We start from the raw sequence: 113,047 nt of genomic DNA on the forward strand, positions 1-113,047 counted from the left end.
GTGGGTTATGTTTGCGTAGTAAATTTCGTCCAGGTCACAACAATTCCACCACCGACACGGAAACGTGTTGATAAACAACCTAGGGCAAGGATGTGTTGCTTCGCGTTGATATCGTCAAATTAAGCGTAGTTAATGCGAAAGCGGTAATCGGTACACCCTAGCTAAACAGACAAATTTGAAACCAGGAAGTAGTGGCTAATGTACTGCCATTTTTGTGTTTTTTGTTTTGATAACGTGTAACGTTGACCTGTGAGTTTATTAAACATAATTAGTTAAAGGTCGCAGCAGAAAGAAAGCTTACATTTTGCATTAGTATGTCAAGAAGGGGGTTCATTTAATCTTGCATTTTTTTTGTAATAAAAGAAACAGTTACAAAAACATATATTATACTTCATGTAAGTGACATTCTTCAATGTTATAAAAAATAAGTTATTAAATAAATTACAAAATTTATACAGTTTAATGTACAATATTTTTCTTTTCTTTATCAAGTTCAATATTCAACCTTTTATAACAAAATTAAACGGCCACTGATAAAAAAAAACTTTTTTGATATATTTATAGAATCATTAAATTATTTAGACTAATGGAAATATATTTAAAAATAAATAAATAAATAATCTATTTGCTAGGTAAATCGTGTAAAAAGAATATTTTTTATATATAACAATGGGAAATGTAAGGAAATATTAATTTTTCTGATGATTTCCAATTTTGTGTCTGCAATCACAAAGAGATTGTCCATCAAAAAGAGTCTGTTAAATGGAAAGTGAATAAAGGAGTTGGATAGTGAGCAACTAGTGAGGGAACTTGGGGTTTTGGGGGGCAAATAAATTGTTCTCATTTACCAACAGTAAATGGTATTATTAAATTTCCTCGTTGCTTTGATTAGTCCTCGAATGCTACAAGTTTTTTTTTCGTTCCATGTCTACAAGCCTTTATCCTTTCATGCAGTGCATCAGTTCAGTTAATTTAAACGTTTTATCACATTAAAGTACATTTCATCGATGTTATCCGATATGATTACGGTAGCGATAGGGCGATGCTATAAAAACATACCGTTCGATTAATCGGATTTTCACCCACAATCCTATGGCCTCATCTATTGCGTGTTTAATTTATTTTCCACAGCACAACACGTACAGCTTCAATAGGATTACTACGCAACCATCATTGTTTTGCGTAGCTTAAAGACAAGCACCGATACTTGCTGCAAAAACCCAGCTCGTGATGCGCTTTTGCAAATAATAATTCAGTTTAATGATAAGCCCCACAAATGGCGTACTTTCTCGTACCATTTTTTAATCGGAAAATCATCCCATCGGTTCATTGTAACTTCATTATCGTTATATAGAAATGATGATTCAAATAAAAGCCTCCCAACAACATGTAATTACTGATTTATGAAACTAAGTTATCAGCAACTGCTTTGCTATTCTTACTTTTGGTTTCCTCATAAAAAAATTAAAAATATTATCTTTATATTTTAAAAACAATCAAAAATATTGACCTATTGTGCTATATTCTTGTATTCGTAAACTTGTTTTGAAGCAGGATAAGATTTATATCAAAATTCTGTTACAAGATAACGGCAAACAATAAAATATTGCCCATTGTTATCATCAATTATCTACATAAATGTTTTGCTTTGCTAAACCTTACGACAAAAAAACATAACGCTACAATCGTTACGCCTCCGCGCTCTAGCGATGAGGATTATTTTCAGCTTCATTTTCAACGAAAAACCATCGTCAACAGCAATTATTGTGCCTTAACGTAGAAGGTGTACGTTGTTTTTCACCCGACGAAGAAAGAGAGAAGAAAAAAACTCGGCGATTTACCCCAAGTGAAAAAAAAATCTTCCTTAATCAGTTTTTCTTCGTACGCTTGTCGACAAACGTTACTGATCAGATGTTGGAGTAGAATGAAAAAACAAATACATACACAACAACTATTACAGGAATCGCAACCATTACAACTGATTACAACAACGGAAAGAATAGTGTATTTGTCTATTGAATTATTTTATATAAATCTAGCTTCAGTCTAGCCAAAACGTCTACATAACAGAGGGCATTAACTAACCTAAAAAAAATTGTAGGCAATTTTAAACACATAATCATGTAAGCTGTCAATTTAAAAGCTTCAATGTTGATATGATTCCGAAGCAGGAAAAAAAGCCGAGAACACAAATTCGATCGAAAGCAAATGCATCTAATAAGAAAAGTTTACGAGCGTAAATATATTCCACTAGACAGTTTCAGGAGCAGAATCTGTAACTGGCAGATTACATTAAGAACCACGTCACCTGGGGATATTACATTTCGGTTGTATTCAGCGACGTGTTGGCGCTTCATCTAGGAAAATTAACTTCGACCCCATTGGGAGAAACGACAACTGTCACGAAATCATGAACCGCATTAATGTTCTGTTCCTTTGGAGCGAAGGACGTGCCGTGGTGTGGTTTAAAGCAATCAGTAGAGTATCTTAACATTTTAATTGTTAAAATGGATTTTGAGATAGTCAGTGAATAACCTAATAAAAGACCATTATAAGCTGCTTACTGACCTGGTTTTCTAACAAACAAATAAACTAGTTCTTTCGGAACCGCATTCAGGGATAAAAAGAAACAATCGATCATTCTGCCTCTCTGTGCTACGTATTTCGGTAGTTTGTTTTTCCTGATCCAATCGTACCATGGTTGTGTTCCTTTCAGAGGATGCCAACAAACAAAAGCAAAATATCCATCACTTGTTGATGATGGACACAAATGAAATCAACCGTACTGACAAACGGTGGACAATCGGCTTTTCAAACTGTTGAATAGGAAAAACAAAATCACCCCTCGTTCGATTTTGTATTTATTTTCCGAAGGGGAAATATTTTCCCCTACATTAGGGGAAAACCCGTGACCAAATGCTTACAAATGAAGTCTCTACAAACGATTGGAGAAATGTTCATCTAGCGGTGAACAAACGCCTTCAGAATTCCCCTAATAAATGCTTTCTACTAAAGTTGTTTGAACATTTTCGAAAAACAGGTGAAATCTTTAGGGGAAGCCATCAGGGGTTGAATAATTTACCCCTAAATGAATGTTTATTTTGTTTCCCCTTATACTAAACATATTTATCCGTTCTTGAACATGTTTTCTCCGCTATGAAATGAACACGACCGTGCCTGGAGAAATCGTCCGACGGCACGAACGAAATCATAATCGTTGAAATAACGAAAAAACAATTCTTATCATTGTCATGTTAACAGACGTGCCGTATCGGCGAAGGAAGAACGTCCACATTACAAAAAGAAATATTACTAAATGTGAAATAAAATAAAATTATTTTTTTCTATAAAAATATAATTTTAGTATAAAATAATCTATATAATATTTTTGAATATCAATAACCGCCAGGCCGTTCTATACAAATTAAAATAAGATAAGATAAGATAATTTAAGATAGAATGCTGATATTTCGATTGTCATATTGACATTTACCATCATACAAGAGAAAATAATATTTTTGTTAAGTTTCCATTAAATTGTTAAACTTGTTAAAATAGCCTTAAAATGTTTTTCAAACCTACAAATGTGATATTTAATCCCAACACATAAAACTAAATCACTTCAGCAGATCTTGTGCTGTAGACAAATAATTAAAATAATAATTTTAATAGAAACTTCTGCAAACACATTTAGATTCACCGTTTATTTATCGGATCGTGGTGTAAAGTGTTACAATACAACAAAAGATTCTTCATACAGTTATTGCACGCCAGAGTGTGCTTCTTTTTTGTTTGTTGTGTGTTTTTTTTTGTGTGTCTCACTCTTTTGTTCATTTTTTTGTTGTTTTTTCATTTGTTTAATCATTCCTGTTATGCTACAATGATTTCATTGATTAGTAGTTTATTGTTTGTTTTGTTCCATTCGGAGCAGCGTCGGGCCGGCCATAGGGTGCCAATTGTCACAATTAATAAATAATACTAAAACACAGACAGCACAGACACGGAATCCGGCTTGTGATGGATGGATGCGAATGGGTAAATTATTAAAATGGAATTTGCTGATGCTCGAACCGGAGTTCGTGCGAAAATGGGCCATCAAAACGCATCACACCTTTAGACAATCTTCTGCTTTGTTCGTTTTAAGCTCGTGTTGCCGGTGTCGCCCTACCAGTGAAACCGGTATTCGGTGTGGAAAAATTTGACTTTCATTGCCCGGTTCCGGTTTGATCCTCACTTAAAATCACATTACACGGGCGACTGAATATTTTGGTGCGCGGGTCTCACAATTCTCGTTAAATTTTATCGCCAGCAAAGAGGCAAAAAACAACATCGCGCATAAGATGAAGCGAATAAATCAATTGATTTCTTTGCGCGTACCATAACTAAACTCCTTCAGCGTTTCCGTATGCCGTGACGAGATGGACGAGAAGAATGACAAGCGTCAGACACGTTGGAATTATGGCGGATAATCAAAGAATTCTCCGTTCTTGAAATGTGACGGCAAAATGGAATCAAATTTGCATGTAAAACCCGGTGCTTTTGTGGGTGCCCAAGTGAACAGCGTAATGTAATGCTGTTAGCTTATGATGTATATTATCCATCGGTTTGGCCCCGGTCAATCAGCTTACAGTGTCGTGATGATGTCAACTGTATCTTTGAATGGGTTAGTCGGGGCCAGTACAGGTGGTACAGCCCTTAGCAAGGGCTGATTGGTGGCTTGTGTAGCGTTGATTAACGAACCCGTCGCAGCGTTTCCCTGCCCTCCCGAATGACCATTCCCTTGGCCGGTACCGCTTCCACCGCCCGTACCGTGTACGGCCGGGATTGTTGTCATCGTTGTTACGGTTGAGGAGCTGGAACTTGTGTTGGCTTTCATGCTGATTTCCATGTTAGACAGGGCGGACGAAACGTGCAGCAAGTTTTCCATAAGAATCTGATAGATTTCACTCAGCTCAAACTCCGAACGGGACACAATGAACACATCTGTTGAAGGTGTGAAGTGAGAAGCGTTATGAATGTTCCGATTATTGCATTGCGTTATTCCACCATTTAACCTGCGTCATTTGTTAGGTAAATAATTCCCCCACAAGATTTCATAAACAAATCAAAACCAATAATTTACAGTTTATACGGTTAATGCACTCCTGTGCTATACGTTTAAACTCCAAAACGAAATCGCAAATGACCGGAGGAAAAATTAATATTGAATATTAATATAACATTAAAGTTCTGAAACTAATGAAGTGTAAATGTAGTAACTATAATTAAAATTGTAACGAAATCACATGAAGAGAACATGTTTACATCCAGTAAACAACACGTCGCTCGCGAACGTTGAACGACAAACACATATTAGACATCATTTTTTAAACACTCTACATTACACTAATAGTTCGGATTACACATGCAAATGCAACCAAACCGAATCCACACATATTAAGATCCAGGACAGAGCGATAGAGGAAGAAAACCAAAAACCAAACCACAGGTTGATTTAGAGGACGACTCACACGTGTCATTCTACAACCTTTCCCACTGTGCTACATAAATGAAGCAATAAATTACTGTCGTCAGCAGTCAGCAAAAGGTTTCTAAATGATATTTATGAAGTTACCTTAACCGGAAGACACTGTCAGCTACTACTACTACTACTGCTACATCTTGCTTGTTAAACGTTATTAGTTGTAATAGTACATCCGATCCTCGTTTTTAACACACATAATAAAACCCCAAAAAAGGTTCATATAAATCATTGCTGGAATAGGTGGAATATACCAATTTTTTACGTTCCTTCTCCTATTTCCCAACTGTGTTCATTTTTAATGAAAAAATTTAAAGCTTCGCCAAGCAATACAATGAACAGTTGTAAACGTTTTAACGAACACAAAGGAAAACTAAACCCTAGTGAAGGGTAGTGAACCTCATTCCACAAGAATGGTTTAGGAAGGTTTTTATGGATCGTTTTGTACACGGTCAGCAAATACAAGGGTACACATCCTTTAGCTTAAACGTTGCAAATAGCGTCCGGAGCGAAGCGGTGACCCAACTAGGAAACGTAAATCTATTACGTTACACTTTTATTCCCAGAGTTCGAACGGGTGCATTTTATTGGATTTCAACTTTGGAGTAAGACGTGAGATGAAGGAAAAAAAACACTTCCCTTAAAAGTGACGCTTGTCGAATGTAGTAATGGACAGCAAATTGAAGAGAATTCAGTAGTACCACATAAAGAAAACCAAACAGCTTCATATAAGCTTCAAGATTTTTTCTACAATCACCAAAACACACAATGCAGAAAATATCAGGCAGGAAGAATAATAACGCGAAACGAAAAATAACAGAGAAAATACTTGTGAGGAAAATATCCTACAGAAATGCAAGATTTTCGCTCTTAACCAAGATATGCTTCCCAATTCCCAATCAAAAATCCCTTTAAAGCTTACCGTTTCTATCCTTCGTCAGCCTATGGGCGTAAACATTTAATATGATCGATAAATCATCGACGGTTTTAAATTCCGTGCCAAGATTGCTGAACAGACCGTCACCTACACCGCACGCAGACACACCACCGGTGTTATTGCCCGAGGTATAAACGGTTCCACCACTAGCACCGCCAGTACCACCACCGCCGGGCAGATTGTAATTCGATGCCGAATGGTTCGACATTTGTTTGTGCTGTTTAACGTGATTTATCGCTGCCGACCACCTGTAAATATAGAGAGGATAAAAAAAAGGTTACGAAAAATGTCAGCTATAAATATAATAAACATTATTTTTATTTCCCACAGCCAATATTACTTTAGTGTGGAAAATTTAAACAAAAACATAAATGCTTACCGTTGGTTGTCGATCAGCTCTACTAGTATGTTCTCGAACTCGCTGTTATTCATCGGCAGTCCCGGTGAAGGTGTTGGTGTGTTTTCACCCTCGGTCGATGTGGATGTGTCGAGCGATTCCATCTCCGCATCATCGATGCAGCGTAACAACGCACCCCGGACGGACATGTACAGGTTGGAAAGATCTTGCATTTGCTCGTTCTGTCGCAAATTCTGCACTACACTGATGGCAATTTTATGATCCGATTCAATTAGCAGCAGCAACTGGAACATCAGCTTGTACAGTCCACGACCCAAATCTAGCAACAGTTCAGCCGTGGCCGGATCAGTTGAGGTGGAAAGAGACACGACCGTACTGGAACCTCCTGTACCTTCGTTTGCCGAATCAATGTCCGACGTAAAGAGAGCCAACTTGCAGGATGCTTTCACTTCGTCCAAACTGTCCAGTACGGTCTCTTTGCGGTCGAAAAACGTCTCCAGATGCTCCTGCACTTCCAACACACCGTACCGAAGGTTTTCGAATAGCCGTGGCGTTGTTGCAAGGCTTTGATGGTACCAGATTTTCGGTGGATCACCGCGCGTTGCCAGCAGATCAGACAGGACCGAAATACGATGTCCTAGCTGTACACCACAGCCAGTGAAATATCGCATACACTCCTTGGAAATCCCGATCGAGCGTACCGTCAGCTCCTTAATCAGTCGGAACATTTGGTTCAGTAAATCAGGCGCATGGGACGACGGTTGGTTTACGAGCAGTCCCACCAAATTCCGACGCCACACATCGACACTTTCGTCCCGTATCGCTCCGGTACGGAATGGATGCATCCCGGGCAGATGAGGTGATGCATTGCACGGTGTAATATCCCCGAGATCACCTGCACTCGATCCGCTCGTATCGCTGCGCGAAACCGAATCCCGCCGATGGCGCCGTTCACGCAAACTTAAGCTCGTCGGTGGTCCACTAAGGTACGCCGCCTTGGAAAAGATGGGACGCGGTTCTTCGTCGAGCGGTGATTCCGACTCAACTTCCTCGTCCGATGAATCATCCGCGTTCGGACGCTTGCGGCGATTAAAGACGGGTGTTTTCTCGCTCAAACTCTCGTCAATGTTTGGATGGGATGTTCGCATACCAGCAGTAAGACCACCACCACCGCTGGCGGACAGTGAGTGTGGTTCATTTTCACCCTCGGACAGTGGACGACGTCGTACGCCCCAGTTAAAGTTATCCGTCGATTCACCCTCGATGCTTTCGCTTTCGTACTCGAGAAAATCGAAGTCCTTAAACACACCGAAGTCTGGTGCACCGTCGTCGCGTTTCGAACCGCCGCTTAAATCTTGCTGTGCACCGGACGTCTCGTCCGTGCTGGATGCGGCAGACGATTGGCGCTCTAGCAGATCGGACGATTGGCTAAAGATGACCTGTGGAACAATATATCGTTTGGAATTAATAGTACTGTTCGGGGTTTTGTCTCTTCCTCCGCAGAAACAATGATGGGAGTTATACAATGAGCGACGGGTAATACATTGAGTGTGTCTAATACATTTTTTGTTTTTGCACCGTCGATATGTTTTTTTGTGTGTGTGTGTGCTGAGAGTGTGCAAGAAGACTACAACTATAGCTTTTTATGACAAAAGTGGACTCAATTTAAACACAAATGATCTGTTGCAAACTAACCATGTCTAGCATTTGGCTCAAGCGTCCCATAGTACCTAAGGCGACATTTGACAATTTTCATCCTAACTTTTTAATTAGAACTTTTCCATATTTTAACTCCACAAAAAAACCAAACAAAACTTCAGTTTATTATTAATGACGATGATATCATTTTGCACCTAATATTTTTGTGTCACTCCACAACATTTTTGAAAGTTCATGCTCTGGAAGTTCAGCCATCTGTGTGCCAGATCTTTAATGCATTCTTATCATACCGCTTTATAGAAACTTTTTGTTTTATTTCTCATAAAACCAGCAAACGCCCTTTGCTGCCCGCTGTTACCATTGTTGACAGACTCATAAATTTTGCAAATCTACCAAAGTTTTCGGATGCTGCAAATTTTTGGCCCATACCGTCACTGTCTCGCCCAGAAAGAAAAGAAAAATCAATGCAAAAAGGGGAAAGAACACAGGCAAGGCTTAGTCACAATCAAAGCTTCAAAGTGGCAATAAAAAAGTAAAGCTTAATCCACACGGTTTTCCCTTTTTTTCTTTTCTTCTTTTTTTGCACATTTCCACAACATTAGCGAAATTTGTGCAAGTTGTCACCTAAAACCTTCCATTCACTAACGGTGTTAAGACGAATGATGGTTTGTAGGAGATTGTGTGCAAACAAAAAAAACATCGAAAAAAAGACACAAACTTATCACAGTCACAAGCAAAAGCAGAACAAGAAGCAATCGTACCCCACTGGTTCAAGCTTTGAATTCGTTCCCATTCTACATTGTCCTGCCAAATGTACGGCACAGTGCAATGGTTCTTTTATGGGTAAAACGGTGTTCCTACATTTTCCACCCACTGAACCGTAACCGTGATCCATTCTTTACCATCGTCGCAACAATCGGAAACAGAAATAGTTGTGCAAAACCGAAAAGCTACCCAAACAATGAACGCAAAAAAACAGAATGTAAAAGAAGAATAATTGTCCATAGCTAGAACTAACAACCTAACTTACCACCAACTAATAGTGTCAAAAACTTACAAAAGAGCTTGTCTAGCGTTGCAAAAAGAAATTGGGCAAATTTCGAAAATTCCCTCCCGCCATGAATGCTATCAAGCAATGGTGAAGAAAAATTCAATTTACTCTTCCATTTAAAGTGGTTCACGGTTGGTATGGCGATTTCCAAAAAAAGAAAAAGAAAACTTTCAATTTTCAACCGGACATCGTCATCCGTGGATGAATCTTACACATCGGAATCGGAATGTGTCGGTTAGGTTCAATGATCATAAATCTTCCCATTGGTGTAGGCTATTCTCTCGGAGGACTTCACAAGCCCCATTGCATTGGCCACTGTGCAATCCAGTGGTAAATCAATCTTTTTCAATCATTGTAGGGATTTTTCTAAAACCCTATTAAATTTCTCCCTTACTTTCTTTCACTTTAATCTTGTGGGAAGGGGTTGGAGAATTTTAAGTCTACTCTGGAACGCTTTCCGCACCAACCATTTGATTCTGCTCGTTTCAGTCTTTCACCAAACAGTCGTTTGTCCGGGAAACGATTCGATACTGTACTCGAGCACTCAATTAATTGCAAGAGGAACGTATTGATGAATGATGCCACGTAAATGTTTCATTCGGTCAGTTTAGATAGGTTGGCAGATTATTGGTAGATTTCACTCGTTGGTGGTTTCTACTTTTGCCAAAAATTTGATCGCTTGAAAATCACACAATATTTCACAAACCGTTTTCGTTATTCGAGCGTAAAAAAAACCCCATGTACAGCTGCCTTTAAATCAGCTTATCGAGTTGTTATTGGCAAAAGAGATAAGCTACACACTCTTTAACAATATATTTATGTTACGGTTCAATGAACGTTCGAAAAAAGAAGAAATAATGATCACACTTTTAGCTGCAAATTGTGGTAAGGATTCATTCTATACGTAAATATATTAATAGCAATCTTTGGCAAACATGAAACATCACAGTGACATACGCCTAAACTCATTCTCCTTTTTGGGGGCGTTCATTGTTAACAATGTGACTGAAGCTAGGCGTGAGCTACGATTCTATTATGCGAACAACGACACCTTAAGCAATCAATAAACTCAGCCGAACAAAAGCAATGCTTTTGGAGGGTTTGTCGCTTTTTTGTCAAAAGTCACCCCATACAAAGGGCAGCTAAAAAAAAAATACATGTCAATAAGGTTAGGTTGCCGAAAGTGAAGTTGCGAAAAAGAGCAAAAACAAACCCGCTACTAATGACCGATACGAAACGTGACATATTTAATGACATCCAACATCCAACCCTGTATGCCGGACAAGCGTATGCCAACCGTTTGCACAAAAGAATAATAGACTTCCATAATTTTGTTTACTAAAGCGTGTAAAATTGAATTAATGAAACTTTAATTGTTTTTAATTTTTGTACTTATTTACTTTTTAAATACTTCAAGCTGTTTCATTGAGAAATGTGAACGCGACTCCTAGTATAAAAATAAACAACTTTCATCAAGTCTATTCCAGCAGCAAGTCGCATCCGCCCTAAAAGACTTTCGCCAATTGCACAAGCACAATTTTTGTACACTTTCCTTTACATTGCAAGTTCCACTTTTTTTATTAAAGCGACCACCCATCACTCATCTGTCTTCATGTGCCATCCGTCAGTGACGTATAAGCAAACCTTTTGCTATTGGTACCATATAGAAGCGCCCTTCTCTTTATTTCGTGAAACTGTTACTAGAGTTGGCCAATTTTTCCCCCAGGCTTAGACTAATATCGAGGAACATTTTTTCTTTGCTTTTCGCGGCATTCCATTAAAGTCCGTGGTTGGCGTGACGATACAACAAAACTGGGCACACTTCACCACTCTAAACCATGCGGGAAATATCGTCCCACACGCGTTACATATCAGTGTTGAATGTAAAGAAGCATTTGCACAATTCGCTCTTCCAACCATAGATTGAATAGGGACACGAGAATGCATATCGCTGGAAAATCCGATTGTGTCAAGCACCAGCGTTTCATCTCCAACACGCTGCTTTTCTGAAGAACCGTTTGCGAAGAATCAAACCAAAAAAAAAGAAGCGTACAAAGCACCACTTCCCCAAATGCAAAGTGTCTTTGTGAAGCTCAATTTTACAACAGCGACACGAATGAACACACATCGACAAATTACCAACGCGACCAATGTTTCTAAGCGTGCTTTTTTCGGTTGTTGTTAACTTTCCATTTTTAGGATACACTACTCGGAATTACGGACAATCGTTGGGGTGACATCGTCAGCAACGTTTGCAAGCATTGGCAAAGAAACATTTTACACGCCCAGCGACCACACTGTTTGGGGCCACAGCTTGATACGGCGCGGTTATTGAAGATATTTATCATTAGTGCTTTCTGATAAATGTATCGCTCTGCACAAGCTCATTACGTACGGTTCATTTGCCGTCAAATTTCGACGATGATTGTTGAAGCGAAAACGGAAATTATTTCACAGATGCTTCACATGAATTTGAGACAATTAACCATTACAGCACAGAACTTGCAGCTACAGATGATGAGCGTTTTTGGTGATGAATGTAGACCATAAGCACCAAAGTCTCTAGCACACAGACAAATGTGTCTTGCGTTGTCTTGCGTTAATGTGCTTCCTAAAACTAATTACTGTGATTATGTTTACATACGAAGGCAAAAGCTCATGTACCGTATTACGGAATATTAAAAACGAAACAACAGAACAAAATTATAGCTTAAGAACAATACCGACAAAACTTAAGTTACTAGATTCACATTACCAAGTTTCCCATTTCATGGTACACATGGGATAATTCTAAAACAAAACACAATGATAGAAACAAAACAGAACATAATAACACATGAGCTCTGAAGTAAAGGAAAACAATAGAAACAAAACGTTCAGCTGAAGCGAATTGCAGAAAATGCGTGAAGCACTTACGTCCAAAGAGAGAGAGAGAGAGACAGATAGTAGGAAGTAAATGTGTTTCATTACCTTGGAATACAATGAGCTTATGATATCATCCTTTACGATATCAAATATACAGGTTTAGACAATGTTATATGAATAAAAGAAGAAAATAATAACAATAAATTACACAACTAGAAACGCCATTTCGCGTGAGCAATTTCATGTTCGGGAAAGGAATTCATCCTTCGTTACTAGTTTTTTTTTCTTTTTCAATCTTTAGTTAGGTCATATATCAAACCTGCGCACAGCATTTCATTTAATTTCATTCAGTTCAATTTTTAGTTCATTAAAAAAAGTATAAATAATCCAAACAATTTGACTTACCGAAGGACTCTTGGGTAGACCGACACGTTGTCCGCAAGTTGTTAGAAGGTTTACCAAACACTCCCGGACGCGACCCTAGAAGAGAGATGATATAATTTTAGCAATACATTTAAGAGTTTGCATAAATAAAATAAAATTAAGTAACAAAGCATTACATACACCGTGATCAATAAGCTCGAATATACTTCTTTGTGTTCGTTTCGAAACGAAGCGGCTTTTTATTAAACATAACTTTAATTATAACACCATCAAAAACTTTTCCACTATCAGAAACTGTTTGTCCTGAAGCAGCCACTGAGTACGGCTTCACTGATGGTTTCAAGCGGCATTTGTAAGCGTCGCGATTTCCATCGATCAAAGAGGTAAGAATTAACGATGGATAGAAAAGAGGTAAGAATTAACGATGGATAGAAATAGAAATCTTGCAGAAAATTGTTGCACAAAGCTTGCAACAGCTCTATGGAAGTTATTATTATATATTCCAGCAAGACGACGCACTTGCACACATTGCGAACATTGTTCAGACGTGGTGCAAGGGAACTTAACAGATTTCCTAACGAAGCCAGGATGGGTTCCGAGCTCTACTAATTTCATGTTTTTTGATTTATTGTTTGGTATCCAATAATAATAAATAAAGGATAATCTAATAGCAAATCCGGCAGGACCGGGTATCAAATCCCACCTGGACCTGCTTCCCTTAGCAAGAACTGACTATCGGGCTACGTGGTAAAAATAAGTCTCGAAAGCCATATATGGCCGGCATGACCTTAAGGGTTGTTAAGCCAACAAGAGAGAAAGAGATTCAATATCATCCCACTAGAATCACTAAGGAATCCCATGCAATCAGTGCATCAGGCCTACAACACATTGAAAAACGTTCACGGTTGCTGGTGAAAGTAAACTGGGGGAGTCATGCAAAAGCATTTGCTATAAATAATCCACAGAAATAGTACTTTCAAAAATAACCCCAAGTTATACCCCAAGAAATTCATCATACGTTGTTTCCGTTACTATTTTAGTTCATGAAAATGTTCACGGTTAATATAAATCTTATTGATCACGGTGTATAGAAACCGTTACAACCGCTTACCTGTGACATCCATGGCCGTTTCCATCCGCTCAGTGGAGCAGTATCTGCCGGCGAAAGACTCGCACTTCTGCGTGGTGAGTTCGGTGTTCCGGCGTGTCCGTAATGGCCTCCACCTCCACCGGTAACATTGCTCGAACCATTGAAACCTTTAGCACCGATTTGGGCCCCAGAAGTTGTGTTAGTTTCGTTATCGGATTTTAGCAACAACTTGCGTCCTATTAGCGGAGTTTGCGAGACATCGAACGAAAACTCCATTGTTCGTCCGGCTAGTTCCTTCTTGCAGAATACCTCCGAATCGCTAAAACTTCCGTGCAGATTAGCAAACGATGAACTGGTAACTTCGGACGATTGCGGTACAACTTGCAGACTGGAACTTCGTGTCACCACGAACTTCAGTATCTTCAATGCTTCCTTCCAATTGGGACTCTGATGGAATATACATAGTAACACACATAAAATATCAAATCACTGGAATGTTATCAATGTGTTATCAATGTGAATGTTACACTTCCGTATAAGTACAGTACAACTTCTAGTAATAAAACAAAAGTACTCACATCCAGATACTTTGATATTATCCTCAGCATATCGCCAGCAATCGGTTGTATGGTGACGGCGGACAGATCCACATAGTGCAGCATGCAGTGTATCACACTCAACACCTGCAGCTGTACCTGTACCCATCCCTTCTCTAGTATCTCCGTCAGGAATGCGAGCATATGCAGACCCATATGGGCGTACGTGTCGTACAGATACTTTACCACACATTTGGTCCACTGGAATGACTCCTTGCTGAACGTCTTCCTACTATACAGCGTCATAACCGTGCCGAGATTCTCCAACTTTAGTCCCATTTCGGACGCAACTTGGGCAATGTTCTCAGCGCTCCGGATGCAAATCTCGTTAGCGTCCTCGTAATGTAGCAGCATGTACGGCAGGAGAGCGATCACGTTCATTGGAAAAGCACAGCTTTGCGTCGGATCACACACGGGCAGATTTAGTAGGGGCGTCAGCTGCGACAGAAGAGCGATCGATGCTTCGTACGTCCCGGAATGTGTGCATCCTTTCAGCAGTAATGCGTGCACTCCCGGGTAAGTGGACCACTTTAGCTGTTGCTGTAGCTTCTCAACCTTATCACGCGCATCCGGCCTATCCAGTGGCAGCCGGTGAAGTACGCGCGTCAGCAATCTTAGCGCCAGCAGAAACTCGTGCTCGTAGTCACTCTCCAGCAGGGACACGGCGAGCCAAAACAGTTGCGCCAGTATCGTCATCTTATCGTCCTGTGTTGCCGTATCGCCCAACAGCTTCAAGCTTTGGGCACTGCGCGACCGGGACAGTGACGTTTGACCAGCACCAAACTTAGCCGCATTGCGTTCAATCTCTAGCGCTGCATTCCGATTGCGCAGCTCAATCTGCTTGTCGATCGGTGAGTTGGCCGCCTTACGCGAACAGTACGAAATGGAGTAGCTGGTGCTGCGCGTATGTCCGCCACTGGTCGCATTGTGCAAACTTTGGCCAGGTGATCCACCACCAATGCCACCGTCACCTGCCCGCTTGCTTCCGCTGTACATACTCGATACCACACCTTCCTTGTTGTTTAAATTTGGCGTACTTTTGAAGATGTCCTTCATCACGTCCAGTGGGCGAAAGTCGGAATCGAGACTGTCGACGGCAGCTTCCAGTGTGAGCAGCAGCTCCGTTACGTAGCCCTGCATGTCTTCACCCTGCTCGGCTACGGTTTCGATTAGCCGCGACAGAATGTCAGACAGCATGCGCGAGTTGATTGGTACATTAAGCGAGCGGAACACTTGCAGACTGCGCCCAGCATAGTGGCGGGACGAGCAGCTAAGCCCAAGTTGCAACGCTGTCTGTGCCCAGCGCTCCGGGATCCGTGCGTGGGGATAGCTGTCCGTGAACGCCTTCACGATATGTCGCAGGAAGCACTGCAACTGATCCGCCGACTTTATGCTCCAAACTTTCGCCGTTATGTCCTCGTAGTTCCACAGCGGCTGCTGTTGACTGCTCTCGTTCGAAAGGAACTTGATCAGGCTCTTGATGACGTGTGCCGTCGGCATGGTGGGCCCCGGTTGCGGCGGTGCATTCTCCTCCGTTACGATCATCGGCACGGTAGGCGTTTCCTCGTTCGGTTGGTTCGAGGCGGGCGAAAGAATCGATTGCTGTGCCGTGCTGGTGTTTAACCCAAACAGGTAGCTATCAAACTCTTGGTCCGGTTCGGTAAAATTGTGATCAATCACGGGCAGGGACGGTACTACAATGCCCAACCGCAGCTTGGATGTATCACTGTTCAGCAGTATCTTCGCTACCGTCAAATGATCGTTATGTTCTGCCAGCACAATCTACGTACATATTGGATCACGTTAATATTACGATAAACAGGAAAGCAATAAGATAGTAAGAGGCGAATCATCCTAATAGCGGCACTAACAACTTATGATAGCAAACGACTGGGAGTTACAACCGTGAAAAAGCAATTTCTCACTTCCATTTAGTACCTAGAAATGGCTTTTAAAATCCCATACGCTATGGGATCGGGGCGGCCTGGTGGTGTATGTGATAAACGGCGTCGGTCCACACGGCAGAACCGGGGATCAAATCCCATTCGGACTGTCCATCCCGTAGCAAGGACTGACTATCCAGCTACGTGGTAAAACAAGTCTCGTAAGCCAGAAATGGTGTTGGAAGAGTATTTATAGGAATTTGGATCTTTCACTTACTCTTTTGAGATTCATAAAAAATATTGCACTACGCTAATCTTTAGTGTTTTAACTAACTCACTCTCTGTGCCGACTAGCGATACGCTCTTTTGCATTTACAGGAAAAATCTTCAAAACCACTTAACATTAAGTTGGTCTTTAGATAACTTAGATATTTAGTTTAGTTAATATAATTTACGACACGGAACTTCCGCGACAGCGAATGATTAGCCTCTGGCGTTTAACATTTACTCATAATACCTTTGGCTTCATAACAGTAACATAATTATTGATACTACTTACCAGCAAATTCAGCAACAGCTTCTTACAATGATCCCGCACAATTCTACGGGTGTGATCTAGACCGAGGAATAAAATGTGCAACATGAGCGGTACATGCAACGTCCAGTCCAGCCCGGGTATACCATCCACTACGATGTCCGTCAGCAGCATGACAGCCACATTGCACCGGTGAAACCCACTGATGGGAATGTTCGTATCCGGCAGAAACTCGGTAAGCGGCGCAAAGTATCCACCGTACTCGGGCATCGGCAGTGGATGGGGTGCGGTCGGTTGTTCCGTGCGTATTTGCACGAAATTATCCTCCTGGTTCATTTCCGGTTCGTTCATCATCATCATTACGTCCTCGTGGCGTGGCAATACACACGGTCCGGATGCAGTGCGTATCTTATCGCTGCCACGGGGCGGCCGATAGGCATTTGCAAACGTTCGAAGCGCACTGTCCGATTTGCACGTGCTACATTTTTGCGAGCGCATGACCATAGAGAAAGAAAAAAGAAGCGGTACGGTAATAAGTAAACAATACGTACAGTTAATTGAGATTCGTTTCCACCGCACTCGGTTTGGTTATCATGCTCGGCAGGTTGAACGTTCACGGTAAACGGTTCAAACTGAATGGGGTTTAATTAGCACCCATGTATCCGTACGCTCCCTTATGTGAGGATGTGTAGCATTAAACATTTCTTTACTAACTTTTATAAATACCATCATCAGGCCAAACCATTGTGATGATTGTTAAAAGGCTATACTTTGGAAAATTAATAAACGCAACAGTTCTGCTAGCAGCAGTGAGAAAATAAAGCTACGTTAAGAGTAATTATTGGTTATAACTATAATTGAATTACAGCGAAGTTACAGAAAAATCAATAGCAAATGTAAACATTTCTGTGAGTAACTAAGATTTTTTTCGATATTAATTTATCTACAAAAATATTACTAAAATTTCTTTTTTTATAATGAAGTAATTTGAATACAATTTTTTTTCTTAATCATGATTTTTCAATTTAAATATCTTTGTAAGGAAGTAAATTTTCTTACCCAGATTTTATAGGATCCTCTCCGCTGTGACGCTTCGTATGGATAGTTCCTTTCTCTACATCGACATCCTGCACTTTCGGATCATTGTTGCCGGAAGCCGGACCTACGGATAGCAGAGCGCGGAAAAGTTTGTTTTGTTTATTCTTTCTTTCGTTCCCCCTCTCTCTCTCTCTCTCCCTCTCTCATTCCCTCTCTTTCATTTCTTCATTACCACAGATTCAATTGAAAATTAATTTGCTGGAGGAAATCATCAACGGTCAATTTTCAATCTTTGCTCCGAAACGATGCCGCAAGGCAAACGTGGGATTGGGCCACCCCCAGCTGACCATCATTCTTCTTATCGACGGTTTAACGGCAAGTTCTACTAAGTTCCACTAATTAAATGCCATTCTAGACTTACCATCTGAGTGGCTGGAGGCTTTTCTCATGCTCGTTAGCCGGTAAAATGGAGGCGTTTCCGTGCGCTCAATTAAACAGTTCAAGGTTTCCACCGTTTGCAGTTCGCTCATCAGTTCGTCCAGCAGTCTGTTGGTGCATGAACGCGCCAAATATAATGCAACCCGTTTTGCCTGATAGAAGAAAAAAACACACACATTTAAAGGTTGGAAAAACGTGAGGCCAAGGAATTAATTGTGTGCTCTTCATCCTCATCTTCAGCAAACATTACTTCGTTAGCATTGTGAAGGACCAGGCGCCTCCATTACACGCGCACAAATTGTCAACTTTTTTGCCATCTTAGCATATTCTTTCAGTGGAGCGAATGGTACTTACATTAGCTAACAGCTCGTTCGGTGCCATGCCGGATATGATGAGCAAGTAGCGCAGTATGACTTTAAGATTGTTGGGCCAAAACTGGCATAGCGTGCCCCAAAGCTCTTCGATGTAGGGATGTGAATCGGCAAACTTAAAAAAAGGAAATTAAAAGTAAGTATGAAGTATAAGCACGTTTAAATAAGGACATTGTTATACTATTAAGAAAAAAAGAAGAAAAGATATCGTTCAAAAAACAAGCTTTATTACATTTTTTTCTCTACAAAGCCTACAAAAGTCATCACTGTTACCTTGGCTGTAATGTAGAACAGATTGTTCAGTATCATCTCTGTTGCCTCGGTCGAGCCAGAACCTTCGCGGCGTCCCCTTGTGCCCGCATCGGGATAATACTAATAAGTAAAAAGAACACAAAAACGTATCACAGCTTAGTGTATCCGGCGAACTTCTACATTACTTGTAATTAAATGTAAATAAAAACAGTGTTTATTTACAGCACAATATCGGTAGGATGTATAATTTTCAAGGTTGTTAGCAGAAGAAACAAACAAAAAATTACCATAATGTAAGACAGTGGAGTCGCTGGCGGAACGCTCGAAGCTACGAGCTCTACATTTTCCAACCATGGTAGCAAACACTGTAGCAATAGTGCCCGCGATTCGGCGCGTGCCGTTTGAAATCGATATGTTATCTCTGGAAGTATAAGAAAAGCGTCAATCAATCCAGCAGTTCACATCGATACTAATCTTGTGAAGAAATGTAAGTAAACAGTATTGTATTTTGGTTTTGTGTGTAGCAAAGGATAACTTACCAGAAAACATCGACATTGTTAGCTCCGGACGAAGGCGTGCTATCTGACGAGACAAATACATCTGAGATCGAGAGTATGCTCCACTCAGTACTGCATCTAATGTGCCTATTTTATCTGATTCTGCAAAGTGAAATACGAAATGGATTAAATGATTAAAAAATATCGAAAAATTTAAAAAGCAAATTATTTTACATGAAGTTTAATTTATTTTATATAATGATTTCAAATTAAAATCAAAACATAGTAAAATAGTTGAATCACTTTTTTAAGATTCTTTTACCATTATTTAAACCATTAATATGCAAAGAAATCTTTATCATCATGAAGCAACAGCACAAAATAAAGTTCATCGTTATCGTCATATAATCTATATATATAAAATTCTCGTGTCGCGGTGTTAGTGTGCAAACTCCTCTTAAACGGCTGAACCGATTTGTTTGAAATTTTCGCTAAACGTTTGTTAGGTATGAGAATAGGTTTACCGCTATTTTTCGTTTCGCTAGGTGTCCTCTGGCCAATATTATGAGTTCTTTTCTGTTTTTGCTACGGGAGCTATCAAGTAGGCATAGCCATTTTTCCAACACGAATAATGTTGAACACTTGGTACTGAAAAAAAAAGTTCTAACGAATATATCAATCAAAGTAGGTACATATGACGATTTATTTGTGCAATTGTATTCATTAAAGCGTAAAGTGAAAGATAAATAAGTAAAAAGCAAGTGTTGGAATAATTATAAAATGCAATTTAGTGATTTGCGGCTCAGTGTAACATGTGGAATCGGCGCCTTACACGGAAGGACATTGTATGCAATCTCAATCGTCAAAGAAAGCCTGAAATGCCTTCTGAAGTAGCATAAAAGAAGAAGAAAAGCCACAAAAAAAGAAGAAAATTTGCTTTGATTGGGAATGTGATTTGGATTACGAATGGTCATAATTTAAGAATTTTCAATTAATCATCGATATTCTCTAATCGCCACTCTAATAATACCACACGAATGAAGATGGAACACTCAAAATTTTTGCTTCAAATACAAAAGGCATGTTTAAGGGCAAAACTAGGTTTGCCGGGTAAGCTAGTACTCCATAAAGAAACACAGTGTACTACAGACATGACTTATGACAAGCTCATAATATGTCCGACACGTAAATTCTGAACGACCTGACATTGGCTGGTTTCCCAGGAAGAAAAGAAAATCAATCTCTGTATGACGCTCGGTGCAACATTATTTTGAAGATACTGCTGGATTAATATATGTTACCAGGTTTAAAGCCATTTTTTCTGCAAGTATTTTATTATGCACATCGTGCGCGTAATCCATCCACAACGGAGGTACACGACATACATTATTCAACAAACAAGTACGTCCGGATAGATGGGCAAACATAATCTAAAGCTAAAGCTAACTGAATACTGTGCACCCATCATTATTCGTGGAATGATAAAGGTATTGAATTTATAACATAATGTTCACTCTCTCCATATTGCGGAGAACGACAGATTTAGTCAGTTCGGTTTGGCTTTTATTAGCTTACTTATGGTGTGTGACACAGAGACCGATGTATCGATTCACTCGAAGTATAAATACAACCAACTATTCGTGGTTTATAAAAGGGAAGATACCGAATTGAATCAAACACTAAGGCTTAATTCAACCTTATGTGGTCTTTGTTACATACTACACACAACATTTGTTTACAAACAGATTATATTAATTACTCTGAATCTCTTTTCTAAAGATTCATTCAAACACCTCAAAGATTTATGAATACTCAAAGCTTTACAAATCCTTATAGATTTATGAATCGTAAAAGATTTATGAATACTCAGAGTCATGAATGCTTGCGGATTCGCGACAGGACGGTGTTGTGTGTGATATTAAATCCCATCCGGAAAGTAATCCCGTACGCAGGACTGGATACCTTCACTACAAGTAAATAAAGTCAAGGAAAGTCTGTATGGACACACAAAGAAAGAAGTTGTTGCAAGAATTCTTGCAGACCTTGGATAATGTTTTCTACTATGGTGCAACAACATGAGAACTTGGTTTGCAATCGTGTAAAGCCCGTCGCAGTTACCATCTTTACACCGGGTCACCCTCTTAGGTTATTTTATCTGCATAAAAATATCAATTTTTCTGAAGCTAAATACATAAAAAAGTGTAAAATCATAATCTCTTAAAGATTCATGAATTTTTGAGAGTTCGTAAAACTGTAAGGATTCATGAATCTATTCGGATTCATAAATCTTTTAAGAGGCAACTCATGATTTTGAATGACTCTTCGCCGAAGATTCGTATGAATGACTCTTTTCAAAAAATATATTGATCACAACAATAAGAACTAAAAATTGTTCAATAATCACAAAAAAAACATTTACAGCATGGTGTACTGTTCATATAATTCTTTTTTTACTTCGAAAAAAAAACTTCCTTTCGTTTACGAATTCGAATGTCTTCCAGAAATGCTTTAACACGTTGACTGCCACATCACCCATTTCGTGGATGATACAAACTCTTCCCAGGGGGCCACATCACCCAACTTCTGGGTGATGACAAATGCACTCAACGAACCCGCGTACGAATGATGCCGTGTTTGCAAAATATTCTGAGAAATACGGTAGGTAAAAATTAGTTGCACCCTGATAACCATTTTTAGTTTTGATTAGATCTTGTCGAAGTCGAAGACTTGTGAATAATGTAACATTATTCAACGTTTATAAGGCGTATTTGTTTGTTTCGGCTACCATTTCCTCGTAGATTAATAATCAAAACTATAAAGGGTTTCGGAGTCATATCTAAAGGCGGCTTAGCAAAGCAGATTTCTTCCACAAAAGCAAATGATTTTTGTTGACCGATAAATTCGCTTCATGCAGTTGATTGGATTATTGAGGTAAGCTTTCAGGTTTTCTCTCTTTGTCTAAGTCAAATTATCTAAAAATATCTGAAGAGCAAATTCATCACATACACTGTAATTCATCATTAACATTGTAATTATCAAACTCAGAATCAGAAGACAGAAGAAATTTCCAAGAAATTAGCAAAACAAACGACATCATAATACCGGTTCAAAGAGCGATTTGGTGGCATGACGGGCAATTCACTGAACATGTACCGTGGCAGTCAACGTGTTAATTTATTCATCTTCTCAAAGCAATTAAGGAATTTCACACAAATATTTAAATACAAAATTCAAGGGACAATCACCATATAGAATCCTGTGAAAAAAATATTCCATTTTCAATTTTCACTCTCCAACGAAACTACCCATCGACAAAAGGACAATAAGAAGCAAGAACTAAACAATAATATACCATACATATTTATGAACCGTACGCATACAACTACTTCTGCACAAATAACTTAACTACACATGGGGATTTAAGTCACTAGCGATGCGACACGATCAGGCAAAACCTTTTCACGACAAATCTCGCTATCCCTTCCATCGGTCACGCGTACCGGGCAATAACACGGTCGTAAAAAGCAACAGATAGATTTACGATTTTCAACCAGCTTTGCCTTAGAAGCTTGTCAACAACGATTTGCCAATGAAAATCCCTGTTTTCCTATGCATGGAAGACGAAGCGCAGCAAATGGCATAAAAACCCCATTTTTGCATGGCTGAGTCGCACGAATTGGAAATAAAACCAAACCGGACACAAATTCCCGATACAACATCGCAGTCCCCGGTGTACAAAGTGGGACGGGAAGAGTAACAGTTTTGAGTTTTGAAAAGTCAGTCAACTTTCAGTGGTGCTAGCTGGTGGCATGTGTTATATCTCCAGCGTATTGAAAAAGGGGTTTAAAATAGCACTTGTAGGAAAAAGTAACAAAAGTGCAAAAGTGAATCACTCTTCATCTTATCTGTTTCCGGTGTATGCACCGAAGATGTATCGGTTTGCTTTCGCTGTGGCTTTGTTTGGTTTCGTTTGCCATTTTGGTTTGACGAAAAACTATTCACCATATTACTACTGTGAAAAAAATTACTGTCCCGTGGGTAAACCCAATGTGGGTTGTGGATGTAAATTTAACGAATCGTATGGACCGGGCTGTAGCGGGAAAAGTGCCACGTTGCATAAGTTCAGTAGGAAGGATATACAGTTTGTACTGCATATACACAACCATCTTCGAAATTTGTTTGCTTGTGGGTTGATAAACCGCTTTTTCCCAGCAGTGCGAATGGTTCAACTGGTAAGATGAATGCGAGAATGTCAGGAAAATGTTATCTCCTTTCAGATGTTGCAAGGACTATTACAGAGAAATAAAAAAGAATTACTGTTGACGATTTAAATCCTTGTGAGTGAGTGACTTTCACATCATTCGTGATTTAAATCACGGAAAGTCTTTTAAATCGTGAATGAATTATATAAACTTGTCTTAAAGGTTAAAATTAACAAGCTAAAACAATCACAGTAAAATTAATAACTAAATAACATTAAATCTAATCCACCTTCGCAGCGTATAAACGAAGATTTACAATCGTTGGCTGAGTGCAACGTGAAAAACTGCACCTACGGGCATGACCAGTGCCGTAGCACGGAACATTATCACTATGCCGGTCAGAATATCGCCAAACGTACCGTGTGCGGACGAACGCTTACGGTTAGCGAGGTAGTTAACAGTTCGCTGTACGCCTGGTTCGACGAGTACTGGGACACCAAGAGTGAAATGTTGGCGAAATATCCGGACTATAGCCTCAAGTAGGTAAATGGCAAACTGCTTACCCATCAAGGATCGACCAGTTTATTATGTTTCTTCATGCGCAGGAAACCAATCGGCCATTTCACCCTGCTGGTTAACGATAACGTATACTTCATCGGCTGTGCGATGGTTTCGTACGCCGTGCGCATTAAGGATTATTTTGCCGAAACTGGCGAAGACTGTCGGGCGTACTACTTTGTCTGCAATTATTCTTTTATCAATCTGAAAAATCGTGCCACATATACGGCGGGCGTAAAGCCAGCCACCATGTGCCAATCGCACCACAGTAAACAGTACCCCTGTTTGTGCAGCGTTCAGGAGCCTTACTCAACGTCCATAGATTGGCAGGATCAGGTTCTTTGATTGGGTTGGGAACAATTTTTGTTTATAAATATGCTAATGTTTCCTGTACTCCTGTCTGTTCAAGATATGACGGCTGCACTGCATGCATATAAATAAATCGTTATACGAAATTGTTTTATCGTGTTGTGAAAAATTTTCACGTTTTAAACATTCAGATAATCCTTGAGATACACGGTACGCAGAAGTTAAAGCACAAAATCTAAGCAAATAAGCTTTAATTTAGTTAAAAATGTCTCCAAATTCAAATAAACATTTTTTTATATAAATTTATAAATTAAGTCTAACTCCGATGTAATAAATGATAACTTTATGAATAAATCATCAAATCGGCATAATATAACCTGCTATAAGATAATTTTTATATCATAATTTTCGCTCTCGTTTATAGCAAAATTTAAGTATCCACTATAAGTATAAGCAAAATAGCAACGTTTAATTATTTTGACAACTCGTTAACTCACCTCTGTTGGAGAAGTGTTTACAGTGGTATTAAAAACTGTTGTAAATAATTCTAATTTCACCACATTCCTATATAAATCAGCGCACCTTTCCTTTTTTGTTGTGCAGTCAGCAGCAAGCATTATGATAAGGCTTCAGGACAAGGTGAATCACAACAATGCTAGCTTGCTTAACAAATTAATTTACTACTACTATTGACCGTATGGTTTCAACACACAGCTGAGAAATAATTAAATCGTACGGAATGTTTGCAATCAATTAAAACTTACAACTTAACATAATTTGTAGCATTTGTACTTGTACCATAATTTAATCAAAACCTCGTTTATGCTTTCAAGTTCATGTCATGTACAACTGCAACTACTCGTTCATAATTTAACGTTTGGGATGTGTAGTATAACTTACCTCGGTCAGTCTCTGTATGTAATGGTCCAACGTTGCCAAAGAAACGTTTGTCCAAAATCTGTAACAGCTGAAGTGCGGTCGAGTGTACCTCAACTCTGGGACAGCCAGTCATCAGCAGCGTTACGTTGATCACAGATGTATAATGGTCGCATGGATACTCTCTGCAATAATCGTTGTACGTATTGAAGTTATAAAAAAACATTATTTGATTAAATAAGATTTCATATAAAAATAAAAGTTTAATTTTTTTTTACAAAATTGCAAACCAAACAAATAACAGCGAAGCTTCTTTATTGAGTTCATAAACATATTTGTTTCAGTTGGATTTCTTCCGAACAATAAATGATAAGGATGCTGCATTGAAACAAAACAACTTTTAGTTCGATCCATAGCATTACCATAAACTTTAGCACTGTTAAAGGCGGTGTTCATCCTCCCCACAAAGCTGGTTTGTGTGGATGCATTTCTGCGGGTGCTCAAAACGTGTTATATTGCCTTCAATAGGATACCTTTTCGGGAAATGGTGAGCATTTCAGCTTTTTTTTCCTCCCTTTGACAAAGAATCCTATCGAACCAGGCCCAGAATACAAGCCAAACTCGTTTCCTTTATATTCTCTCTGTCTCTCCCTCCATATCAAGCCACCGCACTCTCCCAGGAACTCGCGCAGGAAAAACCAACGGGAAAACAGTTGATGGATCGTAAAGCGGAATAGGTTAGTCTACCCATCTGCACGAATTTTGCAAACTCACGATGGTCGTAAAACCGGAAATTGATAAGGAACTTGAGAGCACATAAAATGTGCTGGGTCGCGTCAGCGCAAGCTGTTATGTAGCAAACTGATTCCGCTTGCTGTTGTTGCTCAATATACTGCCAATATTGTAGGGTCCCATTTTTAGACAGTGGCATTTACGAATTGGTGCATCATGCTTCACCGTCATCATCCTGAAGCTTGCAGGGTACAAAACAAGGCTTTTTATTCATAACAAGCCTGTGTTACGAGTAAGATTATTATGACGCAAAACGGTCACAGTGACGGATAAATTACAATCAATTAAGGTATAGATACAAACACACACACATTTTGCTCTACAGCTTTGTCCTGTTTTACTAAATAGAGTGAGAATATCCGTGACATGATTAACTCATAACCAGATAATCAATCCGAAGCTAGGAAACACCTGACGAGCTGAGATTTTACTGGATAGCGGTTCCATTTTTAAACTTTGTTTATGTTATATTACTAATCTACATAAAACTCTTCAATAACGTTTAAAATTTTAAAGAATTCCATTAACAAACTTTATGTTACACCTAAACTCTAGTTAATTTCCCTGTCTGGCTTGTTAATCGTTATAAATCGGACACTAAACCGAAAACAATCTCAACGGTAATTGAAAACAAAAAGCATCCAGTGACACCAAGAGCAAAAATATCGCATTACATCGTCCTGGCGTGTTCCTATGCGGAGAAGTAAGACAAAAGAAGCTTTACGACGATCATAAACATTAAAGTGTCGTAAGGTTTTATTTCGTCCGGCTGGTACCTGAACGCGCTACTTTTGCGTTCGGCTCTAATTGACAGTATGCCACCGAAGGCAGCAGAAATTGAACCGATCTCTATAGCAAACTCATTAGCAAACAATTTCCACTCAGTGGTCACTTTCACAATCGTTTGCTAGTGAAGACATCTGCTGGCTAGGAATCGTTCCGTTGTGCAACAGATAACGGGAGGAAGGCTTTTACAATAATTAAAACGGGTGTCGGTTTTAAACAGGACAACTAATTGCGATACATTCCTACCGGGAAATGGATAATTTCCTACCGAGAGCGAAAAATCATAGATCCAGTTGAAAGATAATTAAATGACACACATTTCTATGCGTTCGTTTCAAGAGGGATAAATGAAATCGTTACCGTTTGAATTGAATGCTTTTGAATGCAATTTTAGATGTAGGGAAAAGGAAAACATAAAGTCGGCGCTTTATTTGAGTAATGTAAAACAATTGTTAAAAAAATAAAAACGCTTACCTTGCGCTGAATATAACAGCCAGTGCTAGGAAACAAGCATCTGCTTCGCGTGGGGAAGCCGTATAGCAGCGATCAATGACCCACTCAAGAAGCTGCCCTATATCGGGATTCGATTCAAGCAGCAGCACGACCGTCTCCTTTGCCAATTCATAAATCTGAAAGTGGAAAAAAAACAAATTGTATCAGAATTATATAACAAAAAAGCGTGTTTTAATGTAAAAGAACAAAAACATTATTCAACTTGGATACTGTAGCACGATTGATTATGAAGTTGTGTAACACGAGCTGAACAATATAATTTCGTAATTGAATTAAACCCTAATTGACACCTTTTCCCTTCAATTGTGTGTAGTAATCCTTTACCGCAGTGAAATATTATATTGATAGTAAAAAATGAACCGGTTAAACCATGTAAATATCTGCATTATAAAAACAAAATAAAATATGCTCAATTTGCAGAAGTTGAAGCTAAATCTGCCAAGTCCTTTACCATTTATTTATTGTTACCGTTTATTTAATGTACTATTGTCTTCGAATGTCCTCAGTTAAAAAAGCTAGGAGCTTTTTATGTACCAATTAAAGCTCATATTCAACTTTCGCCGTATAGCATTAAGGGGAATGAATAATTTCTTGGCAACCTTTTTAACCACAACCTATCTTACACTAATAAACACATTGTACATGTACTTACCTTATCGTCCTTGGAAGTCATTAGCATGTCCAACCAACTGTAAATTGCACCATCTTCCGCCAAGTGACCGGAATCGAAACATGGGCCACAACATAGAACAGCTGACATGGCCTGAAATGAGAAGAGGAAGTACGTAGCACGCAGGGTTAAAAAAATACACACATATCGCCTTTTGTTTCCAACCAGTTTACTGAACCACCTGAAGCTACCCCGTTTCAGTAAGCTACAATATACATCGAATTCACAGGTACAGGTACTTTTATCAGATAAACTACCGCTTCGGTGCATACATATGTATGTTTTTTTTATTATACATTAAACAATATCATTCGCGTAGATGCAATTGGATAAAAGCACTTTCTTCATTAAACAAAATGGAATATTGATCGAATCAATTCAATATCCGAAATAAGCGTAATTACGAATTTCAATTATCAAAAGACTCTCCTCCGTTTCAAATTTTCGTTTAATTTTACAGACAAAAGAAAAAAAAAGATAGCTTTGCTTTATTCTTTCAACATTATTCTTGCTGAATTACCACACTCAATACAACTCACCTGTAATGCGCTGAATTGTAATTTTTCCTCCTCCGCCGCTATGATCCCGACGGACGTGTTGGCCCCCGAACCGATACCGGCCGTAGTAGAGGAGCTGCCCCATACACTCGCACCAATCGTTCCACTTCCGAGCCCACTAACACCACTGCCGATACCGCTAATTCCAACACCACCGCTACCGCTGCTACCCACCCCATGATGACTGCCATGATGGTGAGCACTGCCATGGTGGCCGTGAGCAAATGGTAACGCATATGCACTGCCACTCCACCCGACAAACAGATTGACCAGGTTTCGTTTGAGCTCACGTGACAGCAGCGTGCCGCACGATTCGAGCGAAAAGTTTTTTATCATCTTGCGAATAAAGTCGCAGAAGTGCGTCTTTACCTCGCGCATGCTGCTACTGTCCTTGCCGTCGGTTTCCGTTTCCAGGTACAGCCGGGCACCGTCGATGTACTCGACAAACGTTGGATGCAGTGACATTGTTTCGCGCTCCAGCACAAATTGACTGATGCCGAACGTGCCATTCTCCGCAATCTTCTCTAGCACGCGCACCAGTTGCAAACGCAGCGCATCACGCCGTCGGCGGCGTCTCATATTCTCCTGCTTACGATCGATGGCTTCACGGATGTATACTACCAGTTCTTCCATCAGGTCCCTGTTGTAATGGCGAACGTGGAAAGAAAAACACATGCAATGAGAAATTTAATTAGCATAGGGATACTAAAAATGTATGATCCAATCGAATGATACGCATTTGATTAGTAGTTTAATCTTCTAGTTGTTTGCACAGCATTTCAAATAGGTCCTCCATCGTTAGCTTTACGCATATGCGGGTTCATTTGAATACGTTTGTTCTAAAGAAAGGTATGTATTTTAATTATGGAAATAATGCTTCCTATTTTCAGCATTTTCTAAACTTATCAAACTTATAAATTGTTATACAAATATTTTGGCTAGGACACATTCAATTTTACAATTAAAAATCTTCTTATTGTAATCTCATTCTACTATTCAACATTTTATGCATTAAGTATTATTGAGGAATTTTCAGTTTAATGCGAAAAGTTGTATATATTTTTGGAAACTTTTCTAGTTGAACATTAGAAATGTTTGAGTATACGAAACTTTTCACACAATTGATTTCTCCTTGCAAAAGCTCGCCAGAAAGGATGGAGAAAATTCACATCTGCAAACTAAAAAATCCAAATCCAAAAAAAAAACTATTATTTGTAAACACCGGAAAACAGAAATAAATAAAAAGGCATCATAAACATCCGATCGGTCCCTTTATTTTTACTCACTTTAGTGCGTCATGGTTTATCATGCCCAGCGCATTAACGGCCGCATCACGTATATCGACGACTTCGCAGCGTAACAACGGTATTACCAGCTTGTAAAGGGCCACCGGTGAAGCGGTCGTACCACTGGACTTGTCGCTTCGGTCCGCCGACAGCGAGTCCGGAGAAGAGCTGCAAGTAAACCCATAGTCGCCAATAGCATGAAGGCATATGAAGGAGGAGAAGAGAAAAGAAACAAACAAACGATGTAACAATGGTACACAACACGTTAATATGCTATTTACAACCATTACCATGCTACAAGCCGCTAAGGTAAACAGAAAAAAAACAACAACCGAACAAAGTATAAATCGCACTAATATAGTAAAAGGTAGTAAGTAGTAACAATGGCAATAGTGATGGTTGGATGACAATGAGCTGAAATACTGCACTGTGGGTTTCTATGGCAATCTCGTTACGAATCGCAGCCAACATAAAAATTCAGTCTAGTAGGGGCTAAAAATCATTTTTGTTTGCTTTTACGCCAACACATCGATAATATTCAGCGCAATACGAACAACAGCTAAGATGAAACAAGTAATTGATATTGAATAATCACGTTACTACAGTCTAATAGGAGAACATAAGAGCCTATACTGCAACCAACACGACTTGGTCACAATGTTGACGTTTCTTGAAAAGTATTGCAACTATTCAACTGATGTGTTGTTGGTTAATCAAACCGAATTTTAAAATAAAACTAAACAGTTAACTATGTTGTAGTTCATAGGTAATCTTGAAAATTTATTAAACATTTGGAAAACCCTGCATGGTAAACATTTTCCAACAAGATTGAGAACCAAAGCAAAAATGTACGTTCCCATTACATTTGGTGCAACCATTTTATTTATTTTTATCTTTAAATATATTAACCATGTTTCATATTGTAGCGAATATTTTATTAGTAAGTCAACCACAGTTACTCTCCATGTTTTATAAATAAAAAATGTACGAAAGTATGACGATGAGCTTGTGTAAAAATATGATGATTATTTGTAGTACCACGTCATTTCCGTATGCTTTAAAAATGGACGTCGATGTTACGCACACAGATGATTGAAAATTGAAAACCTAACTTTCCAATTAGTTTTGCTAGTAATGATGTATGTGTGTGTGTGTATATATGTGTCGGGAAGATCAAGCAACTAATTCCGCTGATGACTCTACGGCAATCAACGCAACGAAAAACACTAACAAGAAAACCGGTTTGTGCTTTAGTTTTCCTTTAACTGAAAAATACGGTAAATGAATGAAACTAGAGCATATTTAAGAAAGAAACAACAAACGGTCTAGAAATGAAAGTATACATCTGCTGTAATAGTAAACTAAAACTGAGCAGATAAACACTGAAATTGTGAAACGCGAATGAAACACAACATGGAAACGATTAACCGAAAAGAGGAACAAAACGAAAATAAATGAACGAAAACAAATAAAAAAACAAAACAAACATAATGAGTGAACGTACGAAACGAAAGACGGTAAAAGTAAAAGTAGTTTACGTGTAAAACTATGCCGGAAAAATGAAAAGAAAATAAACGTTACCCTTGTCTCTTATGTCTGGCATCTTTGCGACCATAGGATAGAGGTAGGGTGAAGCGTGTCACGATTCCTTCTGGTCCAAACACGGATGACGGTATATTGTCCAACGAGTCGGACAACGAGCGGGAATCCGACTGATCATGCAGACTGATAGTTGCGTGATGTACGTACGTATGTGTGTATGTATGTGTGTATTTTTTTTTTGTTGATGTATGCGAACGGAGCAAACATGTTCAGGATCAACAGGACATATTCCGTAACAATTCGTCCAACAAATCGCATTATCAAGCCCGAATTAAAAAAAATCCATTTGGAGTGTGTATCATACCGTTTTAAGTTCATAGTTTATGGGAATTTTATATATATAGAAGAAAAACCATCATGAAAACGGTTTGAGATATATTGTGTTAAGTGTTAAAGTTCGCAAATAAGTAAGCAATAATTAACAATATTAAACGACACAGCGTTGATTTTAAAATACATGGAATTTGTAGGTAGAATCGTAGAAAACAAAGCCACAAATGTAGTGTTTGTTTTTGGATTTTTATCATTGTTGTTGTTGTAGATGTAGAGGTCGGTCGGTAAAGAAGTAATGGCGGATAGTGGTGTAACAGTAGAAAGGTCGATAAACGGTGAAATTTGTTGTTCGTTTAACAGGATATGTGACGCGCGTCGGCATAAAGAGAAGAAACATGAAAGAAAAACATACTTTTAAGTGTTACAATCATTCACAATGTCACACAATCGAACAATTTGTAATGCTTTTTTGTAACATGTGCTTGTGTAGGGGTTTTTTTTCCTGAAAATTACAAAACTTAAAAACCAAACCAAATTCCGATTGTGTTTTCCCCGTATCCTTTTTCCCTTATCCCTTTATATGCCACTAGTGCAATTAACACATTTTTAGCACATTTTTTTACAGCAAAAGGTGGTCTCATTGTTATGCCTTTCTTTATAAGTAAACAGTGAGTAGTGAATTAAAATGATACAACATTTAAAAAAATCCATTCAACTTCAATGCCCTTTGGAAAACCGCACACACACACAGAGACACACACACTAAACACTAAAACACACGCAATAAACTAAATAATCGAAACCGAAATTTTATGTTTCACCATCACACAATATTGAAGAAAAATAAATAGAAAAAAAAAACAAAAACCCACTTCAACAAATGTTTGTGATATGTTTGTGAACCAAACCGTAGTGCTATGAGTGTGTAAAATGTATCGAAGTGAAGTGCAGAAAACCACACGACGATCGTATTCACTAGTTGCAGCCACAATATCAACAGTGGTACAGAAAACTTTGCTGATTTATGCACTGTACAACAACTGTGTGTACTTATGGTAAAGCAGTGACAGGATGAACAACGAATCAGTGTAAGTAAAACACAAAAACACATTAAACAAAACAGAAATAAATCAAATAATAGTATTATATTGAAAAGTTAAAAGAGATCGAATTAAAATATTCTTGTATACTAGCCATTTCTCATATAATTAATATAAAACACAAATTTCAAAACAAAAAAATATGATTACCCAACAAAGCGTGTATCAATTATCTGTTCTATATATTGCAAATGGGGATAATCTGTACACACATCCTATTATCAGTTAGTAAACTAAACATAATCTAACCCGAACCATACTCATCTGAACCTATTTCCATTTTCATTACAAAATACGAAACCCTAATTTTCCATACAACAATTAATTTTATGAAGAAATAAAAGCCCCATGGATGTTATTTGTTCTGCATCCCAAGAAAAATAAATATCACAATACTGAAATAATTGTTTCTACTACACATTTAACGAAAAAAAATACACAAAACAAACACACACTAAAACCGACTATAAATGATGTTAATAATAAACTATGTAAAGATTACAACTAACTATATCACCAATCGAAAACCATACATATTATATAATACCGTAACGGAAGAAAAAGGAAATGGAGCCAAATGGTTCACACTATCTTTTACGAAAACCATCCATTAGTTAACATACAATTCGACACCCATCATTACACGACACATAGTGTGGGAAGGAAGAAATTGTACGGAAATTGCAATCGATGATAAAGATCCGGCGGTACGCAAACAGTACGCTGTTGCTGATGCAGTATTAAAAAAAAAAGTGTCAAGTCTACCCTTCTTCCGTAATGCGACAACGGTTGACACATGCACACGGACACTTACCTTAGGCTGAGATCAGGCGAGGCGCATCGTACGGCGACGCTTGGCATTTGCGGTATAAGACGCATTGCGAGCGCTACCTGATTTTTCCACAGATGTGCCAGCGAGTCACGTTGCGCCTCGGAGGGAGGTTTTTTTGTTGGTGCGGAACTGCGTAGTAACGAGGCACGATTGTCACTAACCGGGCTGCAGTGGCGATGGAAACGATATAGGACCAAAAGCAACAAAAAAAGGATCGTTAATTTTCATGCTTCGTGATGTTTCTTTAGGAGTTTTGGAAAAGATTTTTTCTTCACGGGTTTGCTGTTTTTTTTTACATACGTTGGGTCAATCACGTTGAAGAGGCTCGTTACACGTTGGTAGCAAATAGGCCATGCCTGTGCCACTACCGATGGGCAGTGCTGTAAAACGCGCGTCCGTTCCATGAATCCGAACAGACACACGCTCCATGGATCGTACGCTTGGCCGAGCGCCGATTGCGACAGACAAAGTGTCAAAGTGGACGCTTTGGTTGATTCCTCGATGTGGCCCGTCGTCCATACGCCACTGTTACGGTCCACAATCCATTGCAGATCGATCACATTCGCGTTCAGCATTGCCGTACGATCTGTCTGAGGTAGCATGTGTAAGCATTTCTCGAGAACCTACGAATGACCAAGACAATTGTGAAGTTTGGGCACAAAAAATATCAATCTCGTTACAAATATTTACCTGTGGGCAGCATTTATCGATCACGTCAATCAGGGCTGGTTCCGTTTCAGGAATACCTAGCAATTTTTTCAATACTTTCACCTGAAAAAACATGAAAATAACATTTTATTTATTACATTTGAAATAAATATAACCCCGAAACTACTGGATCGTTCAGAATTCCACAACATCGTAATTCCACGATATTACGATATCGTAATATCGATAGAGAAATCGATTACGATCATATTAATCATTTAAATCGTTGAAATCTAACCTATCATCAATCATATCACCAACACTTACCTCCTTCAGTATGCTGACCGCAAACTTGCGTGGTTGCGATCGACAATTGCAAAGCATAACCAATGCTAAACCTTCGACCATGTGCATTGTCGTCGCTAGCGGCAGTTCGTGTCCTTTCTTCCCACCGGTAGCACTGTTACTGCCCGCCGTCGAATCTGCGGTTGTACCTCCACCAGCACCACCAATACCGCTGCTACTACTCGTACCAACTCCACCGATGGCTCCCGCCGTAATGGTGGTCGTTTGTGTAATGGAAGAAATGCCCGAACTGCCGCTGGAGTTGGAATTTATTGTAGCAGCATTTAGCGATGCACTGACAGCCGTTTGCGGGAGTAGATTTGATTTTAACAATCCCAAATCTTGCTGATTAGTAGCACGACCTGCGACCAAACCACCAACGGGCTGTCCCGGAGCAGGAACTCCACCACCGGTTCCAATCGGTCCGCTCTTTGTGTTGAGTGTGTTGTTGTTACTGTTGCTGTTGCTTCCCGTGCCGAGCAAATTACGCCATACCGTCAGAAAGGCGTACAGCATACGCAACCCATTGTCCAGCAGCTGTGGAAACGTGTCCACTACGTCTCGTGCTAAAAACTGACTAAAGCCTTGTATCACATCCTGGCGCCATTCGGGAAAATCGCAAACCAACGTTTGTAGCGATTGATGGGCCAAGCCACGCAACTCCTCATCCATGTGGATCGTTAGCCGGGACAGCATATCCACCAGCTCGTGGCCGGTCATATTGTCCGGTGTGAGGCGTGGTACCGCAGCAATACAAGTACGGAACAAATCGATGCGTGGCTTTCGTTCGCCGGTTAGCATTTCGTCTAGCTCCTTGTTTTGGTTCTGTATCACCGTCATCATTAGCGGACGGCCACAATGTATATCGAGCGCACGCAGAATGTCCACGAACACGCGCCGCACGTGCGGGAAGTAGTTAGACATCCCGATGCTACGTGCCGTATCTTCGGTAAGCATTTTGTTCAGATACGTTTTCTTCACGCGCAGCGTATTGCCGGACGGCAGTACGCCCACCGTACGTGGCATCGGTGGTTCGCCGTCCTTCTGCTGCAGCGAGTCCGCCACCACCATGAACGCTCGCAACCCAATGCTCATACGCTCCGGCGTCATAATGATCTTGATCGGACGGCCCACACACAGCAGCTCGAACACGATCTCGCGCATCGCAAAGTCGAGCCGTTCCTGGGCGATAAATTGGATGATTTTTACAAATATATTAAGCGGTGTGTCCCGCGGCACAACGGCTTTAGAGCCACGTGGAAACAGCGAATTTACGATGCTTTGCAGCCGCGAATGGGTGGCCGAATTGGATTCACACTTTATGCGGATGATGTACACCCACAGCAACCGGTACAGCGATTCCAGCGCAACGCGACTCATTTTGGGATCTTTGTTCTTCAGATTGCTCAGACACATCGCCAGAAAGCAGTGCCAATTGCTGAGAAAGAACGATTTCTGCGATACGCACAGCAAGCACGTCACCAGCGGGAACAGGGCCAGCTTGTGCTTCGACTTCGTGCATGCGTCCAACGTTTGCGAGTACAGCAAATCGATGAAGTTTTTCACGCACGGTACGTTTACTTCATTTTTCACCGTTGCCGCTACCGGTACTAGAATTTCCACGAACAGCCCCGCCATCGCATGCTTTATGTCCTTATCCTTTACCTCCAGGAAGTACTGTGCGCATTCGTGCATGAACTGAAACGATGCCTCAAACTCCTCGATCGGGGCCATCTTGACGCGGAAAAACTTCATACCCATCAGCAGGCTGATAATACTGTGCGTTGTGAACGGGCTCGGTTCCTTGCTGCGCAACTCCTTCAGCTCCGTCATGAACCGCTTCCGTACGGAGGAGAAACGACTCTGCGCCAATACGCCGACCACCTCCGCGTACAGATCGGCTATGCGATAGCAGTCGTTGGCGTTCGGTGCCGTCTGTGCACCTTCTTTGTACTTGAACTGACGGAAGGCAAGGTTTTCGATCTGCTTCGTTATATCATCATGCCCCGGATGGAACGGAAACTGGCGCAGTATCTCGATCAGCGCAAGGCAGAAGATGAACTCTACTGCCGCTTCCCGGCGCAACAGTTGATACTCTAAATCCAGGCCCGATTTGTTCGCCGTATGGTGTGCGGCCGAGCTTGGGCCCGTTTGCAGATCGCGCTTTATGTTCTTGTCACAAATCTGATGCTTGTGCCAGGCAAGCAGTGCCTTCAGCAGCGACGGCAAACAATGTTCAGCGACGGAACCGAGCGCTTGCAGCAGCTGATCGAACTGATAGTCCTCACCGCGCTGCAGCAGCTTGGGCAAATTTTTGTCCGACCCATCCAGCAGCACGCTTTCGATTTTCTTCTCCGCCTGCACGGTAAAGTCAGTGAACAGCGTACGCATGACGATTTCACCCGGCCGCAATGTACCGTCGGATGCCGCCATCATATCGATTGTGGCTACCATGCCACCACCACTGTTGCCGGACAGGATTGCCGAACGGTTGTGACTATTCCAAGGCAACAAACTAAGCCGCACTGAGGTGATGTTCGAGACGCTTAGCGGTGATTTCGATGGTTCGGAAGTTTCGATATTGACCGGACGCTCGATCACGGTTATAGTATCGCCCTCGTCCACTATTGTACTGTTGTTCCCTCCCGTCCCGATGTGTCCCGATGCTCCGGTGCCAACTGGGGCCAACTGGGAAAGCTGCATTTGAGATCCATTCTTTGAGGTCCGATCGTTGCTAAGCTTGGGCGTATTGCGCACACTATCGGATGATTGACCCACCGTTCCAACACTAGCGGCACCGGTTGATTCATGCTGAATAGTGTTGCTTTGCTGCTGGTTTATTCCCCCATTTGTTGATTCACTGTTGTGTTGAGATTCTACAAGGGAAAAAGAGGAGAAAGGAAAGCGTATTAATAACAATTCCCAAACATACAAAACTGAAGAGATTTTTACTAAGTTTAAAGTAAATCTTTGTTATGTATTTGTATGAAATTAGCCACATTATGCTGTTATCTTTTGCTAATAAATGCATTTTTATCAACATAAAAATATTCTTTCCTTCCACTTTACTAGCGAACAATAAAAAAAAACGCTTAAAACGCTTGATAATTCTAGTGTTAAAAGAAAGCGTTCCAAGCATGAATGGAAAATTGTGAAAATAAATTGCCATACTTCCTGGAACGACAAAATTGGTCTCAAAATGGCCATATCCAAAATAGAACAGGATACAAAACGAAAAGATGAGAGAAACGTATCAACTGCAACCATTTAACCATTAATCATTTCCAGGAACGATTTTCAACACAGTGCGTAATATTTTTTTTTGCATGAAACAATTAAATTTAAGAGGAAGATTGAAGAGAAATTCGTAATAATAATTTCGTAGTAGAATAAAATATTTGAAGCGTTGGATTTATGGTATTGTTTAACATTAGAACTACCGGACCAGTCTTTTTGATTAGAACACTTCATTTTCAAATCTTAACAGGTTCTTAAAAAATATCATATTTTTTATCGTTTTTATATTTTGTTTCTAATATGTTTTCTCCTCACGTATGTTACGGACCGTTCTCTCGAATACGGAATATTTACAAATATGTAAAACTGTGACATTATGTAACATGAACGATTTTTCTTACTGAACGTACCACACAAAATGTTTCATTGCACTTTTACCAAGCATTTAAATTTTTATTGTTTTATTCACATTTATGGAACGTTAATGTTACCACTTTCACCATTATTTAATTATTTCCACTTAGCACAACTTATTTACTAAATCGCTTTTGTATGGAAATTTGCACTACCATTCTTTCGAAACGTTATTTTACGACTGAAACAGATGCTATTCTTCCCCTAAACAACACACCTCAGGTGTCGACCTGATCGATAATGAAAACACTCGTATATTGTGGCGGTTGCGAACGGCCGGTAAACGGAAGTAATTGAATCGCGCCACAATGCCACGTGACTGTTGCTAATTCCAAAATCCTCGCACAGAAACTGTAAGCCCGAGCAAGAGGAGCGATGTCGAACATAGACCATAATTTAGGGAAAAATAGCAACAAAATTAACACTTGCTACATGAATGGATGAATTGAATTTATTTACTTATTTAAATTCAATTTTTAGGCCAAATTTTAAAGCCTTACTCGATAGTGCAAATTATTAAAACTACCCATTTATGTCCTCGTTACCGAAGCCCCGTGTCCGCTATTCGAGGCGACACAAATAAACAACATATCACTACAGCTGAGATGAGCAAAACGGTCTTTGATCTTTTGGGGTACAAAAAAGAGAGGAAAATGCAAAACAAAAACTGCTGTTGAAATTGAAGGAAAAAGGAAAATATTTTTTTCACCCCGTGTTTTTTTTTCTTACTTACACCACATGTAACGCGGACACAAAATGTGGCGCGGGGAAAAAAATAAACATTCATTACGCGAAACATGTACCAGCACGTGCGCCATTTCAAAAATAGCACATCCCAAATAGTACAATTACGTAGGACATGGTTTTGCGGCATGTCTGGGTCCGATCCAGGATTCTTTTTTTTTTTTGGTTTTTGCTGTATTCTATAATATTTTTTTCTTTGTTTTAAAATTTATTTTTAACGTCATTTTTAGACATTCGTCAGGGGATATCAGAAACAACAATTGTTTGATGTTATCATTAATATTAGCTTTACTTCATTTTACATTACAAAATGCTTTAGTACAATTGTAACACCTTACAAAAACACTTTTCTAATGGTTTGTGTATACTCACGTGCCGGAGACAGTAGGACAAACGCGTGCCCAAAGCGCGCCACTATTCTAAGTAGTTTTCCAGGCAAACTGCCGCGTTCAAACATAAACAATTTTTGTGGGTTTACTTCGCTTATCGCTTATCACTCTTAAATGTTCAACTTTCTTCTAATACAAAAAAACCGATTAACTGTGATCAGTGTGATCCTCCATTCCACTGTGCCTCGTATAATTTGCGCTCAGCTAGACACTATGATCTGAGCTTTCTGAGCGGCCTTTGCTAATATAAAACGCTACGCAACATCACCATGCAAAGCTCACACCAGCACACAGGAACACAAAATGCTACCCTTTTTCCCTTTTCTAGCGGGCACAGCAGGGCGAGACAGCAGGGCAAAAGCAGACGGAAGCACAGCTAGTTATGTCCCGTGTAAGGTGCCATTTTTAGCACCCAAAAACCGCCGACCGTTCCACACTCTGTGATTGTGAATTGTGTAAAATAAAAAAACTAAAAACACACACACATATGTAAGTTTGTTCACTATGCTTACCGCAGGAATAATTCCCTACAAAACTAAACGAGATGAAATTTCATTCGTTTGCGTATAAAAGAAAACACAACATCCGATTCGATCGTACCAATCGTTCTTCTACCAGACGAAGATCAAGTACGATCGCTGTCAGTTGCAATACGCCACAGTACTATTCGCATATCGACAACACATAGAAGAGAGCGGGAAAATCGCACATCATATTTAAACGTTAACAATTCGACGGATGCTGTGTTTCCATCGTTAACCAACGCCATTAGGATGGTCATCTTCGCACGAGTGACGTTCTAAGTTGACTAATGTCTGTTGCGACATTAGGTAGTTTTTCTCCTCTCCTGTTTTTGTCCGATCAAGTGTGAAAGAATGGACTAGTGATCGACAGCAAAAAAGCAACTTTAGAAAATGAAAATATTACGCTGTTAATTATATCTTCACTGTGCTTAATTACGTTCAGTCGAAAAAATACACAAAATAAAATCGATCTTTACCAGTTCACTAGCAAAACAATGCTTCATTCACAACAATTCTGTGACCACAAGGACAGCTTAGCAAAACAGATTGCACCTCTGTTACACGTTTGGAAATTTTACACCACTTGAATACCGATAAAAGATAATACGGAAAGCCAACAGATTATTGCAAACCACGATAAGAGTAGCAAACGAAACTGACAATTTAATACGAGATAATATTTGTTTCTATTTTAAACACGCGTACAACAAGGCAAAAAACAAATGAATGGGTCACACACTAATTAATTCACAAAATGCGCCAGCAAAGGGAAGAATCTTTTGTCAACGATTAGGCGCTTCGATGAGTGTCCACCCTTCTGGCCGGAAGAAAAATGATCTTACAACACACAGCAGTCCGTCGTCTTATTGTCATTTTACAACAGCACAAACAAAGCAGAACACCCAGACGGTTCAAACATCGCCTGAGAAACACATGACTCTGACTATACGAGATCTGTACGCGTACAGACAGACAACGCAACATCGGTGTGCGCGTCAGGGTGAAAATGTTGTTATCTATCGGTTTACAACCAAGCATCGACAGCGAAAGCAAAGCAGGAGATGGTACACGATAGAGCAAACAAAAAAATGTATATTACTACCGCTACCGGCCAACAATGATACGCACAAAAATCAATTCCACCGGCGTAACAACGCGCAACCTATAAACCATGCGTGCGCGTTGGTGTGTGTTTTTATCTAATAAAAATAATAGAACAGTGATATAATTATTTGCTAAATACATTGAACCAATGAATAATTTAAAGGGCTTTCCTGTTCAAATACAAAAATTTTCACCCATTTTTGTATTCTTTTCAAATTAAATTGGAATATTTAGATATGGAACATCCTTTTCATTGTAAATTAAATTTATTCTGTGGAAAGTTTTCTTAACTGACAAATCCGTTATGTTGAGATGCTTTGCGCAGAATCGATTTCAAGTTGCAACGGTTTGAAAGTGGTGGAAAGATCCCACATCGATCTCTAAATATTCCAAATCAACTTGAAAACAATCGTGGAAGGGTTCTAGCTTTATCAGTGCATCAGAAATCCCATGGAACAAACCGGTATTGCAGTCAAATATTTACTTCTGCATATTTTAATTCAACTTGCAAGGAATTCAGAAACCCTGTAACAAAAACAGATTTTTTACTATTTTATAATTTATGTAATTTATCCTTAGTTTTGAATATGCAAGTTAAACAATTATGAATGGGTACGTGTAAGTTGCACGACTCCCAGTAATGTCTTATTAAAGATTCTTACTAAAGTGCTAATGAGTAAACGATCATCAAAAACAAAAGCTTTCTGACCTTGTGTGCTCTTTGTAGCTCATCCATATTCTTGTCCCAAAAGTTAAGTGGTAGGTATGTTTACTAGAGGCCGAATAGGCTTATGTTTACCATCTGACCATGTAGTCAAATAGAGTACTTATATCATTCGAATCATGAGAATCATGTCAGATGAGAATCGATTGACGACGTTTCAGTTTATTAGACTAAACGCCCTATTGTTATGTCTGGATACTTCTTCCAGAACGTTCCTTTATTGTTACTATTTTAATGTAAATTGCATTTTAATAAAATGTTGTAGTTTAGAGAGCTTGAAAAGACTTTGACCCCACCGGGATTCTTTTGTCTCTTTCGGTTATTTTGTCACAATCTTTACATTTTTGTAGAATACTGAAAAAGCAATCGAAATAGGCCCTGCTTTATACTCAAATTTCACAATACCAATGTCTACGTGAATGTTTGTATAAAGATGCTCGTTATGTTATATGGACGATTGCTATATCTAACAGCCATCATAACAAACACAGCATAAAGAGCATAAGAAAGGGGGTGTTTTGCAGATCGAAGTTCTATAGCCATACCCGTTACTACTATAGTATTACACACATATGATACTTATTGTTGAGCAGCTACTGAATGTGGAAAGTCCATGCTATGGAGCAGAATAGTTTATGTTCATCGCAGCAGGAAGCATTGCTTCTACATCAGAGGCGTAGTGCTGTTCTGTCATCTAACCAAATGACCTGCATCAGCAACACAAAGCATATAAGCGTATGTAAACAATGGTGGCGCGATGAGGAAGCCTCCGTTTTACGTCATTGCGATTCTTCTGAATTTTTCCAACATCAATTGCAATCGGAAAGCAATCGCAGTCTGGCGCTTAGTTACGTAAATATCATTCATAGGACAGGTTCACCGTGCTGGATAAATCTCCCAATAGCTGAAAACTACTGCATCATACAAAATACATAAGAAAGCACGCACATAGCAAGGAATGTCTGCAATGTGTCTCCTTGGTACTGCCGCATCAGATTATGCCAGAATCTGGCGACAATGATATTAGCGATATGATCCAGCAACATTTTCTGGTCGCTTACCTGTACCGCTGGCTGCTAAATTTGTGCTGCTTCCGGACGGAATGTCTTCGCCATTGTCGGCCGTGTCCATCCCATCGTCGGTAGTTTCACGCTGCATTGTGCGATTACTGATTGGATGACGACCGTCGAAACGGTGGTCAGCGTCCAGGCAAATCCCAGCTACGTGAATCACACAACAATAACAGCCTGGGTAAACACTAATACGCACGCTTTTCACTTTTCACTATTGATCGAGCGGTTGGCTATGTTGTGTTAATGTTGGAACTTTTTCCTCTTCTTTGTCGCTTTGCTCTTTTTTTTGTTGGTCTGTCAAATAAGTTGCTGACAGTGACAGCCAAAAAAAAGCATCCCCTAATGACAGTAGTTTTTACACCCCACTTTCGCACACACCCCCTAGGTGACAGTGCATGCAACAGCTGATTATTGTTTACATACCACCAATAAGTGTTTTATTTTAATTCATACACTAATTATCCTTTCATGGTACCGGACGATTTTTATTCCTGTATGAATGATAACGCTTAATCTACGCTCGTTCAAAGCATAATTACATCTTTTAAAATTGCGACCGGCTTTTAGCAAATCAGCTGTTTAGGTAAACAATTTACACCCACAATACCCAGCGCGCAAAATTTGACAAATACGCATGTTGATTTCAAAAATTATCGGTTTGATTGACGTCGTTTAATTGTAATTATAAGACGATAATAACAACATTATAAAGAAGTAGAAATGTATATTACTCAACTAATTAATCCATATTAATCCATTCCACATCCGGAAGCCCATTGGACATTCTTTTTATACAACTCTCATTTATAAAAGTATTCCCTTCTCATCCATATGTTACGGTGGTTCTCGTGAAATTTGTGTTAGAAATATCACAAATTAATTCCCTTTCAGCGGATTTTGGTACAAAACAATCTTATCAATTCAGTATCAGCTAAACTAATTGAAATCCCAGCATAAACCAAACGTTTCCACAAATTGCACATCAATTGCCACCATTGTCAACTGCACATGTTGGGCCGGTTGCGGCAAGTGTTTTGACTGTAGATGTCACTCAGTGCAAATATTTCGCAACTATACAACAGCTCGATCTGCAACAAAAAGGCTATGAATATTGATATTCACCCGCTAACACACGATCCCACATCGGCATGGAAGGAAATATCGAAATCACAGCGTGTAATCAAAATCAACACCAAACCACCGACAGCAGACGTGCCATCGAACAAAGTGCGGGTCGTCTGCATGTCCGATACCCATTCGCTGACGCATCACATCAAGTTCGACATTCCCGAGGGCGATATTTTCATTCACGCCGGAGATTTTACGCGCTGTGGCAAGCTGGATGAAGTGGTCGACTTCAACGAATGGTTAAGTATGTTCTGCTCGTTCGTCTGTTCTTTTGCGGATGCGATGAAAGCTTCACGTTTGTGTTTTTGCTCCTTCACAGAGAAACTACCACATAAACACAAGCTGGTAATTGCTGGAAATCATGAGCTTAGCTTCGATCATACCTTTACCCATCCGTTCCAAAATGCAAGCGCCTGTTGCAAGAAGACGGGCTCCACGTTGCTGGATGAAATTCCAACGTTGGGAAACTCGAAGGAAAGCCTGGCGGAAGCGGTAAAAACGGAAAACATTCGACAGTATTTAAGCAACTGCACCTACCTGCAGGATGAATGCATCGAGCTGTACGGTTTGCAGATTTACGGTACACCCTGGCAGCCCGAGTTTTGCAAGTGGGCATTCAACGTGAAGCGCGGCCAGGCATGTCTCGAAAAGTGGGAACAGATACCGGAGAATGTGGATATACTTGTGACGCATACACCACCCGTTGGACACGGGGATCTATGCTGCTCCGGTGTTCGTGCCGGATGTGTGGAACTGCTGGCCACGGTGCAACAGCGCGTTAAACCAAAGTATCACGTGTTTGGGCATGTTCACGAAGGCTACGGTATTACTTCGGACGGAAGGATAATCTTTGTGAATGCTTCAACGTGCGATATTAACTACCTGCCCAATAATCAACCGATAGTGTTCGATGTGACCCTTCCGAAGGGTCGAACCAAAGACGACTAGACCGTTTTTGCAGGTTTCCCGTGTTAAGTAGCCTACCGTGCCATACCATGACATGCACACCACTCACGAAGTTTCTGCACTGACAAATCGTAGCGACTCATCATAGTAGCCACTCGACTTAAAGTTTCTATAGAACAACCAACAACATATAGCAGGCTGATTATCTTAAATGAGAGTAACGGCAGTCCATCATAGCCTACTTGGTAGTCGCTTAGTTATCATACACTCTTTTTACATACCATTTGAAAACCCGCCGGGATGGCGCTGAACAAACTCAAAGAACCAAAGGTTCATCCTTTACATAGGTATTATTGAACATGTGTGATTGTCTGCTTCATCGAATTTTCTACGCGGATGTTTGTTTTTTCGGTCTCTATAAATCTACAAGATATACAAATTATACATCTGCCTGAAGACAGTATGATTGTGGCCTTCGTATGGCAATAAAACAAACAAAAGAACACGAAACGAAGCTAATTCAAGTCAGTGCTCCCACATACAGTCAAAGTTCTTGCCGCACAAAGAAAAACGCAATTACTTATCTAATTAGCATATACAACAATTGGGTAAAGGAGTGTAACAAAAAAGATCACATTAAGACTAGAGTTTAGCTGCGAAATACATCAATTACATGTTTTCCTTTCTATTTATCTAGCAAAGTAGTAGGGTTAATTGGACAGTAGAAGTAATTGCTCAAGTTATATTTCTATTTAACGATTTTCAAATAATTACTTTAATGATGTTTTTTTTTTAATGCTGGCAACATTCTTTCCCATCTTTGTTTCCAATCCGATTACGTAGAAAGAACATGTAATATTTGTGATTTTTAATTCCTAGACGCAGAAGTTGCAAACAGCTTATGCTATCACCGAGTACTTGTAATAATCGTGTTTCTTTAGATAAAAAAAAAGTTGTTTTATACACGCATGTTTGTCGGATTAGTTGTTGCGCAAAATTGTTTCTTTCTCGCCTATTAATAAACATTCTCTACAAACAATTGTGTTAAATTTGTGCTATTTATTATAAAACTACTTCCAGATTGCGTTTCTTTCAACCATTGGTAGTATTTATAACTGCACGGCCTCTATTTGGTAGCTAATATCAGCACTAGCTAACATAGTTTTATATCAAATTACAAGTAAACTAAACATAAATTGTACCATAAAATAAAATGTATGTCTGTGTTGTTACATTCATTCAGAAACAAAACGCATAGAATCAGGGGATCAGCCAAAGAGAAACATCCACGGGCGGCAAAACGATCGTGCCAAATTGAAACAAATCCACACATATTTCATTTAAGGTTGTCCTATACACAAACAAAAAAAAACTCCTACCACGCACTATTCTATTCCTGCGATAACGCTATTGCATCCAGTTTAGTAGGAGAGTGAGTGTTGTCCAATCTTAAGTAATGTATAAATCCGGTTTATCTGTTCACAGGGGCTAAGATGAAACTGACAAGCTTTACACATGTGTTCCCCTGTTTCGTTTTCTCAATTCTAACCATTTCTGACCTAACATGTGAAGATCAATGATCGTGAATTCGCAAAAGGCAGAACAAAAAAAAACATATTTAGACTATACACGTAATGTCTTTCAGGGCAGTTAATGCAAAACAAATAAACAAACAAACAAACGAACAAAAATTACAATATTGCGAAACAAATTAATGACATGTAAATTATTGCTAGCAGATACAAAAAATGCTAATCGCACCATGTCTTTTTTATTGACCTTTCGGACTGTGTCAAAAACCAAAAATGTGTGTGGCAAGAAAAACAATTTCCTCTTCACGATAGAGCAACAGAAAAACAAAGCATTTCATGCTCGATTACGGAACACATATCCTTAGCTTCACTGTAAACGCAAGCATTAATGTATGTTAACATTCTCTCACTTTCCTTATGCCTAATCCAATCTGTTTTGTTGTTATGCTTGCGCAAATAAATGTGCCTTGCAAATTTAACTTATTTTTTCTCCTTTTTGCATCATCTCTCTCACTTTCTCTCTCTCTCTCCCAGTACAACTTTTATGGCTTTTCTTTTACACTGATGATAAGGATGATTTTTTTGTTGTTTTTTTTTTGCTTCATTTTTTGTTTCATCTCTCCCTAGTGGCACGTGTGCAACTTACGCGTATAGTGAGACGATAAAAAAAATCAAAGCTTGTGTTTGTGTTTCGTTTGTGGTGTGGCTCTTCTAAATTTTGATGCTACCAAGAATTCCAATCTTATTGGAGGACAAGGTTTAGGGCGTACAGTGTTGTGTCATAGCTTAGAAGAACGGAGGCTCTAAATTCTCTCTCTTTCTCTCATACTTCGTAACGGCTGGTGGGGCTTAGTAAGGAACGTTTGAAAACAGATAGGACACGCTTTCACCGTTGTGTGTCCTACGGACAGCCTCAGCGAACATCATCGAAACATCGATACACTGTAGGAAAGTAAGTAAAAGGAATAAATTGATTGATGCATATCACACCAAATGATTATCCCAAAAACCTTACCTGAATTTTAGGACAATCCTTCATGTGACCGTCCTGCGGAATAGTGTTCGTCACAACAACTGCCTCAAAACAGGCATTGTTTATCCTGGAGATGGCCGGCCCGCTAAAGATGCCGTGCGTTAGTATGGCGTAAACTTTCGTTGCACCAGCCTCAACCAGCTTGTCGGCAGCGTGGCAAATAGTGCCGCAAGTGTCTGCCATATCGTCCACCAGGATTGCTACACGATCCTTTACATCACCGACCAGCACCATCGAGGCGACCTCGTTTGCCTTCTTGCGTTCCTTGTGGATAAGCGCGAATTCCACATTTAACCGATCCGCGATCGAGGTAACACGTTTCGCACCGCCAGCATCCGGTGATACAATGATCGAGTTTCGCCATTCGGCAATATTCTCTCGGATCCATTTCAATACAGCCGGTTCGGCGTACAAATTATCCACCGGTATATCAAAGAAACCCTACAAAAAAAAGAGAGAAAAAAAACATTAAATCACTGCAAACAACAAGCAAATATGCTATTCGTACCTGAATTTGTGAAGCGTGCAAATCCATCGTAATAATATGATCTGCACCGGCGACGGAAAGCATGTTTGCTACCAGTTTGGCGGAAATCGGCGCACGGCTCTGTACGGTAACGAAGGGGGGAAAAAGAAAGAGAGAAAAAAAAGCAAAGAATAATATTACCAATTACATGATCGAAATCTGTTCCACAGTTTTACATACTTCTAACAACAATCCCAAACAAAAACACTTAACATATGTGCCCTTTTTAGTTCTATGCATATTTCTATGCATGTTAATCTCCTTTCTCGGGTTAGTAAACATACGATCATCATACGCACAAGTGAATAACCGCACACGCTCTGCTACTGCAATCATGCATCCAGAATTGGTAGTACAATGAGTTCAATAATGGTGTATGTGTGAGGGGGCAATGGACGAATGGATTGAAACACTTAGCAAAATATGTAGTTATCTGTATGTTTGTTCTGATGTGTGCTCTGGTCTAATATAATTTGATATTACTAAAATGGGTGTAATTAAGTTCTCTTCAAAACAAGAAACATCAGGAAGACAGAAAGACGCAGGCAGGTACAGTGAATGGTGGTGCAAAGCTGCTCAATCATTCGTGTATATGTGTGGTATTATTATACTAAAATGGAGAATATCAGAACGCACAACAAATCCGCTATATTTACAATGGCCACTCCTCTAGTAAGACATACGACACAACACACGAACACACACAGTTGCGTAGAAGAATGTTGGTATGGTTTTGGTTTCGCAATAGAACAGAGATCCTAGCCGCGTGTTTGGGTCGTGATATGATGGAGGTATTTTTTGTTTTGTTTTCTAAACCATTTTTAATCAAGCATTTGCCTTAGGAAGGGAAACTCGCACAATGTTTTTTTTTGCTACCAGTTCTCGCATTATTTCATATCGTCCACTACTCACTAGATAGGCCTCTGGGAGATAATCCTAAGATGGGTGAGAAATGATTAATACACAATGATACCAAAAGGGAGGGGAAAAAATATGAGGAAAAAAAGAAGAAAGAGAAAAACGTAAGATAACGATCTTTCGGCTTATCTTGGTGCTGCAACTAGACGATCCTCAGTAAATTAACAACAGGCTTCTTCATTATGTGTTACGCACTACGTATGTCCCGAGCTAATCCTTTCATTCATGTTTCCTTCTGCTTCGGGGCAGGTATTCTCTTGTGTTAAAAAAAAATCACATCTTTCAAAAAACAAATTTAAAAAGATAAGGATGTTATGTACTGGTCTGTTTAATTGTGTCAATTTCGCTGATAAAAAAAATAAACATAAAAAACCGCACAAACATTATGAAGTGTAGGAATTAGCCCATTTTGCTACTAATCACTAAATGTAGGACATTTAGAACAGATGATCGATGAGAATATGTACAGGACGAGTAAAAGAAACCAAAAGAAAAAGAAAAACGGTGCTGTTCAGTGTCTCTCCCTTACGGCGCATTACAAAAAGATTTACAATATACATAAACAACGTACATATTAAACGATACAAATACACGTAAAAGTATAAACGAAGAATTTATTAACCCAATAAAAAAAATATCACCATTCGAGTATTAAAACACGAACAAACATACACAATGAAAAGCATACAGAAAAGAATGAACATAAATTAAAAAGCTATCATTCGTAGTAAGGTAAAGAACATTTTTAGTATAATCAATAAAGTTCATATTCCAATAAATAGGGTGTTAAATGTGTTTTTTTGGTTTCAATTGTAATACATTCTCTTTCACTAGTTGCCAATGTGGAAATATAAATTTGGTTACAATTTACATTCTGTTGTGCTTATCATCGCGTTACGATTTGCAATAACAATTCGAGCAAAAAGACATTTTGTACGATCGTATGGTGTCCCTATTAGAAACGTTACGAATGATTGTGTTCTTTTTTTCTCCAATCGTTGGGATTGATTAGGCTGATTGTTATATAGGGATAGAACAATAAAAAATGTAACAATCTAGATGACTAATTAATATTAATCGTACCAGATCTAACTTTTCACAAAATTAACAACCATATAAGTGTATTAGAAAGGGGTTTGTTTTGTTTTGTATGCTTGGTTCTACGTGGTACCCACATACACGAATCGAATGATTAAACAGCTCTCTACCATTCTCCACGTCCACGAACGGAACACCAAATACGTTAAGGTTCGTTCACATTCTCGCATATGATGTCCCTAACCTATATATATGTGTTTTTTTTACGGAATGAGATGTACCACCGAAGAAAATAAAAAAAACCCCACAATTATAATGCTAGGACTCAAACAGATGACAATAATAAAAAAAGGACATAATCTTAATACGATGAAAAACAAAATAGAAACCGCTCTTCAAACCCTACCCGGAACTTCCACTCATTGGTTTTCATGAGCTCTGCCAGCTTATCGTCGCCTGTCTGTGTGGTGTGCAGTGTAGTTGTAGGGGGGAACACAAGGCCATAATGTGGCCCCATTCAATACATCAATTATGGATCAAGGAAAGGAAAGAAAAGAGTATTAATTTAAAGCAATGTTTTTTTTTCCATTGGCACTATATAAAAACTGGTACTACACATTATTATGATCACCATCTTATGTATGGCAAAACTACTGTTATACCAGGATACGTTTGAAAGGGGACACAAAAACATCTGCCTCATGTGTACGATTGTTCGAGGTACTAGTGGTGGGCTTGTCCTAGAAAATACTCGCGATCGCGTTCGGAAGATCGGAAGAGGAGTTGTTTATAAACAACCACAAGACTCGTGCTACATATACTACGTATTTTTGATGTACTTTCGTAGCTTTATTGAACCACCTATCGTTCAGCAAAAAGTGGTACAGCAACTCATCCGAAGGGAAAGTGAGTTGATTAACGAATCAAAGCATTCCACAAACCGTTCTTTTACAGTTACTCTGCTTGAGCTGATAACCTTTGGAAAAGGAAAATAATAACAAACACTGTTGCTTATGCTATATTGCCCTACAATCTATTATCGTTCAGTTATTTTGAATAATATTAATACTACTATCGCACGATTGAAACGGAAGCGCGTTACAGGCGTTTTACCTCTTTCGCGCGATCGATCGTATTTCATTGCATTCGTTCTTTTTCTCTCGCAATATGATCCGATGCATAGAAACAGGGATCATGTAAAAGCAGGGCACTGAAGGAACGTGTTATCGCAGCATCGGCTTTAAAAAAAAACGATGATGACAAGCCGCTGTTACTAAAGGCAAACTATATATTTCCACATTATCATACCCAAAGAAGCTTGAATGTTTTTCAGGGACGCGTTTTTTTCGTTTTAAAGGAAAAATTAAAAGAATCATTCGAACGGGATAAGAAAAAAAACATACATTTTAGCTTCGTTTTCAAAACAAAAATCATTAATGCAAAATTCAAATTTATCTTACGGCATATTTTGCCTAAGAACAAAAGCACAACTAACACAGCAGTTTACCAAGAATAGCGCTGTGTTTTGTAACATTACTACTACTATTATGTGCAGCATCAACTTTACATACAGCAAAACAATCGAAATAACGGAAGAAGTTTGGCTGCTGCATTGAAACCACCACCGTTGTGGAACCAGTGGATTGCTGGCATTGTTGGGGGTTAACATACCTTATCTTTCTTGTCCTGTCGTGCGTACGGGAAGCATGGTATGACTGCGGTCACACGGGAGGCAGATGCTATCTTGCACGCATTGATCATAATCAGCAGCTCCATCAAGTTATCATTGATCTCTCCGGAACCGGATTGAACGATGTACACATCTTCACCACGAACGGATTCTCCAATTTCAACACTAAAAGTAAAAAAAAAATAATATAAGTAATGTAACATAAACAATGCAGTGTGGAAGAGATTAAATACTATATATTCTTGATGACTAAAAACAAAGTTTTCCAAACTTTTGTTCATCGATCGCGTTCGATCAATCGATCTTCTCGGTACATTAGTGAGGATCAGAAATCTCTCTCTTCTTGGCTGACAACCTTTAACGTCATTCTGGCTAACTAGCCTTGTTTTTACTATGTAGCCAGATAGTCAATCCTTGCTGCGGGGAGACGGTCCGGATGTGATTTGATATCCGATCCTGTTGCGTGGAATCGGCGTTGAACGGCAAGCATTTTTAAACCACAAACATATATAACCAAACATATTGATTAACTAATTGAATGTATTCATAAATTTATATTCACACAATACACACTGATTATGGTACAATCACACGTTCAAGATGATGGTTCGATCCACTTCATAAAATGTTGCCGACATTGCTGTAAAACACGTGCTTCCAAATGGACAGCTAAAACCACCTGTATTGTACTGCTCACCACCTACTTCGATTGCTGGACCTGTTTGGTACCGCTAAACGCATTGTGCCTCACTATACCTACTACGCTACTGTAATCCACACTTTGCCGGCAGTAAACCAAACAATATGCCCTGTTAGCGCTTTTCTATGTAGTGGTGCAAACGATGCGTAAGAATGACACAAATATTTCCTAGTGTTTCTACTGTGCAAGGAGATAAGCTAACCCTAAGCAGTAATGGACGTGGTTTGAGGTGAGATATAACTCAGTATGGTCGGATCATGCTACCTTTCTCCCGGCATCAACCTTTGTCGTTCAAATTAACATAATTAACATGTTCGATCGCTATTTTTCCCAAATACGTAAGCACGGGTTTTGTATTAATTTTCTTTTCAATACGTTCGATACTCTTATCATGTGGTGAAACAATAACATCACCAAACGCTGATAACGATCAGCTGTTTACTCTACAGCAATGAGCAATGAAATATGTTTAATTCCGAAGCATGTAAACAGGACAAAGGTCCCGGTTCGGAACGAATGGCTATTCCGTTCTCATCAGGACGTTGCCAAAAACAACTTGCTTGATCGATTGAAAATCCCGAACCAAGCAACATGGCGCAGTAGGCATGGTAACGGCACAGTGAGCTAAGCAGCTAGGTGCGGAAATTGAACGCGGAGTTCACATAAATTGAGCTCAATCAATCCCCATCATTCTCTATACACCTCTAGTGAGACGCCTTTTGCACGACCTTGTGAACACGTTAATCATGCTAACGCCAAGAAAGAAAGGCAAAAAAAATAACTCCATCACATTCGGCAGCGAACACGCATTTCTTGTTTATTAGTAAAGATGTGTGAGTGTTGTGTATGCGTAGGAAATCGAACCGGTACCTGAGTACCGATGCATACACGTGGTGTGGAACGTTTTCCTTCTTTTTTTTTCGCTCGCCTATCAAAAGCAGTAACAGCAGGAAAATCCATCCAACGCCATTACATCACGGGCATATAACAATTCATCAACGATGTGGTTTTTGGTTACTTCCATTACACATGATAGAATGAACTCCTAATTGAAGGAAACTGTTGCAGAAAATGCTGCGAAAACCGGTTTTGTTTTGACGGACCTTTGACAGGCTCCCTGTCCCTTAGGTTCTAACTAGCAGCGTACAAGCAGCTTCACAATAAATTAGAAAATCGGCCAACTAACATTCAGCGAGACCCCTTTACGATGTGTGCAGTGTCCATATAGACGTATTCCCGCATCGTCTTCCTTCCCAAAACGGTGCACCGCACCCTCAAGGTTACGAAAACCTGCCTGTAGAGTGTGTAGCCACGAAGTTAGTCAGACGTGCGGAGGGAGAATCAATTTATTTTTAAACTGAGTTCCTTACGGTGCCTCGGTTACCCATCAGCCCAAATTGGCCGCTGCACATCCCTACACATCCAAAAACCTACACGAAGGGGAGGTTTTCGGTATCAGAGAGATCACTTGAAATACATAGGGTGCCGCCGTCACCACTGGTCCCGCACTGCCATTTTGTTGCAAAAAACGATTCTGCACTAGTTGACAGCGTATAATGTATCATATTTAGGCCACTGTTGCTGTTTGATGCGCTGCTTTCCTTCACATAAATGCTAGATGGTTCTCGTTTTCCAACCCAATTGCTCATCACACACCTGTCCATACATTCTTACTGCTATGCTTGCAATGAAAATTCGTACACAAATTCGTCACACACACGCGCGCGCGCACACACACACACACTTACCAGGTTTCCAAGTTGCTGAACTTTTTCGTCACTACCTTGCCGAGATCGATACCGAGCCGGTCGACGATGCGAGATGCAAGATCCGGATGGGACGAACCCGAAAACACCTTAATGTTTGGCATCCTCGACTGTAGGAATTGGTGAGGATCGACACTAGGAACGGAGATGCTATCGGTAGGCTGCTTGCTATCACTGCCGATGTCGCTGCTGCTACTGGCTGTAGTGCTGTGTGCTGCCGATGACAAACTATGCACGAGATTGCTGCCGCAGACCTGGCTGCCGCTGCCGATGGTGTTCCTGATAACGGATGCCTTCTCCAAGTTGCTACGGACAAGCGTTCTGGCGCGAATCGGGTGAGATGATCGTACTGGCATCACGGTGTTGAATTAAATAGCAATCAAGTGAAAAGAATCTGTCATTGCCATGCCTTCAAGACCCACAGTGCACGCTGGCTGCTAAAGCGGACACTCGCGCCGTTATCCGCAAAATGACAATTTATAAAATCGTTTTGTTTTTTTTTGTGTATATTCGTCATAAAACGATATTTGATTTTGTTAATTATATTACAGCCTTCTAAAAGCAAGGATAATACTGAAGTGCTTTAAATGCAAAAAAATCAGATCAAACGTGGAAATTTTGATTGTAAATTTGATATACTTTTTCTTCGCTATAACACACATATAAGAATGGATTGATCGGAGTAGGTGACAAATTTTGATATTTGATACATTTTTCTATTGCAATTAATTTACAACGGTTTTGTAAATGCAACCATTTGGGATTTGCCAAAACAAACTTTCGTCCTCCACGCGACTTTCAACGTGTGCATCATGCAAACTTCATCACCCAGAGCGTTCAATTTACCGTTCGTTGTCATTTCTTTCCTACACGAATACACACACACACCCGCACGCAACAACGAAGGGAATAAAGGACCCACAAAAGTAACCTGCCTGCCTTCCGGATGATAGTAATGTTGTTGGATCAATTTCACATCATCCTTCGTTGCTAATTATTTGCGACGAAAGTAGGCTTTCTTATCGCGAACAGCTGTACATCCACGGACTGTCCTGGATCATAGCAACCGCCAGCAAGGTAAAGAAACCGTTCCCGGGAGTTATAGCATCGGGGAAGTGATTAAATTTAATGAACAAACTTACCGACTGACGTCACAGACGCACAGTGAGGATGATTTTGCAAACATGTTCGAACTTTCGTGAGAGAAAAGTGAAACAACCGTGGATATAGGTTATAATATTTGCTTCCGCCGTTACATGCAAATATGTAACGTGAATCCATAATGGAATACAAAGCGTTGCAACAGCTCCGAACAAACCAGAAGGCAAAATAGTGTTTGTGTTTACCCACGTACAATCGTTCCAGGTTATGCGGCTTAAACGGGCAACGTTATCCTTGCGGTAAATGAAATCTGGTACCTTTTTTGCTTTTTTTTATTTTAGACCTTCATCAACAACATCTTATCGTCCCTACCCGGTACTGTAGCGAAGTTGCAACGTTAAATACCGTACCTGATTGCACTGACGTACCCATCTTCACGCCCTAGGATAGTAAAACATTCTTAAAAATCATGGCGAACATGGCTGTGTCCCGCATCAAACGAGAATTCAAAGAAGTTCTTAAAAGTGAAGAGGTAATTATGTCGTTCAGTAGTCAAACCAATGATGGAAGTATCCACGGGATATGTTGTGTTTCGTGTGCTCTGTAAACTCATTACGGTGAGCCTGACGCTGATAACAATATTGCGTAACAACATTTATGCTACGTAAACAAACACACTTGTGATGGAAAAAAGCAATCAAGAATGCACAAGAATCGTAAAACTACCGGCAGCAAAGGGTGCTTTGATGGGTGGATACCCATAGCGAACAGGTTTCGCTTATTATTCTCCTACCTTCTGGGTGATCTTGCTGATCTTTGCTCTGTTTGCTGCCTTTTCTGCCCATAGTGATCGGTCTCTGAGGAGTAAAATATATAACACACTTCACAAGCACGATGCACGATAGTAGATCATCTAAATTCACGGTACGGTCTGGAAAGATGGTGATAGAAATCACTGCATTCGCGTGAATGCGATTCAAACCCCACCAATACAGACTCGATGGACATATCTGATCGTACTTGATCTTTGTGACTTATTTTTCCGATCATTCTGAATCAACGGATTGAATTCGTTCTCATCTGATTATTTCTGGGCCACTACTATAGGGAGGATGGAACGATCGACGTCAAACAGGTTGTTTTGATCAGTTAGTTTGTTGCATTTGCTTTTGATTTTTTCATTACAAGTGTAGTTTTTAAACATGAATTGTAGTATGAGTAATGATTTAGTATTACCATAATGAATTTAGGGCAGAATCAATCACAAAAATATGCCAAAAAAAATGCATCTCTTGTTATTTCCTGTTATTCAAAATGTTTTAATTTCCATTACATTCTAGATTACACAATGCTCGATAAAGTTAGAAATGGTAAACGACAATTTTACGGAGCTACGAGGAGAAATTGCTGGACCACCGGACACACCGTACGAAGGAGGCAAATTTATGCTAGAAATAACGGTTCCCGAAACATACCCGTTCAATCCACCCAAGGTAAAGTAGGTTATAAAAACCTGACCCTTTTAAAAGGTCACCTACCGGAAAAAATAGTTGTAATGCTTTGGCATTTATTTGCAGGTGAAATTTATGACTAAAATATGGCACCCGAACATATCCTCCGTCACTGGTGCAATCTGTCTCGATATATTGAAAGACAACTGGGCAGCAGCGATGACGTTGCGGACGGTGCTATTATCGCTACAGGCACTACTAGCCGCTGCCGAGCCAGACGATCCACAGGATGCGGTCGTTGCAACGCAATACAAAGACAACCACGAAATGTTCATCCTAACGGCGAAGCACTGGACCAACGTGTACGCCGGTGGTCCGTTTGCGAACATGGATTTTGATCAAAAGGTGCAACGATTGCGTGATATGGGCATACCGGAGTACGATGCGAGAGCCGCCCTTTCACGTCACAACTGGCATCTGGAGCGTGCCTCTGAGCAGCTATTCAGTTAGTCCCTTGGTTAGGCCCTAGTTCTTGTGGGCTCTCGCACAGCCTTTTGTATGTTTTGCGCGCGCCCGTGTGTGTGTGTGTGTGTTTTTGTGTTGAATCTTAAAGGCTCTAATTTCCCGATAGTCAGGGCATCATTTTTAAATTCATTGGGTTTTTAAGGGTATCCTTCTCGATTGGAATGAAATATGTGTAAAGTCAAGAGAATGAAAAGTTTTAAAATTATCTTTGCAAACAAAACAGAAACTTCAGTAACTTTCAACAGTGATATATACCCGGAAATCGTCTTATACTATTAGCATTCATTTGTTAAAAAGCAACATACTTTCACAATCTGCCGTAGGCTTTGCCAAGCTAAAGGAAACATTAAGAACTAAACATACATTAAAGCGACACAATCACACCGTGTGGTGAGGGTAAAATGGCACTTGTTCCAGTTGTGGGCGACATACTACCATACTGTCATCATGTACCAATGCATCGAAGGAAAGCAAATGAGCAATACATGGCTTCAAACGCGCAAAAGACACAGCAAAACAAAAAGGAAAACAATATATTCCGTGGATGAAAGCGAGAACAAGACGTTGAACGATAAGGTTCGTAACAACATATATAAGCATGGAGCAGAAAGTGAAAGATATTAACGTTTAGTAGATGAACAAGGCGGAAAAGGAAAGATTTGAATGCCGGCAGCAAGACAAGAGCGCAACCATCATTCTTTAGCCCGTAATCCATTGATGGACTGTACAGTGAAACCTAGTGCACATGTTTGGCAAAACAGAAAGGAAATATAATTAACTGAACAAATTCACAGTAAATCGTGTGTGTTTTTGGGAATGCTGTTTGAAAGATGGATAGTAACACGCTTTATTCTTGTTTTTTTTACAGTTGATGTAAATTAATAAATTGTACAAACAAGAATAGGAACGCACCACTAATCTCTGCAATATCTAATTGTCTTTCCCCCCCAGCAGTAGAGAAATGGTTGTGAATCAGCAAATTTATTCCTAATGGAAAATTGTTTTGAAAAAAATGTTTCAAACCCTTGTGCAGCTCATCGAAGAACCGTTTAGAATGATTTTTCTAGCGATTTGTCACGCAAATCGATTAACAGCAATCATTTCGTACCGTTCGCTTTCATCTTAAGGCTGGCCAAATTTTTCTGCTTTATCGATTCCCGCCAATCCGTTTCGAGCTTGATATACGTACCACCCTGCTGGTGCGTTTGGTACTGCAAATTCTGCTCACCACCGGTCCGTTTGCCCACCATCGTAATGATCTGCTTCATCGCTCGCTCCTCAAACTCGCGCTGGTTGTCCTGATTGCTCCGTGCGGACATATCACCTGCCCAGTGCCGACCGTACGATAGTTTCGGTTTGCGCTTCACGTCCTTGGACTGTTGTTGCGATTGCTGCTGCTGCTGTTGGTGCGGATGGTGATGCTGTTGCTGCTGCTGCTGCTGCTGATGATGATGGAACGATGGTGGACTGCTGTACTCAGATTCCTCCCCATCGGAACTGCTGCTAGTGCTACGGCTTTGGTTTGTGCCGGATTTATCATACTCGTCCGAATCCGAATCACTTTCCGTGTCCATCGCAGACTGTGACATTTGACGATTCGAACGATGGTGATGGTGATGATGGTTAACCATCGCATCACCGTCCACGTGAAACGTTGGCAAAAGCCCTTGGCGGGAACGATGCGGCACTATGCCGATGCCACTCCACCATGGGTCGGCGGATGTGTTTGGTGGTTTAAACGGTGGCTGTTCGTAAAGACAACCACCCTCGGAAGCGTGCAGTGCAAGCTGTAACACTGCACGATCACGATCGGTATCTACCTGTACGGTATGTTCCCGAAATAGGCAACCCTTCATTGTTGTTATTTTTTTTGGAAAGATTAAATTAAATTAAACGTGTTACAATAGCTCCTTTTTCCCAGTTATAAAACTGTCTCGTAGCAAGTTTAATTATTAAAAAAAGATTTTATAAACCTAGGTTTTATAAGGTTATAAATCCCTTAACTTACCGAAGGTCCAGGCAATGCTTCATACCGATAGGCTTGCTTCCCACAGCACGGATATCGTCCGGCCGGTCCCGCCACCCGTCCCTCCGCTGCCGGGCCAAGAAATTGGGGCTGTTCGGGATGGTACTGGCACCACATCATCTGGCTCACCGGGAAGTGTGTGTCACAGATCGAACAGTACAGGAAATGGCAGTGGCCCCACAGCCGCCAGTAAACCTTCCGCCAGGAGCGCAACTCTTTGTGCAGGCTCGAAACATAGTTCGTAATGTTCCACGAAGGATCCTTCACGTGCGCACTGATCAGCTGGCCCCAGCGATTGAGGCGCAAGTTTTGTGGCAAACAGTGAATGTACGAACTGACCGTTTGCGTCAGAAACTTGCCACATTTCAGGCACCGAAACATACCGGCCAGCGTTGCGTAATGGCCACGCAGCGCTTGTGGTTCGATATCGCACAGGCTCATGATCAGCTTGGTCCAGAGCCGTGGTGCAATGCGATCCTTTTTGTCCTTTACCACCTCCAGCTCGAGGTTCGTGAACATTGCTGCCAGCCGCGTAATGATGCTGTCGTTCAGGCAGGCCAGATTTGCGGAAGCCTTCACGACTTCGTTAAGTCGAGCGTGGCAGAACGAAAGGCAATCGAGTAGCAGCGGTTCCATCTGCAGAAAGCTAGCCGACACCAGTATCGGTATCACGTTCGTCGGATCTAAGGCGGGCCATTCATCCTGGCCGACCGATTCCTTCTTCACCCACTTCATGAGCCATTCGAAGATTTGTAGATCGCAGTGTACGGAGATGTCCATATCCTCGAGCCGCTGACCGGCAGTCACGTCCGCAAAGTAACCCATTTTGGTGATGAGCAATTTCTGCGGGCAGGAGAAATCTCTCGACGAACCCTTCACCTCATCGCACACGTGAATGATGACTTCGGGCCTTTGAAGAGAAGCAAGTGTTTGTGGAATAAATGAAGAGAAAACAATGATGCGGATGCTGCACCATACTTACTCTGCCCGGCTATCGGGAATGGCGATCTGGGCGATCGATGATTTTCTACGCACGCCCGTTTTAGTCGAACTGCTGCTGGCTATGAGAAAGTTTTGTGAAACATCACCCACAGCCGATAGGGTGGACTTTTTGCTACTGCTACCACTCTGCGTATCAGGCGAGGAAGCACCACTGGTAGCGGATTTACCACCGCTAGAACAACCGACACCGATCGAGCTTGATCCGTTCATCGAACCGAGTGGGTTGTTAACGTTTAATTTCTGCCCGGTGCCACTTTTGTGATGGTATCCGGACCCATTCGATGGACAAATGAAAGGCAGTACCGAATCCAGTATGCCTTCGTTGAGCACCTCGTCAAGCTTTTCGCTCAGAATGGTTTCGAGCCGATTCTTCGGTACCTCGACCGTTTCGGGTTTACTTTTTTGCGACTTTTGAGACACGGTTCGCTTTTTGGCAGGTAGTTTTTTGTCCGCTGGTGAGCGTGTGCTCGACGACGATACATCTTCCGCTTTTGGGTCTTTTTTACCACCGGTCGTAGTGTTCCTTGCGGGTGAAATCAGTGTGGGAGGTTCGGCAGATTTTCCGGCACCACAGGATGTACGCGAGCTTTGCTGTATACTGTTAACCAGCTCATTGCGTGCCAGCTGGTTATAGTCGAATGTGGGAGGATTTTTCTTGCTGCTGTTAAAAGAATCGTTTACCTGGCAGGTTACATTCAGGAACTCGAGAAAATCGTGCATGGATATTGACTCCGTCGACTCTGGCGCTGCTGATTCCGACATGGTGTATTTGGTGGTTTTTAAATCGTTTTTTTTTTCACTATATCACTCTGTTCGACTTATCCAAAACGGGTTTGCAAAATGGAAAAAATATCTTTTTTTACTATTTAATAAACTAAAACAGACGAAATGAACTCACAAAGAGTCGATCTAAATACTGGAAGATTTAGAAATGGAATGAAAATTTTATTTACTTTCGGTTGCCGTTGACAACGGCCAGCAACCTTCAAAACGGAATGGTTTTCCTGGTAGAAAACAAAAATATAAATTTCAGTTGTTTAAATATTTCATCTGTACGTTTTTAATGATAACACATTTGGGGATGGAGATACGCGTAGTATCTTTTATTGTTCAAAGTAAAAATTACTCTACAAAAAAGGATATTTTTAATTTTTTTGAATACACTGCCTGAGAACAATATCGCCCCAAACGTTCACTCACTAGGCAGTTTGATGATGATTTGACGTCTTCATGTTGGTACTCTTGGCACTTGACGGCTGTCAAAACTGGCATCGGAAGGACGTGACGTCATATGAGTCTTTTCCACACGTTTTCGTAGGGACCGACAGCCGTGAATCTAAGCACAGAATGGTAAATATGTGAAAATATCTGTGAAACAAGCGTTGAGCCTGTGAATAGCAAGCCGGAAAACAATCGTCTTTCACAATGCTGGAGAAATACGATGGAAATGATGACCGGAATGTGGAAAATTTCATCGAAAAGCAGAATGAGAATGCAATGAACAAGTAGCACCAACGCTACCCATACCACCGCTCCATCTACCATGTTTGACAGCTGAACCTAATTGGATGTCGCTGGCGGTCCGTGTCCGCACCGTGCGTTTAGGGGCTGAAATGATGCCTTAGGTTATGTTGGCCGGTACATGCGTGGAACCGCTAGCAGCTTGACTGGATGTGAATGTTTTCCGGCTTGCCATATACATGCGAGAGCTATGTAAATTCGTTCCGATGGAGTCTAATGTGCATTGTTTTTAATGTTTCCCGTAGGGTCGTGTACGTACCAAGACGATCAAGAAGGCCTCTAAGGTCATCATCGAGAAATACTACACTCGATTGACCATGGATTTCGACACGAACAAGCGCATTGTCGAAGAGGTGGCCATCATTCCGACGAAACCACTGCGTAACAAGATCGCTGGGTAAGTAAATATCGCCAGAAATCTGTGCAGCGTGGGGATTGACCACGCGAACGAATGGGAATGACTAACTGGTATGATTTGTATCAACTTTCAGTTTTGTAACCCATCTGATGAAGCGTCTGCGTCATTCGCAAGTGCGTGGTATTTCGATCAAGCTCCAGGAGGAAGAACGCGAACGTCGCGACAACTACGTGCCGGACGTGTCTGCACTGGAGCAGGATATCATTGAGGTCGATCCGGAGACGAAGGAGATGTTGAAGCATCTGGACTTCAACAACATCGTCGTACAGCTGACCAACCCGGCCGCTCCAGGATACAGCAATCGACGCAACTAAGGTCGCGCTGGCCCAAAATTGTGTTTTGAGCTGTATCGTGTAAGATTACTGTAACTGGATTGGTCTTTCCCGTAAACGCCACGATGTGAAGATTGTGTGTGTGTGCATGAAAACTACGCGGAATACAGGAAAAACCGATGTAAACCACCAAGCAGTGTGCGTTCGTAAAGGAAACTCCATTTCCGTGTTACTTGGTTGCGCTGTGTTTTATGATGACATTCGTGAAGTGTTCGGGACGAGGAATCTGTTCTAAATTAGCCGATAACTATGAAACGTGTTGGTGTTTATTTCAACGAAGGTTTCGTGCCGCAGCAATGTTGTTTTTGAAATAGTTGGTAGATAGGTTTCTAGCTTCTATCAAGGAAATCATTTTTTGTTGTATGATTCTATCAAGCTTTACAGTCTTCCGGTGTGCTTTAAAGATTGGAGAATGAGCATGGTCTTTTAATCAAAACATGTGCCAATTTACTGGTCCTCGGAATAATCGGTTTTGTGTATTTATACAAAATGTACACAATTTAAGTAATAAGAATTCATTTTTCGGCTATGGCTGTTACCAAAGTTATGCAGCCGTTACGCATGGCTTTCCGAGCAGATGGAATTAGCTAAAGTACTTCGAGTAAATTAAGTTGTTTTGGTTGATAGGATCTTTTTGCATATGCATCAAAAGAAAATTTGATTATCCTTACGATAAAAACTATCGCTATAACAACAATTATGGTCTACAAATCCTGCAACAATTCCGAAGAGACAAATTTGATTGTTGATATTGAAAAATATTTGCTGAATATTCGATTTTTTACTTTATTAGTATCTTATTTTTGGTAGTCTACATAAACTCAACAATCATTGAGGATTTCTCTGGGATCCTTGCCAGAACGGAAAGGAAATAAAAAAGCGTGTTGATTGTTATGGCCTCTCTATTTCGAATGAAGCTGTGGCCACAACCTCAATGTTTGAATTTATTGCCGTACAAAAATGATAGCTCGAGATAAATTTTCAATTCATCTGTACATTTCTCTTTTGCTAGTTATGTTGTTAACTCTTCGATTTTATTTCTTTATGCCATATCAATATTTTTTAAGTTTTCATCATGGTCGTAAGTGTAGTAAACAGTCATTATAAAGATTTGTTTTGCATTTCAATTTTCGAGAAAAAATGTTGCTCAGGGCGATTGTAAAAAAACATCTTTTATCAATTGGAATAGGTAGTTCTATGTATTGAATGAATACTTAAAATTAATCTAATACAAACCTAAAATATTACCAACATCTCCAAAACAAAACTCTTCATTATAACGATTTTAATTGCATGTCCGGCGTGGACGACCAGCGTGCTGGATCTTTCATCGTAAACGATAGCTGTCAAACTGACACAACGCGTGACACAGTGTGACGAAGACAGTTTTCCGAGCAACTGCTTCTCGCTTCGTACGGAGTCAGTTTTCCTAAGCACGCCTTGCTGCACAAGTCCACCTAGTTTTCGCACGGTATTCAAGCAAGTTAGCTGAGTGAAAAAGTGTTAGCTGCATCAGAAGTTGCCGGTGAAGAGCTATTGTTGGGTTAGTTGCATATCCTGTTATCGTTGCTATTCCCTTTCTCCATTTAAGTCCAGCGGAATGTGTCGGAGCTGCATAAATATTTGTCGTCTGCCCGCTACTAGGCTACGCATGCTGTGAACTAGACGGAGACTTAGTTTAACATGGCGCCTTTGCCCAGTGCATTCCGGAGCTAACGGACGCGCACACGACACATTCCTACTTTCATGTACATATGCTACGGGATCGTATTGAGGAGAAAAACCTCATTTTTATGAGCTAAACCATAATAATTTTAGAAAAAAAAAGATGTACCGTACTCTTTTTTTCTGCGCTATATGATCGAGTGTGAGTGGGTTGAAGTTACAGCAGTAATGCGGTCCGATTTTTTTCGTTCGTGCGTTTCCAGCTTTGGTTTGGTCATTGCCAGGGTGTGCAGCTGCGTGTGAGTAAGCGCCACGCGTGTATAGAAACAGTGGAGCGCGTGTGTGTGTGTGCGTGATGTGTGAATGAGTGAGTGATTGGTGTGAAAAGAAGGAAGTCAAAAGAAAGCGGTAGAAGAGGCGAAAGCAAAGATACTTCTGTACCCAAAGAGTTTTTCGGAAACGCGTTGCTTTGTGGAAAATTGTGATCGAACACAATGTGCTTTTCTTTCAATGGACAGCATCGTTCTCGGAGCGACTATTGAACGTGTTACATTTCCGACCAAAAGATACGGTGTACCTTCGTTGCGCGTGTGGCAAGTGTCGGTGTTTGAAAAAGAAACTTTGTGAACTGTGATACTTCGATTAAGGAATTTCTTTCCACAGTTTTGCACCATCGGCAAGTGTTCAAAAAGATTAGGTGGAGAAAAACTGTTGCGGTAAATTGTTCATCTCTAAACTGCGTACGTCAAGCCAATCTCATTCCCCCGGAACTACACTTGCTCAGCGAAGCGATAGTATTGGTTAGGATAACACACACAACAAAATTACATAGAGATAGACAGAGAAAGAGAGAAAATTCCAGAGTATCGTAGCTACTTTCTACTAATAATCAAAGCAGGTTTACGATTGTGCCTCCGTGTGATATTGGGACAATTTTCTTTTAATTTAATCTAAGCAGATAAAATTAGTCTGTTCGGGTGTCGTGCAATTTGACTAACCCAAAAACATGTGGCATCCAAACTACCCAGAGAAGAGGACTTTTTACACACATTGCTATAACTATCTCTATATTGTTCGTTTTGTTATATTAGCGCACGTAAACATTTAACCTTCTACGTTGCAGTGATTTCTGTACAGAAAAGGAACCATTTGTGCGTTTTTTATTTGGCCGTGACCGGGAAAAGTGTGAACATATTCTGGTATGATTCATCATCGGCATTTTGTCGGGTTTGGGACGTAAGATGGCAACACACAACCATAGCAAGCGTTGATGCATATTCCCCGCATGCACAGCTATGTGGGTAGTAGTGGTGTGTCAGTTGAAGAAGCATATGCTACTACGGTTAAACTGTGTGTGTGCACGGACTGTGATATTCCCCATATGTACACGGTGTGTGCCGACACCAGACTGATGTGCCTCGGACGATTGAAACGTTTTTCCTTTCCCGGCGGTGGCATTTTATTCGAATTGGGCCAGTATTTTCTTTTTATTATATTACAGTGTATTTTCCACGTGTTTAAAGTTTACGAATTTATTTGCACAATTCTTTTTCTTGTAGGTTTAACGAAGTAATAGATCATGGACGGGGAAATAATGCCTAGACTTATTTTCCAAATAGTCGAGTCCTTTGGTTGTAGGAGAACAACAATCCGGGTGGGATATGGTACCCAGAACCGCTTCACTCGACCGTTGAGATTACATGTATTGCAATGGATTGATTATCCCATGCTTTTAACATTTTCAGCCAATCTAATCAAAGACCCAATACCGAATTGTTCTTGGTTAAAAGATGTTGATGATGTGACTTGCGAGCTGCGTTGAATCATACTTTCTTTGGCCGATTTGATTCACTGACATTGTCCGACTAATTCATCGTTATCTTCCCATTCCCGGTAATACTATTCATAATAGAGTCGGCGATATCATCACCCTCATATCATGAGCAACACTCATCCATCTAGCATTGTATACAGATGCACTCGTGTTTATCGTGTTTCCTCTAGAGAATCCCGAATGACGAGTACTTTAAGCGCTAGGTGTAGTTTAAAAAAAGCGTTATCGACGTTTATAAATAATTCCATCGCAAGAACTAATCAACATCCGCATTCTCTCGCGTTAATGCTTTCGAAACGCATGCCAAGGTTACAAATCAACAACTATCATTGAAATTGATTTTGGAACTTTTGGTTTGTGAATTAAAAAAAAATAAACCCCTGAACACATGCATTTCTTCCATCAACACTGGAACAACTGAACATGTTTTTTTGAAGGTTTACGATGTGAGAAAGGTGGGAAAGAATGGGTGTAAAGCAAATTTATTTCAACACATTTCGGCCTCGCAGTTGTTTGATTGGGAAGAGAAAAAAAACCCCGTTTGAAACCAAAAGCTTGAATTAATCTGATTGCTTTCCTCGATTGATTGTTTGATCGGTATCAGGCAATTTTACGCATTGGGTTTTTTTGGAACTATTTTCTCCTACTATCTTTATAACATTGAAGAACTATCTTTCGGATTTTTAGGAAAGGGTAAATAAGCTACCTTTCTTTTTAGATTCTTTTAACATTTTAAACAACTGTTACTTATGTTTGTAATTCACTTGCGTAGTATGGCTTAGCTGTGCTCAATTGTTTTGTGATATTTTTGGCTAATTAATTCTGTTGTGTCACACCACCGACAATTAAGGTAGCACACCCGGAACAAACCGGAAGCATTGTCCAGAATAGGGTAACTCGCATAATAAGGTTGAACGCACTTATATGAAATGTTGAAATACAAATAGGCATGAAAAAGCAGGGCGGTCAGGTGGAAGTGTACGGTACAATATTATTGTAAGCATTTTTTTGATTAACATAATATGCCACATAAAACCTCATATCATCTTTGGCTTGATTGTTGTCGGGAACTTGAACGATTCCTAAATTCACTGCCCCTTAACGCCATTTGTTCACTGATTGATTTCAAGCAGCAAGGGAACGGATTCCATCATCCCGCTTGCCAGATATTTCAAGTCACGTTTCAAGACGGGAACGGTACGGCTACATACCGGGTTTCCCTAATTATCCAAATAGTACGGGATATCTGCTTCTCCAGATCGGAACGAGCCAAAGCAGCATTGCACAAGACTTTCCTGGTGCAGTAATGATTTCGGTTTAAATTTAGACCAGAAAAGCCAGGACCCCAAACTCTACGTTACACCGGCCCGGTTTCTTCTAATTCTTTCTCCTTTTGCGTTAAGGGGGCTAACCTCCATATGGTGTGTGCCAGCGGTGGCGGCTCCCTCCCCCTCCCTTGGTGGTGGTGCCGCATTTGGTTTCGGCTGTTGGATGGTAGACAATTTCCCTCGTACCTACATACACCGTTAGCAGCACACACTCTGGCAAAAGAACGGGATGCGAATGCCGCTATTTTGGCAATCGATGTTGGATGTAAGTCTATACACTTTCGCAAGTCCTCAGTAAGTCGCGGCAGGCTGAGGCCACCCCACGTACGACCGTCGGCGAAGACAACGACATGGATGATGTATGTTGGGGTGCAAATGTGTCGGTTTTATGTAGAGGTTTCACTTGATGTTGACGTACACGGTTATGCGGCACTTGTTAGTTGCGCATATATTTGTTTCTGCTGAAAGCTTACCTTAATGAGGGAATCATTATGCTTTGATTTTCTTTAAAATTAACAAGAAAAAGGTATAGGCTTGTTTATGTTGAATTAAGGAGGAAGAGAGGACGACTACGAGTGTGGCAGAACTTGAATAGGAAAAATATCCTTTTACATATCTCCCAAAAATATAATAAAAGTATTGTTTTAATCAAGCTACTATTCATGATAAGCACCCAATTGAGTAACTTATTAGTAATAAACAAAGAGAAAACTTAATTTTGTAAAAAAAAAGTATTACCACTTCACAGTGGGTGCCGTGCTCGAAGTAGAAACCGTATTACGATAAGAAACAAAGTTGGAAAGCATAGAGAAAAGTAGGAATAAAAATTAACAACATTCATTCAATCACTTTCGGCAGCATCGACCGGAGAAAAGCGTGGAGTGCTTTTATAGATGGAAAGTTTATTACATTTATTTATAACAATAAGCCGACGAACCAAAAATTCACTCAAGTTGTTGGAAATTGATAATGTTTTCTTGGTGTACATGCGATGTTTTTTCTTCTTCTGTTTTCAACTATCCACAAACAACTGGACGCGAATGTTGATGGATTGTGTTTTAAACTTTACGTGTGTTAAATTTATACACAGCAATATTTGTATAATGCACAACAACCAAAAATGCACATAATGGTTTGCAATTTTACTGTTTTTTTTTCTGCGAGACCATTTTTCGTGTACAACAATCTGTAACGGAAGGCATTCGGTTTGCTAGCTGATTTAGAGTAGGTCAACCGGAACAAGCCATTTTTACTGTGGGTCGTTTAAAAAAGGCGTAAAAAATTGAGCAGGCGTTAAACAGGGTTGATGTAACAATTGTTGCTTTTTTGTTGGCACCTAATTATCATCTTTTTGCAACATATTACCACTGCATTAGTGCATTATCTGCACGTACGGGTGTAATCGGTAATAAATGTATCGTATATTTTGAATGCTAGGTGGTTTTTTTCGGTGAGTTTTGTAAAAGATTGAATTGTACAAAATGTCAAACAAAAAAAAGCACGTGTGGGATGCATTTGGGTGGATGCATCCGACTGTAGCAATCATATGACTCAATACAAAAACCGGTACCATTTCCTGTTGGGCTTGGCGTAATGCACCTACCATGTTGGCCTGATGAACTAAGGAAGGGCTGACTGTATCAGGAGTGTTACTCCTACCAGTTGCTTTATTTGCATACATATGGAAAACATATTCTGTACAAATGCTATAAAAAAGGTTTATTTTGTTTAAAACCAATTCAATCCCAAACACTTAATCATGGTGAGAGATAATTTGTTAACAAAAACCATTTCGATTGACTTTGTGAGAGATGATTATATTAAAAATAAAACGTTTCGCATATGGGAGCGGTTCTTCTATATCTTTTAGTGGTAGGAGTGTCCCGTACACTGTAGAAACAACGTGTGTACGTATTAAAATTAATGTCATGGAACATTTGGTTGATTGCATAGCTTTGCATGCTCTCGTACCTGTTCGAATGCATACTAAATATGGTAACACCATGATGATGATGATGATGGTTTCCTCCGTTCCATGGTACATTGCGGTTCGACTAAAATCATTGATTGAATATCTACTTTTTTCAACCATCCTCTTGTCTTATCTTATTGATTTGTCACTACAATGTAAAAAATATATTATTTTTTGAAAAAAACAACATTTAAGTTAAGAAGTACATTCAGAATCTCGAAACGAGATCATTTTTGTTTCTTGAAATTAAAGTAAAACTATCTTAAGTCTTGATTTTTAAAGGAGTTCCAAAAAAATAGAAATGTTAACGTTTTTTTGTTGTAACCATTTTGTTGGAAATCTAGAAGAAAACATAAACAAACATTGTTTTAAAGATTGTTCAAGATATACAGGAATTATTGTATTAAGATATCCTATCAATATAAACACTATCAAAATGTACCTTTTGCTGTGTAATACATTGCAAGTTAGTATGGGAGAGCATATGAAATATGAGCGCTATAAATACGCTATAAATACTACTATAAATACTCAACTGGATATCAATCTTGCATACCTTGCAATCAGAATCAACAATATTTATTTGCAATTAGATGCCAACTCCATCATTGGAATGTAGAAAGTCACTACGATTGCAAAATAAGGAGCATTATATGCAACCAAACAGAAAATGTGTACTTCGTACGTGCATGAATTATCGTAAAATGAAAGGATTGATGACGTAGAAATAGAGGAGTGTCCTAAATGTATTCAAACAACAAATGAAAGTAAATTGATGACCGCGGGTTCCCTTAGGGTGTGAAGTTTGTTGCTCAGTTTGAGTGATGTGTGGCACTGACTAATCAAGTCAAGACGCTATTTGTATTCGACTACCTCAAGTATTTTGTTTGGTTAAGATCTTATCTCGCATTATTGTTTGAAGAAATTATTTGTTTTTATTTTTTTTGCTGTTGTCTCGAAACAATTTACTTACATCGGAGAAATTCGAATAAAACAAAGAAATAAACACTTCAAAACAATTGTTCAACCATGCTGGTATGTCCATACACGGACCAAGGTGAAAGCAAAGTTTGCACAGATCAACACAGGCAATTGGTTAAATAGTATCACCGCTTCGAGGCACCGCACAATGGCTTGGAGCGGTAGATAAAACAAAAATAACAACGAAACGAAACGAAAGGCTAGTAGTGAATGCCAATAGGATCAGTCAGCCTCCGCAGTCGTAAATATTTATTTCAAATAACTTATTCCTTTTCCGACACTCTTCCACCTGTGCGCTGCCACACCGTTTCGGGATGGACGGGTGTTAAAGATCTTTGCATTTGCTACCACTAACATAACCTCTTCCCTTTTGAAGCAAACCGGATTAGCGCCTAATGTAAAGAATGGAATCTTTTTGGGACGAAACGTGTATGTGAAGATGTTCGGCTGAATGAAACTGGAATATGCGGCGAAACGGATTGATGGAATTGACGTTTGGCAGATGTTTCATATCCGCCTTTTAAAAGTAACGTAAAACTGTAGCCGCTCAGAACAGAAAAAGCTTAAACAGGTTAACAGAGATGCAGAATAAGGATTTGAACGACGAACCAGTTTCTAAATGATTTTATTTACAAAATGATACGGTTTTGAAATCAACTCTAATGATTGTAGCTGTTAGTAAATTTTGTTACAAAAAAAAATTTAAATCTTTTCTCTACTCAAAAATTACCTTAGTTTCCTTGAGAATGCACGGATGTATTTTGCTCTAAATTCATGTCTCGTTGTGCTTGGTTGGACGCCATTAGCATGTGTTTCAGCACGCAGGGAACGATCGAGAGGTGTGTTTGCAGCAGGTTCTTTACGTTTGCATTCCTTTAGTTCGCATTGCGTCGCACTAAAAATGTCAAGCGCAAATGTAGAACATTCTTCCAAATACTCTACCATGCTCTCAACTCAGCCGAGACATGAGATAAATGTTCTGTTCTACTAGCAGCACAGTGCGTTCAGTGGGTTCAGTGTTCGGTCTGTAGATCGTTCGCTTGCGCATGAAGGACCGATATCAGAATAACTATTTTGGTTGAGATTGCAATTCGTGATTGGATCGAAATGTGTGGAACAATAATAATAATAATAAATAAATTTGAATTAGCTTTTTAGACTGGAATAATTGGCGACTGTGTATTGAATGATCGCAAAAAAACAAAATGTGAAGTAACATAAACTATATTATCAACATCATCAATACAGTTACGATCGAAATTCTCACTTCCATGCATTTTATCATACTAATCATAATGTTTTTACATTTGCTTTCATTTTAGAATCGTACACAACAATTGATTGAACATGGCAGTCAACGTTTACTCGACGAACGTCACGACAGACAACCTCTCGCGGCATGACATGCTGTCGTGGGTGAACGATTGTCTGCGATCGCAATTTACCAAGATCGAGGAACTATGCACCGGTGCCGCCTATTGCCAGTACATGGATATGCTATTTCCCGGTTCCGTACCAATGAAGCGTGTGAAATTTCGCACTAATCTCGAGCACGAATACATCCAAAACTTCAAAATCCTGCAGGCCGCTTTCAAGAAGATGAATGTCGATAAGGTATGATCGTGTGGTGTAGTTAGCATTTGCAAAAAGAGTTAGCGAAACAAGGGAAAATGGATAAGAAATTGTTTATTTTATTTAAGAACAATCAATTGTTTACAGCTCAGGGTGAAATATGTTTTACTTTCCGATGAGGAAAAATTGAAACTTTTGAAAAATTACGTCCTTTTCTAGGTGACGTATATTTTCTGTTCCAAGTAACTCGTAATCGTATGTTTGGGATTAATGTACCAAAAAAGAAAAGAGCGATAAAGATTCAATCAGACTTAGGAATGGGGTACGCGATTAAGTGTATAAAAAACTCCATGAACGCAGTTGTGTGCGTTTAATATTGATAAGCGTGTTGGTACTTAATACGGCCGACTTTAGACTATCTAAAAAGGTCGAAGACAATCGAACAACAGTGCTGTGACAGAATCTTTTGGGAACAATATGTGTGTGTGTATGTATCTCTTACTCTCATCTATTCCATTCCATTCCACGTTTCCCTTTCCTGTGTGCGAACTAGGTCATCCCGGTGGACAAGCTGATCAAGGGTCGTTTTCAGGATAATTTCGAATTTTTACAGTGGTTCAAAAAATTCTTCGACGCGAACTACGACGGCCGAGATTATGACGCACTGGAAGCGCGCGGTGGCATCATGCTTGGCCAGGGAGCGATACAGAACGAGCTCGGTGTTGGTGAACTGCCGACCACCCGAATTCATAGCCGACCAACAGCTTCCGCCAATCGCGGGTCGATCGGTACAGTAGCTTACAGAGCACAAAACATGAAAAAAATCCTATCATTGAACTAAAAACAGACAAACCAAACCCTTATCCTTACATTTCCTACATTTCCTACATTCTCTTCAACAAAAACTTCTCTGCTCCAAAATGTTGTTCATTCGTTTTCGATCATTAGTTGTGTTGTCAGTCCATTTCTATGTTTCTGACCTTGCGTTGCGTTCATTACTGACGACCAGTTTTTTTCACGTTTGTATCTGTAAAGAAGCAGGACTCTCAACGGTGCAAACAAATAGTGTCAGTTAACCTGAAATTGAACAAATATATACGAATAAGAGAGTTCATAAATTTAAATTAAATTTGCGTAGTAGATAACAAAATGGATTAAATTGTTCCGTTAAGAACAAAAATGTATATTCGTTCAACGAATGGATTGCTGACGGTGTGATTAGTGATTATTTTGTTCAATAGCACCCAATTCACGAGAGGGAAAGAGGAGATGATATATATTAGGATATACTATCAAATGCTTTGATTGAATGTACATTGCAAACGTGTAACACAGCCAAAAAGTGTTACCTACAGGTATGAGTGGTTCACGTGTGAAAATTATATTCGGGTTTTTACAAGCGTTTAGGTAGGGTAATTAGCAAGCAATGAAATCAAATACCGGTGTACCATGTGTGGCGTTTGCAACATAAAACATTTCAGAAATTCGGAAGTGTGTCAGCACAATTGGTTCTAACGTTATGCATCAAAGAGCGGGAGGCGGTCATTTGTGCACAGGATTTACGTTTTGTTGGTTTCTCTCGATGTTTGAATTGCTTTTAGTTTTGTTGTCATTTCAACATCCGTTATGCGTTTTATTTCTTTTTTATTTCCAAATGGTGGCAGGTTAATTAATTTTGTGCGTACTTTCATCATCCTCTAATTTAATTTTCTTTCTTTTTCTTCATTTTTAGATAATTCCAATCGATAAACTAATTAAGGGTCGCTTCCAAGATAACTTTGAATTTTTGCAATGGTTCAAAAAGTTCTTCGACGCAAACTATGACGGTAGAGAGTATGATGCTTTACTAGCGCGCGATAACCTACCGATGGGTTTGGGTTCCGGTGCGGGTGCACCGAAAGGTAACGGCGTTTCGGCCGTTGTACCGCCGCGTAAAATGGCAATCGGCACTACCGCACCACGTGATAGAATCAAACCGAGTACGTTTGCCTTCCTACTACTTACCCACATATATAAGCATCAACATACGCTCTCTCCCAAGCATCGCCCAATTCCGTTTAACTATGTTCCTCACTTTCCATTTCAATCCTTTAGCATACTATTAATATATGCAATGTATTCTTGTCCGTAACTGTGTTGGCGCGTAATGCAAAAGTTCACCAATCATCAAACTCTTTCACGCTCGATCTCACTTTTCACTCTCACGGTGGAGCTGTCTCTATTGGTGTCGCTCCTGTACGATGTGCAATTTTATTCAATGTCCTGTTGAGCTAATTGCTTTTTCGTTTCCTTCAATGCAATGTACGGACTAAACTAATATAAAGTAACAAACTTTTCTTGGCTTGGCTTGGCAACAGCATTACACTAGAGCATCAACATTCATGATCGCTGAAAAATTATACCGGCATAGTTACACGTTCTTAACTACTTTTTTGGACAATTAATGTTAATGAGAGAACAATTTGTTTTCCCTCAAAGAAACAGATTGTTTATGTTATTTGAAATTGCTAGAATCGCGTTTAAAATTATAAAAAACACACAAATTGTTTTGCATTAAAGAAACAGGGTGTTTATGCTACTTGAAATTGCTAGAATCGCGTCGAAAATTAAAAAAAATATATATAAATTAACGTTACTAATGCATGATTACAAAATGAAAATGTACGATTTCAACTGATAGTGAAAGTTGTGTGTGATCAACGAATATGTCAACTGTTAAGTAGCTGAAATCGAAATGTATGCATGTCGAATTTAGTCGTTGAGCTTTTTGAGTATTTTATCTAAATATTATTAACAATTCTAATGCTATACTGGAAAAGCGATAAGAGAATAACCACTTCGAAGCAATTTGTGCCCAATAATTGTCTCCGTTTTTTTTTAAATTCATTCGAGCTTTTATTTGATTTATTTCGTTTCATTTTTTGTGGGATGTGTACATATAAGAAAAATCATTGTAAATTGTCTAATAATGATGCATAATAAGAAGTTTAGAAATTTTATTACACATTTGTTTTTATATTCATCACCTAACCATAGAATGTAACGTTAAGGGTCGTGCACAGGAAAAAAGATTATATTTCTTTATAAAATTACAAAAATTACCATCTGTACATAAATTTTCACTAAACATAACACGCAAAACGTAAATAATAGTTTGGGTGACACTTACGTGTTTATTGCAAAATTGATTATCGAACTAACCATGTGAAGGCTTATGTATGATGTATTTAGCAGCATATTATATGTTTTAATTATTCAGCAAAATCTTGTAAATATTAGCAAGCTGACAAATTTCAAACTGATCCTCTTTCTCTTTCCCGTGGCTCTTTTATTGTATAATATGCAAAAGCATGAATTAAAGCTAAGAGCAACATTAGCGACGATTAGTGTATTGTCCTAACTACACGTTGTAGTTTATTTTATCGTTTCTTTGTCCGTATCACTGTGCATATTGGAGTAGAGTAGTTTTCTGGAAAGCTATGGAACACTTTTCATCACCTTTCTTTAATAGTAGCGCATTGTATTGATTGTATTTTTTCTTCTTTTTCCGTTTATTTCTGCTTCTTATCTTTTAAACGTTGTCAATTACCCGATTCCCCCAAAACGCACTGACGACACATTGACACACATTACACATGTAACACACCTTCACCATGTCCCCGTATGTTTCTCCTGTGTTGATTTGGATGTAAAATGTCCATCTACCCGTGTGACGTTCATCCATGGTCCATAACAAAATGGGTATACAATCGACGGAATATCCTGCATGTTACCGAATAACGCACTACTGACAAAATCCTCCTTTCCCGTCATCTGTGTATCCGTGCGTGTGACCTATGCGTAATGCTTACCATGATCACAACACACACGGTGTGCACAAATACACGTAACCCTATCTAACGTTATCCAGTATCCAAAGTTGCACCCACCCGACAGATGGTGCAGAGTCCGCCGAGCCGAATTGGAGGTGGCGTGAATGTAAATACGAGCAAATCGTCCTCCCAGAACAGCGTAACGAATCAGCAGATTGAGGAGCTTACCGCACAAATGAACGACATGAGATTAAACTTTGAAGGGCTGGAAAAGGAGCGCGATTTCTACTTCAGCAAATTGAGAGATATCGAAATTCTGTAAGTTTACAACGGTTGTTCCCTCGCGGGCTGATTGATCGTTTGGAGTGATATTAATGGATTTTTGTTCACTCTTTTGCAGCTGTCAAGATGATGAACAAAGCCAGAGTCCTTTCGTTCAGAAAATTCTAGAGATCCTTTACGCGACGGAGGTACCTTAGCAATTAAAATATATTAAAAAGAAAAAAAATGGTCTAACGGGTTTCTAATTCTTCTGTGTAATATTCTGGTTTAGGATGGGTTTGCGCCACCGGATGAAATACCGCCCGAGGAAGAGGAATATTAAGCTGAGCCGCGGCATATGTGGCCACGCTTGTCGAATCATTGCGCTCCTGTCGGCGGAGTAAAGATGATTGCTTTCGCTAATGTGTGTAGTTCATTTTCGCGCTTAGTGATCAATTGTATCGGAAGGACACGTTGAGACGAAACATATAGTAGAATAAGAAGGAACGAATGAAAATAGCATACACGCAGATGCAGAGTGCTGTGCGCATCCCAAAGCAAAACACGAAGGATGGCAAGGAAGTGAAGGCCACGTAATTGGCGATGTTGTGTTAGAGAAGGAACATGATTTCTGCGGACTTCACGTAAGAAAAAAACAAAGTTGGTATCGGTAAATTATTAAAACTATTCATTTAATCTACTTCACACATACACACGCGTTTGTTGGAAGCAATAGATATTTAATCGCGCTGAAAGCGTAAGTGTGCGTTTCATGATCGGTTATAACTCAGCGATTGTTGACGGCAAAATAGAGACACAGAGATTACAACGAGTATATGAAGAAAAAAATGCAGAAGGATGGGTTAAATCGAGAATAATGAGATATAAAAAGACATTGAATGCTGCTCATCGCCTGAGTGCACGGATACTACTACTTCTCGTCAATTTTTCTTCGTTGGCCAAACTTGAGTGTGTGTATCCTCCATTTGTGTACTATGTATCTTTAAACCTTGAACCTCAACAGTTTAGCGCTCTTCGAAAAACAGAAATTGTTTCCCTATTCAATGTGACTAACTCAAATTGACGCTAAAAAGAGATCCCTTACAATGTAAACTTAATTATTAAAACAAAACTGAAAGTATGAAACAAAACAAATGCAGAAGAATGTTTTTCGGCGAGAGGACTTCATTGCACGATTGGACGGCATCATTATTATATATGGCCCGCAGGCAATGTGCAGTGGCGCAGGCTGAATGATGAAAAGAAGTAAGATTAATATTTGGAAGACAATGAACGGCAGGAGCATTTGTGGCAATCACGCTAAATTGCCAATAAAAATATAGTAAGGTGCAAAATAATTCGAATATTATTTTTATGCATTAACGCCCTTCGTTTTACCTTCGGTTTGAGTTGAACTATAAATGGTAATGCGACAATGTGAATGATTTCCGCAAACGGTGGATACTGTTGTGAATTTTAATTGCAACTTTTGTTTAGATGAATAATGTGGCAAATAATTAGCTTTGTCTATATTTTTGTATTTCCATTCATCATCGAAATACAGCCGCTACCAGTATATGAAATTATTGAACTATCTTCTGGAACGTTAATGGTGCGTGTGTGTGTGACCGCTTTTCACTAATTCGTAAGATGGTGAAGAATGTTTAAATAACGAAAAACGAAGCGATGAACGAAGCAAAGCAAAGGTTGAACAGTACTGTAGAAAACGATTACTATTTTATAGGTATAATAGCTCAAATGCTCTTCTGTTACATAGCTATCAAAGAACAAAAAAAAACGGATGAAACAGAAGCAGAAAAGCAACAACCAACAAGTAATGTGATTTGTGCAGCAACACACACCCGCAATCGTTGGAATAAATTATACACAAGAAAAGAGAACGTTATTATACTTCGAAGCGTTACCGGGTGTTGATGTGAAAGTTGTGAAAGGAAAAACATGATTGTTTTCTTATCATCAAAGCCCGTCGTCGTATACAGGCAGTTAACATGAGCGAGCATAATTTGATAATTTATTATTTTTTTTACGTCAGACGTCTGCTCGGTTCGATAATTTAGTTCCGTTCGTGTCGGACATATTGTCAAGACATAGGCGAAAGCGACCAATAATAGTCACAATATAGACGCATTTAAAGATACAAATTCTAATTCAGAGGACATACGAACTTTATGTACGTGTGTTCTTGCCACATGTCACAGATGGAAGTTAGGCATTGCATTTGCTTTTTTTATTATTCAATCAACCAATTGTGTATTGCGTTTTAGTCCTTTTTTCCACAATCCTTTGAAGTACGAATGACTGCACATTTGTGTCAGTTTTAACTAATGTAACACTTGATAATATGCTCTCAATGCAAACCTTTTCTTTCTCTTTTTTTTTGTTTTATACTTGAAAATACAAAAAGAAGCTAAACATACGAGAAGACAGTGGAGTTTATTGTGTGTTTTTCACATGATGACAAATTAACATATTTTTTTTTAAATAACCGCTCATGGGACTGAGTAATATCGGAGAAGAGTTGTTTGTTTCGTTCCTGGTAACATGTTGCCGGTAGGAAGTAGCCTGACTGTGAAAACTTTGTCGTAGTAAGTGAAAGTATGCAATAGGAAGGAAGCAGAACTAAGTTTGTGTCTAAATTTTTATTCTATAATAAACCATACTGCCATTCTGGGCCAGAATTAGATGCCAGCAATAGCTATGAGTGTGAACAAAATTGTATACTTTGCCCGTATTGCAATTCCACGCATATTTTACTTGCCGGCAGTTTTCTGAACCTCTTCGCACTTGTGCGTTCCATCACAGAAGGGTCGGTGCTTAGTCTGTTTGCAGTTGCACAGCCAATATGTGCCAGATTTTTCGACCTGAAACCGTATAGGCCTAAGAAAACATATATCATATATTAATTAGGTATGCGTATTTAATATCTGGTGCCAGATTTAGTATACCGCTGGGTGATTTTATACTGCACTAGCTTATGAGTTCCATCGCATAACGGTTGACCTTTGGAACGGCCGCAAAGACACCAAGAGTAACGTTTTCCTTGTAGAGAAAGATAATGTAGTTAGAATACAGGCAAGTTCCTACTACTTGCAGTTAGGTAATCAACGCAGAAAGCTCCCCCGGTGTACCTTCTTCCAGTTCCATTCGGAACGGTTTCTTATCATAAATAACGCCATTTGTTTGCTGCTCTTGAGCTGTGTTTAGATTTTCTATAACATTCTTTGGAAATTTGGTCTCATTGCCGGCCGTACTGTAGCAGCGTGTTGCGCAAAACTGAGATGATCTCTGGAAGGGCAAATGAAGCAAAAAGTTTAGCTTAACTTTTTTTAATTTGTAACAAATTCACTTCACTTACCACTGCAAAGACAGGCACACGGTATAGGAAGATTTTCGGTAGAACATTCATGGCGAAAAGCAACAAACAGTGAGAAAGGAATGATTTAATGAATCGAAGGACACGGTTACGATGTGGCGAAAAACTGCAACAATCCAACAGGATCAAAACATTGAGGTTCCGGTGCGTCAAACATGTACCGCGATGACAGCAGAAACCTGCGAGCTCTATCACGCACACACACACACATAAGCGCACCTTTGCCACACACCATCTGTCAAACGTGTGCGATAGTAGCGGTGCACACTGATACTGGTGTAACATGTCCGAAGTGGTAATCGCGTAGCGCAAGGTGTGTAGTTTGGTTTGGCAAAAATTCCATCTTTTTCAACGATTGCGTGCCGCCAGGAGCGTACTCTGCCGCTGCAAAACATTCTCTACCGGGCAAACCCGACAAATTCGGCACGGACAGTATCCAGCACCAGTGAATAAAACCGTAACGGGCATCCCGAAGAGCGTGAAAAGCCAGCATTGCAGAGAAATGGCTGGAACAATCTCGGACATAAAAAAGCTGGACTACGATATCTACAAATATTCGAGCTATTCGTCGTCCTACCTGCCGGAGTAAGTATGAAATCGAAGATTGGCCGTTGTCCCTGGCACCGATGTGGCCGCATTCGTCATGAGGGAAGAACGCCGCCACCGCATGGCGCAGCGAATGGCGCCGGTAGCTCTGGCGCAGTGTGGCGGATGAAATGGGGGAAACAGTGCGAAGGTTGAAGAATGGAAAGAAGACCAAAAATCATTGTTGCGTTATCGCAAATTTTGGTTCTTGTTGGTCCGCCCCGGGTCACACTGCGAATCGCGTTCGTTTGGTGTGTTTTTTTTTGTTCAGACGATGGCGCATCAATTTTTGCTAGCGATGAAGCTGCCTGCCAGCAGCAGCAGCAGCAGCAGGCAGGTGTATTGGTGAACGTAAGGGGTTTGTTGTGCTGCTGCAAAGTGTTTTGTGCTGTGTTTGCGCGAGGGGTGGTGGAAGATTGAAGGTGAACCGCAATGCATTTGCATTCAAACGGACAGGTTCATTGGCGAAGGGTACAAAAATAGCACGATCGTAGCTGCTGTCTCTTTGCGCCCCCCTCATAGTTGGCCGGTTGGTTAATTTCGTAACGGTGTGCTCATTGTTATGCATATTTATTTATCAATCACCGCCACACGCCGGACACCGGCCACGTACCCTCTACGCTTGCGTGCTGGGCACACCACAGTATCAGGCGGCACTATCTTGAACCGTCTTCGGGATGACCAACATTCACCACTGACCAAAACAATTGGATGTTTCACTTTCGAATGCCCATCATACATACACTGGGTCATGGTGTCCACTATCTTTCCATTCGAATTCCCCAAAACATACAATAACAAATACTCACTTCAACTTTGTTTATTTTTTGTATTGTTGTAGAAATATCAGGGAGGACAATCCTTCCAATCAAACGTCTCGCTGGTCATCGAATACCAACACTCCGCCGCAGTATTTGATTCTGAAGCTGGAACGGCCCGCGATCGTGACGAAGATCAAGTTCGGAAAGTATGAAAAAACGCATGTCTGCAATCTGCGCAAATTCAAAATTCTCGGCGGACTGGAGGAGGAACGTATGGTGTTATTGTTTGAAGGGTAGTTATGACAAACCGTGTGCGGATTACACGCGAATGTTCTCCTCTACTAACACTGGTGCATTCCATTCCTACAGTGGGCTGCGCAATGATTGTGTGCCGGAAACATTCAACCTAAAGCATCGCACAAACTCCGGCGAACTGTTGCCGATCAAGTTCATCCAGATCGTACCACTGTTGTCATGGGGTCCAAGTTTCAACTTTTGCATCTGGTACGTGGAGCTGCTCGGGATTGAAGATTCCATGTTTATACTGTCAAATCTGCGCAAATATAACATGCTGCGCGAGGTGGAGATTGTACGACTGTTTCTGAAGCATTGCCGGCAGCAGGGGTACGCCAATTCGTTCAGTGCACTGCAGGAAGAGACGGGCGTAAAGTTGGAAGATGACAAAATGACCGAACTGCACGAGATGCTTGTAAATAGAGGGGATTTTAAGAAGACTGAAGAAATGCTGATGGAATTCATTGAAAGTGAGTGTTTTTGGGGGGGTAGTTAGTTAGTAATCAATTCTAATTGTGTACTCTTCTATTGCATAGATGGCCTAATGGATAACTACCTCGAGAGGCAGGAATATAAACCCCAGTGGAATTTGCAGCTGACGCCGGAAAACGAACCACGGCCCGGGCGTCGGGGTGGCCATCAGCTGATCATTGATCCGCAGACTAGCACGATCTATCTGTACGGTGGTTGGGACGGCAATGAGGATCTGAGCGATCTTTGGTCGTACGATGTGAAGGCAAACCGGTGGACGTTGATTCACGAGCGGTCGGAACTGTTGGACGGTCCGACACCGCGTGCCTGTCACAAGATGGTATACGATACGCGAAATTCGCAAATTTTTATGCTCGGCCGCTATCTGGACAGTGCGTCCCGTACGGAGGAGAATATTAATAGCGATTTCTACCTGTACAACACCATCACGAAGACGTGGTTTCTGATCTGCAATGATACGAGCCAGGTTAGTGGGCCGCAGCTAGTGTTCGATCATCAGATGTGCATCGACGTGGACAAGCAGACGATCTACGTGTTTGGGGGCCGTATCTTAGAGCCGAGGTATGCATACAATCGATCGTTTTGTGTTTTGCAAACCGCTGATTGCACACAGCCCCATCTATTATTTAGTGTTGCATGTGGTTTTTTTTAGTTGTTGTTAAATTTCTCATTCTCACCGCACCGCATTTTTGCACCATTTTAATTGTGTTTCATTTTGTTTTTCCCCCCTTTTTGCTTGCCCTTGTTTTTCCCCCCTTGTTTTTCCGTTGCATGTACTTTGACACGGTACAAGTTACAGAGTTTCTTTGTCGTTTAGAAATGAGGAGGAAACGACGGGCCAGTACCGGTATTCGGGGCTGTTTTCGTACCACATCAGTACCAACACCTGGACGCACATACTTGTCGATTGTGAGCATCCAACAGCATCCAGCCCGTACGTGCAGAGCATCCGATCGAGGGTGACCCATTCCATGCTATTCCATCATGTAAGTGTGTAGAAGATTTATTTTTCTCTAGGAGTAAGCGTGAATTTTTTTTCGGCACATTTTTTGGCATTTAACTTGTGGGCAATAAAACCCGCCACAAGCAAATGTTTGCCAAAAAATGCGTCTAAATCGTTCGTATCGAAATGGAACGGTTTTCTATAAATATGTTTGGCCACTAGTCAAGCCACAGGGAACAAACGATGAAGCGTTTGTTCAATATGCTTATAGCAATAGGTCATTTAGAAGCTATTGAATGATACACGTTCTTGTCCATTTTTTCCCCGGCACCGTAGAAACATCGTAAATTGTACATTTTCGGCGGTCAACGAGGAAAAGACTACATGACAGACTTTCTCATTTACGATGTGAACACGAATGAGCTTTCGAACATGACACCGGAGAACAACAATACGGACACGAAGAATGTGCCACAGTCGGGCTTTACGCAACGTGCGACGATCGATTGTGAAAAGGATGAGATTTATGTTTTAACGGTAAGATACAAAGTCGGCGATTTCTTTCAAAGTTATCTGTTAATTCTTCCCTTTTTCCGTTTAATTGTAGAGTCTTAGCAAAGAAAAGGAGCGGCGTGATTTAAACATCAATTCTTTCTGGCTCTTTTCACTGACCAAGAAGGAGTGGTGCTGCGTTTACAAGAGCGAACATTCGAATGGGGAAAACTGTTACCAGAAGAGTCAAACCACTTGCCACGAGCCATGTCCGCGCTATGCGCACCAGATCGTGTACGATAGCACTAATCAGGTGCACTTTCTGTTCGGCGGCAATCCTGGCACGAACTCAAACGTCCGGTTGGATGATTTCTGGGTGCTGCGGTTGGAAAAACCGAACCGTGGCAACATACTGCGCTACTGTAAATACCTGTTGCGAAAGCAAGAGTACGAAGAGATCACCAAAAATGATCCCCTTTCGGCTATTCTGTACCTGCAAACTAAACTGTACGACATTATCGATCATAGCGATCCGGTGCAGCTGAAGGAGTTCCACAAGCTCGCCTCGCTGCTGTTCAAATCGGACACGGTGGACGGGGAAACCGAACCGACCAGTCTGCTAACGTGCGCGGTAAGCACTGCCGCCGCGAGTGCTCCGGTCGGTGGGGGGAACAAGCATAAACAGCAGCGTGCCGATGACGATGGTCACAAGGAGGAGGAAAACCTGGCAAAGGTGATGCGCGTTGAATCACCCAAAAGCATCGAAGAGGCCGACACTTCTAGCATTAGTTCGATGAGTAGTAGCGATTGTTCCAACTCACAAACACAGCCACCACCGGGCACGACCGTACCGACAACCGGTGTGGAAAAGGTTGAAGGTGTTCCACCGGAAGCCGGTACGCATACAACTGGCGTGGGTCGAGAGCTTGTTGAAGGTGGAGGAAGGCCTAGCGCGAATTTGAACGCAACACCTTCCACGTCCCGTTCGGCTGGTGGTACAGCATCCATTGCACGCAACCGTGCCGTAGATCAACAGTTTGAGATGAAGATACGGCGATGTTTGCTTTTTAACAAACTGGTCGATTTGATGCCAGAATCACTGTGCCAGCCGAAGAAAAACATTAGCGACTTTGTCCTACTGTAGTAATGCACGCAAGTCAAAACAGTCAAAACTACGCAGCATGTGTGGTGGTGTACACACACACACACCGCAGGTGGGAAAGTGTATGATAGATCGGGAGGACACTGCCAGTATGTCTGCATGCCCCATTAACCATTCTCCCGTATTATTGCATCGTAATACTGTCGATCATAATGTGATATAATAGTAGTCCTGCGGGTAAAACAATAATGAGCGACAGGGACGTAAAACAAAAAAAAAAAGCGCTGCTCTTATAGCTTCATGTCATGGGCAAGGAATGAATAGTCACAGATTGTTTTAAAAAAATTTGCTTTAAAATTTCAGTTATGGACGATACACGACGATACAGAACAAATATTGGAGTGATTAAGAAGATTTGTACCTTTTGCAGAAACATACTCGTACGCTTTAAAAATTTTTATTTTCCTATTACGTTGTTATCAAATCGACTATTTATGATAGGAAGGATGGGTTAACACATTAACCAACTTTACAAACTCTACCCAGCTCTCGAAAGTGTATGGAGACGATTTGTGCTAATGTTCCTCATCGTCATTGTTCTGTTTTGTAATATTGCTCGAAATCGCAAGTTATTATTATTATGACGCACGTTATCGTTTGTTTACGTCTTGATTTTTCTGATTGTGTAAAATAAAATTGACTTGAAAATACCAAAGTATGCATGTGTTTGATTTTCTTCTTTGGGAAGTTTTGGGGTAAAAGAACTTATTATTTCCTAAATAGAAGTTAAAGGTCACACAAACAAAATGCATTGATATTTCATCAGTTCTTCAGGTAAGGAATTTTTTAATAGCGATTAAAGTGAGGAAGTTGATTCGTCAAATTAGCAGTAACGGTAATGTACATTTCAACAATACACTGGCTGTTTCTAAGTATAAGTAAGATTTCTGGCTATTACTTCTGTACAGACTATCCAGTTTTAAAGTATCCATGGACTTTTTTGTCGGCTCTTAAATATTTTCAGTTCGTTTCCTGGACATTCGCAGTTCTTTAAGTTGAGGTCTCCAAACGGATCGCGTACAATCCATTCCCCATTTGTGTCCTATGTTAAATAGAAGGTTATTTAAAGAATGTTTTAGTTATCGATGATTTCTTGCAGTCTTTTACTCTGAAGCAGACATATTACCCAAATCGGCTGAAGAAATAAGGAGAGAAGTAAAATAACGACACTGTAGAATTTCCAAAGCATTTGAATTTCCATTGTATTTAGCTTGGTCAAGATGTAGCTGTCAAATCAAATGGAACTGTCATCGCCATCGCTGAGAGTCCACTACACACCTTGGTGACGAATCGGTTTCTGTGTACGTGTTTTTCGCCCCGATGTTTTGCGACGGGCAGCAAGTTTGCGAGTAATTTATTCACCGAGAAAAGTAAATAGAATCGTGGTTTACTACTTGGCAAGTGTTCTAGCGTTCCATCGGTTCGGGCAAACAGCGCACACCGTTAATTGTGTATCCGTGCGAACGGCATTTAATCATTAGCCCAACATTTGCCGGAACCCATATCGCTCATTGCCGATTTGGACGGATGCGATGTGTCAGTGATCTGCGTGCTTCGTTGCGCTAGGCCTTCTGATGCTACCAAAACAAATCTGTCCGTCCTGGTTGTTCCGGTTCCATCGGCAATAGCTTGCATATGCGGTGCATCGCCCACTGGCCAGTCCATTGAACGTGCAGAGTCAGCCAGTTGGGCAGTAAAATAGTTCCGTACGAAAGCAAACCAAGATGAGGTGGTCGTCCTATCGAACGGTGGGGTGGTGGTACGTCGTAGCGGTTGTTGCCTCACTGATTGTCACCTACGTCGCGGCAGATGAGCATAATCATATGGTAAGCAGCGGATGCATTTCGGACCGTTCCGTGTGGCCTGGTGTGTATGTCCGGATTTGAGGATGTTTTTATATCGTTTCACATTTCTTTTTAGTACGAAGACCACGAGGAGGTTGTACTATGGATGAATACAGTTGGCCCGTACCACAATCGGCAGGAGACGTACGCATATTTCTCGCTCCCATTCTGTGTCGGTGCCAAACAATCGATCAATCACTACCATGAGACCATGAGTGAGGCACTCCAGGGAGTTGAGCTGGAGTTCAGTGGGTATGACATCGATTTTAAGGGTAAGTAATAATTGAAATCTCACAAATATTTTAAGCTCTAGAAACGAGACGATAATTTACTTACTTTTTGCGGTTTTACTTTTCTTTGTGTACAATGTAAATCATTAAGCAAGCGCCAGATGGATAAATATTGTACAATTGCCGAAGGAACTGTGTTGTTAGCTGGTAGCTAATGCAAGCTTTCCAAGCCCAAGCTGTAATTGACCCATAATTCTGGTTCTTGTAGACCTTTTGGGTTCGTCCTGACGAAAGGACGCACTAGGCCATGCTTGCCATTTCTGGCACACTTATGGATAGACAATCTAGTAACAACGTACCCAAATAGTTAATCCACTGTTACGTGTAAACGGTCCCAAAAGGATTTAGCATCGATTTTGATTATGGCTTTTCACTTTGTAAAACAAAATATTCTCCTAAATTTTATGATGATAATTATAGGCTGATTTGATTTGTGAAATTACTCTTTGAAGTTTTATATAGAATCAACCCGTAAAGTTAAATATTCCAAACAAACTGCAACTGTAAAATGAACAACTCCCTTTGCTATCACAGCTGAAACTGAGCTGGGATGGTTTTCTGCGGTAAACATCATCACCACAGTAGTTACTTTTTGCTCTGTTCTCTCTCGCAATTAACGCAAATACAACGTTGCTGATAAGACTAAGCCTTGTTAACAATTACAAACCAGTGAATCCATTCATTACGGTGTACATAAATTGTACAATTTATTCTACGTCAAGTCATCTCATAACAAGAATGAATGAATGGATATGAAAGTATAGTTATTAATATTTTTATTAAACGATCGAGCTTAAAAATAAATGATTCATCGTATCGCTAAAACGAGCAAGATGCTCAAACAGCCTAAACCTGTTAGATTACTGAAGGTAACAACACCGGCACTATTCGGTTTGTTGGTAGTAGTTGAGCCCTGGCTGGATGCTGTACTACTTTGCGGAGATACGGTACTACTTTGGGGAGATACGGTACTACTTTGGGGAGATACGGTACTACTTTGGGGAGATACGGTACTACTTTGCGGAGCTACGGTAGAAGTTTGGGGAGCTACGGTAGTAGTTTGGGGCGGAATTTGGTCACAGTTATCGGTATTGCATGTCGTACAGCTGGTAACATTCAGAGTGGTGCTCCAACCGACACAAAACGTCGTATTAAGAAAGGTACATCCACGGGCATATCCGCGCAGTCCGGTGTCCGTGTTGTTTGGAAATAGCCTAGCAGCTTCAAACCGATAGCACTTGAATTCTGTCCCATTGCCTGGTAGTAAGTATGGGTTGTATTCCTTAAACGTTTCATGATTTTCGTTAACGATCGTAGCATTGCATTCGACTATCGGGCCCATCTTTTCACATTCGTCGAAACTTTTCGTGCTGAAGCAGTTACGACACTGCAGTGCCATGCCTACGGAAGAGCGAAAGATTGAGTCGGTTGTTACAAAAAGAAAATGGCACAAATTTTAAATACAAATTTTCCCACTAACCATTTGCAAACATTAACACGAAAAGGAACGCAACCACTTTGTAGGATTCCATTTTTGAATTCGCCTCGGAAGTTTTATGTTCGCGGACAAAAAATCACTTTCTCGTTGGTTAAACCAAAAACGGCGTGCAAAATCGTTCACGGCGGTGTAAATGTAACTGCAGGAACGTAAAAGCTGTGGCAGCGGTATTTATATCTTCACCGTCTCTGATGAGGTGGGGTGCTTATCAGACGACAATCCAACTGTCTCTCGCCTCGTGGAGTGTATTTAAGTCGGTCGGTACTTGGCGACCGTTCGTTAGGATTTGCTTTCATTTTGTGAGTCATGATTTTGCACTGCATGCTGCTGGCTGTTTGCTGACTGAGATGGACGAATGCATCTCTGTGATTCATATTTAAAATCGTTCCAGTCGTTGTATTTGTTTTGGAGTACGTGAAGGTCACCGGCCAGACATCTTACGGTCGTTTCGATGTTCGTTTTGTTCTGTTTGTAATTTCATCAGGAAGGTTCTTCGCTTATTTTCCTTCGCCATTACTGCCCTGGTTCGATCCCAATCGATTAACAGGCACGTGAAGTATATACATTGTACGTGTGAAGTACTTGAACACACGTGTAACCTTCTGCGCTTTCAAGTGGTGTAGATAAAGTGTAGATAAAGTCGAGTAACATTGATCGTGTTTGGTTTGTTTCTCGGAAGAAATCATGTCACAGGTGATGATTACATTCCTTTTTGTCTTAATCCTAAAGAAAAACAGTTCAATACTGCGAATTAATTAAGTTTGCAATATTGTATTAAGTGGAGTACGACATTGTTATACCCAGTATATTTTCGGATGCTTTGTGAGTCATAAAAGGTTGTTTTTTTTTAACGGAATAGTAACACAATACAAAAAAAAACTCGCTTAGTAACTGGAGATAATTTTATAGAAATTTGAAGTAATTGTCACATTCGAATTGTGTTGAAAAAAAAGAGAAGCTTCTTGTAGATCACTTAAAGGCCTTAGTAATTCAAAACACTGCTCAGTAATGTGATTCCCACCATCCAGTTGAAACTACTGTTTATCGCCACAACTCGGTTGCTATTTGAAGAAGTACAATTCTTGTTGTTTAATTTAATCGATGCACCATGACTAACTTCCATCGGTGTCGCAGCGTTGCAGTTGTTCCCCGTACAGGTTGTACAGGTGGCACTCTTTTCCTTTGTCCAACTGGCACACAGATCGCCCGCTACAGTGGTACATCCTTTAGCGTAGAACACTTTCTTCGAGTCACCCGTACCCGAAGATGCGGACAGTGTAAAACATCGATACTGTTGCAATGGATGTTCGGCCATGGTAGATCCGGATAAGCTTTGTTCCGTTGTCGGTGCATGAATCAAGCGCATCTTGTTCATGGTCGAATCTAGCTGCTCAGGAGAGCATGGTTCCGATTTGGAAGTGTTTTGACACTGGCCAGAACTCGTGAGACTCCAGCAAATATTGCAATGTGTCGTATTTGACTGGGCTCCTGTTGCGTTGGCTGTGAAGGAAAGTGGTTTTTAGAAGAGATTTTCAAGGAAATATTTGTATCTTTTACACACATTCCAGAGTGTTTATGTTTGGAACAAAAGTTAGTATCACTTGCACAACGAAAACGATCGATTGGAGAGAAGCCATCGTTGAGAAGTTCTAGACGAAATAGAAGCGGTTCAATAGACGTTCTCCTTTAGATATACCAACCCATTTGTCTCCAGTTCGTACTGGAAGAGCATTGAAAATTGGGTACTAATTATTCTAATTGGAAAAATACTAATAATGAGGGCTAAATGTATTCTTGGTCGTGTTGTACATAAATAAGATTTAATTCCGATAGCATTTAGGTAATAGCTGCACGTGCTATGCAAATGATCTCTTATGGAAGATATTGAAAAGAATGTTACTTCAAACTTTACTAGTAATTGAACGCATCTTGATTAGTGTTCAGCAGATTAGTAATGGGAAATCTATGCCGACTTTGGAGTTTATAAAAAAACGGATTCGAAAAGAAAACATCTGGAATCGATTACGGAATTGATTGAGGAATTACCTTAGGACTTTTCCTGAGTCTTGAGCTGTGTCCCAAGTGTTTTCAAATGAGTGTTTCCCAATTTCTCTAAAGTTATCAAGTAATTTCCCTCATATTATCCAGCATTTCTCCATAGATTTTTGGCGTAGTTTTCCAATGAATTTTCCACAAGTTGTTGAGTATTTTTCTTCAGGATTTTCCGAAGTTTTCTCTGTGTTTTTTGGATCATTGTTTTGAATTATTTCTCAACTTTTTGCACTAATAATTTTCTTTAATTTTACCGGAGTGTTCAAGAGTGGGATTATTTTGACTCCGGAAATTTAAGGGTGTTACCCATCACTAAAACAGATTATTCTTTTGTAGTATAAAGTTAACAATAATATTTTTTTCGCCATTTTTAGATGACATAAGCCCAACGGAGATCTGTATGGTGGATCTCTCCGAGGAGAAGCACAAAGCGTTCGTGTACGCGGTAAAGAACCAGTACTGGTATCAGATGTATATTGACGATCTGCCTATATGGGGTGTGGTAGGAAAGGAGGAAGAAAAGAAGTACTACATCTACACACACAAAAAGTTTGACATCAGCTACAATGGCAAACAGATCGTGGACGTAACGCTCACACCGGAGCGCAAGGAACTGCTCCGGGTGGGAGCAAAGATTAAGTTTACGTACGAAGTGAACTGGAAGCCAAGCTCGGTTAAGTTCGAGGATCGGTTCGACAAGTATCTGGATCCGAACTTTTTCCAGCATCGCATTCATTGGTTCAGCATCTTCAATAGCTTTATGATGGTAATATTCCTTGTCGGGCTAGTCTCGATGATTTTGATGCGTACGCTGCGTAAGGATTATGCTCGTTACAGCAAGGATGAGGAAGCTGACGATATGGTAGGTTTTTTTTTTCATGCGTGTGGGATGGATACAAATGATTTATCGATGTGATAAGCGATGTAAATCACGTGCGTCTTATTTCAGGAACGCGATCTAGGCGATGAGTATGGGTGGAAACAGATACACGGTGACGTATTCCGACCAGCATCGAATGCGATGCTCTTTTCTGCCTTAATCGGTGCCGGCTATCAACTTACTTCGGTAGTGCTGTGTGTCATTACGTTCGCAATATTGGGTGAACTTTATACGGAGTAAGTATATTTTGTTTAAATGTTTTTTTTTGGGGTTTCGCTAATCATTCGTTTACTCTTCAACAAGGCGTGGTTCTATGCTGTCGACGACAATTTTTGTATATGCCGCAACTTCCCCTATTAATGGCTACTTTGGCGGATCGCTGTACGCACGGATGGGTGGAAAGCAATGGATAAAACAAATGCTAATGTCCGCCTTCATTGTACCAGCGCTTGTGTGTGGAACTGCTTTCTTCATTAACTTCATTGCAATCTATTATCACGCGTCGCGAGCAATTCCCTTTGGAACAATGGTAATGGAATGTTTTCTTTGCTCAAAAATACAATTACAATAGTAAGAAGTAATTTAATTGTTTCTAGGTTGCCGTCACCTGTATCTGCATATTCGTGATTCTACCGCTAACACTGATCGGTACAATTGTTGGACGCAATCTGGATGGCCAACCCGACTATCCATGCCGGGTAAATGCTGTACCGCGTCCAATACCCGAAAAGAAATGGTTTATGGAACCGGCTGTGATTATACTTCTGGGTGGAGTGTTACCATTCGGGTCGATATTTATCGAAATGTAAGTCGCACACGGTCGCGCTGTGATCGTTCACAGTTTTTTGTTAATGTTTTGTGGTAATTTTGCAGGTACTTCATCTTTACTTCGTTTTGGGCGTACAAAATCTACTACGTGTACGGTTTCATGCTGCTCGTGTTCCTGATCCTCATCATTGTGACCGTCTGTGTGACGATCGTTTGCACCTACTTCCTGCTAAATGCGGAAGATTATCGATGGCAGTGGACTAGCTTCATGTCGGCAGCATCCACCTCGATATATGTGTATATGTATTCATTCTATTACTTCTTCTTTAAAACGAAGTAAGTTCGGGATAAATATTTGCTTTTCGAAATTCGTAGTTTACCTTGGCATTATCATCGCTATATTTATTATATGTTTTTCTTTTTTGCAGGATGTATGGACTATTCCAAACAGCGTTCTATTTCGGCTACATGGCCCTGTTTTCCGGTGCGCTAGGTATCATCTGCGGGACAGTAGGGTACTTCGGTACAAATCTCTTTGTGCGAAAGATATATTCCAATGTAAAGATTGATTAAGCTAATCTTTCCTACTTCATGTCGGTGCTCACGCACGCACACACCGATCGTTGAGCAACTTGAACTGCGTACATTGTTTAAAAGGTGTGACATTCGTGACGATCGGCAGTACGATACGATACGTTATATGCTGATGGTTCTTCTGATTTATAAAGATTAACTGAAAACAAAAAACAAAAAGAAACGCATTGCTGGATGGATGTTGCGTACTAAACCTTTGATAATCTTCTGAGTAATCCATGCTTCAGTTTAATGTTCTACCTTTAATGTATCAACCGTCACGATGTACTAACAGAGTGGAACAGGAAGGAATATATATATGTGTGTGTGTATTGTCCAAAACAGGTGTTACTTGAAAACTATTTGAAGGGAATAAGCTTATGATTCGGAAGGGAGTCTTTGTCAAAGTGTCGAGCTTGTACGGGATGAAGCGAATCATTGTTTAGAGATGGAAAGGCAGCATTTGTAACCGGATGCTTTATCGTATTTTGTGCTAAGTGTCATGAGACGGAAACGGTAAACAAATATGTAATCTTTATTGAATAGCAATCAGTTCAGAGTCAGGAATGTTTGTTTTCGGAAGAGGCAAACTCTTGCTGTTCCGGTCACAATGTTGTGTAGTGTTTTGCGATGTGCTGAACTTTAACTTCAAATCCTATAAGATACGCTACGGTATCACGATGCAGGATTAAGCACACTTTTTTTATTTATAGTCATACACGGCAAATTGTTGAACGCAACATTACTGGCACAAGGCACACGCGAACGAGGTTTGTGCTGATTAGTTCGTTTGATTTGGTGTATTTGTTCCCAGTTTTTCTTTTATGATTTTCGAAAGTTTAGGCTCCAGAAACGGGGGAGTGTTCTATGTTGCCTTATTCAGCGTTATTCCTATAGTAACCATTCATGGAAAGTCGTGCAGAAAAGGCGTGCGAGTTTGACTGTATATGCAACCGACAGAAGAAGAACGGTGAGGAACCGTACGGTGGTTAGTCGTGAAGAAAAAGCCAACAGTAACACCATCTCTTACCACCTGCAATGGAGTTTGCTACGTTCCAGTATCGCAGTATGTAAACTATTATTTTTTTGTTTTTAATTTGAACGAGGATTGAGATAGCTTACTGAAAATAGAACTGAAAATGAATTCGATAGAAGGTGAATCCTCCGTAAACCAAAGTTTCAAAAAAAGTTTTTAATGGCTTTGAATATGAAAGGGAAAGAAATGCTGTTCATTCTTTTCAACATTATAGGAAATGTTAATTTTATGTTTTTGCTTTTCAAGAATCTGAATATGTGCTTTTAAGATGATTTCCAGACAAAAGCGCTACACCGCGAGACGACTGAAGGAAGAAAATACGGAATAGTAGATTATTGCTACAGCCAATACTGCCACGAGGGCTATCAAAGAACTGAAACGCAACGAGTCAATGCAATACAGCGATAGAATGGTGAGGAAATCTTTCATTGGTCAATATTGACTCTTATGTCTGTTCTCCAGTTCCTTGGTTTTGTGAATGATATAGACATCATCGTACGGCCATTACCTGTGATAGTTTATATACCGGAACACACGAATGAAGTGTGAGGATTTCATTAAACCAGGCCCTATAGGACACATAAACTAAGATACAATTAACTTTGGTTGGGAAACATTTATCTTGTTGAGGGTTAACAAGGAAACGATGCATTAGAGGAGTTTTGTCGCCGTATCATGACTTCTGGATTATGCTAGTGGTGTACGTATTTTTGTTTTGTTATTTTTTTATAGAGGAGATATTCCCTTGGCTCATAGCGAACCGATGAAGATGAACGGTTAAAGGGGAGGATCGAATGCGGACATACATCCTGAAATTTTTTGGAAATGGATTAGTAACCTAATCACGTAAGTATAGTTCTTTGCAAGCATGAGATAAAGGTACGAAACAGCGGTTAAAATATCATGATCACGTTTATTTAAAATTTGTTTTATCCCTATACAGTAACTCCTTATAAAAGTTCTCGTAGAATGCTAGTAACTTCTTTATAAAAATGCTAAACATTACCGAAATTGGTTTTCCTCTTCCCTGGGAACAGCCAAGGAAGAGAAAAGGGTTCGATAAGGGGCGGTAAAATGTGTAGTGCCTAAAACAAATCGGTTTGACCTCATACCGCTTTACATGGTAACACACGCGTACCAGTACGTTTAAAATTCATAAAATGCTTCAATCGCAGGTTTAAACACGGACGGAATCGTTTTGCGCATCGCCATATCATTTTACCATGCTTTACGTTTCAAAAGTGTAACTAATGATTAAGATAAAAAAACAAACACAAAACTAGCTGCTTGATTATCATCGACTACGCGCAGTTGTAAACTTACTTTCCTTACAAAACAAACAATACTTTGTATCAATGATTACTAGAACAAATACACAGCACTATTAGGGGGACAGTTGTAAGTTGCCTGCCGGTGCACGGGCGGTCCATTTTGTTGCGGTGATTTAGGAAATAGGAAAATAGTTATTGGCACATCTCTCTTCACGTGAATGCATCTACGCGCGAAACGCCGAATTCCGTGTTACAAATTTGCTACCTTTGCCTTGGCTATTGGTACAATCCCTGCAGCTGTTGCTGGGCCAACCTAAACGTAAACCTCGCCATGCTTTGGCTTACGTTTGCTTAGCGTCGATGCGGCTGAGGAAGAACTGTCCGCATTGCTGGCGGATGGTGGTGGACGATTTTTCTCATTGCTCATCGTTACGCTGGTACTGATCTCACCATCGTCACACGGCAGCTCGGTAATGATCGTACCACCGGTCGTTGTGGTGGTGGTCGTACTATTACTGCTAGTGTTCGTAACCGGCGTTACCGTGAACGACAGCGGAAGGGAGGTGAGTGAAATGGGTAGCAGGGCGTCCGTTTTCGGTACCAGGACTCCGCCCGGTGCTAGCGAAGAGCTTCGTATACCGGGACTGGTGTCGGTTGTGTCAAGCGCTCGACCCGTTCCAGTCGTGATCGGGATCGTACCCGTTACTGTGGTACCGTTGGCGGAAACTGCCACCGTGGTGGTAGTTGTTGCCGGCAGTACGATGACGGTGTTGGCCCCGAGCGGATTCGGTGATCCACCTAGGGATGATGAGTTTGTGAGCGTGAGCTCCAGATTTGTGCCATCCTTGCCAAACGGCGACACTGCAAAGTAGGGACGAGAGCGTGAAAACGTTTGCTCTAAATTAAGGGTTAGCAGGGTATTAGTTAGAATCGAACTAGGGTAGTGTTGTGGATGTAAATCGTACGTACCGGAACTCTTGAGCGCTGTAGGTAAAATTGATTTAGCCAGCGAAGCCGTAGCCGACTGGCCTGAGTGTAAAGTGTTGGTGGTCGAGCTAGAATCTAGCTCTTTGATCGGTGCTAGCAGGAGTGTTCCAACTACCGGAACTTCGTTGTTGTTAAGAGTGGCCGTGGATGCCGGATAGATGGAGGGATTGTTTGCCAGCTGGAAGAAGAATAGCAGAATCGAAATGTTAACAACACCTTTCGAAGGGAAACCTAAAGCAAATTCCTTACCTGTGTTGCCATCAGTGCAACACCAGATGCAATGTTTGCGGTACTGGTCGTCATTGTACCAAGTGGCGCGACACGGCTTTCCTTCGTCACGTCCGGTGTCGGTATTCGTGGACGTGCTTTTTGCGGTACGTTCGATATAACCGATCCGTTGAGGCTGAGCTTTGAATCTAGTTTATGGAGGTACGCAAGAATGTGTGAGAGAGAGAGCTCCAACAATTTAGGTATGATCGGTACTTACTTTGCTTAATAATTTGCCTCGCATGGCGACCAGACTTCCGGTTTACGAATCGATCGTACAGGCTCACCTTCGGTGCAGGAGCACCAGTGACAATCGGTTGTCCGAGACCTGCCTCTGGGCTAGAGTACACGGAATTGTGTCGATTGCGTGCAAAAAGACCTCCGGACGAATATGCGGTGGAGGAACTTCGTCCCGATCCCATTCGGCTAACCTTCCCCAACCATCCCTTACGGCGTTCCGCCATTGGAGTGTCCACGCTTTCCTGTGGAGTGTGTGAAGAATATTGTTAAGAATACTATCTTAAAGTTCGTTCCGACCATCGGGAAATGAAACGTACATAATCCGCATACATCTCGTCGTTCATCATACGCTTGCCACCAACGGCACCGATGTTTGCGTAGACTGCATCCGCCTCCTTCACCTTGTAATGTTCGGCCGAACCCTTCGGTTCTTCCCGACGGTAATGTTCGGACGCAACGGTGTACGGCAGATCTTTCGGTACGACCTCCTCCCAGTATTGATCCTTCAGCAGCTCCGGATGCTCGTCATGCATCTCGTCCACGATCATGTACGATGCCTTAATGTGCCGATCAATGAGCCAGTTCAGCTCAATATCGTCATCATCCTCGCCGAAGGGGTTAATCAACACCTCGGCCACTTTCAACCATCCCACGTAGAACACAAACTGTAGCACCGTGAACAGAGGGAAAAACACATCCAGCTCTTGGTAGGTGCCTGTTGCGGCATCATATGTCGGGATCATTTGACTACCCATAATGGCTGCGGTAAAATATGAGTACAGCACAAGTGTCACGACCTGTGTGTAGACTAGCGGCACACACACGGTATCGTAACCGATCAAACCACCGAGCCGTCGCCGGATGTCGGACAGCTCCATTAGCAGCGTCTGCACGATATGGTCCGACGGGATCAGTTGATCTTTGCGTGCCCGGTTAATGATGTTTGTAGCCCACACCAGCGGCATCCAGTACTTGGACATGGGGCTTTTAGCGTCCATAATCTCGAAAATTTTGCGCTCACTTTCGAGCATTAGGCCAGCATCGACCAGATGCTGCCAGCCGGGGAATCGTCGCTTAACGCGGAGCGAAATCTTTTGCAGCGTTATCACGTACGACAGGACCATGTAGCGCATGATGTTTCGTCGCATCAGCCGTCCAGTTTCGTCCTGTGAGGATGTGAAAGGCAAGGGAAAAAGATGTAAATTTGATGGTTCGTGTATAGCATATTAACTCCATGTGGTACGATCACTTACGTTTCCCTGGATGGCTGCGCTCACGAACAGTGCTAGTGTGTCCGGCCATGGTAGCATCCGGTACTGTTCCCACCAGCGTTTCACTACCAAGCTAACATAGAAGCCGAGCACGAACGATAGTGGTACAGTTTCACGTTGTTGGCCAAAGTAGGTACGGATTCTTTCGAATACTCTGTAGTGAAAGGTAGAAGGCGATAAATGAGAGTCTTAACGAAGGCAACTAAACATCCACAATCTGCTTACCTTTTACCATCTTCGCTGAGACCGTAACGGTAGGTGAAATTAAGTGTATAGTAGACTAGCAGATATGCCAAGAGTTCCCGCCAAACGGCTTTATATACACTACCACGCCATCTAGAGGGAAAGTAGTCGAAACAAGAGTGGTGTTAGAAGAATGATTTAGATACTATCAACGATCGGTTCAAATATGTTTGTATCGTTATAAGGTAATTAAAAACCAACTTCTAAATTATCGAATCGATAATTTATAACAACTTGAAGACTACAGAAATTTGTTTTCCTCCTATCCGTAAGATACACTTCACTGGCATCCATTCTATTTCTACTTAAAATTGCACGGCTCACTAACATCCGGACCCGATGCGCATTGTTTAGTGGTGACGTTCGCCGCAAAGTTGGCTGATGTTTGCTGTGCAAAATTACCTTAGAACGTTTGCCAAACAACACAACCGTTACTGTACGTGGTAGTTGTGTGGCGTTTGAAGTAGAGCAGTACAATGAGCAGCAGCGTATCATTACAGCAACAAAAAAAGCCTCAATGCACGATGGAATGTGCTTGCAGCTGGATTAGCACGAATAAGCAATTAAAAATAATCAACAGCTGTGTTTCTATATCCTCTTTGGCAGGAAGTTTTTTCACTACATGCTGCATAGTTTTTTTTTTTAAATAAATTGAAGTTTCAAAACTTGAAGCAAAAGCGATGTAAAGTGTAGTTATCTGAACATACATTAATGCTTTCATTACAAAAGTTGAGAATTGTACTCCAATTGTTTTTAGTTACGAAAAACGAAGCCTATAAACTGATGTAAGCAATATAATGAAGGAACGAGAGCAACTTCCACTAGTTTCTATAATAGCACGGATTAGCAGGAAGCTAGTAATGAAATGAATCATTATTACACTATTTACCCTTTGCTTACTTCAGTAGTATATTACAGTAGTTATATCCTCACAAATATTTGCTTAACATGTCTGTCAGGTGAAGGAGGCTGACTGCTGATAAACTATAGTGACTCACTATAGAACTGTCAACTATAGAAACTCACTGTGATGTGGCTCGTAGATAGGAACGTTATCATATGCCATCTTATTTTATATGAGGATTATCTATTTAATCTATTTATCATTGCGGTCATGCTTACTAGAGTATTTAGCATGATCATAATCAACTTCACTATGTCATGAGACGGTGAAAGGAAAACCTTATCGCTCTTCGCTGTTATAATATTACGCGTCCAACTGCTCAAGAGTTCAGTATGTCATTTGAAAATCTCCCAAGGCAAAATTTATAAATTGATGCATTTTAATGCGAATTTGTTGAAATAAGTTTCCTTTCACTCAAATAATGCTTTAAATAAAAAAAGAATAAAAAAATAAAAAAATTCTAAAAATTTGCCAATTTCCCAATGCTATAGCCGTAGCATCTTTTTTTTGGGGAAATTTAAAAATTGATGTATTTTAATGCAAATTTGTTAAAATAAGTTTATTTCCACTCAAAAAATGTTTTAAATCAAAAAAGAATTAAAAACAATAAAAAAACTTAAAAAAGTCTATAAATTTGAAAATTTCGTAAGGCTATAGCCTCAGGTTTTTTGTGGGAAATTTAGCAAAATTTATAAATTGATGTATTGTAATGCGAATTGGTTGAAATAAGTTTCTTTTCACCATCCCTTTCTTGATGGTTCGTTGTTTTGAAACATCGTCACTGGGCTTAAAAAACTTGCCTTTCTCATCGACTTCCTCAAAACAATAAAATTATTACTTACTATAATTTTCTTTGTTTAAATTAATTTAATTTAATTCAAGACTATTTTCTTGATTAAAAACGTAAACAAACCTTGCACGAGAAAAGTTAAGCAACCTTGAAGTCGCGCCAGAATCGCAAAATTATTTTGGAAAATTGAGCTACTTTTCTATGCATGTAGTGATGGGGTGACTCGGCTCGAATATTTTTGTGGGTCGAATATTCTTGTACATGGGGACGGTCCATTTCCGTTTTGATTCAAAGAAGGAGTTACAAAATATACTGTTTTTCTGATCTAGGGTTTTCTTAATCCATTAGCTTCAAACTTTTTAGCTATTGTTAAACTCCTTCAAAATAATTGCTTTCCAAGTTTGTCGATCAATAAATCAACCATGTAGAGACATTGCCATTTATAGCGCACTCTTTTTTGCCACCAGTTATCGACCATATTATTCTGAAACTTGGCGGAAGTTTCGTGCACTGGTGATCGATGGCCACCGCTTGTCACGGAGTGAAGGAAACGATTAATTGCTTACAGAGCAGGGAATATAGAAAATTAGTGCATCTAAATCGTTGCATTTCGAATAACAAAAAAATAAAAAAAACCGGTTCAGCTATGACAAGGAGCTACCCGAGTACATTGTTTCGTTTCGTCAGGGTTAACTGGAGGGTTTTGCAAAATGACCTTGCGATAGGGCATTGTGCAATCCTGGCATAAAATCAGCACTAATCAGCGCCATTAAAATGGGTATAATTTTAATTGGCCAGTGTTGTCGATGTTAGTGAAAGAACGCTGTAGAATTGGGCTGTTTAAAAAGCACTTTTTAGTATCTTTCAATCGACAATTACTCTTTGTTAAATGGGTTTCAAACGATACAGTAGTTCAACTTTGAAAGACCTCGAAAATGTGTGTTGGAAAACAGCAAACCAATTGTTTTGTTCGATTGAAATAAATTATTCGCATGAACAATGGGCCCGAAGGCTCTAGAGAGAAGACACCACATTGAGCCACAGTCGGTTGGTAAATAACCGGTTGTTGATACTTCGCCGTCTCCGATCGTCAGCCTCATCAGGCACATGTGTGTGAACGTTCGTAATTATCACCTGATCTTTCAAGAGGTTGACAAAAACTCATGGCGAGTGTGTGCTACGGCAAGTATGCGACCAGTGGTTCGTTGTATGTTGTGCATCACATGCATTTATGTGTTTGCTCTTGAGGATGACCTTGAAGAAAGGCTACCAGTGGATGGACAGGTCGGTCAGTCTGTCAATCAGTTTCCGGAGGTGCTCGGTAAAGCCGTCGCTCCGTGTGTCCACAGAGTCCAAGGATAACGATGGGGAGAGTTGAAGGAAACAGGTCGCGTCTTAACTGGTTCACAAACCGGGCAAACGGGTGCTGGGCTACGATAAACTTCCGGCAAAATCAAAACCGAGGGTTCAGTAAAATGGTGCGTACCAAGTAGCATTCTCACTAACCACCCTACCAGCCTCTATATAAAGGTTGACCCACTGTTTCAGCTAATCGATTTTGTTCCCCACAATCACTAAACTTTTGCGATAAATCATAAAGCAGCCTATTGATTATTCCACCCACTAACCTTGAAGCTGAAAGGGACACATTATCAAAAAGAAGGTAAGAATCACCGGGGGAAGTTGAAGTATTAAAAATCGAAATGAACGTTTGAAATAAAAATTAAATTAATAAAACGTGAGTGTGCTCGGAGCGCTGTCTAGAAGGGAAACATACAGTTGCGCCAACCACAATAAGGTTGTGATCTTTGCCTGTGGCTCGTATAATTTGCATGTCTGTAAACCGTTTACGATGCCATTGTGTGATGACATTTTGCAAAGATGAATACGGCAAGATGCAAATGCATAGATAACATGCGAAATGGGAAAGGGATTGGGGCAGAATGTGGAGGACATTTAACAGTAATCCAACAAGTTGTTTTTGTTGTTGTTCAACATTTTGTGATGTTTAATTTCTAACATGGATGAAACCATTGCCAGAGTGTGCCCAATTAATAGTTGAACCACTGTTTATTGTGTTAAATTTAAGAATTGTTTTTTAAAATTGTTTGTAATAAAATCCTTCAGAAATTCGTAGTAACTTCAAAGTTACGTACTTTCCGTTTTATGCACAGAACAATCTTATTTGAACTGTCAAAAACAGCCATAACTGGCAGGTTGTAGGGCTAAAAAGATTGAGGATCATTTGCAAAGATAAAAAGGATTCCTCTTCATAACAAACATCAATATTGATTTCGTCTTTAAGAGCTACATTGTTTCATTCTGCAGTGGTCTTTTAGTATCAAATGACACGGATTCAAAAGCCGATGCTTGTGAATGTCTTTATCTCACGATACATCACTTAAAGACATTGATCGATTATTGCTAGTATTTAACAGCAATGTTCTGTAAGACTTCGGTCGATTTTGGACGACCTTCAACAAAGTTTCATCAGAAACAATGCATCATCGTCACGAACATCTTCTTCGTTCTCACTTAACTTGAGCACTTACAAGATCAAGTGGTCAAATAGCCTCAAACTTAACTTCAAGTTTCCAACAGTCTAATTTTTCTGAACACTAGACAAACTGATGCGTTCAAAAACGTAATTCCTGGCGACTGTTCCTAGTTTTATTAAATTTTACAAAGAATTTTTCTTGAAAACCGGTCTGGTTTTAAATCCAATGTTCTCAGTTCTTTGTTTACTACTTCAATCTCGTTGATCGTTGATTGCCAGCTTACATAACAGACTATAATGTAGTCTATAATTTAATACGTAAATTGTAACATAAATTACATAGAAGAAAACATACACCCTAATGTTTTCATGTAAACACTTTCTACACTACTTTGTATGGTGATCTCGTCCACGAAACCCATTCTTCATCGAGACACTTTTTACTAAAATTTAGGCACGTAAGCAGAAACCTTGCAAACGAATGGCATCAATATAGCCTAGTGCCAATGAGCGTAATCGATTGATGAATATTTAAATATCGTTCTCCATTTCAAAAAGCATTCACCCCTCTTTGCACAGGTGTGTGAACCACCGGATGGATGGGTCGAGATGGAACACATGACGCTGCTACAATACTTACTTCCATAAAATGCGCCAAAATACGCCAAAATTGCTACCGTTCGGTACCTCCGCTGAATACGAAACAGTCATGTTTGGTTAACGGCACGCGTCCACTGTACGGGCTGGGGAACAGTTTTGGGGATTATTATTTCATTCGGAAAGACTTGAACGTGTATGACTAGCACGGGTAATTCGACGCCACGGTCCCCAACTCGGATGGCACATTCATGCACAAGCACACGCACAGAGAAACACTTTACATGCACCTTGTTAACTCGATCGTGTGATCACTTCGTATGGCGAATGTGGGATTTGCTCTGTTCAACTCTCTGCTCACGCATTGCTTTTCGCTTGCTTTACGCCAATGGGCACATTTTGCCTGTCACTTGTCACGCGGTTGAAACATTATGTATTGGCTTGTTGGCTGATGATCATCTTCACAACGGTGGGTCCGATTCGCATATCATTCGCACTGTACGAACGTACTATTTATTTTCGAATTTATGCTTCGGTTTTTTTTTGTCGTCACTCGTTCCGTGCAAAACACTGCCTTCGGGCGCTTTGGAATGGAAAACTTTCGATTTTTCTGTTGTTTTTCATCCGTTCGCCCACATGAAAGAGCGTAATTTGGGGGTATTATTTCACTTTCTTTACTCGTTCTCCTGCAGCGTTTTGTTTTTTTTTTCGTTTCGAAAACGTATTTTCGAGCACTGAGCAAAACACACACTTATGATGGCCGGTTCATCCGGTTGGTTGTATAATTTTTGCACTAATTTTTCGTTTCCACCCCCAAACTGCCATTTGCACGGAGTTGCTGTGAAAGGTTATCGTCGGGCTGGTTCATCCGTACATGGACATGGAGAAGAAGGCTGGAAGAAGAAGAATTTTATTGGTTGAAAAAAAAAAACGTTTTCGGATCACTTCAGCCCCCTGTATCGTAAGAGGATATTGATGCTTGGTTGGGAGACAAACACGAACGTGTATGTCACCGTATGATGTAGACAAAAAAATGTTCCGCTAACCGCACTGGAGGAGGAAAGTCGACGAGACGGCTACTTCCTTAATCGGCGGAGCAACGGATAATGGTGTGCAAATGAGCGTGGGAAGCTGATGTGGATACAGATTTCGCTTTTTGTGGCAATTCGTCTGTCTGACGGCCAATGAACTACAGTTCAGGGGGGGGGGGGGGGGGGGGAGTGGAGGAGCGAACCGTTAACGGTCAAGGCGACATATTGTCTAGTGGTTTCTAGTGGTTGGTGGTCTACTTCCGTGGGCGATAGAGCAATTCTTTTGCTTCGTTGTGCAACCAAGCCACCAAACCAACCGATCCAACGCGACTTAAAATCCGATCTTATTTGAGTTAAAAGTAAATTAAAGTTGTTAATATTATTGCATACTACATTTAATTTTCATTGAGACAGAATAAGTTTATGCCCAGTTATTCTGCTGTTCTGTTGCTTTTGAGAGCGTATTTGACAGTGTTCCAACAAATCTTGTAAAGATCTTCAACGAATACTTAAAAGAGAATACCCCAGCGTACACAAAACCCATCTAGTATCCTTCAAGGAAGTCTGCGCTGTCCTTTACTGTACACTTTGTACTCAATCAGATATTCATGCTCTTCCCTGTGATGCTCTTCAATAGCAATGGCGATAGCATGGCGATAGGAACTGAAGCGCCTTGTGCAACTTTGTCTTAAATAAGACGTCGTCGATCATATTCTAAACATCGCTAGAAGCGATCAATTCTTTTACTCTTGAGTTCTGCAATTATTGTTGATGGTACAATTGTCTGGTCTTCTTCTGTTTATCTAATCGAATTTACGATCGATTACAAAATGCTCTTTGGAAATCAGCTTGAATATTTCTAAACGAGGAAACATTCTCTTGTCTACCTATATTCGACGATCTTTCATGAGTCTCGACTATCGAGGTCGAACAAAGTGGCAATCTTCAGCCAAATTACCGTGGGATTTGTATGTGAAAACTCATCAATGTGGTGTTCTCTTGGTCTCTTGGTGGTGTTGAACCGTTAGATGAGATTTTAATAACTCTTAACACCAGATTTTAATGTGATCTTTGTCATCTTGCGATTCTGTTTTGCGAACAGCGTAGTTACACGAACTGATAATAAGGATATTCTAACAACAGTTAAATGAATTCTTAAACACCTGTTAGGTGCTGGAACTATTCCATTTGAAGTACGATTCCTGCACCTCGACTCTCCAGTTTTCTGTCATTATTAAGCAACAAATCAGCTATTAATGATTTTTTTTTCTTGCTTGTAACACGCGGAATGCATTAGTGCCATTTCCTTTTGGCGTATTGCACAGCGATCATTTCTAATTCTCATCTGTCAGTAGTATGAGCCACAAATCATTTTACGCCTCGTGTATTGTGGGTGATTTGTCGAGATTAGGCAGAAACAAAGCGCCATTGCAATGTCGGTAAACAAGCCTTATGTATAGCCTCGGGTTCTTTAGGTCATTAATAACCCTGTCGCAATTATACAATCACTATCCACCCTGCCGACTGGCATGGTGCCGCACCACCAAACCGACAGACACGGCTCCGTCGATGGAGGCCCCACTCTCCGTCAGACGTAAGTAATTTGCCGTGATAAAAATCTTACCAAATATTCTAACCTACCGGTTCCAGCAAATGGGCGACGGGTTTTTGGCGGTTGGTGAGGGTGTGAAAATGGTTTGCTGCCCGCACGTTGATGGTCCAAACAGGCATCGAAGTTTCCCGAAATTAATACACGGATGTACAGCGGAATCGACACTAAAACAGGCTTCGGAATTGTAGCCTTCGCGTCCCGTATCGGACGAAGTGATATCAGTCGGAATGAAAACGACACACAAAATGGCTGCCCAATAACCGGTTAATTAACAAACAAATAAAACTCATTCGTCAGTCAGTATCGGTTTCTTATTGGCGTGTGTGTTCTTCTTCCGTGCCACAATGATGTCGTGCATGTACTGTGAAACACCTGTCCAGGGTAGGTACGGATGAATGTCAAACCATCATCATCATCATCATCATCCCTCGAAAGGGTCGTGTCAATCATCAATCGCCGAGTGGAAGAATCGGTGATGAAAACATTTAATCTCACGTTTCGTTCCCTTAGGACTGGGATCGAGCAAAGCGAGGAAAGGTGTCTGTGTGTTTGTATGGGTGTAATCGATCATACGATCAATCGGTATTAGCATCGCTGTAGGAACTGAAATTAAAATAGACCATTGTTACTGCGTCCGTTCGGGGGTTTCAAACGTCAAACGTCAAGCGCTTACGGCGGGGTCGTCGTGAATAGTGGATAAGGTCTAACAAAACAGGCACGATCGTACAGATGGAATTAATCAGCAGGTTGATCCACCATTCGTTTCGTGCGGCCAATTGGTATTGGTAGATGAAAACAACGGTTACTGTTGTTGCGTGCGCACAATTGATTTGTGCGGTCTTGGTTTAAAAGTTAGCACGCGAAAAAGAGCGAAACACAACGCACACACACACAGACGTAAAATTACCGTCCGGGGTCGGATGCACTTTTTTTTCAAACCGCCTTGCCTTTTAATGAATTGAAAGCGTTCCGGTGTTGGGTCAGCGCTGTGAATGAGGTCTCGGTCTTGGAGTACATCAGAACAATGATGGCAGCATCTCTTCTTTACCCTTAGCAGATAGAACAATTGTGTATCGTCAGTGTTGCTGATGGTATCGATTCAGCTCATTTGAATCTTTGTTGATATTGCTGTTTTAAGTGTAATCTAAATTTCGTAAATTAAATAAACAAATGTTCAAGACATTAAAACGTGATAGAAGATATAATGCATGACTTGACTGTTAGAACGATAATAAAATATAACATGCAAATTTTCACACGACAGAACCGGATATCAAATTCTATCTGGAACGTTCCCATGTACAACAAAAGACTGTTTATTCAGATATTTGTAAATAAGGAAATACACTTTAAATTCAAATGGAAGCTACTCACAGTATAGTATATTTTAACTAGTCCCACCAAATAGTGAATAGAATTTTTATGCAATGAGAATTTACGGCTATTTTTGATCCAGCTCTTTTAAAGTGATGGGAACGTATTATTATTATCATTATTGCAACATAATATATTTAGAAACATTGCAATAATATAGAAACCACATTTTTGTAGCCTGTAACGTGTATTTCCTGTGCATGTGAGAAACACAAACAGGTTGAAACGATTTTAAACGGTGAAGGGAGCACCGTAAAGCGATCATTACATAGTTTCATCACATAAGCCCCCGATATCGAATCATTCCCTGCGATTGAATCGATCACTCAACATCATTAGAGGGGTTAAAAATAAAGCCAACGTGCAAAATCGCAAAACCGGCACACAAAGCACAATTCGTGGTACAGGCGAATCAACATACAGTGTGACAGTATGAACCGGAAGAGCCCACATAACGCTGCGTAACGCAGGCAAGAAATAAACTTGCGCAATAAAATAAACTATTTGTATATCGTGTACAAACCATCGGAGCGTTGCATACGTTTTTCCCCCCACCGGATGCTGGTTGGTTGTGTTGGCTGATGTCACTGAACCGATGGTGCTTCATTCATTAGCTGTCTGTGCTCTACTGTTCGGCGGAGTCGATCGTTATGCCGGTTATGGAGTTCAAGCTATCGGGAACTTTCTCGAAAACTCTTGATAATTTTTTGTCAACGAAACAGACGATGGCGGCTAATGATAGTAGAACGTGCAAAAAAAGGGGAAACACAAGAAACACAATTCTAGACTGTTCAATAGTGATTGGGAATTCCAAATAGGAGGAAACTAATCAACTCCAGCAGATTACAATCTCTACCCAAACGATGAATCATAATGCGTTATTAGGTATCTATTGAAGCGTGTCACTTAGCACTGGGACACTTTTTTTTTTGCAAAACTTCACTATCTTCTTTCAGCAACAACACAGCACGATCGTGACCTGCATTTTGGGGTGCTATTTTCGTTTCATTTCTTCATCCGTTGCTGGGCTCTTCACAAAACAAAGAAAACACCAACGTGTGTTGTGCTATCTTACCGCGTATGAATTATGGAATTGTTTGACGCTATTATTGCTGTAACCGGCAACAAACGCGTCGTGGCAATATAGAGACTGTTTGTGTGTTTGGTTTGTGGCGGTGTACATTTTCTTCAAAAGTGACATAAACCAGTCGTCGTGGAATGGTAGTCTAAATCATCATGATCGATGTGCTGAAGTAAACGGTAGAAAGAATTACTTTGTGTGCTACATGTTGTGCTCTATTTACACATTGGATAAGTGATCTTACGTGACACAATAAAGTTTGTCCCTTGGTGACGCTGGACGGCTGAGTTTGTTGAGTGACCCCCTTGAGTGAGTTTGGGACGTTTGTGAGCTAATTTTTTCGAAGGATCAAGTGCGTGTTTCGTCCACTATTGAAATCCCAAAGTGGCTGTCTCTGCTTTAGCTCAACTCTCATAACCATGCCCCACAATGGAGCTAGAGTGAACGATCAAATTAAGGCTCGCTTAGTGTATATTTGTATTCGAAAATTATACCCTGAACCGGTTGGCAACCTTCCGAAAGTGGCAACCAATTTCCACAGCCGAGCCACGCTGCTGTGTTGTGAACCTTGAGACAGTTCACTAACATCGCATGCGGCATCATCTCCGGTGCGAGGTCAGGCTGTGCCGAGAATGGCCTTCCGAGGTCGCGGGTAGAGAAGTAAACCCCACCCCCTCGTGCCCCACTTCGTCGTGTCCCTTAATTCTGCTGGGTCAGGTTTCCAAGACGTACGCTTCGCCTCTTGCTGTTCGTTGGTGTTCCTTTCATCATTAACGGAGTGACGTTTTTAAACTATCATGGAACTCGCGGTTCTAGAAACCGGTGTGCTGCAAGGTGTTAGATAAACCCCTATGCGAGAAGGGGGAGTGGAGCGATAACTTCCCATTGCCCTGGGGAAGAATAACTTGAAGATTTGAATTAGGAAATTCCATCCAACATCAAACATCACGGACCGGGTGACTGAAGCGAAAGCCCATTCGTTCTTCCTCAGGCAACGGTTGATTGAGCCCTGTTGTATTACCGTAGGCGTGGCGATTTTTATTATACACCTTAATTCTTGAGTGTCTGTTTTTTTGTTGTTTGTTGTTGTTGACAGGGAACAGGCTACGCAGCAACAACAGTTCGCGATCGTATTGACCTTTACGCGGATAAAACGAAAAGTTGTGTTGTTGTTTTTTTTTATTCCTCCTTCATGCATTAAGGATTACGGACGGTTTGTTACGTCAATACGTATGTTGAGGAATTTCGGACACCCAACAAAAAAAAGAAGGAAGAATAAATTGCGAATATTCCAGGCACTCCTTGGCACACACTGCAGGTGTTTGTGGATAAATATTACCATACAATTTGCATATGTTTAGTGTAATGTAGCATACCGAAGCGGGAATAAATTATGGATGTTCAACAAAAAGTTGGCACAATACTGGATGAAGCTATGCTTGAAATATAAACATTGCAATAAATAATGGTTGAAGGGAGAAGTTGAATTTTTCCGGCGGAATGTCGTCTCAATTAGTGGTGTATTTAGGAATATCCTTCAATGTGTTTCACAGCTATTTGTTAGAAATGAAATATCGATCAAGAACTTTTCATTTTAAGAAAGCTTTTTTGATTGACATAAAACTGCGCCAGGATGAAAGGACCAAATATAAAATGACAAAAATGCTAACCTTTATTGGGGGAAAAGGTTATAAAAAAAAACAAAACAAAATAATTAGTGGCCAATATGTCTAATGATTGTTAAAAGTGGAAGAATTCAAGCAGAATTGTGTGTTTTACTACATTAAAATTGTAGTTTATTTACAGAAGATCTCGGAAGACTGAAAGATTCTGTATTCACCTCCACATTTACCAATAAATGGTCACAACTTTCACACCGGAACACCCTGTATCTTCATTCTTATGGTGGCAAAAAATCGTTACCGAAGTATCTCGTTGAGATTAAAGTGAAAGGAAAACTTGAGCTTGAGGGCAAGGACTTTAATCTTCCTGCAACAAAAGAGCATTAATTTTGTGGATAGTTTAATCATTTTCACATCACACCTTTATGGCAAAACTGAATCACCTTATTAAACAACGACAACAATCCCTCAAAAAAGTAATCCGTCTAATCGTCTAAAACACTTGTCTCTAATGTATTTTCTATTACCCATGTGGTGTAGCACAAAGATTAATCGTGTTTTCGTTTTCCACTAACAAATGGTTTATTCTTCACTGCTCACTTCCATCAGGGCGCCGGAAGCCGAAGGAAACAAAAAAGTCTCTTATGTAAGTACGAAACGACGGTACACGAGAGGAAAGGAAAAGTGAAGGATGGTTCGAGGTATCAAAGGGGGGAAGAGATGGGGGAGTCACAATTTAACCATTCGCCAACCATCATCACCTTCGTGGATGGTATCGGGCTTCCCCCATATACCCGTGTGGAGGGTTTTCCCGCTTGCGCTGGCATTGCAATCTTTCCTCATTTCAAGCGCCGCTTCTCGCTCTCGTGATTTGCTTTCGATTTCGTGCTCACCGAAGCTTGATTACCAACCAAAAATTGCAACGTTCATGGTACTGATTATTGCGCCGAATGTATAAGTGTATGTGTGTGTGTGTTTTTGTGGCGCTGCACAACCAGGGCCGTTTTGATTGTTTGTTTTGCTGATGTTAAGCCGAAGACGATGAGGTCTGTCTCCCATAAGATCCGCATGTTTGCCGATTGGGCAATGTAGCACCGTTTTTGTAGCACTGTTGTTGTTTTAGTACAACTTAAACCTGTCACGGATGACCTTCTCGTTTCGGAATCGAATCTTACTGTTCCTCTACACAAGACGGTGACCAGGTAATTATTTCATCTCACCAATAGGCAGTAAAGGTTTTATCCTAATCCCCGACTGTGAGTGGAGCAAGAATTTCGCAACCATTTTACTGTTTGATTAGCTTTATTTTGGCGAGCTAAAAAAAACAGGTTATAGTTTTTAGTTTTATTTTGCACCACAAATTTATTGCAACGTGTTGATAACAGATAAAATTTTGCATATTCAAGGCTTATGCAAATCACCATCCTCCAACACATCTTCTCCAAACACACACACACACACAGACATCCAATGAAAATTATATGACTTGAATCACATTTAAAAATGCGTTTTTTATTCAACTTATCGTAGCAAGTTGTGTGTGTGCAAGAAACAAACGTATCGGTGTACCAGGTGCATGGAATGACAATTGCGACTTTGATCCTCATCGCATAAAAAAAAAAAAAACATTGCATGTGAAGCAAAAACGCACCCACACATCCAGACTCGATCGCTGTTGTAAATGGAATGGATCGCACGCGGTAGTGTGGCATGCACGTGCCCATTTGCAAATTCGATCCGATTGTGAAAACATTGCCCACCCGCCCGCGTTTTGCATTTGGGTTGTACGGTGTGCCCATTTGTGCCTTTGGTAGTTGAACGATTTTCGGTCAGACCCGGCACAGGCGGTGAAAGTGCTGAAGAAAGTGTTATACTGCAAAGGGTGAACCAGTGTTCAACAAATGTTGACAATTAAATGTTTAACTATTTCTGAATAATGATTGATAAATGGGGGATCAAGTTAGATCTTCCTACTAAGTCTGTCGTTTGAACAGTAAGTAGTAAGTTGATCATACACGATCGTTTGGCTGCTTTTTTTCTTCTTTTGGTAAAGTACTGCCTTCACGCACGTGTCCTACATCGTGTATAAGGCAAGGAATCTCACTGCGAGGTTAAAAGTTGTACTTCATCGCATTCAAGCAGGAAATGTGTTGAAATACTTTCGCTGTAGAGGCGCCAATGCGGCACACTAATGTGTTCGTTACAAGTTACCAAACAAACATCGTCTTGCTGTTGTACGTTTTGTATCGTTCATCTCACAGCATGCTCGTAATGATAGCGCACCGGCATCAGATCGCGCAACGAAATCGTTCGATCGCATTTACACGATCGACTAACTTATCACCCTTAGCCAGAACACTCTATACACACAGAGATCGTACGTTCACTCTCTCACACGCACACACACACACACAGGTGGGGAAACAGCGATCCAGCTGTACATGAACACACGCGTAAAGGCATAGTTTAAATGGCCGGAATACCGTCACGCGCTTAACCTGCTCGTGTTGTTGATTTTTTTTGTTTGCTTTCTTCTCTTTACTGACGTTGCATTAAAAAGCGTTACGTTTGCCGTTGATCCCGTACCCGGAGTCAGCCGACAAAAATGGCACTTGGTATCACAGTATCAGGGGCGGACACAGTCGTTCAAGTGCACCACTACCACCGTTCTGGGGGGATTTTTTTTGTTGGCCGCAAACCCGCGAAAGATTTCACTGCAAGGAGACAGCGACAGCGAGAGAGATTGCACACGTCCACAGTGGATAATTTAGTGGAGAACGATAGTGATAGAGACTGTCACCCGCGTTACCGACTGCACTGGCGGAGTGTACGAAAGGAAGCCAGAAAAGGTAGATCAAACGATGCTTTAACTTTTAACTTTTCACACAAAATTAAACCATTTCACAACAATAAACTGTAGATGCACTATTGCAGCTTTGTTAACGCTTTCCAATACTGTTGTCACTTTGCATGCACGAAACCGTCACTATACGTCACGATGAAAACTATTCATATGTTTAGCAAACCATTAATAAACAATTTAATGTAACTAATTACAGTGCTGACGATGGCAGCGGCGAATGTCGCGTAATGTGTCTGCTAGAAGCAGTCTCCGGATCGACTTAAACGCACGGACAGTTTGTACGCAGGTTGGTGCAGACTGCGCTCGCGCAAACTAATTTTCGACTGGTTCGCTCGCTCGTGCGTTCGTCTCTTTGTGCGCTAGGTGCGCGATCGCGAGCTCGTTTGTGTTTGTGTTAGTGACGCAACCCCTTTTTGCACTATGGGTAATGGTGAGAAGGTGATAATAGTTTTTAAAAAAATATTGTAAAATAATCTTTTTGCTTGAAATAAGGTAAGTAGTTAGATTATGTATGTTTTCTATGCTATTCGAATTCATCATCTAAAATTGTTTATTTCTTGTTTTTTTAAAGAACCGTTGTTATTGTAGAAGAACCACCATAGTTCTGCTAGATCGGTTTTTGTTTACATAAGTAGTTTAACAAAGAAATAGAAATAAAATAATTAAAATATGTTTAACTCAATTTAATTTGTTAGAGCGCTTCTTCTATTGTGCAGAATACGTTTGTATTGGTTTTTGTGTACTAAACACAATCGAATTTCAATGTTCGTTCGAAGGTTTGTCGAAGTATCGCGATCGATACAGCTTCGCATGAATGGCTATTGTTTATCAATGGCTCAGTGCGCATCAGTGTTGGTTTAACATGTATAACAGAAAATGATCATGACGAACTTATGGTTCAGAAGCGTTTACACGACACTAAGTTGGGTAAAGTTCATAAAGGCTTGGGCAAATGGACAGTTTAATGGTGCTTTCCATATCACACAACAATGCACGATGCACATTCTAATCTTTTCTCATTTCTTTCCTCTCGGAAATATAGTATCAATTTCGGGAAAGAACTTAAAGAGTTCTCGTTTTTAGTAAAGGGTACTTTTTGTGTTCTCTTCAAGGAGTCAAAAAACAAACTCACGTCACAAATTGCAAAGTTAATTGAACACATTTATTACATTATATAAAAATTATACGAAAGGACATGATATGAACTTGTCGCTTGGGCGGTCGGCGATGGAGAAAGAGCTCAACGATGGTGGGCAAGCCGA

At 40.4% G+C, this 113,047-nt stretch overlaps 14 protein-coding genes across 30 annotated transcripts; 7 read left to right on the forward strand and 7 right to left on the reverse strand.

The window, feature by feature from the left end:
• Positions 1-3,663: 3,663 nt before the first annotated feature.
• On the reverse strand, positions 3,664-43,328 carry LOC125770405 (protein furry). 7 transcript variants are annotated; one of them, XM_049439913.1, is made up of 26 exons: positions 40,975-41,221; positions 39,592-39,734; positions 34,807-37,700; positions 34,522-34,602; positions 34,132-34,454; positions 33,814-33,996; positions 31,606-31,749; positions 30,025-30,192; positions 28,721-29,378; positions 28,164-28,274; positions 27,473-27,627; positions 25,445-25,605; positions 19,518-19,637; positions 19,266-19,399; positions 19,000-19,098; positions 18,710-18,841; positions 18,339-18,507; positions 17,939-18,041; positions 16,904-17,357; positions 14,444-16,243; positions 13,887-14,312; positions 12,797-12,871; positions 12,497-12,526; positions 6,838-8,255; positions 6,444-6,706; positions 3,664-4,983 (listed from the first exon to the last, which is right to left on the reverse strand). In XM_049439913.1, the coding sequence occupies exons 2-26, from the start codon at positions 39,674-39,676 to the stop codon at positions 4,625-4,627; spliced, it is 10,545 nt and encodes a 3,514-aa protein (XP_049295870.1). In that variant the 5' UTR covers positions 39,677-39,734; positions 40,975-41,221; the 3' UTR covers positions 3,664-4,624. The 7 variants fall into 7 exon arrangements, with proteins under 7 accessions (XP_049295870.1, XP_049295869.1, XP_049295868.1 ...); XM_049439912.1 differs by having other exon boundaries at positions 39,592-39,737; XM_049439911.1 differs by lacking the exons at positions 39,592-39,734; positions 40,975-41,221 and adding an exon at positions 43,022-43,328.
• On the forward strand, positions 21,754-24,996 carry LOC125770484 (antigen 5 like allergen Cul n 1-like). Its single transcript, XM_049440173.1, has 3 exons — positions 21,754-23,707; positions 23,975-24,216; positions 24,283-24,996. Exons 1-3 carry the CDS (start codon positions 23,285-23,287, stop codon positions 24,578-24,580), a joined length of 963 nt encoding a protein of 320 aa, XP_049296130.1. The 5' UTR covers positions 21,754-23,284; the 3' UTR covers positions 24,581-24,996.
• Positions 43,329-43,968: 640 nt separating the features above from the next.
• Positions 43,969-45,973, forward strand: LOC125770485 (UPF0046 protein C25E10.12). Its single transcript, XM_049440174.1, has 2 exons — positions 43,969-44,405; positions 44,481-45,973. Exons 1-2 carry the CDS (start codon positions 44,078-44,080, stop codon positions 45,107-45,109), a joined length of 957 nt encoding a protein of 318 aa, XP_049296131.1. The 5' UTR covers positions 43,969-44,077; the 3' UTR covers positions 45,110-45,973.
• Positions 45,974-46,192: 219 nt separating this feature from the next.
• Positions 46,193-56,334, reverse strand: LOC125770465 (ribose-phosphate pyrophosphokinase 1). Of its 2 annotated transcripts, XM_049440146.1 has the most exons (7): positions 56,165-56,334; positions 54,253-54,619; positions 51,786-51,969; positions 50,521-50,574; positions 48,141-48,239; positions 47,615-48,073; positions 46,193-47,541 (listed from the first exon to the last, which is right to left on the reverse strand). In XM_049440146.1, the coding sequence occupies exons 1-7, from the start codon at positions 56,214-56,216 to the stop codon at positions 47,449-47,451; spliced, it is 1,308 nt and encodes a 435-aa protein (XP_049296103.1). In that variant the 5' UTR covers positions 56,217-56,334; the 3' UTR covers positions 46,193-47,448. The 2 variants fall into 2 exon arrangements, with proteins under 2 accessions (XP_049296103.1, XP_049296104.1); XM_049440147.1 differs by lacking the exon at positions 50,521-50,574.
• Positions 55,053-58,145, forward strand: LOC125770510 (ubiquitin-conjugating enzyme E2-22 kDa). Of its 3 annotated transcripts, none has more exons than XM_049440208.1 (4): positions 55,053-55,347; positions 55,713-55,903; positions 56,712-56,864; positions 56,949-58,145. In XM_049440208.1, exons 2-4 carry the CDS (start codon positions 55,841-55,843, stop codon positions 57,330-57,332), a joined length of 600 nt encoding a protein of 199 aa, XP_049296165.1. In that variant the 5' UTR covers positions 55,053-55,347; positions 55,713-55,840; the 3' UTR covers positions 57,333-58,145. The 3 variants fall into 3 exon arrangements, with proteins under 3 accessions (XP_049296165.1, XP_049296166.1, XP_049296167.1); XM_049440209.1 differs by lacking the exon at positions 55,053-55,347 and adding an exon at positions 55,369-55,635; XM_049440210.1 differs by lacking the exons at positions 55,053-55,347; positions 55,713-55,903 and adding an exon at positions 56,365-56,506.
• Positions 58,146-58,154: 9 nt separating this feature from the next.
• LOC125770434 (SANT and BTB domain regulator of class switch recombination) lies at positions 58,155-61,314 on the reverse strand. The gene is made up of 3 exons (XM_049440054.1): positions 60,356-61,314; positions 59,356-60,283; positions 58,155-59,197 (listed from the first exon to the last, which is right to left on the reverse strand). Exons 1-3 carry the CDS (start codon positions 61,135-61,137, stop codon positions 58,445-58,447), a joined length of 2,463 nt encoding a protein of 820 aa, XP_049296011.1. The 5' UTR covers positions 61,138-61,314; the 3' UTR covers positions 58,155-58,444.
• A 276-nt stretch (positions 61,315-61,590) lies between these two features.
• Positions 61,591-62,802, forward strand: LOC125770523 (40S ribosomal protein S17). Its single transcript, XM_049440231.1, has 3 exons — positions 61,591-61,725; positions 62,142-62,293; positions 62,388-62,802. The coding sequence occupies exons 1-3, from the start codon at positions 61,606-61,608 to the stop codon at positions 62,626-62,628; spliced, it is 513 nt and encodes a 170-aa protein (XP_049296188.1). The 5' UTR covers positions 61,591-61,605; the 3' UTR covers positions 62,629-62,802.
• Positions 62,803-64,016: 1,214 nt separating this feature from the next.
• Positions 64,017-78,514, forward strand: LOC125770493 (microtubule-associated protein RP/EB family member 1). Of its 4 annotated transcripts, none has more exons than XM_049440187.1 (6): positions 64,017-64,189; positions 71,749-72,040; positions 72,552-72,786; positions 75,909-76,128; positions 76,211-76,280; positions 76,364-78,514. In XM_049440187.1, exons 2-6 carry the CDS (start codon positions 71,774-71,776, stop codon positions 76,412-76,414), a joined length of 843 nt encoding a protein of 280 aa, XP_049296144.1. In that variant the 5' UTR covers positions 64,017-64,189; positions 71,749-71,773; the 3' UTR covers positions 76,415-78,514. The 4 variants fall into 4 exon arrangements, with proteins under 4 accessions (XP_049296144.1, XP_049296146.1, XP_049296142.1 ...); XM_049440189.1 differs by having other exon boundaries at positions 75,918-76,128; XM_049440185.1 differs by lacking the exon at positions 72,552-72,786 and adding an exon at positions 73,731-73,977 and having other exon boundaries at positions 64,019-64,189.
• Positions 78,515-78,712: 198 nt separating this feature from the next.
• LOC125770503 (CDGSH iron-sulfur domain-containing protein 3, mitochondrial) lies at positions 78,713-79,647 on the reverse strand. The gene is made up of 4 exons (XM_049440201.1): positions 79,448-79,647; positions 79,221-79,377; positions 79,038-79,131; positions 78,713-78,969 (listed from the first exon to the last, which is right to left on the reverse strand). Exons 1-4 carry the CDS (start codon positions 79,496-79,498, stop codon positions 78,843-78,845), a joined length of 429 nt encoding a protein of 142 aa, XP_049296158.1. The 5' UTR covers positions 79,499-79,647; the 3' UTR covers positions 78,713-78,842.
• A 37-nt stretch (positions 79,648-79,684) lies between these two features.
• LOC125770430 (muskelin) lies at positions 79,685-84,849 on the forward strand. Of its 3 annotated transcripts, none has more exons than XM_049440041.1 (7): positions 79,685-80,050; positions 80,892-81,104; positions 81,181-81,575; positions 81,642-82,158; positions 82,391-82,583; positions 82,877-83,077; positions 83,148-84,849. In XM_049440041.1, the coding sequence occupies exons 1-7, from the start codon at positions 79,968-79,970 to the stop codon at positions 84,174-84,176; spliced, it is 2,631 nt and encodes an 876-aa protein (XP_049295998.1). In that variant the 5' UTR covers positions 79,685-79,967; the 3' UTR covers positions 84,177-84,849. The 3 variants fall into 3 exon arrangements, with proteins under 3 accessions (XP_049295998.1, XP_049295999.1, XP_049296000.1); XM_049440042.1 differs by having other exon boundaries at positions 82,397-82,583; XM_049440043.1 differs by having other exon boundaries at positions 82,415-82,583.
• Positions 84,850-85,460: 611 nt separating this feature from the next.
• LOC125770446 (transmembrane 9 superfamily member 3) lies at positions 85,461-93,275 on the forward strand. Of its 2 annotated transcripts, XM_049440082.1 has the most exons (8): positions 85,461-86,020; positions 86,115-86,310; positions 90,253-90,740; positions 90,828-90,994; positions 91,062-91,287; positions 91,355-91,563; positions 91,632-91,862; positions 91,955-93,275. In XM_049440082.1, the coding sequence occupies exons 1-8, from the start codon at positions 85,919-85,921 to the stop codon at positions 92,097-92,099; spliced, it is 1,764 nt and encodes a 587-aa protein (XP_049296039.1). In that variant the 5' UTR covers positions 85,461-85,918; the 3' UTR covers positions 92,100-93,275. The 2 variants fall into 2 exon arrangements, with proteins under 2 accessions (XP_049296039.1, XP_049296040.1); XM_049440083.1 differs by lacking the exons at positions 85,461-86,020; positions 86,115-86,310 and adding an exon at positions 88,210-88,519.
• On the reverse strand, positions 87,088-87,971 carry LOC125770505 (mucin-2-like). Its single transcript, XM_049440203.1, has 2 exons — positions 87,809-87,971; positions 87,088-87,729 (listed from the first exon to the last, which is right to left on the reverse strand). The coding sequence occupies exons 1-2, from the start codon at positions 87,858-87,860 to the stop codon at positions 87,137-87,139; spliced, it is 645 nt and encodes a 214-aa protein (XP_049296160.1). The 5' UTR covers positions 87,861-87,971; the 3' UTR covers positions 87,088-87,136.
• Positions 88,711-89,872, reverse strand: LOC125770512 (uncharacterized). The gene is made up of 2 exons (XM_049440212.1): positions 89,388-89,872; positions 88,711-89,326 (listed from the first exon to the last, which is right to left on the reverse strand). The coding sequence occupies exons 1-2, from the start codon at positions 89,461-89,463 to the stop codon at positions 88,809-88,811; spliced, it is 594 nt and encodes a 197-aa protein (XP_049296169.1). The 5' UTR covers positions 89,464-89,872; the 3' UTR covers positions 88,711-88,808.
• A 753-nt stretch (positions 93,276-94,028) lies between the features above and the next one.
• LOC125770436 (bestrophin-2) lies at positions 94,029-112,284 on the reverse strand. 2 transcript variants are annotated; one of them, XM_049440060.1, is made up of 9 exons: positions 111,980-112,284; positions 102,246-103,095; positions 97,397-97,507; positions 97,154-97,325; positions 96,218-97,066; positions 95,881-96,142; positions 95,643-95,809; positions 95,376-95,571; positions 94,029-95,303 (listed from the first exon to the last, which is right to left on the reverse strand). In XM_049440060.1, exons 2-9 carry the CDS (start codon positions 102,314-102,316, stop codon positions 94,720-94,722), a joined length of 2,412 nt encoding a protein of 803 aa, XP_049296017.1. In that variant the 5' UTR covers positions 102,317-103,095; positions 111,980-112,284; the 3' UTR covers positions 94,029-94,719. The 2 variants fall into 2 exon arrangements, with proteins under 2 accessions (XP_049296017.1, XP_049296018.1); XM_049440061.1 differs by having other exon boundaries at positions 94,029-95,267; positions 111,980-112,283.
• Between the last annotated feature and the right edge of the window lie 763 nt (positions 112,285-113,047).

Source organism: Anopheles funestus, chromosome 3RL, assembly GCF_943734845.2.
Source record: "Anopheles funestus chromosome 3RL, idAnoFuneDA-416_04, whole genome shotgun sequence".
Taxonomy (NCBI): domain Eukaryota; kingdom Metazoa; phylum Arthropoda; class Insecta; order Diptera; family Culicidae; genus Anopheles; species Anopheles funestus.

Bases quoted from the DNA above. Each gene is read 5' to 3' on its own strand.
- LOC125770505 (XM_049440203.1), bottom strand. From the start codon at position 87,860: ATGGAATCCTACAAAGTGGTTGCGTTCCTTTTCGTGTTAATGTTTGCA. The intron at 87,730-87,808 runs GTTAGTGGGAAA...GCTCTTCCGTAG, and splicing joins CGTGTTAATGTTTGCAAATG to GCATGGCACTGCAGTGTCGT.
- LOC125770485 (XM_049440174.1), top strand. From the start codon at position 44,078: ATGTCACTCAGTGCAAATATTTCGCAACTATACAACAGCTCGATCTGC. The intron at 44,406-44,480 runs GTATGTTCTGCT...GCTCCTTCACAG, and splicing joins CGACTTCAACGAATGGTTAA to AGAAACTACCACATAAACAC.
- LOC125770512 (XM_049440212.1), bottom strand. From the start codon at position 89,463: ATGGCTTCTCTCCAATCGATCGTTTTCGTTGTGCAAGTGATACTAACT. The intron at 89,327-89,387 runs GTGTGTAAAAGA...TTTCCTTCACAG, and splicing joins AAACATAAACACTCTGGAAT to CCAACGCAACAGGAGCCCAG.
- LOC125770465 (XM_049440146.1), bottom strand. From the start codon at position 56,216: ATGGGCAGAAAAGGCAGCAAACAGAGCAAAGATCAGCAAGATCACCCA. The intron at 48,240-50,520 runs GTAGGGTTTGAA...GTTACCGTACAG, and splicing joins CCAATGAGTGGAAGTTCCGG to AGCCGTGCGCCGATTTCCGC. The intron at 47,542-47,614 runs GTAAGGTTTTTG...ACTTTCCTACAG, and splicing joins AGGATTGTCCTAAAATTCAG to TGTATCGATGTTTCGATGAT.
- LOC125770436 (XM_049440060.1), bottom strand. From the start codon at position 102,316: ATGACTGTTTCGTATTCAGCGGAGGTACCGAACGGTAGCAATTTTGGC. The intron at 97,067-97,153 runs GTAAGTGATCGT...ACATCCTCACAG, and splicing joins GCGCAGCCATCCAGGGAAAC to GACGAAACTGGACGGCTGAT. The intron at 95,810-95,880 runs GTAAGTACCGAT...TCCATAAACTAG, and splicing joins GAGGCAAATTATTAAGCAAA to ATTCAAAGCTCAGCCTCAAC.
- LOC125770503 (XM_049440201.1), bottom strand. From the start codon at position 79,498: ATGAATGTTCTACCGAAAATCTTCCTATACCGTGTGCCTGTCTTTGCA. The intron at 79,132-79,220 runs GTACACCGGGGG...TTTCTCTACAAG, and splicing joins CCGAATGGAACTGGAAGAAG to GAAAACGTTACTCTTGGTGT. The intron at 78,970-79,037 runs GTATACTAAATC...ATGTTTTCTTAG, and splicing joins CAGTATAAAATCACCCAGCG to GCCTATACGGTTTCAGGTCG.
- LOC125770510 (XM_049440208.1), top strand. From the start codon at position 55,841: ATGGCGAACATGGCTGTGTCCCGCATCAAACGAGAATTCAAAGAAGTT. The intron at 55,904-56,711 runs GTAATTATGTCG...ATTACATTCTAG, and splicing joins AAGTTCTTAAAAGTGAAGAG to ATTACACAATGCTCGATAAA. The intron at 56,865-56,948 runs GTAAAGTAGGTT...ATTTATTTGCAG, and splicing joins ACCCGTTCAATCCACCCAAG to GTGAAATTTATGACTAAAAT.
- LOC125770484 (XM_049440173.1), top strand. From the start codon at position 23,285: ATGTGTTATATCTCCAGCGTATTGAAAAAGGGGTTTAAAATAGCACTT. The intron at 23,708-23,974 runs GTAAGATGAATG...CCACCTTCGCAG, and splicing joins CAGTGCGAATGGTTCAACTG to CGTATAAACGAAGATTTACA. The intron at 24,217-24,282 runs GTAGGTAAATGG...CTTCATGCGCAG, and splicing joins TATCCGGACTATAGCCTCAA to GAAACCAATCGGCCATTTCA.
- LOC125770434 (XM_049440054.1), bottom strand. From the start codon at position 61,137: ATGTCGGAATCAGCAGCGCCAGAGTCGACGGAGTCAATATCCATGCAC. The intron at 60,284-60,355 runs GTAAGTATGGTG...TTCTCTTCAAAG, and splicing joins ATTCCCGATAGCCGGGCAGA to GCCCGAAGTCATCATTCACG. The intron at 59,198-59,355 runs GTAAGTTAAGGG...ACAACAATGAAG, and splicing joins AAGCATTGCCTGGACCTTCG to GGTTGCCTATTTCGGGAACA.
- LOC125770523 (XM_049440231.1), top strand. From the start codon at position 61,606: ATGTTGGTACTCTTGGCACTTGACGGCTGTCAAAACTGGCATCGGAAG. The intron at 61,726-62,141 runs GTAAATATGTGA...TGTTTCCCGTAG, and splicing joins GTGAATCTAAGCACAGAATG to GGTCGTGTACGTACCAAGAC. The intron at 62,294-62,387 runs GTAAGTAAATAT...ATCAACTTTCAG, and splicing joins CTGCGTAACAAGATCGCTGG to TTTTGTAACCCATCTGATGA.
- LOC125770430 (XM_049440041.1), top strand. From the start codon at position 79,968: ATGGCTGGAACAATCTCGGACATAAAAAAGCTGGACTACGATATCTAC. The intron at 81,105-81,180 runs GTAGTTATGACA...CCATTCCTACAG, and splicing joins ATGGTGTTATTGTTTGAAGG to TGGGCTGCGCAATGATTGTG. The intron at 83,078-83,147 runs GTAAGATACAAA...GTTTAATTGTAG, and splicing joins ATGAGATTTATGTTTTAACG to AGTCTTAGCAAAGAAAAGGA.
- LOC125770405 (XM_049439911.1), bottom strand. From the start codon at position 43,118: ATGCAGCGTGAAACTACCGACGATGGGATGGACACGGCCGACAATGGC. The intron at 18,842-18,999 runs GTAACAGTGATG...CCTTTTTTTAAG, and splicing joins TGTTCTACATTACAGCCAAG to TTTGCCGATTCACATCCCTA. The intron at 18,042-18,338 runs GTAAGTCTAGAA...TGCTATCCGTAG, and splicing joins AGCCTCCAGCCACTCAGATG to GTCCGGCTTCCGGCAACAAT.
- LOC125770493 (XM_049440185.1), top strand. From the start codon at position 71,774: ATGGCAGTCAACGTTTACTCGACGAACGTCACGACAGACAACCTCTCG. The intron at 72,041-73,730 runs GTATGATCGTGT...CTTCATTTTTAG, and splicing joins AGAAGATGAATGTCGATAAG to ATAATTCCAATCGATAAACT. The intron at 76,129-76,210 runs GTAAGTTTACAA...ACTCTTTTGCAG, and splicing joins TTGAGAGATATCGAAATTCT to CTGTCAAGATGATGAACAAA.
- LOC125770446 (XM_049440082.1), top strand. From the start codon at position 85,919: ATGAGGTGGTCGTCCTATCGAACGGTGGGGTGGTGGTACGTCGTAGCG. The intron at 86,021-86,114 runs GTAAGCAGCGGA...ATTTCTTTTTAG, and splicing joins CAGATGAGCATAATCATATG to TACGAAGACCACGAGGAGGT. The intron at 86,311-90,252 runs GTAAGTAATAAT...CGCCATTTTTAG, and splicing joins GTATGACATCGATTTTAAGG to ATGACATAAGCCCAACGGAG.